This window comes from Neodiprion virginianus, chromosome 4 (assembly GCF_021901495.1).
Source record: "Neodiprion virginianus isolate iyNeoVirg1 chromosome 4, iyNeoVirg1.1, whole genome shotgun sequence".
Lineage (NCBI taxonomy): Eukaryota > Metazoa > Arthropoda > Insecta > Hymenoptera > Diprionidae > Neodiprion > Neodiprion virginianus.
The window spans coordinates 36415788-36545051 of record NC_060880.1 but is presented as its reverse complement, the minus strand read 5'-3'; the positions used below and the strand labels follow the sequence as shown (position 1 = coordinate 36545051).

Sequence of the window (129264 nt, the reverse complement as noted above, 5' to 3'; positions counted from 1 at the left end):
ATCCAACTATTGCACCTCCGGGATCACCTAAACGTGATCGCACCTCTTCTTACAAACCTCTTCAATTGCTCCCTTCGTCATACTTCATTTCCCGAGATCTGGAAACGGGCCTATGTCATCCCGTTGAACAAATGCGAATCACCTGCCTCCGAATCAGATACTCGACCTGTGGCCAATCTAGCACATCTTTCGAAAGTTTTTGAGAAGTTAGTAGCAACTCAACTTATGACCTACCTCGAGCAGAATGCCATACTAGATCCGTATCAATCGGGTTTTCATAAATTCTATAGTACCCAGTCGGCCCTGCTCAAGTTACTGGACGATGCGAGAGAAGCGATTGATAATAGATGCGTTACTATTTTAGTTCTTTTCGATTTCTCGAAGGCGTTCGATAGTATAAATCATCGTTTACTACTGGCTAAGCTCATTCGTTACGGGCTGACTGCCGATGCAGTTAGATGGTTCCACTCATACCTTTCAAACCGATCCCAAGCCGTCCAAACTCTCCTCGGCACACATTCTAGTTTCCTAACAAACCATTCAGGAGTTCCTCAGGGCTCGGTACTGGGTCCGATTCTCTTTCTTATTTTTATTAACGATATTGGCCACGTACTAACCCACACGAAGCATATTGTATTTGCCGACGATCTGCAGATATATCTGCATACCTCCTTGACCGACATTGCTTCGGCTCTCGACCGGGTCAGTATCGATGCAGGGGCGGTGTCGGATTGGGCGACTGAAAACGGCTTGAAGCTCAATATTGCGAAAACCAAGGCCATTATCCTTGGTAGCTCCTCCTATCTCACTCAAATATGTCACGACAATCTTCCACGAGTCACTATAAATGAACAATGTATCCCATACGTTAACTCGGTTCGAAATCTTGGCGTCTTTATTTCTGCCGACTTATCTTGGAATGCCCACGTAGCTCAGATCTCTCGCAGAGTCCATGGGACTCTTCATAAACTAAAACAACACAGAAACATTCTATCACCGGAAGTCAAAACGCTGCTCGTTCATGCGCTAGTTCTCCCGCATCTTGACTACTGTAGCCTCGTCTATTGCGACCTTACCGATTATTTAAATCTTAAACTGATGAGGCTCGTAAACTGTGGCATCCGATTTATCTACAACTGTCGTAGGGACGCTCATATTACACCTTACCGTCTTCAGTTGAAATGGTTGTCGGTAGCAAGTCGTCGCCTGTACTTTTTAGGCTCTTTTCTGTATCAGCTTCTATTGACGTCTATACCGACTTATTTACGAAGTTCTTTTGTCGAAACAGATCCCGACGTACGTCGCTCTTTGAGGCTTGCAACTACAGATTACCCAGCATCATTTCATATCCCCGCTCATCGCACGACTTGCTACCGAAATTCATTTCTCCTGTCGGCTATATATTTCTGGCACAGTCTACCTCTATCACTCCGGCAATCCTCGTCTCTGGCGGTCTTCAAGGCCAAACTCTTCGATCGGCTTTTCGCATTGGAGTTAGCAGCCGTCAACCTAGCACCGTCGCCGAGGCTTTGATTACTTAGTTTTCGTTCACCCCCTTTTAGGTTAAGTCTATTCCCTACCTCATTATTGTAATTATAAGTGTTATTTTGTTATCTTGTTACATTGCCCTTAAAAATTCTCAGAAATGTATTTCTCTATTTTCTTTTCCTATTTATAACTGTATAGTATTACATCTATTTAGTATTATAAGTTTGCTATTACTCTTCCTGTTTATGTTTATACTATTAAGATATTCTATTTGATTTGATTTTATTTTATATTTTATTTTATATTCTATTTTCTCTGTCTCTGTTGAACTTGCCCATTGGCTCCTACGGGCCACGGCATAAAATCAAAATAAATCTAAAATCTCTCTCTCTCTCTCTCTCTCACGGTCTTGTCCGCTCACCTCTTCAAGGCTGGACCAACTGGAGAAGCAAAGTAAAGACTTCGAGGTTTTTGTGACGGGTCTTCCGGAGATTTCTCGCACTACTGTGCTAGAGATGGTCTCACGTCTTGCTAGTGCCCTGGGTGTTTCCTGCTCAGCTGGGGATATAGCTCGCGCCTATCTAATTCCCTCTAAGGGCGACAAACCGCGTCCACTCATCATTCGTTTCACTTCCTGTGTGATGAGGGATATGTGGCTGGATAATTGGCGAGCTAAAAGTGGGCTACTCGCCAAGGATGTCGATGACTCTCTTCCTGCGGCTCGTGTCTTTGTTAACGAATCCCTGACATCCTCAGAGCGACTGCTCCTGAACTCCGCACGTAGCTATGCCCGTCAACACGGCTTCAAATATGTTTGGGCCAGGAGGGGTACAATATATATTAAGAAGACCATCGGAGAGGTACCATTACGCATACTCACTCCTGCTGACCTGCTTACTGCTCAGCCCTCTGCGTCTCTGTGACGTGTGCAACGGACGTCGACGTCGACGTCACCTGCTACCCTAGCTGCTCGACCCAACGCACATCTTCGAGACTCGGACTGTTTGACGATCTGTCATGCGAATGTGCAATCGCTTGTTCCGCATTTCGATGAATTTCTCAGTTATTTTTCAGACAATCTCTACCACGTCATAGCAGTCTCTGAATCGTTCCTTCATGATCTTATTCCCGATGAAGTTATTGGGGTTCAAGATTACATACTTTTTCGGAACGACAGATTAGGCAAGGGCGGAGGTGGGGTTGCGGTATATGTCCACAAAAGTTTAAACGCGCGGTTAATCTCATCCTCGCCTAATCTCTATTGTCACAAGCCTGAGTATCTGATTATGGAGATTATCGTATCGAACGCCTCTAAACTTCTGTTTGCGGTCGTCTATCGACCTCCGAAAATTGGTTTTTTATCAGAGTTTGAGGAACATGCTTTTATGCAACTTGCGCAATCGTATAAGAATCTCGTTATTGTAGGAGATTTTAACGCCAACCTTAACTCTGACTCGTTTGACTCCCGTCAACTCTTAGGTATTTTTCATCGTAATGGCCTGCATGTTGTCCCGTATCGGGCAACTCATCATGCTGCGCACTCACATACCTGGTTAGACCTTTGTATCGTTGACGATATCGCTAAGGTTTTAGCTAATGGGCAATCTGGTACCCCTTTTCTTTCAGGCCATGAGCTTATTTACATTAAATACTCGCTTAGGGTGCCTAAGTTGGCGACTAGATCAATCAGGTACCGAGATATCAAAAATATTGACCAGCAGTCCTTCAATCGTGACCTCCTTGGTCTTGACTGGTCTCCTATTTTCGATAGGTTTGTGAATATCGATGATAAAGTAGCCTTGTTTAATGAGCATGTGTTTAGTACTCTGGACACCCATGCCCCCTTTAAAACTTGTCGTCCTAAGCGTCAACCAGCTCCGTGGTTGTCTGAAGTTATCCGTGACCGTATCAAATAACGGAACGTGTGTTTTAGGGCATTCAAAAAATCTGGTTCTGTGACTCTCTATGGCGAGTACAAGGCTGCTCGGAATCGAGTTCAGTTGGAAATTCGTGAAGCTAAATCGGGCTGTTATGAAGATCTGTTTTCCGCCCTAACTACTCCTAAGTCTTTATGGCGAGAATTCAGGCATCTTGGCCTCTGCAAGCAGCGTCAAGGTGTAGTCCATGCTGAGTTCACGACCTCTCAACTTAATAGTCATTTTGCTAGGATTGCCAATTCTGCCTGCCATTGCACGGTCAGTCCAATCGTACTCGATCCCGAGTCCGCTTTCGACTCTGAGCGCTTTTACTTTAAACACATCACTCTTACTTATCTCGCAGAATGTTTACTCTCCTCGAAAACTGAAGCCTGTGGTTGTGATGGGATTACGGCAAGCCAGTTACGTCTGGTTATGAAATCATTGCTCCCTTTTGTGCTGGAAATTTATAATTACTCGCTGACTTATTCTATCTTCCCCTTGAGTGGAAGAAAGCGTTAATTCAGCCTATCAATAAGATAAAAAATCCAACCTCGCTTGACGACTTCCGTCCTATATCTATTCTTTGTGCTCTCTCCAAGGGTATTGAAAGGATTGTTTACTTCGAGTTAACTGCTTATTTGGAGTCAAAGTGTTTGTTGGATCCCTATCAGTAGGGTTTTCGTCACGGGTACAGCACTCAGTCTGCCTTAATTAAACTAACGGATGACGTTAAAAAAGCTATTGATAATCGGATGATCACTCTTATTGTGCTATTCGATTTCCGAAAAGCTTTCGACACTGTCTGTCATGCGAAGCTGTAAGATAAATTAAAAGCTCTTAACTGCTCAGCTTCGGCGGTTGAATGGTTTAGGTCGTATTTGAGTGATCGACGTCAAGCGGTCAAGGGGTCAGATGGGGATTTATCCTCCTGGGTTGATATTCACTCGGGGGTCCCGCAGGGCACGGTGCTGGGTCCGTTACTATTTTCCATTTTTGTCAACAACTTACCCACATCGATACCTTACTGTAAGCATGTCTTGTACGCTGATGATCTACAAATTTACCTTTCATTCCTACCATCAAATATTGCCGAGGGCGTAAGTAAAGTCTCGCGTGATGTACAAGCAATTCATGATTGAGCCGGTGACAATTGCTTGAAAATCAATTTCGGAAAGACGAAGGGAATGTTTTGTGGTAGTTCTAAATTCATTAATAGGCTAGATGCCTCTTATCTACCACTAATTAAGGTTGGGGATCATACAATCGAGTATGTCAACAGGGTCCGTAACCTTGGACTAATTATGAATTCGACTCTAACATGGAATGACCATGTTGATATAATTTGCAACAGGGTCAACAGGGTTCTACAACATTTGAAAATCAACAAGGAACTGTTTTCTGGTTCTCTTCGTAAATGGTTAGTTACGGCTCGTATATTTCCTCACCTCGATTATTGTTCAGCAGTCTATAATAATCTACCTGGTGTACTCGATATTAAGCTCCAGCGACTTATTAACGCCTCTGTTAGATTTATTACAGGCGTAGCGAGGGATGAGCATATTACGGGACACGGACTTGTCTTTATCTATAATCCTATTATATATGTATATATTTTATTTATTTTTATTTTTATTTCTATATTTTATTTTTTATTTTTCGACTCACTCCCCGAGTTGTTATGCTCGAGTACTGGCAGTCTCAACTAATCCTATTCTGTTTCTTTCTCTATCTTTACTTACTTCTACCTATTTATTTATTACACGCTTTCTCTCGATCGTGCCTCTCGTACGACTCTATTGTGTTTACATTCAACGCTGTACGTACACAGCATCATGCCAGCTGTCAATTGCGGGTTATGTTCAAGATTTATCGCAACGGATGATATTGTGCGACTATGTACGGTGGAAACGCATGGTTTCCACGGCGAATGCCTTAGAAATAAGCTCGGAGTCTCATTTGTATCCGAATTGCCTCTGACCTCGGGTGTTACTTGCTTCTTGTGTCGAAAATTATCATCTAGTCTGTCTAGCATCTCGGGCGGTCTCTCTAATATATATAATACATCTAATGTACGTGCTGTACCGGGTATTAGCGATCAAATAGCGGGTTTTTTAAATCTAATTACCTCTTTCGCGAAAAAGCTCGACGGTTTTGAATCCATCATAAAAGTCATTCCGAGTTTATCTGAGAAGCTCGACAAAATTGATACGACTATTGAATAGCAAGTGTCTGGTCTCGATGGACTTCGCTCCGATGTTCGGGATTGCCTCACAAGACTGCACTGTGTCTCGGATAGGCTTGACAGCATTGAAGGGACTACAGCGTCTCTCTCCGAATCGGTCGACACTTTGTCTCGGCGCGTCGATAATATTGAACAGCTTCCCCCACCAACCGCCGTGCTGGCTATGGATTCACGAGTCCTAGATCGCGTTAGACAGCTCGAATGCGCTCGGCACGCCACTGATCTCGTTATCACGGGTCTCCCGGAAACTCACGGAAACGATCGTGATCAGATTATCGCTCTGTGTGCTGTCTTAGACATCACAATCGATCGCGCTCAAATTACAACAGTCAGGCGTATGCGAACTACGAAAAACACGGATAAACCGCGATCTTTGTTCCTCTCGGTCTGCTCACCCTCGTTGCGTAATTCTATTCTTACTGCTGAGCGTTCGAAAGGCATGGTAAATGCGAAACAAGTTCATGCCATGTTTCCTGATTCGCACATTACATATATTAACGAATTTCTTCCGGCCGAGGTCCATAGTCTCCTTATGCAGGCAAAGAAAGTAGCAAAAGAAAAACAATACCGGTATGTCTGGACACGCGACGGCATAGTCAACGTGAAGAAATCACAGAATGCGCCAATTATTCGTATCACGCATGCCGATCAACTCGAATCCCTAGCCTGACTCGATCAGGCCTCTCTACCACACTCCACCATCCACCCGGTATCGACGGAACTTCGAATTTGTCATCTTAATGCTCAATCACTTGTTCCTCGATTTACTGAATTCTCGCATTATTTCTCAGAGCATTATTACGACATTATTCTCATTTCTGAGTCTTGGCTAAAACCGCACATCTCCGATCAAACTGTTTCCGTGCAAGATTATAATCTTACCAGATGTGATAGGACTGGCAAAGGGGGTGGTGGAGTGTGTATATACACGCATCAAACACTCCGGACGAGCATCGTCGCCACTTCGCTCGCCTCGACGTATTCACCGACACCCGAATTCCTGTTTCTTGCGGTTACTGGTGAGAGCACCTCAAAATTGCTCGTTGGTGTTGTTTATCAGTCGCCAAAAATACCGTTCTCCGATAGGATTGAAACGCTCTTAGCTTCCGTATGTCAAGATTATGTATCAAAAATAATAATGGGCGACTGGAACGCGAATTTTTGTACAACCAACCCTGATAGCACATATCTACGGCGTATTTTTCGCTGTTACAATTTTGATATCGTCACGTATCTGCCTACATATCACACGTCTACATCTTCTACGTGGCTCGACTTGTGTATAGTAGATTCCATCGATAAGGTCACAGCGCAGGATCAAGGTCCTCTCATGTTTGTCGGAGGTCATGATTTCATTGCCATAAATTACAGTTTTGCCCGGACTCGAATGCCAACGTCATCTAGAACGATGCGTCGTAATTGGGGGTGCTTACGAGATCCGTCCTTCCCTGATACTCTCGCGTTACAAGACTGGGCCCCTACTCTCGCTTGTACGGACTCGAGCTCGAAGGTCATGAAGTTCAATGAAACGCTCGATAGTTTTCTTGACGCTCATGCGCCTTATCGTGTGGTTGCACTACGCCGTCCGTCTGCCCCGTGGATGTCCCCTGAACTCCGTCAATTACTGTCATCGTGTAATCGTGCCCGCGCAAAATGGCGTCGTACTAAATGTGCAGCCGTGCATCTTGTGTACAAAGATCTAAGACAACGGGCGCGAGCATTATTAATGCGTACCAAAGCGGATTACTATCTGCAACGAATCGCGGGTATTACTGAACCTAAAAGTTTATGGTCAGAGCTTCGACGTCTAGGAGTAATCGCGAACAGGTCCCATCCTGTAATTACCTTTCCACCTGAAGAACTCAACACATACTTCTGTTCTGTATTCAATACAGGGTCGGTTATGCCTGTTTCGCTTCGTCAAACAAGGAGAACTTTTGACGACAGACAGTTTTTCCTCGGACACATCACGCCAGACACTCTCAAACGTCACATTTCTCTGGCCGACACGCATGTGTCTGGTCCAGATGGTTTTTCTGGGTTTCTCCTTCGGCATTGTACACTTCCTCTCTTTCCATTAATTCTCGACATATTCAATTGCTCCTTGATGACCTCCGTGTTTCCTTCTCCGTGGAAATCTTCCTTTATCACCCCTGTTGCTAAAGTTCGAAACCCGTCTACACCGTCAGATTTCAGACCTATCTCGTTACTATGTCAGCTCTCAAAAATTCTGAAGAGAATCGTGCTCGACGATCTAATAAAATATCTTCGAAACTCTGCTCTTATCGACCAACACCAGTATGGTTTTGTCACGGGTGGCTCCACCCAAGCCGCTCTTGTCAGGGTACTGGATGCTGTGCGTCATGCAACCGATCGTCGCGAGGTCACGATTCTCGTCCTGTTCGATTTCTCAAAGGCATTCGATACCGTTGGTCACGCTGAACTCATTGACAAACTCGCAGCTTTCAACCTTTCTTGCTCAGTGCTACAGTGGATTTGGTCCTATCTTACAGGTCGTCGTCAGGCAGTTCGCACAACCCAGGGCTTATCTAACTATCTCCCAGTTACATCTGGTGTACCACAAGAGTCGGTGCTGGGGCCAGTGCTTTTCTCTCTATATGCAACCGATGTCAACAATGTCGTTAAGCACTGCTCGATCGTTAAATATGCAGACGATCTGCAAATATTTGCTCATTGCTCTCCCGATTGAATTGACGAATGCGTCGCTCGTATTAATGAGGATATTGCTCGAATCTGTGGCTGGGCAGATCAAAACCTTTTGCGCTTGAATCCGGCCAAAACGCAAGCGATGCTTTTAGGTTCGGCTCGAATTATTAACACGCTGCGACCAGCCCAGCTTCCAGAAATAAATGTGCAGGGTTCTCACATCCCGTTGGTCAATGTAGTTAAAAACTTAGGCATTACAATCACGCCATCTCTCAACTGGCGAGATCAAGTCACGAGCATTCTAAACCGCGTATATAAAACGCTGTAACAACTGAAGGCTAATGGTCAGGCACTCACTTATAGTCTAAGACGGCTTCTCGTATCGGCGCTGATTTTTCCAATATTTGACTATTGCTCACTCCTCCTGTTGGACATTACGGTTGTTGAAGATATCCGCCTACAACGAGCTCTTAATGCCTGCGTTCGCTTCGTTTTTAACGTGCGCAAATGCGAACATATTACGCCCTACTATGAGCAACTTAAATGGCTTAAGGTCCCCTAACGCCGGCACTATTTCCTCGGTCTTTTTGTGTTCCGCGCCCTGAAGTTGGGTGTTCCTCCATGCTTCGCGGCCCAATTGAAGCTACGCTCCGTCGAATCCACGCGGGCTCACTCGTCCCGAGCACCCCCCTCCGACCTCTGCGTACCGTCATGTAGGACTTCGGCATACCAGAAATCTACGTTGGTCTCGGCCACGAGATTCTGGAATTATTGGGCTGTTAATTTATACTTTTGGGTTCGCTACCCTGGTATGATGAAATTTGTTCTATTCTATTCTATTCTTGCAGTTGTGCTGCGCGAGCCACGTGGGCTCGTGTCTTATTCTTTTCTATTTCTTATCTTATCCCTTTCGATTTCTCATTGCAAGTAACTTCGCGACTGGTTGACTCTTACTTACGCATTGTTAGTGCTAGATAGACTTATGATAAAACCGTATTAATTGTTACCTCGAATAATAGTATCGCGAGCCTACGCACATCTCTCCTTTACGCTGAAAACGTTCTATTATTTGTCAAATCTCTCGCTTCACTTTTCTCTAGCTGTAAACTAATCGTCTCACATATCTTAACTGTATCTGAATCTCTTCAGTTATTCGCTTGTTATTAATATTTATTGCTTCTTGGTCAATATGCCTGATACTGTTTCTGCTTCACCTGTCTCTCATTTTATCTGTTGGATTCAACCCCTCCCCTCTACCATTATCTTGCCTCTACTGAGCAAGCTGTGCAAAACCGTCGTAGAACCTGATCTTGTCTTCATCAATATCCTTTCTTCTAATTATCTATTTTCTGACGCATATGTGCGTCTGGCGCCCAACGATCATATCTTTCTCTCTCATCATCTCTCAATATCTAATTATTCAGGTTAGTAACTGCGCCGTAGGGTAACCTATCTTTAACCCTCGCACTTTATCTTAAAGTTAAAGTTTAAATAAAGAAGTATTGGTTACAGTGTGTATGTACGTGCGTGATCAATTTTTTGTCCGACGATATCTCGAGAACGAGTAGTTAGATTTTGACGAACTTGGTCTTAATCGACGCACCTCTTTCAGACTTAGACCTGACTAGACTTTGGCTGTGATTGGTTTAGTAGTTTTCGAACATTTTGAAAAACCAAATTCTTTTCTTGTGATTTTCGTATACAATATCGAATGGGCGTCAATTTTGGTACAAGGAATTATTATAACGTCGAATAATGTGCACTGAGAGAAATTTTTAGTTCCTGTTATCGCTCAGTCCATGACTATTTTTATTTTTTACCGCAATCGAAAAATATAGTTCTAGGTAGAGAAACAAAATTAGATTTCCAGCTGTTACCGGAAAGTCCAGTATACGTTACTATTCTTTCTCATTGCGATCACTGTTACTATATCTTCTTGCAACTGTCGCGAAAATTTAACGCTTGTGCAACGATGAATTGACGTTGAAGCCTAGTTTGGCTAAAAAAGCAAACTGAACCGGACAAACTTATTTTGAGTTGCAATAACCAAAAAAGGAGCGACGATAGCGCAAAATGGTTAGGCGTACCTCGTTTTTCGTGATTCCGGCAATACTCAAACAGTTTTTTTTTAACGATACCTGTTTCACAGAACTTTTCTAGTTACTGTAACAAATGAAATTTTTCTTGGTGCATAATGAAAAAAAGCGATGAGCTTTTTGCTGAGATTCGGTCTGTTGCTACTTTATACCTGACATTCGTCGTATTCTTACATGCGACAGTCTTTATCACAAACAAATCGAGTCACTGAAATGATTTAATTAGTACAATGACAACTAAAAAGGCCAATCGGTACAATAGAACAAAGTTGAATCTGAATATAATATAGTATACTGGTTTCGTCGACATTGTGTAATCACTTGTAAAATACTTGACGTTTCATTTTTAACTACAAATGCTCTAGCAGCAAATTTTCCACCATATTGAGATTATGAGAACTTTATGGCAAGGTTTGAGTGAAACTCGACAACGAAGCGGAACTCATAATTTACGTATCGATCACTTATTTCCCAGCACGGCGTTAATTTTGCAACCCTGATATTATTCTTCAAAGTAACAGGTGGCGAGGGTGCGTAAAGTGTGAAAATTATCATTCGCCGATCCGATTGACCGCTTTTTAAACTTGTCGACCCTGAAGAATGGCTGACAGACAGGCCATGATCAGGGCAATACAGGCGAGGCTCTTGATGCCAAGGACGCGATACGATCTAAGGAAACATCTGGCCCGTTAGAACATGACGATTATCAGCGCCGGCGACTTCTCATAATTTCTAGTGTGGAGCTGCGGCACGCCGGCGGGGGGGAAGAGAAGTCGAATACTATTTTTTGGGTCTTATTTCTTTATTGCAAAGGTAGAACTTCTGACGGGGTTTTTCAATATAAATTCATCAATCATTTTATGGATGCTCAGATTTCCTGCGATTTCTCCATGTATATGGAGAATCGCAACGCTGTTCAAACGGTACTGCAGCATGGTTGGCCTGAGATACGTTTTTAGTCGACCGAGAGGGGAAAAGGACCTCGATCACCGCACTGCAAGATGATGCAGGAATTGTTAGCGGAATTCTAATGAATTTCGAAAATGACGTAAGAATGTCGGCTGCAGATTCATGTTCTTTAAAAAATGTGACGACATCTTTCAAATTACGGACTTTCAAATTTCGAGTTTCAATTAAGTCGAGAAACATTTCGCAATGGCGTTGCGGCATGTCTCCATCAAAATCGTCTTTGTAAAATTCAACAACTTCTGCTACATTCTTTGTTCTGCCAGTGACAAAGTCTTCGCAAGTATTCAAAAATCGCATTGTTTCTGAACGATATCTCAATTGCAACGAAGTAATGACTTGGTCAAGAATCTCGTAGAAAATTTTTCGGTTGTATTATTCAGGTGTCTTAAACACGTGCACTTGAGCTTTCTCCAAACGTTTTGGGGCTCTACGGACGCGCGGTAATTTGGGTTCCTGCAAATCTAGATCTTTCGCATCGTCTATCGCTTTTTTATACATCGAATCAAGCAGGAAAAGCAAACAGAAAATTGTTATCATACTTGTGAAATTCAATGTTAGTCAGGAGAATTTTCGAGTGTGGAATTCCACACTCCAGGCATTTCGAGTGTGGAGATCTCCACACCTTCCACATAAGTGTAAGTCGCCTGCGGTGACGATTATATCTTCAAGTTTCTGGTAATTGGAAAGGCGTAAAAGAAGGAAGATTGACCGATTTTCCTATCCTTATATGTACGCCTAATAACACATCAAATTTGCGGCCCGATGAAAATTTCGACAGCATAACGTTTTTACCAGTGATCGGCCAATTGATGTTCGTACGTAATGTGTAACTAATTTCGGTATATTTCACGCTGTCGAGTTTCTTCAAAAATCTGCCGGGTTGCACCGAATGTGAGTCATGCTCCAATAGAAATATCGTCCTGGTTTTATGGTTATTATTATTTGAACCGGACATATAGCAGAAAATCACGAAGGACGCAAATTCCGACTTGGAATTCACGGATGGAAATATCTTTTGAAGCAATCTTCTTGCAAACTGGCTTGGATCGTTGCTAGATGGGTTGATACGTCTATAACATTAAAGAGAAACATGCTTAGAATTTAGAATTACGTTAGTTAACCCTTTATTACATACGAAACCATGTTTGTTTGTAATATTTTTTCAGTATATTGAAAGATTTTGTTCAAAACCAACTTTGAATACTAATTACATATTTTTTCGTGTATCGCAAGGTATTTTTCTTTTTTGTTTTCTAGATTGAGTGCAAACTGTCAAATTATTTGAGTAAATGTAACATTTTTATTTCATCTTCTTCGTAATTCGTGGCACAAGGGGTTGAGAGCTCTTTATGGAGAACATGTCATGAGATACCGTCATTCCGGGAACGTTTGATAAAAAAATTCTTTCTTGTTTGTTAATACGCAGAATGATTTATATATAAACATGTGATTGTATTTTTTTCAGAACCTTTGGTGAGAAAATCTATTGTTGTTGATCACCGATTCGTCTTTGGTAGCTTCTCATATATTATGATCTTATGTTCACGAAATGATATCGATGCTCGCGAATTGGCGAAACATGAAAGAACATCCATTTTTGGCGATACATTCAAAATGTACGGACGTTTTTTGCCACACCTGGCACCATTTATGATTGTTACAGTTATTTATTCTTCATAAGGTTGATGCGTACCAACTACTGTAATCACGTGAGACCAAGTTACATTCGATATTTCACGTTCCTGTTATGTTTTATTGAAAAGTATCGTTACAATACACCGGCTATTCTCCAAATTTTCACCAAGCAATTCGAAGACGAATGAAAAATTTGAACCGTCTGCTTTTCCTCTTATACCTCAGACTAGGTGGGTATGATCACCTCGTCATGTGAAATGAAATCGGAGAATCACAGTCGAATGAAATTTTCGATGCCCGACTGCTGGGTTTGAATTACTAGACCAGCGGATATACAGAAAATTGGGTACGTGTCGTGATGCAACAAAATCGTTGCGATCCTGCGGATTATCTGCTTCCGTATTCACTCGCCGAAAATAGCGAGAAGCGTTGCGATATACGAGAAACTGGTTGATAACCCCTGGAATAAAGAATGAAAATCAGAAGGTTGAGCTAGTTTGTGAAAAAGTTAAAATTATACCACAGGCTCGTCATGTACGTACAACTCCAAACGTTTCCAGGTTCAAGGCAGGAAGCAGGCCGTCGACTTTGATTATGACTGGATCATTGGCCCTTTGCATCATAATCAATACCGAGCGTTGCATCTTAGGCGATTTGCCTAGCCACTGGCCATGTAAAACGGATTCCGATACTCGTTGACTCTTCGGGGGAAATTGAAATTAATCATCGATTATAATGATGAATGAAGAAAAATTGAAACAAGATATTCCATAAGTATCCAAGGTGGTCATGCCCCGATAAAATGACCGAAGGTGAGCTATCCTGTTTATTATCACTATCATTATCACGATCATTTTCGTTGTCGTTATTGTTACCATTATTATCATCATTGCTACATATGTGCCAAACGTGCTGCCGCAGAGCACAATTGGCCAAGTGATGCAATTGGCTGATCGTTGGAATTTTTCAGTTCACACGTGTACAAGTATTTCATCCAATGTTGCGAATTGGTTTCCTTCGAAGAACTTTGCAATTGGATTCTTCGATCGCAATCCGGGGATCACCAGACTTCACAATTCAGCTGAGCATCAGCGCTAGTTTAGAGTTTAAATGAATATTACCAAGGTTGTTCCGCGTGATTCCTGTATCCTTGTGCTGATTACCCGATTCGTATTCGCGCTACTTAATGCTCAATAACCAAAAACTGGTAATCCGGTACGTTCTCCGATGTGTAAAGACTCACATGTATGTTCACGTTCATTGGTCACATCACCGTAAATGTATCAACGGTGGAGGCTATCGCGTCGGATATTGATACAAGCTTTCATCCTTCGGAATAAAATCGAAAAAATGCCTCACCGTTGACATAAGTTTCTGACATTTTCATGATATCCATGACCAATGTCAAATTCTCTGATATTTTCATGTTGACCCTGACTGTGGACACTATTGTTGAATGACTGACGATATATTTGTACACATCCAACATTATACTCAACTCTAATGACTTTGCAACGAGCAAACTTCCGGTACCGTGACAACTTCTTGCCTTCGCAAATATAGCTTTTGAACGAGAACATTTCGTGTCATATTGCAAAGGAATGATCAAAAATTGATCCGGGCTTTAATACAGTCATTCGACACCTTCACGCTCACTTAGAGCCTAATAACATTAACCCTGGAGAGAAGGTGAGGATATTTTATTAAATTTTCGTGAAAGTTTGTGCTCGCGAAACTTCTCGAAACGAAGGGTGAGACATTTTTCGTTTACTCCTACTTCGCCAAGCACCAAAGATGCCGAGCAAAATGTTTGCCATGTGCGTACCAAAACGTTAACCTGCATTTGTTAAGCTGCAGTATTAAACGGCGTACGATCATATGAATCCTCTGCGTTTTATTCGGCCACCTTCTGTGGATGTTGAAAGTTCAACACCATTTAATCATGTTAATCACCAACGTTTCGATGGAGATCGGACTTCAATTCTACATATTTCTCACCGGAGATACATTCATGTGACACGCCGTATGCGCTCACGCTACAAATCCTATTTTCCGTGCCACCTTCTCTCAAAAACAAGAACACTGGTACTTTTAATAAGCGTCACTACTTGATAGTTGACTTTCAAGCACTGGTGGTCATGAAAACTACAAAGTAGCCTAGTTGTCGACGTAGGTAACGCAGAATAGTCTTTCTTGAAAATTTGTGTTCAACAGGCGCAGACGCTCGTCTGAGACTCACATCGCAAACTTACCCTCGGCGTAAAAAGACCTTCTTTGCCTCCGCTATGGACAATCTACTGTTGAGCTTCAATCATTTCATTTATAACGATTGCTGACGTACGATTTCGGTCAGTTCGAAAATCACGAGCATTACAAAACTGAAGTCTTGCCAGACGTGATTAGAAAAACTCGACAAGCAAATCTGAAGTCATTTACCAACTGAGCCATGTAGTCCGCTGGCCAGGCGTACAAAAAAAGATGGACCACGGATACCATCTCGATGACCACCACCTTGACGAAATCAAGTGAGTAGAATTGCCTCTGTATTGACATGAAATGCAAAATAAAATTGAAAAATTTTGACTGATTGCACGGATAATAGGCACCCAACGTTTCGAACCATATTACTTTTATCCGTTACAAATCAATCTTACGAAAGTGATCACGACTCCTCCAAACATAACTGCAGCGAAGTTCGATGCGGCCACCGCTAAAGCTGTACGACCCACAGTCTCCGACAGTCTGCTCGCAAACCTGGAAATTGTAAAAACGTTAACTAAACCCATTTAATTTTCTAGGAAATATCAACATTTTCAAGCTGGTGGCGTAGTAACAAAAGAGTTGACAACATTTTTCTTTCAACGCGACATGGATCATTTGAATTGCCCATGATTCCTCATTTCACCTGCTATACGACTAAACCGAAAAGACAAGCTGAACGTTTGTTTCGCAAAAACTAAACTGTGTATTTCCCCGCAGAAAATAAAACTGCGAAGCAGGGAAATGTTGGAAAACAGGCTTTTCATGTTAGGGCGTACATTGATGCTCTACTGCAAAATTCAGGGAAAGCTAATCGGCCTTGGAATGTAAATGCTGGAGATCTGCGACTTTTTTATTTTTTACGAAAAAATTATCAAACTCACGAATGAATGTTTCTCGAGGTTTCATGCACCTGCCAAAAATATTTCAGAGGGCAAAAGAAAAGAGGATGCTTCCAAACGACCATATTTCGCAATGTTCCATTTGCCCGAGTCGTATTAGTCAAGTACCTTGGCACAAGAGGACAATTGATGCATTTGTTGTTACAAATGTTGTTTTTCCCGAAAATTCGAACATGGAAAATAGGCGATGGTGAAATTTTATTATACACGACACTCGATCTATTGGAATTTTGTTAGATCGTCAAATTGCGTCGATGAATAAAATCCTTCTAAAAAATTGTAGAAAATTCCAGTCGAGTCGAAAAAATATTTTTTGAAAACCGAACGCTTTTCAACGTGAGAACAATCACGTGAATAATCACGAGACCAATTCGAGAGCTCAAGGGTCAGGCCCAGGTCGGAATGGTATGGAATGCCCCATTTATTCTTGTGAAAGGTGCATGAAAAAATTGAAATTGACACGAACACGAATTAATCATACTTTAGCGATTCTTGGTGATGTCGAACACATCTGTTGACTTCATTCAGGTTGCTTGCCCTTTCGATTTCCGTGTTCAGGATATCAAATCTGGCAGCGGCGAACCAGGTTAAAACAACGAAGATCAGGCTCATACACAATGCGGATGCAACTTGGAGACCAGTTAAAATGTGTGTGCCGTACAGAAGAGCCCAAATCCAAAATGGCTCCATTGAAAACGGGTATGCGGTCTTGATCGGTAAGGGCTGAGGTAGTACAATGGGTGCCAAAAAGTACAGAATCATACCGAGACCGACGATTAGGATAACCATTGTATGGAGTAATGAACACTTTTTCATGTAGAACCGAATCACAGCTGATTCTTGATCCGTAGCATTTCTCACGAACGTCGTCATTTCGGTTATCAATGCCTGGTAAAAAGTTTTTGAAATGAAAACACTGTTTTGTTACCGTGACAAAGAATGTAAAATGCGACTTCTGACGGCAAGTTTGGGAAAGATGCGTACAGTTTTCAACCAGTAATTTTCTACAAGCCCCGTATTTTTGTGAATAATTTAACATGGCATTATAATAGGTAATTTGTGTGTACAATCACTTGGTGCGCGAGTCTGCAAATAATTAAATTATGCGTAGTTCTATGTATTCGTGATGCGAGACACTTCACTGATATTGCGACAAGTAAATTGGAAAATTCCATCGAATCATCTGAAACATTATGCATCCGTACCAAACTCGCACAGTTTTCATTCGACACAACGGCTATTTTCAGAACATGAATTATAGAACCGACAATCAGTTTGTGCAACTTTGACGTGTCTATACGACGTGGACACTTCTGCGTATCGTAAGTTGAGAAATTCGGAAACTGCTTTGGCACAAAAACGACAGGCAGGATGGAAATTCACCGAATATCTGGGGACTATCTTTGCAAAGACCCAAATGTTTCCAAGTACTTGGTGATGGGTGGTGTACAGAAATGCGAAAGTCCAAAGAGTCGACGGGACGAAACCCCGAAAGTTAAACTAACGACAGTTAAAAACCTATGAAGACCATAAATGCGAAAAGATGACTTGTAGAAAAACAAAAGTTACGAACGGCAAAATGTACCTACGGTTAAACTTATACCGACGGATTTTTTTTTTTTATCACGATTTGAGAATAGGCAATATCACGAAGGGAAATATATTGGGTTGCAAAAATACCGAACCGTCAAAAAGTCGACTTTGCAAATGTCAGAATCGGGCCTTTTTCGAAAGTTGGCGAATCCGAATTTATCAGTAACGACCGAACAAAGGTTCGAAAGCTCGAAATCCCGAGACCCACTAAGGCAGAATGGACAAAATACCGTAAAGTCACATCAGTCACATAAATTGCTGCAGTAAAAATATCCAGTCAGTTTGTACTACGTACAGCGAAAGATTTAAAAGTTGTTATAATTTCCATCGACCATAACTATGAGACGGAATTTCCCTCCGCGTGAAATTTATCATGCACGTTCACTGTCAGAAAATTAAACATCGGCCTGTAACTCATTTTCTTTGACCACAGATTAATAGGGCAATGAAGAGCCGTTTATACTCAACTCGAAGGCGTTCTTCGTCGATATGACAGATGAAGATAAATGCCATCGTAGCAAGGAATGCTGTCGTCTCTGTCATGCATGAGAACATGTTGAAGCGGTCCTCTCTGTTGCGGTAAATATTGAATATCAGTGCTAGAACTATAATTATTATATGAGCCGTCGATAAGACCCTCAAAATCTGACGTTTCAGGGTGATGATACGCTCAGTGCCAAGAGGCAACGGCCAACCGAACATTGGTCTTGACAATATTTTTATTAAGCGAATCGTCGTCTCTAGCGACAAGTACATCTTCGTAAGTTCTTCTTTCTGTCGAACTTTCTGTGGATTTCAAATTCTTCTTTGGTTGGTGAGGAGCCACCGATGGATTAGTCTGTTCCAATTGTCAAATAGACTTGACGTGAGCTAATGGATACCGGTGCATGTCGTAAGTAATGGGCGCCAAGCGTCGGTACAAGTGAGAACTCAGGGAATACTTAATCGGTGATATCGTATGAAAATGCGAGCTGTCTATCGTAAATCATCGTCGAAATGAAGTGGCATCGACGTAAGTTGAGAACTCTTGTTAAAATTACCTTCGTGAAAATATTGCGAGGATACGGGTCATCGTCAGCCGATTTCGGTACGTGTGGACCCACACAACACGAGAAGTGACAAAATTTTACGAAAACTTTACAACCGTTATGCCGACGTTTGAGTAACTTTGCGAGGTTTTTTGTGTTTCTGTTATCTCTGTTAACGTAGTATACGAAACGAAATGCGAGGATGAAGTTGAAGCTGTGACGTCGCCGGGTTAAAGAAACAGAATCGTATGATTATTACATTTGACGATCAAATGAATCAGCGAAGAACACGAAGAAAATTAATCAGAGATTCCATACAATCGGATAGAAATTATAGGGTGAAATTGAACAAATAATGTGAAATAAATTCCTAAATTATTGCTAGGTATGACAGAATCGCGCCTTGTTGAAATACATTGCGGTTTGTGCGTGAGGTTCAAAAATGCATATTTACGACGTCTAATTTTCTACTGATAATTAATCATCAAATGTCGACATATTGACGAATATAGTGAGCGAACTGGAAAGCATGCATTGTAAACTTTTTATTTGGATACTTTTATCAACGAATGTGCAGCGCGAGAAGTAGTGCTTCAACTTTCACGTTTTGATTGATTACAAAGAATACTCGAAAAGGAATATTATTTCCGAACGTAACGCTCATCCGTAATTCTGTTGATTTGATTGAAAGCAGAGAATAGATAATCCTCTAATGAAAACTTATACCTTTTTCAATTACAAATTTGTCAGTTAAATTGTTGTGTTTCGAAAACTATTAGATTCAAAATAGAATATTGAAGAAAAGAAACTTGAAGCTTTTGCACTTGATTCTTTACGCATTAAAAAAGAAAATAGTCAATCGCGTCTCTCACCTCATCAGTATGAGATTTTTGTTGTAAATAAATAATTGCATTTTCGCCGACCAGCCCACAATCATGGATACATTCATTTTTTAACGATGATTAGATATGACATGCCTTGATCACGTACAGTAATAATCATGCCTCGTTTTTAAATACGAAGTTCTTTATATTTGGACAATTTTACACGTTAAAACTTTTCCAATATGAACCCGTGCAACCTTTTACCCTCCAGAAATTTTCTCTGAAACCCCCTAGTTATTGATTCGCAGCTTTGTTTCTAAAACATGTCTTTCTCCGTCAAAAATTGAATCCTTGGGCGCACAAATTTCGTCCGAAACTTTCTCAGAAACGGAATTGCAGGTTGAGGTATCCTTTTCAAATTTAACATAGAAAAAACCGAGGAGAAAATTTCCCATCAAGATGTGGAGTTGTTTTCCGACGGCTATAAAACAGTCAACAACGAGCGTGTTTAAAAATACGTACCAAGGCCAAAAAAAATCGAATTCGTACACTAAATAATTGTGGCAGAGACAATTCGCTTGTAAGATTTCCGGAACTTCAACCTGTCGGAGATTTCACAATTCGGAACTTCGACAGCACACCGCAGAATAGTAGCCAAAACAAGCTTCACTAACAACGACAAGTGCACACGAATGAATGTTGACTCGAAGTGCTATGAGAAGAATCGGAAACTGGATTGTCATAATTGTGGTCAGGTTGAGCGTCTGTGATGTATTCCACGAGAATATCCCAAGTGCCGTGCGACTGAAGAATGGTAATGCATTGAATGTTTTAGCAGAGAGGAGGATTCAGATTCACGGATTTTAAAAAACTTTGTCAATTTGTAAATTATGCGGTGAGAAGGATTTCATAGAATGCCAAACTAACGATGCGTGAGTTAAAGAATCATATACGTCGAACAACTGGTTTTGTTTTTCAACGAACGGATGCAACTTCGTTGCAACATTCGAAAAATAAAATGATGGAGATTTCATGAGTAATATTCATGAACACATTATTGAACTTTACAATGATTCCATGTACCACGATTGACGCCCATTAGACATTTTTTATGAAGATCAACGTGAATATTTTTTGTTCAAATATTCACCAGCTACTTACTCGTTATTCAGGGTTTACGAAATTCAGTCAGAATACTCCAAGATCCATCGCTCGTACAGTAATTTCATTTCACAGTAAATGTTTGAGAAAAATGAAACTCAAGGTCTGCTACTCCGTTCTTTCCTTCTCCGACAATGAGAAGGCAATGAATCTTACTTGCCGTTTCGATCTACGCTGATCGTAAGAAATATCTGCTTCGTGTTTTGCGCAGTCCGTCGACAGAACGGCACGCAGCTAAAAGCCGTATGATTCCAACGAGGTAGAACTCGGCGATTCCTGGCTAACTATTGGCTGAAACAAGTATGCGGAGGGGGCCTTCTGGTTCGCAGACTTGAAGCCAAGGATACATTGTACGCAACGTAACCGTTAAGTCACGCCTTGTTTTTAACCACAACGGCGATAAATGATTAGCCAATATACACATGCGAGTGTGACTCGTCTGGATGACAGGTCGATTACAACACTTAATAATGCGGGAAAAATGATTGTCTGTGTTAATTCTGCCGCATTACGGACGAATTTTTGCACTTTGAAACATCAAACGTGACAAGAGGATATAATAGAAGTTGAAGTTAGTAACGTCGTCATACCGAAAGACGAAGAAAAAATCGACTATTTCGCGATTTTCGAATGACTTTGAAGGAGTCGAGTTTTCGCAATATCAGGAACTGACAATACGATATCCGTGGCGTCCCGTTTTGACAATTGATTATTGATCACCGAGATAATGAGAATTTGAAGAGTAAAAAGTTGCCGTTTAGACTTCCTTAAGGAGATAACCACAACACATTATGGTAAGCGTACCAGTTATCAACACGTTTGGACCCAACTACCGAACCCTTTATTCTCCAAAATTATAAATTGGCGGTAGAAATTGCGAACTTCTCGATGACTAAGACCAATTGCTAGAGAGTTACACAGTAGAAATTCATTTTTTGGTAACTTTAGATCCAAGGATTAAACAGATACAATTAATAAAGGTCAATAATTGGGACAGGGTCAGTAACTGGTGCACTTACCGTATTCCGTACGGAAAACACGGAAGTCCCAGTCGAAGCCCAAAGGTTAAAATGAGCTCGGCCTTCGTATGACAGGAGACTCGGTGTTGGCCTGAATACGGGAAAAAAATGGTGAAAAAGAGAGGGAAAAAGGCACATGAAATATCAGATCGACTTCACCTTCCGCGGTGCGTAATTTTGGCGTACCTATTTCGAATTTTGAACCGATGTTCCACATCAGAGTCTAACAACCGTATGAAAAATCGAAATATTTCATCAAGTTGAATGTATTTTAATTTTTCGTGAAAATTTTCTTCTCAAAATTCATTATTGACAAGACAAAAGGCAGGGAGATGAACTTATTTACACAAATCATCATTATTTGATAGCATCCTCGAATCATGTACCAGATTTACTTCTGGGAAAGTGAAATTTATACTATCATTTTCAACGTCCAGAGATTCAGTATTGATTTGATATCGAGAGACGCTGTCTCCATCAACAGCATTGCGTTACGTCCCAGCACTTACGTTATTAAAATTATTCCGTATTGATGCGGACCCTGTCAACTCATGTCTCGACACGTGTCTTTCCTCACGCTACGTTTCTCAATTTTCTTCGCAAGGTCCAACGTTTTCGCAGTCCCGTACGACATTCTTCGTACTCTATGTTTTTTTCATATGACAGTACGAACTTGTTAGGGTGGCCGTTGTCGCTCGATAAGTTATATCCTTTTTGGGTCAAGATCAGCGGTCGTCGATCGCACCAAGTACAATAAAAACATGAACGCGTACGAGCCGACGCACTATCTTTAACCGCGAGGAGATCCCTACAAGTTTAACAACGGCATGGATGTTTGAAAAAATAGAAAATTTTTTCTCTCGTCAACTTCGACCTACCACCCATCGAGTTCTTATACTTCTCGAGAATCAACGGAACCACACATCTGGAAAACCATCGGCTCATTCTGCTACGTTGAATATGGTTATGGTTGTACCCTTTCAGTCTCGTGTCACATACAGTCGTTGTCATCAACGGTTGATTGGGAAACTTGGAATTACTCGGCTCAATTGCAGAGCTGACTGGAATTCGCACTTGTGTGGGAACACGGGAGCTGCGAAGTTGAAGCTTATTGATAAATTGTTCGCTGATTAATGTACATTCAATTATATGTTACGAGATACTTACGGACTTGATAATTTATCAGATTGATTTGTTGCTTTTATTTTACACATGAATGCAGCGACTCAAAAAGATTCGTCGGACGTAACGTCATACGTGGACACATTATTCACGGGGATACAACTTTACAGAATAACATGAGAGCTTTGCTGTCAAATTGCACATTCAATCACAATGTGAAGAAAAAGAGTGACTAAGAATAATGTAACGATACGAAACGATGTCCGACCAAATCGAATCCGTTGAGATACTCGAAGAAGTCTCACGACAAATGGACGCCGCAGGAGCTCGAAGGGAATAGCAGCCATCGACTTCTCCGTAATTCTTCGACGCCGTTCAATATCGCGTATCGGAAGATCTTCCTAATCGACAAAGATTCGAAACTTTCGATTAAGACCTAGATCAAAATGTTATCGGTGCCCGAAGAGCAGCGACGTGATAACTTGTAGAAAGCTTCGCCTACAGTGTCTTGGCGGCGATTTGACTCCGCGAATATTGAACGCGACATCGAATAATATCGTTTACATTTTGTTGAGACGTTGCCACGGTTCCAACTAACAATAAGTCACGCTGGTTACAAGTAACCCAATGAAATGGTGTACTCGTGCTCAACTGCCTCAGTGTATTCGGAGTATGCTTGTAATCTGAGATCACGTTCTAATGGTTTTTTTCTTCAAAAACGAAGTTTACATAATAGAACAGGTTTTGATCAATTCACAATTACTGTATCTTCTGTTTTACTTAATTGCAATTCGCTTTCTGATGAATTCGATCGTTTGTCTTTCAAGTTTCTGGAGCGCTTTGGTGATTTTCATCGATTAGAATGTAGACGAGGTTGTAAACCTTCAAGATTTTCGAATGATTCTGAAAAATTGGAGTCGCCTTTCTCATCATTTTATAATACATTACGCAAACTGTAGAATTATATATCTTATATTCTCGACTCTTTCGAAACATTATATAATCTCCGATTGTTACACACCGACATTTCTTACACGTACTGGGTCATTTATTCGTCGCGGAACACGAGTATGACCGTCGCAACCGTTTCACCGGGGTCTCACGATCTGCAACGATTCGGCCGATCAGCCACTTTTATAAAAGTATTCGAAGGATTTGTGCACAAACGTGTGTGATGTGGGCGAAGTCTGGATGAAATTTGCTGCAAAATTTACCAAGATTTCTACTACACTTGACGCTCTTTATAGTGGTTCTGATTATTCGTTTATTCTATGGTTTCCAGTGTATTCTACGTTCCAGCTATTGCGATCACACGAACCAAAGTTGCATTTGATCTTTCATATACCTATTATGTTTCACTGAAAAAGATCTCCACAATACACCTGCCAGATTCCAAAGTCTCAATGAGCAATACCTCGTTAAAAACTTGATTTGTTTGCTTTTCGCATTATATCTCATATTAGGTATAACGATTTAATCACGTAAAGTGAAAAAGGGGAACAACGGACGAATCAAATTTTCGTCGCCTGGCTGCTGGGTGTAAATCACTAGACGGACTGGCGCATACGCGGAAGATGGTGTACATATCTTGATGCAACAAAAGCATTGCGATCCTGCGGATTATCTGCTTCCATATTCACTCGTCGAAAATGGCGAGCAGCGTTGCGATGTACGAGAAACTGGTAGATAACCCCTGAAACAAAAAAAACGAAAATCCGAAGGTTAAGCTAGGTTGTGAAAAAGTGAAAATTATACTACAGGCTCGTCATTTACGTACAACTCCAAACGTTTCCAGGTTCAAGGCAGGGAGCAGGCCGTCGACTTTGTTCATGGCTGGGTCATTGGCCCTTTGCATCATAAGCAATACCGTGCTTCGCACTCTAGGCGATTTGCCTATCCACTGGCCATGTAAAACGGATTCCGTTACGCCTTGGCTCTACGGGAGAAATTGAATGCTATTAACGATTCTAATGACTTTGTAATGATTCAAATATAACCGCTCATTGTACACGGCACGATCGGATGAGGTTAGACCCAGGGAGTGGGGCACCTGGTCGCAAATTTAAGGAGAAAATTAGGAGGCTTGGTCTACGTCTCTCCAGGAGGAAGGAGGTGCGGAGGTTTTCCTCTCTGAAAAGGACTCGTAATCGATCCAAAATCGACCATTTAAAAATAATAAAGTAAATCTAAACTACGAGGACATACCTATTAAATTAAAAATTGAACACTCCAAAACCCAAGCCCAAATTTGAAACGAGACGATATAGAACGAAAAATAATAAAAGTGCAATACACATACAAATATAGTGCCTTGACGAAAGACGGTTATTGACAATTATTTATAATCTCAAGCATATCCACCAGTTTTAACCATATACACTGTTTTAAACCATATACACCTGGAATGAATGAATTGTGGAATGGATGAATGAATTAATTTTAAACCTAATGACGGCTCATGTGTGGATATATTTATGAATAAATTAAAATTTTCACTCTACTACTCATAGTTTATAAAAGATTCTTAATATCGATTTCGAATAATTTTTAATCTTTAAATAAGCTTATAACTTGCGAAGGTGCAGGTGATAACAACACATCGACCATTTGAGTGAGCTAAGAAAATGGTACGCAAAATTTTTTGATGATTTTTGAAGTACGGCAGAAAAATTGAAACAAGATATTCCATAAGTATCCAAGGTGGTCATGCCCCAATAAAATGACCGAAGGTGAGCTATCCTGTTCATTAACACTATCATTATCACGATCATTTGTGTTGTCGTTATTGTTACCATTATTATCATCATTGCTTCATATGTGCTAAATGTGCTGCCGCAGAGCACAATTGGCCAAGTGGTGCAATTGGCTGATCGTTGGAATTTTTCAGTTCACACGTGTACAAGTATTTCTTCCAATATTGCGAATTGTTTTCATCCGGTGAACTTTGCGATTGGATTCTTCGATCGCAATCCGGGGATCACCAGACTTCACAATTCAGCTGAGCATCAGCGCTAGTTTAGAGTTTGAATGAATATCACCAAGGTTGTTCCGTGTGATTCCTGTATCCTCATAATGATTACCCGATTTGTATACGCGCTACCCAATGCTCAATAACCAAAAACTGGTAATCCAGTACGTTCTTCGATGTGTACCGTCTCGCACGTATGCGGCATTCGGTTGAAATGTGTCCGAAGAAACTATCAGCAACAGGGTACCGGAAAGTTAGAAGAGAAACTGAACAGAATAATGAAAAATTAGCCAAACAACGGGCTAATTGGTGGATTCGGACCTCCGGTTCGCCTAACAATAGCTCACAATCAGGTGAAATTTCCCGTCCAATAAATACGTTATGAATGTACCAAACGACCAGATATTTAATTATTCAATTTCTAATGCTAATTATGTCACATTCAGGACAAATTGTTGGTAAAGTAGAGGCCCTGGAACCCCTGGACATCCGAAATTCCGAGAGGGGGCACTGTAGCGAGTATATAGCGAATAAGATATTTCAGGCTTCTTGTCTTTTTATTATTTTTCGAGTTCCAACGGCATCAAGCAGTTAAGTCGGCAATAAATTCGAGGAAATTGCGGAGTGACGGAATAGCGACGATTTCGAAGGAAGATTTTCTTCAGTTGAGGTAAGTAGAGAAAAACGTTTATCTTAATTCAAGTTGTCAAGTTTAGATCTAAGTCCACTCGCGGTAGCGTCGAAGCTCCGAGTCGGGTGATATTGAGAACGCCGTCTGTTTGATACTCCGGTGGCGCACCGTTGAGAAATTAGTTATAGTTACGGTTTCGAGCAATTATTGCTGTGGCGCTAAAGTTTCTAGGTTTTGAATTGAGAGTCGCGCGCTTGTGACTCGTAAATGTTGAGTTAGATTTTAGTCAAGGAGCTGCAAGCTCAGTCGATCAAGAAATAGCGTAGGTTACGAATAATTTTCTGTTGTTTAACTTTGTATCGCAAAGAGCGAATTCGGAATCACTTCTTTTATATTTTAACTTCCCGTTTCTCTGATTTCAGAGAAAATAGGAAATTATTGTAATCACCCCGAAAATGAAAAGTTGAGTTCTCACTAGATCTCCACGTTTTGAGGTCCGGAGAATCACCTCCAATCATTTTCAAATGGACGTCTGTGTGTGTGTATGTATATATGGATGTATGTATGTATCGTGACGTGGTAGTTCATAGCCCGTCACATTTGTTAACCTATCGCACTTCCCTACGCACAGAATTTCGCTAGAAATATCGAAAGCACGTCTGAGGCCAATACTCCAAAAAGAACGACTTGTTATCTTCAAGTGAAATTCTCTTTATTAAGCTTATTCTATTATAGTTTCTCTTTTTTTAACGCTCTACAAGAACCGACCACGAGACTTCCGCTTCGAGATACCAGGACACTGTCTGACAGGGGTCACGTACCAGCTCAACACCGACTACCACCGACTACGGACTAACGAATACCGCTGAAGCCACTCCCGATGGATGCCTACCTAAGTTGTGCACAGGGTCGCGCGTGATGCACAAACTGTACCTCCAACTATTTAGACTTATCGGCCAGGAGCCGAACCACGAATCAACGCTTCCACCGCTCGGATGCATCGCCGACGGCGTACAGGGCTGTGCGACAAAAACACAATAAAGCCTCCTGTCGACGATACTCATCAGCCTGGAGCTGAACCGACCATGACATCTACGAACTCGTTGTCTACAGAAAAAAAGGACGGTTGTCTCCTATTGAACCGTCTTATCTGTGGCGCGGGTTACGCTCGACTATGCGGACCACGTGGATCTGGTGGATACAGTGTGGGGATCCGGGTTGAGAGCCATCACCACCAGATCGTTCCGGCATGAGGGCTCCGATGGGCGAGTGCCGGGATGCAGCGCCAACGAAATAGCCACAACGGGGAGTACCAGTAAAGCAAGGAGTGAAGTATAATCGGTCGCAAGTCCAAAATATCGATAACGCAATATTCTCGCACACTTCAATATCGCAACACACGAGTGGTACGACTTCCCCTTTCACCAACAATACCGCACAGATGAGGGAAAACATCTCCGACCACCGTCCGACGTCCCGATACCTCGATACCTGTCGGCGAAGAAGAAGAAAGCAAACAACGAGGGATTATCGCCGCCTACCTGTAGACCCGACCTACGCGACGTACTGGCCCAATTAGAATAACGCAGATTTGAGGAAGAAGCACGTGACAGCAGCACGAGGAAAATCAGGATCATCGCTCGTCTCGACACTCTACGTTCAGTTTTCAACTAAGCCAGACGTGTCATCGCTATCGCTAGTAAAATTTTCTCGCTATTGTATCGCATTTTCCAGTACCTGTTCCATCTTCTTTTCACGTAAGTGAGGTTCCTTTTCTATTTTGCGGAGCCACGAAATTACTTACAGTATATCGTATCTCTTTCTCTCTCTCTCTCTCTTGGTGCTTGGTGAACAACGTGTACCCGTTATCGCTCGTCACATTTTCTGGCTGTTCTTTGAGTTTATCTTTGTGAGTTCGGTCTGTTTAGTATTGGTCAGTTCGCGCCGTGCCGGCTCTTAAGTGGTAGAAAACTCTTTGCGCCTTGTAGTGCGGCTATTAAATAATTGAGACTTTCAGTGCATTATAACCCGTTAAAATTTCACGGACGGTTTGACTTTGTTGTTTATTTCTGGAGCTGTCAGTGTCAGTGTCAGACTAGTGAGGTTAAACGCAGCCTTTGTTGACTGTTGACTGTCTTGGGATTACCTTCGTGTTATCTATAAACGTCTATTTACACCAATCTGTGATACCGACTTGCTGATAGTATGTCTCCTCCAAACTGTGCTTTGTGCTACGGCTCTATAGATGTCCCTAGTAGTGTCATTACCACAGGCGACAAATGTAAACATTCATTTCATGCTATCTGTCTCAAAATACGGTTTCAAGTCGAAACTAGCAGGGCTGCGACAGATCGTGTTCGTAGCTGCTGCCCTATTTGTACGAGAGATGAAACAACCGCTATTGGAGCAGAAATCCAAAAAATGTCAACCTTACTCGTAACTATGAACACTCGCCTTGGTGCGTTTGAAGCCACAGCAGCCAAGGTCAGCACGCTCGTAACGGCTGTCGAGGATCTTCGTGGAAAATTTGACAGCATGCTAGCCGATAACGTTGCTCTCAAATCAAGTCTTGAAACTGTCAATGCCACCGTAACAGAGGTCAAGAAAGATGTTGATTCGCTGGCTGAGGTAGCGTCTCGCCATACGGCGGAGATTAGTGAAATAGGAAGCAAGCTTGCCATCAGGCAGACTGGTGTGCTGGCACCTGCTGATGAGGCTATGCTGTTGCGGGTAGCATGCAATGAAGTTGCGAACCACCTAATTATTACAGGGATTCGAGATGGTGGTGATCGCGAACCTCTAGATGAAATATTGACCAAACTGCTAGCGGCTCTTAATATACAGCTGCCTCCTGATGCCATAATCCGCTTTGAACGAATGGGCCGCTATAGAGCTCAGAGTGCCCCTGGTGCTTCAACCTCGCGTATGGATGCAACTGCTCCTGGCTCTCCTCCTGCCTGCACTGCGCGTCCTCTTCTGTTAATCCTTGGGTCTCCTGCCTGGTGCGATCAAATAATTGCGGCTAAGAAGCTCAAACCTCAACTCCGATCTTCAGAAATTGATGCCGCCCTCTCGGACCGAAAAGTCTATATTAACAAAAGGCATCCTGTGCAACTTCACCGATATCGGAGTCAGATCTTGAAGAAGTTCCCTTCGCTGAGCCCGAGGTCTGTGTGGATAGCTGATGCTGCGTTGTTTGTTCGGCCTGGACCGAGGATCAAGCCGTTACGCTTGCAGCCTTCTTCCGATTTGTCGACCCTAACCCGAGCCCTACAATGACTCACGCCTGCGACTGCTCTCAAACCTAAGCGCTCACTGACTCGCCCGGAGCTCCTCAATGTCTGCTGCCTTAATGCCCAGTCACTGCCTGCCCATATTGACGAATTTCGCGAATTCTTTCGGCTAAACTCATACCACGTGATTGCTGTCTCCGAAACCTGGCTCAACGACCGGATATTGGACGTACAGGTTATGCTGCCATCTTACAGGCTGCACAGGGTTGATCGTCGAGGGCGACATGGGGGTGGCGTTGCCTTCTTTGTGCACCAGAAGCTTTGCTCTGCAACGGTTGCTACGTCCGCTGCTCTTCCAGAGGATGGATATCCTAAATACCTCCTAATAGAAGTTAGCGCTGATGCTGGAATGAAGTTTCTATTCGCGGTCGTATATAGACCTCCTAAAGTTGGTCATCTCGATATGTTTGAGGATGAACTTGTTCGTCAACAATCTCGATATAAATTTTCGTGTGTTCTTGGTGACTTCAATGCGGATCTGACATCTGCAGCTTATGACTCTGTCCACCTCAGTGAATTTTTTGCGTCGCAGGGGTATGATATCGTGCCAATGCAGCCCACACATCATACTGCCACCTCTGATACCTGGCTCGATATATGCGCTACTAACAATATTAATCTTCTTGAGTCCTGGGGTCAATCGTCGAGTCCATTTCTCTCAGGGCATGATCTTATATATGCTACTGTCAGGTATGGTGTGCCCAAGCAAGAAGCGCGTGTTATTCGATACCGGCCGTGGGATCGTGTCGATTGTGATGCTGCTTCTACTGCCTTATCTACGTTTGACTTCTCACAGTTTGCGTTGCTGCCCTCAATGGACGAACGGCTGTCAATATTCAATAACCTTGTGAATAAGGTACTGGATTGTGCTGTTCCTGTCAGGGAACTTACTTTGCGGCGATCACCCGCGCCTTGGATATCACTAGAAATCAGAAGTTTGATGAAAAAGCGCAATGCCTGTTACCGGTCCTTTAAGAGATCTCGCAGTGTGGAAGTTTTCGCCGAATATGTTGCGTACCGTAGAGATGTGAAGCGTGCTTTAGCAGCCGCCAAGACTACTTACATACAAGAGCGGTTCAATACTTGTGGTGGTGCGCGATCGTTTTGGCGTGAGATGGAGAACCTTGGTCTTGCCAAGTGTAAAAAACCACCGGCTGCTCTACCTAGTGGTATTACTGTCGATGATCTTAATGAACACTTTCTGTCTAGTACTGTTACTGTGCGGAATGACTGCCCGGTGGTACAGAACCTTGCCGAGAGGCAGATAGAATCCTTCACCTTCTCACCGATCACGAACAGATGCGTCAGCAGTGCGCTGTCACGTATTACAACTCGTGCATGTGGCCCTGATAACCTTCCGATACAGGCGTTTAAGACATTAAAAGATCTATTGATGCCGCTGATTGTATATTTTCTGAACTCTCTACTAACAACGGCATCGGTTCCTTTGTTGTGGAAATCCTCAATTGTCGTGCCTATAGCGAAGGTCCCCGATCCCACTGGCCCGTCAGATTTTAGGCCAATATCTCTACTCTGCTCGCTGTCTAAAGTACTTGAACGGATAGTATACGATCAACTCACGGTGCATCTTGCTCGTGGTAATTATCTCGATCCACGTCAGACTGGATTTCGTGAGGGTATGGGAACGCAATCAGCCGTCTTGCGTTTGGTGGATGACTGTAGGATTGCGATTGATGATCGCATGGTTACTTTGGTGGTGTTTTTAGACTTCTCCAAAGCATTTGACATGGTAAACCATGCGCTGCTTCTGTCGAAGCTGCGAACTTTCGGACTATCTGACAATGTACTTGAGTGGTTCAACTCATACCTATCTGACCGTATGCAAGCGGTTCGCGATTCTAGTGGTACGACCTCGCGGGTACGTCCTCTCCTGACAGGTGTACCGCAAGGCAGTGTTCTCGGACCGTTACTATTTTCACTTTTCATAAACGATCTCCCCCATTGCCTCTCGCGATGTCGCCATCTACTTTACGCAGATGATCTTGTGATATATCTTAGTTGCTTGCCGTCTAAAGTGAACGAAACATTAGCCTTGGTTAACGCTGATATTGAGAGTATCTGGTTATGGAGTGTAGAAAACCGTCTTAGACTGAATGTAGATAAAACTAAAGCCATGGTTATTGGCATCTCTAAATATGTTAACGTGGTCTGTGCAACGCAGCTTCCTTCTCTCAGTCTGGGGGGTCATCCTATCGATTTTGTAACCAGCTTTAGGTATCTTGGGGTTATAATAGATAGAACGCTGTCATGGTCGGAACACATTACTGAAGTGTGTAAACGTAGCGCGTCTACTCTGTATCGGTTGAGGATGACAACTTACGACGTGAATGTTGCGCTTAAGAGGCGCCTGGTCGCGTCTCTTGTCCTACCGATAAGTGACTACTGTGCAGGAGTGTTCACTAACCTTTCCGAAGGCTTAGATAGAAAAATTTCTGTAGCGCTCAACAATTGTGTGCGCTATGTTTTTCGTCAAACGCGGTTTGTGCACATATCTGACTTTCGACGAAGGCTCGGCTGGCTCACCATGCGCGATCGACGATTGTACATCATTGGTTGCATTTTCTATAAGGCCATACATGAAGGGCTTCCTGGCCTATTCGACTGTTTTCAGCCAAGTCAGTATGCATCACGCCGTCGTGACCCGTCGCGAACTGACACTCTTGTCCTACCATCGGCTCGTACGGTGACGTATCAAAAGTCTTTTGCATATGTTGGCGTTAACCTTTGGAACTCTTTGCCTCCGTCAATCACATCAGCGTCCACTTTGCCGGTGTTTCGTATTGGCCTGCTAGAATATCTGCGAGCGGAAGAGGCTGAGCGTGTGCAGCGTGGGTGACGCTTGTGAAATTATTGAAATCGACAGATGTATTGTATGATGTATGCTGTATGATGTATGATGAATGCAGTACGATGTGTTATGCGCGCAGAATGTGGCTGCCCTCTCTGTATGTACGTTTTTTCATTCGGCTTGTGTCTATTTCTATTTCTATTTTTATTTTATTTTATTTTTTTTTTTCTCTTTTTTTTTTTTTTTTTTTTTTATTTTATTTTATTTTTGTATTATTTTATATTATATTATTTCGGTACTGTTCACCAACCGCCATATTATTTATATTATATATAATGTATATGTTATGCCTATGGTTGCTAGGGGGTATTACCCCGCGATCAAATAAACACTCTCTCTCTCTCTCTCTCTCTCTCTCTCTCTCTCTCTCTCTCTCTCTCTCTCTTGCAGTTGTGCTGCGCGAGCCACGTGGGCTCGTATCTTATTCTTTTCTATTTCTTATCTTATCCCTTTCGATTTCTCATTGCAAGTAACTTCGCGACTGGTTGACTCTTACTTACGCATTGTTAGTGCTAGATAGACTTATGATAAAACCGTATTAATTGTTACATCGAATAATAGTATCGCGAGCCTACACACATCTCTCCTTTATGCTGAAAACGTTCTATTATTTGTCAAATCTCTCGCTTAACTTTTCTCTGGCTGTAAACTAATCGTCTCACATATCTTAACTGTGTCTGAATCTCTTCAGTTATTCGCTTGTTATTAATATTTATCGCTTCTTGGTCAATATGCTTCACCTGTCTCTTATTTTATCTGTTGGAGTCAACCCGTCCCCTCTGCCATTATCTTGCCTCTACTGAGCAAGCTGTGCAAAACCGTCGTAGAACCTGATCTTGTCTTCATCAATATCCTTTCTTCTAATTATCTATTTTCTGACGCATATGTGCGTCTGGCGCCCAACGATCATATCTTTCTCTCTCATCATCTCTCAATATCTAATTATTCAGGTTAGTAACTGCGCCGTAGGGTAACCTATCTTCAACCCTCGCACTTTATCTTAAAGTTAAAGTTTAAATAAATAAGTATTGGTTACAGTGTGTATGTACGTGCGTGATCAATTTTTTGTCCAACGATATCTCGAGAACGAGTAGTTAGATTTTGATGAACTTGGTCTTAATCGACGCACCTCTTTCAGACTTAAACCTGACTAGACTTTGGCTGTGATTGGTTCAGTAGTTTTCGAACATTTTGAAAAACCAAATTCTTTTCTTGTGATTTTCGTACACAATATCGAATGGGCGTCAATTTTGGTAAAAGGAATTATTATAACGTCGAATAATGTGCACTGAGAAAAACTTTTAGTTCCGGTTATCGCTCAGTCCTTAATTATCTTTATTTTCTACCACAATCGAGAAATGTAGTTCTAGGTAGAGAAAGAAAATTAGATTTCTAGCTGTTACCGGAAAGTCCAGTATACGTTACTATTCTTTCTCATTGCGATCACTGTTACTATATTTTCTTGCAACTGTTGCGAAAATTTAACGCGCGCAAAATGGTTAGGCGTACCTCGTTTTTCGTAATTCCGGCAATATTCAAACAGTTTTTTTTTTAACGATACCTGTTTCACAGAATTTTTCTAGTCACTGTAACAAATGAAATTTTTCTCAGTGCATAACCAAAAAAAATGGGTGCGTGTACTTATGTACGCGCGTGAGAAATTATACTTCTTTGGCATCATTAAAAAACAATAAAACAAATAACGGATGTCTTACATTATATTTAATTAATCTATTAAATTTTTGTCACGAACTTTTCATTAAATGTACTAATAAATTTATTTCTTTGTTTTGTAAATATTAAAAAACCAATAATAAATATTCAAGATTGATAATTTAATAATATATAGTATTAATTATATTAAATAATGATATTTTAATTCATATCAATAAATAATACATACGGATAACTAACCTCAATTATATTGGAGCACTTAAAAGAGTATTTTAGCACAATTTTTTCACTAATATTCACAAATATTAAATAATATTAATCCAAATATTCAATTTAAATCACTACTGAATATATTTTATTGCCACATGTATAATTTGCACTTGTATGAATATAAAACACGTGTTGTGACTTGAGACTTAATGAATTCGGTTGAGTGGGCAACTTCATCCTGTTAATTTTGTGTTACAGTGATGCGCGCGCATCTTGTTCCGAGACTTAATGAATTCGGTGAGTGGGCAACTTCATCCTGTTAATTTTGAGTTACAATTTTGTGTTACAGTGATGCGCGCGCATCTTGAAATTTCACTCTCATCAGTTTTTCATAACGCGCCTAAAGAAGTATAGCTTAGAATTTAGAATCACGTTAGTTAACCCTTCATAACATACAAAACCATGTTTGTTTGTAATATTTTTTCAGTATATTGAAAGATTTTGTTCAAAACCAACTTTGAATAGTAATTATATATTTTTTCGTGTACCGCAAGGTATTTTAATTTTTTGTATTCTAGATTAAGCGCAAACTGTCAAATTATTTGAGTAAATGTAAGATTTTTATTTCATCTTCTTCGTAATTCGTGGCATAAGGGGTTAAGAGCTATTTATAGAGAACATGTCATGAGATACCGTCATTCCGGGAACGGTTGACGAAAAAATTCTTTCTTGTTTGTTAATACGCAGAATGATTTATATATAAACATGCAATTGTATTTGTTTCAGAACCTTTGGTGAGAAAATCTATTGTTTTCGATCACTGATTCGTCTTTGGTAGCTTCTCATATATTATGATCATATGTTCACGAAATGATATTAATTATATTTCACGTTTCTGTTATGTTTTATTGAAAAGTATCGTTACAATACACCGGCTATTCCCCAAATGTTCACCAAGCAATTCAAAGACGAATGAAAAATTTGAACCGTCTGCTTTTCCTGTTATACCTCAGACTAGGTAGGTATGATCATCTCGTCAAGTGAAATGAAATCGGAGAATCACAGTCGGATGAAATTTTCGATGCCTGACTGCTGGGTTTGAATTACTAGACCAGCGGATATACAGAAAATTGGGTACGTGTCGTGATGCAACAAAATCATTGCGATCCTGCGGATTATCTTCTTCCGTATTCACTCGCCGAAAATAGCGAGAAGCGTTGCGATATACGAGAAACTCGTTGATAACCCCTGGAATAAAGAATGAAAATCAGAAGGTTGAGCTAGTTTGTGAAAAAGTGGAAAATATACCACAGGCTCGTCATGTACGTACAACTCCAAACGTTTCCAGGTTCAAGGCAGGAAGCAGGCCGTCGACTTTGATTATGGCTGGATCATTGGCCCTTTGCATCATAATCAATACCGAGCGTTGCATCTTAGGCGATTTGCCCAGCCACTGGCCATGTAAAACGGATTCCGATACTCGTTGACTCTTCGGGGGAAATTGAAATTTATCATCGATATCAATGACTAACGAACGTGCAGGCAATAACAACACATCGATAATTCGAGTGAGCTAAGAAAATGGTACGAAAAATTTTTTGATGATTTTTGAAGTACGGCAGAAAAATTGAAAAAAGATATTTCACAAGTATCCAAGGTGGTCATGCCTCAATAAAATGACCGAAGGTGAGCTATCCTCTTTATTATCACTATCATTATCACAAGCATTTTCGTTGTTGTTATTGTTACCATTATTATCATCATTGCTACATATGTGCCGAACGTGCTGACGCAGAGTACAATTGGCCAAGTGGTGCAATTCGCTGATCGTCGGAATTTTTCAGATCACACGTGTACAAGTATTTCATCCAATATTGCGAATTGGTTTCTTTGCGATTGGATTCTTCGATCGCAATCCGGGGATGACCAGACTTCACAATTCAGCTGAGCATCAGCGCTAGTTTAGAGTTTGAATGAATATTACCAAGGTTGTTCCGCGTGATTCCTGTATCCTTGTGCTGATTACCCGATTCGTATTCGCGCTACCTAATGCTCAATAACCAAAAACTGGTAATCCGGTACGTTCTCCGATGTGTAACGACTCACATGTATGTTTACGTCCATTGGTCACAGCATCGTAAATGTATCAACAGTGGAGGTTATCGCGTCGGATATTGATACAAGCTTTCATCTTTCGCAATAAAATCGAAAAAATGCCTCACCGTTGACACAACTTTCTGACATTTTCTTGATTTCCGTGACCAATGTCAATTTCTCTGATATTTCCATGTTTACCCTGACTGTGGACACTGTTGTTGGATGACTGACGATATATTTGTACACATCCAACATTACACTCAACTCTAATGACTTTGCAACGAGCGAACTTCCGATACCGTGGCAGCTTCTTGCCTTCACAAATATAGCTTTTGAACGAGAATATTTCGTGTTACATTGCAAACGAATGATCAAAAATTGATCCGGGCTTTAATACCGTCATTCGACACCTTCACGCTCACTTAGAGCCTAATAACATTAACCCTGGAGAGAAGGTGAGGATTTTTTATGAAATTTTCGTAAAAGATTGTGCTCGCGATACTTCTCGGAAAGGAGGGTGAGATATTTTTCGTTTACTCCTACTTCGTCAAGCACCAAAGATGCCGAGCAAAATGTTTGCCATGTGCGTACCAAAACGTTAACCTGCATTTGTTGAGCTGCACTATTAAACGGCGTATCATCATACGAATTCTCTGCGTTTTATTCGGCCACTTTCTGTGGATGTTGAAACATCAACACCATTAAATTCTGTTAATCACCAACCTTTAGATCGAGACCGGACTTCAATTATACATATTTCTTACCAGAGATACATTCATGTGACACGCCGTATGCGCTCATGCTACAAATCCTATGTTCCGTGCCACCTTCTCTCAAAAACAAGAACACTGGTACTTTCAATAAGCGTCACTACTTGATAGTTGACTTTTAAGAACTGGTGGTCATAAAAACTATAAAGTAGCCTAGTTGTCGACGTAGGTAACGCAGAATAGTCTTTCTAGCAAATTTGTGTCCAACAGGCGCAGACGCTCGTCTGAGACTCATATCGCAAACTTACCCTCGGCTTAAAGAGACCTTCTTCACCTCCGCGATGCACAATCTACTGTTGAGCTTCAAGCATTTAATTTATAACGATTGCTGACGTACGATTTCGGTCAGTTCGAAAATCACGAGCATTACAAAACTGAAGTCTTGCCAGACGTGATTAGAAAAACTCGACAAGAAAAACTGAAGTCATTTACCAACAGAGCCAAGTAGTCCGCTGGCCAGGCGTACAAAAAAAGATGGACCATGGATACCATCTCGAAGGCCACCACCTTGACGAAATCAAGTGAGTAGAATTGCTTCTGTATTGACATGGAATGCAAAATAAAATTAAAAAATTTTGACTGACTGCACGGATAATAGGCACCCAACGTTTCGGACCATAATAATTTTATCCGTTACAAATCAATCTTACAAAAGTGATCACGACTCCTCCAAACATAACTGCAGTGAAGTTCGATGCGGCCACCACTAAAGCTATACGACCCACAGTCTTCGACAGTCTGCTCGCATACCTGGAAATTGTAAAAACGTTAACTAAACCCATTTAATTTTCTAGGAAATATCAACATTTTCAAGCTGGTGGCGCAGTAACAAAAGAGTTGACATCATTTTTTTCTCAACGCGACATCGATCATTTGAATTGCCCATGATTCCTCATTTCACCTGCTATACGACTAAACCGGAAAGACAAGCTGAACGCTTGTGTCGCAAAAACTAAAGTGTGTATTTCTCCGCAGAAAATAAAACTGCGAAGCAGGGAAATGTTGGAAAACAGGCTTTTCATGTGAGGGCGTACATTGATGCTCTACTGCAAAAATGCAGGAAAAGCTAATCGGCCTTGGAATGTAATTGCTGGAGATCTGTGATTTTTTCATTTTTTACGAAAAAATTATCGAACTCACGAATGAATGTTTCTCGAGGTTTCATGCACCTGCCAAAAATATTTCAGAGGGCAAAAGAAAAGAGGATGCTTCCAAACGACCATATTTCGCAATGTTCCATTTGCCCGAGTCGTATCAGTCAAGTACCTTGGCACAAGAGGACAATTGTTGCATTTGTTGTTACAAATGTTGTTTTTCCCGAAAATTCGAACATGGAAAATAGGCGATGGTGAAATTTCATTATACTTTACACTTGATCTATTGGAATTTTGTCAGATTGTCGAATTGCGTCGATGAATAAAATCGTTCTAAAAAGTTGTAGAAAATTCAAGTCCACTCGAAAAAATATTTTTCGAAAACTGAACGCCTTTTAACGTGAGAACAATCACACGAATAATCACGAGCCCAATTCGAGAGCTCAAGGGTCAGGCCCAGGTCGGAATGTTATGGAATGCCCCGTTTATTTTTGGGAAAGGTGCATCAAAAAATTGAAATTGACACGGACACAAATTAATCATACTTTAGCGATTCTTGGTGATGTCGAACACATCTGTTGACTTCATTCAGGTTGCTCGCCCTTTCGATTTCCGTGGTCAGGATATCAAATCTGGCAGCGGTGAACCAGGTTAAAACAACGAAGATCAGGCTCATAAACAATGTGGATGTAACTTGGAGGATAATGAAAACATTTATGCCGTACAGAAGAGCCCAAATCCAAAATGGCTCTATTGAAAACGGGTATGCGGTCTTAATCGGTAAGGGCTGAGGTAGAAGAATGGGTGCCAAAAGGTACACAATCCCACCGGGAAAGATCACTGCCATAACCATTGTATGGAGTAATGAACACTTTCTCATGTTGAACCGAATCACAGCTAATTCTTGATCCGTAGCATTTCTCACGAACGTCGTCATTTCGGTTATCAATGCCTGGTAAAAAGTTTTTAAAATGAAAACACTTTTTTGTTACCATGACAAAGAATGTAAATTGCGACTTCTGACGGCAAGTTTGGGAAATATGCGTACAGTTTTTAACCAGTAATTTTCTACAAGCCCCGTATTTTTGTGAATAATTTAACATAGCATTGTAATAGGTAATTTGTGCGTACAATTACTTGGTGCGCGAGTCTGCAAATGATTGAATTACGATTAGTTTCATGTATTCGTGATGCGAGACACTTCACTGATATTGCGACAAGTAAATTGGAAAATTCCATCGAATCATCTGAAACATCATGCATCCGTACCAAACTCGCACAGTTTTCATTCGACGCAACGGCTATTTTCAGAACATGAATTACAGAACCGACAATCAGTTTGTGCAACTTTGACGTGTCTATACGACACTTTTGCGTATCGTAAGTTGAGAAATTCGGAAACTGCTTGGGCACAAAAAAGACAGGCAGGCTGGAAATTCACCGAATACCTGGCGACTTTCTTTGCAAAGACTCAAATGTTTCCAAATACTTGGTGATGGGTGGTGTACAGAAATGCGAAAGTCTAAAGAGTCGACGGGACGAAACCCCGGAAGTTAAACTAACGACAGTCAAAATTCTATGAAGACCATAAATACGAGAAGGTGACTTGTAGAAAAATAAAAGTTGAGAACGGAAAAATGTACCTACGATCAAACTTATAACGACGGATTTGTTTTTTTTTTATCACGATTTGAGAATGGGCAATATCACGAAGGGAAAAATATTGAGTTGCAAAAATATCGAACCATCAAAAAGTCGACTTTGCAAATGTCAGAATCGGGCACAGTAGTATAGCTATGAGAGTTCAACACGCAGATTCCTGCTACCGACACTTACCGACATTCTCCCCAGACTCAAACCCTTTTCCGCGATGACAGCACAGTCTGCCGTACCGACTTGAGGCCACAACCGTGCAACATTACCGACAGTTGTATCGGTCGACGGTGAAAAATCGCACTGCTTTACCAACAATTCTCATCGGTCGAAGGTCAAAATCATGCTGTTGTACCGATTATCTTACCGACCGAAGCTCAAAGTCTGTAGTGCTCGACTGCCAACGGTAGAGGGCGCAGCGGGGGCGAGAACTTTTTTACCGTCCCGCATTCTTTTTCCACGATCGGACTGCTGATGTGTAACATCAACCACTCCAAACCCCTTTTCCAGGGTAGGACTGCTGATGTGTAACATCAACCACCCCCCACATATTTTTCCCACGTTATCAACCACGTGACATTCCAAAATTAATAGTTCCGAGAATTGTTTTTTATCCACTCAGATATCGCTGATGTGTAACATCAGCCACCTCACATTCCTTTCTGACGTTATCAACCACGCGACATTCCAAAATTAATGGTTCTGAGAATGGTTTTTCACTTACCCGGATGTCGGTTTGATATCAACCACGTGACATTTGTTTGGCTTGTAACTGTCATGTGAACTCAACGATGAATTCTGAACGGGTTCAGTCAAGACCAGAGTGCATAGTCGACCGATAGCCGCGGTACATTCAGAGCCATGGATCTGCGGTGTTGGGTTACTATCGCTCTAAGAATGCTAAAAGGTGCGCGCGCATACACAAACATACGTACAGCTGTCCTATAAAAAGGACGCTCATCACTGCAAACGATCACTAAGTCAAACTTGCGTGAGGTTGCACGGTTTTGGCCGCAAGTCGGTACGGCAGACTGTGACGTCATCTCGGAAAAGGGTTTGAGTCTGGGGAGAATGTCGGTAAGTGTCGGTAACAGGAATCTGCGTGTAGAACTCTGATGGCTATACTACTAACGACCGAACAAAGATTCCAAAGCTCGAAATCCCGAGACCCACTAAGGCAGAATGGACAAAATACCGTAAAGTCACATCAGTCACATGAATTGCTGCAGTGAAAACATCCAGTCAGTTTGTACTACGTACAGCGAAAGTTTTGAAAGTTGTTATAATTTTCATCGACCATAACTGAGACACGGAATTTCCCTCCGCGTGAAATTTATCATGCACGTTCACTGTCAGAAAATTAAACATCGGCCTCTAATTTATTTTCTTTGACCACAGATTAATAGGGCAATGAAGAGCCGTTTATACTCAACTCGAAGGCGGTCTTCGTCGATATGACAGATGAAGACAATTGACATCGTACCAAATATTGCCGACAACTCTGTCATGCACAAGAACATGTTGAGGCGGTCTTCTCTGTTGCGGTAAACATAGTATATCTGTGATAAAAATATGATTATCATATGAGTTGACGATAAGAGCTTCAAAATCTGACGTTTCAGGATGATGATACGCTTAGCCCCAAGAGGCAACGGCCAACCGAACATCAGTCTCGACGATATTTGTACGAAGCGAATCGTCATCTCTAGCGACAAGTACATCTTCGTAAGTTCTTCTTTCTGTCGAACTTTCTGTGGATTTCAAATTCTTCTTTGGTTGGTGAGGAGCCACCGATGGATTAGTCTGTTCCAATTGTCAAATAGACTTGACGTGAGCTAATGGATACCGGTGCATGTCGTAAGTAATGGGCGCCAAGCGTCGGTACAAGTGAGAACAGTAGTACAGCAAGGCAGGTTCTGAGTACAAACACCTTCTTTACCGACCGAGCCGCTCCGCGCAGCTCAGACTCAAACCCTTTTCCGCGAAGACGTCACAGTCTGCCGTACCGAAGGCCCAAACCGTGCAACCTTACCGACAGTTGTATCGATTGAGGGTCAAAATCGTGCTGTTTTACCGACAATCTTACCGACCCCGTGCAACCTTACCGACAGTTGTATCGATCGAGGGTCAAAATCGTGCTGTTTTACCGACAATCTTACCGACCGAAGGTCTGTAGTGCTCGCCTGCCAACGGTAGAGGGCGCAGCGGGGGGCGAGAACTTTTTTACCGTCCCGCATTCTTCTCCCACGATAGGACTGCTGATGTGTAACATGAACCACTCCGAATTCCTTTCCCACGGTAGGACTGCTGACGTGTAACATCAACCACCTCACATTCCTTTCCCACCTTATCAACCACGTGACATTCCAAAATTAATGGTTCCGAGAATTGTTTGTCTCAAATTCAACGTCGCACCGAAATCCTTTGACCGCATGCCGCTCGCTGTCAAGTCGAAACTTGTCGAACGCATTGTTTTGTCTAACCACCTTATCAACCACGTGACATTTCAAAATTAATGGTTCCGAGAATCGTGTTTCACTTACTCGGATGTCGGATTGATATCCAAGGTCGACCGATAGTCGCGGTACAAAGCCATGGATCTGCGGTGTCGGGTTACTATCGCTCTTGGAATGCCAAAAGGTGCGCGCGCATACACAAACTTTGATATCAGCCCCGTGACATTCCTTACCCTCCATCAAATTATGTGGTGGGGGAACGTTATATAAGCGAAAAGTGAAAACTTCATCGCCAGTCTGAAGCTGTTCTTCTTGCAAATGAGAAGTGCTCTGGAACAACGTGAGTTGAAGAAACGACTAGAACTGCTCCTCAAGAATATTGGAGAAGTAAAACATCTCCTGAAAATCAGATCCGACCTCAATCAACTGACAAGAGATTTCGAGCACCTACAACTGGACCGTAACGACAATGGACTTTTCAAAATTGAACGAAGTCGCTCGTCTGGAGACATTTCTGCCGTTGAAAAAGCTCTCGGACCTCGAAGCCTACTTCGAATACCGGGTCAGTGGCGTACGTCGGGTAAAAACGAAATTTGGAGACAAAATCGTTCTGGACTTGGATGACGCTTTCACGATTTTTCTGCCCAACCGACTGAACAAAGCCCTCCACGAAAATGAAGATTTGTTCCAGAAGGTGACGACAACCAGTAAGGAGATACGGCTGCATCTACGCTATCTTGGCGAACCGTACGGTCAACTTGAATTTGTATACGTATAATATTCGAATATCCAATGTTCTGTGTAAGTCTTACGTTCAATAAACAAAAAAAAAAAGATTTAAATTATGAATATTTTTTCATTTATCCATCTTGTATACCTTTAATCCTACGTACCTTGTAATTGTATCTAGAATTAAGTCTCAAAACCTAAGAAAATGCTACTCCGAACACCACTAAGCAACGACGGAGGGTTTCGAGCTGCGTCATGTAATGTGAACTCTACGATGAGTATTTGGACGGGTTCAGACCGGAGTGCAAGGTCGGCCGATAGCCGCGGTACAGAGCCAAGGATCTGCGGTGTTGGGTTACTATCGCTCTAGGAATGCAAAACATAACTCGGTTTGAGTACAGCTCGGTCAAGGATGGAGAGCAAGGTCGAATCTTACATAAGCTTCTGAAAAAAATTCTCTCTCTTAAGAGCTAAGGTGAAGGTATAAAATTATTTCGTGAATATTCTTTAAAAAAACAGTTTTATTGAGTACAATTTTTAGAGTACGGTTGACAATTACTTCACAAAAAATAGTACAATAATTCTATTCAACAGTGTCATGACCAGGGTGATATATTCGCCAGGAATGCGGGACCGTTCTTGTAGACGCTTCTGCGCAGTAACACAAATCGTACAGCCTCGCCATCCGGACAGTACGATGATTTTGTAGCCAATTCTGGAGTATGCAAACGTTTCGTGCCGCACAGATTGCGTTGGGTATTGTGTGAAGACCGCATCTCAGAGACACAGCTGAAGTTTTTTGCAGGGTTTCAAGCGACGGGCAGTCAAAGTCCAACATATCGATGATTTGAACTTTCGGAACGATTTTGAGCAACCAATCTCGTTTTTCTTCTCCTTTTACGTACACGGTTTGAGCTTTGCACAGCCTGTCTTGAACGGTCCGCTCAACTTCCTCAAAAGGTATGGTTCCACAGCTCCAACGTAAGCCGTGAAAATCGCGTTCTAACCAAGAATTTTGGCTTTTGTATTTGACGTCCAGTAAATTCCATTTGTAAGGTGGCTTGAAGAAAAACACTGATGGAGATGCTTCCGAGTAGATTGAAATTATAGCCAATTCTTTTAATGTGAAGGTGTTGTTGAAAGGTCTACGAAAGCCTTGTATGTCAACGATAAGCTCCATCTTTGAACTGTGCGAGATGGTGGGAACGGGTCAGCTTTTATACCAACTTTTTCACCCCACCACTGAGCGGGTTGTATTCGACAATACGATCGTGAACGATCAAGCAGTACGCCGATGTTTCAGCGGGAAAGTTGGCTTTAGCTTCAAATTCAAGACGGATGTCGACAGGTCCGTACTTCAAAGATTCGTTTTGTTTTGAACAGTCGATAACGAATAAGGGGACGTCTCGAAGGAATTCACTCTTTGTCAGCAACGGCTCGGGGTTCTTGTCGTAGTAGGTAGCTTGGAAGTTTGCGTACATCTCGTACAGGAGCGCGTACAGATTACGACTCATGTTGAGGTTCAGGTTACCGTACGGATAAGATTGAGAGTTTAAGAATAGCTTGACGTCCGTGATATTGCAATGATCGAAATGATTTGCGTTCTTGCCGGTCTTGTTCTTTCTACTTGTTTGGAAACTCAAAATGACGTACCGAGGTTTTTCAAGCTGAGTGGAAGTTTTCACAGTCCAAACGTGTTTCGATGTTGTGGGAAGTAAGGGATATTCGTACAATTCCCAACTGCGGAAGCTCATCGAAACAGGCGGGTCTCTCTGAATGAAATTTAGTAGGTCAACTTTTTTCTGATCCGCGAGTTTCAAATACGGTATTAGCCATTCCACTGCATTGATCGTGATTTTGAATTCCTCCTCCTGAGTCTGCATGATTGCGTTGACGTCAGTTTTTGATCTCGTCAAAATTAACTCATGTTTAGCGTTGACAACGATCTTGCGGTAGTCTTCGGCGAAACCCAATATCATGCTGAGCGGTATTAGTACGTCAAAGTTACCATCGGCATCGGTTAATTTTTTCTTCTCTTCTACATCGAGCCATCCAGCGTTCTCCATCAGCCAAGTCTGACCAGGGTGCAGGGAAGCGTAACCCTTCATGAGACTTGTCAAGCCAACGTTCTTGCTTCTATCAACCTCAACTGCGTTAATTTCGTAGCGAATTTCTTCAAACAGATGACAGACGGCGTTGTTTACGAGCTGTGTGTTCACAGTAGCTGTACCATCAGGTTTGAGGAGTCGTCCGTGGATATGTACCGAACTTTTGCTGGGTAATATGCATAAATCCTGATGCTGAACGGTGATTCGAATTTCATCGCTGTTGTTGAAAGTTGACGAGGCGTAAGGTTTGTGAGCGTGAATCTCGTAATGCGCAACGGATTCGTCAAAGACGACTGGTGTTTGAATGCTCAAGATTTCCTCCTCCATGGCACGTAGCAGATGATAAAAAAGCAAAATCGGATTTTTATTTGTCGGAAATTCCTCTTCCAAAAGGTGTCAGTTTCAGACCCAGAGCTATCAGGAACTCCACGTTTCGAGGTGTTAGCGGTTCGGGAATCGATCGACGACTGACTTGATCGGGGCATGTTGACTTACTGATATACCTACTCTTTGACAGTCTGTTATATACAATTCCCATCGTTTATTGCGATTTGATGTGTAGTCTCACAGTAATAACTTCTCCACGAAAATTAACCAGGTCTCCGTCTTGATCCACTAACCGGAGCTGAACGTGATCTATGGTCTTGACGGTGATCGGAAGGTAAATGACGTGCGACGGTACTTCCACGATCTTATATCCTGGTGGGACGGTCGGGAAAAACTCGTGAATAGTGTGTACTTTGTGTCCATTGACGTAGGCGCCCGTTGTAATGCTACACTCGACTCGCAACGCGTTGACCTTGAGTATAGTTACAGGCACGTCCGATTCGTGAGTTTTGTCAACCTCCAATACACGTGGTGTAAATCCCAAAAGTTGAGCAATAGAATCATTCGGCTCAAAGTTAATCGTGTGATTGCATGTGATTTCGCTGCGTAATGTATTATTGTTGGGTTTGATGGCGAGCCTGATATCTGTATTTCTTAGCACGTTTTGAAGATACTTCTCTATGTCCTCGATCTCGTAGCTGCCGGTAGGTATGGTGATCACTTTGTCAGCTACGTAAATTTTATTGTGACCGACATCAACGTTGGGAATCGAATTAAAGGTTAACAATTCTACCAAGCCAAGAGCATAACTTTTATCACGAGCAAGTTCGATCGGTGGGAAATATTGTGCCTCGAGTATCGAAGAGGTTCCCGAAATCGTTAACGTTAACGAATCATCCATGACTGCGAGTGGTAGACTGACTTTGACGAATCACGCACCATGTTTATATAGCTCTCCACTTAGAAATTTCAGACACAAGTGTCCGCATTCAAATGTATCATAATCCTGGTACCTCTCATGATTGTATTTGACGCTACCAACGCCGAGGTATTTTATGAGGTCCGAGGGTGGTTGAAGGTTGCCGAAACTGTCGAAGTAATCGATATTATTGTCACATTTCTTGTACGCAACCCAGTGTGTTCCCGGACCGTCTTTGTCGTCAAGGTTGATTATAAGCTGACTCGTTTTTTCGTGGACCGTTTTCGGGCATTTCGTTTCGCATGAAAACACCGCGGAAATGCGGAACCCTCAAGATTTTTGCATATTTCAACAAGTCCCAATCAGTCAACGCTCGACGTGGTAGCGTCGCATCTAGTTTTTTGAAAGATGGAGACCAAGACCTGTTTTGTACGGTTTCATATGAAGCCCTTTGCCCAACGCGATAGCTTCCATAGTTTTGTTGTGTCGTTTGCTTTCCTCCAATTCTCGTTTAGCCGCGCTCGCATCGTTCACAGCTTTTGCTATACCGGCCGCACCACCGGCTAACGCACCCGTAGCGCTGAGACCGGCAAAAATAGGAATCAGAAACGGTAGAAAACCACCGACTTTCGAAGGTACCGGTAGGACGCGAGGTGTTCGCACTTTACATTTACCACCCGCTTTTTTAACGGCGTTCTCAGCTCCCTTCAGCGCAGATTCGATAGCTACTTTTGCATCGTTGCTTGGAACCATAGAACGTTTTGCAGCATTTACAATTTTTCTCAAGGTCACATTTTTTGACTTTCGCATTCCCATTCCGAGTTTTGATTTTACTTTCATTGTATTAGCTACTGCCCAAGCGGCTGCCTTCTCACCCAAATTTGCGTCCTTTGCGAGAACCCGTTTCCAAGCTTTCTCAGCCAACACCCTATCAGCCTCGTTTCTAACCTCAAGGTTCTCACGATTTTTCGAAAACGCTATGTCGTGTTCCTTACACGCTGCATCGAGAGGATTGATACCGGAATCGCCTCTCGCGAGTCTTTTCGTCAACTTCGTACCGGGACCGCAGTATTGGTAACCGGGAACATGCAACTCGATCGGAAGTTTGTTGATGATTCTATTCACCAGACCCTTGCCACGATGTTGCCGCCTGCTGCTGCTTCGTTTACCTCTGTACGCGATCATGTTCGGGCGTTGACTGAAGAAAAGTGCTTTGAAAACGGGGTATTTATAGCAAATCCGATCAGTCATGTCCGAGATGCGGTTTGAGAAACAACCTACCAAGCTTCCCGTGATGAATTTTGACAAACTTTCGTAACAAAATGTCAAAAAGCACAAACGGCACGGTGAATTACTCCCGAACAGTGTACGTGCGATATTCTGTGGACCGTCGAATTGTGGTAAAACTAATGCGTTGCTCACACTTATAACCCATCCCAATGGACTCAGATTTGAAAATATCTACATCTACTCGAAATCTCTCAACCAACCTAAATACCGATTGTTGAAGCAATTGCTGGACCATGTTGAGAATACGGAGTATTTTGCGTTTACCGAGCGTGAGCAAGTGATTCCACCGGAAGAAGCACGGCCCAATTCAATAATCATATTTGACGATGTAGCGTGCGAGAAGCAGGACAATATTAGAGCCTACTTTTGCATGGGTAGACATCACGACGTTGACTGTTTCTATCTCTGTCAGACGTACGCGCGTATTCCCAAACATCTCGTGCGCGACAACGTAAACTTACTCGTGTTATTCAAACAAGACGATATGAACCTGAGACACGTATACAACGACCATGTGAACACCGATATGTCTTACACAGAGTTTAAAAGTGTGTGCTCTGCATGCTGGAACGGTGAGAAGTATGGGTTTCTGGTGATCGACAAAGACAGTGAGCTCAACGAAGGACGATACAGGAGGGGATTCGATTCTTTTGTTAGCCTGGAAAAGGAATAAAATCTAGCGTTTTCGAGCGAGAGATGCAGTAGCGTTGCAGACTCAGTCGCGTCAACATGCAGAGCTCTGAAATTTCCAAGCAAAAAGATGTCCTGTGTTACGCCCCGACGTACCGCCTTGGCGTACCTTTTTCTAAATTCCATTTCATTTCATTGCTTTAATTTTTTCAATGCACAGATATCACTTCATCAAAATCTCATATTCTAATAACGGCGAGTTCCACCCCTCCTGGCAAAAGTCACGTAGAGACCAACGATGATCCCTAGTATAAGGTTCAACTTTATTCTATTTATCTGGTACCAAGAACTGAGATGAGAGACTGCTGAGCTAGTATCAGTAGCGCTCAGCCTGGAAATATCCCTCTTTTTAAATTAAAATTATAATCAATAACTAGGATAAACCACTACCTTCAGAACCATCAAATTAAAATAGATTACTCATTGGAATGTATGAATGAATGTGTGAACATTGCATGCGAATATCTTTTGTTCATATTTTTAATGTGTCACCGACGAGATTGAGAATCGTCGGAACACCGTCGAAGAGCGAGAAGTAACGCTGACCATGTGGATTTGGGCACCAGGAGGTCGCCCTCGCACCTCATTGGCTAATTACCGTTGTAACTAATTACAACTGCAGCTCCTTGGACCCTCGGGCCCAAGAAGCCGCGTCTTTCGTCTGTCAAGTCGCGAAGTGCGTGGACGTAAACCCGGATTAGCCCTCTCGAGCAAGAGTAGCGTTTGGAAAATCTTAATTGTGACCGGCCTAAAGTCTCGCGCTAATTCGTTAAATTCGAGCTTCAGTTAATCTGTTAATTGCAAAAGACTCACTATCTTCTACATTTCCATTTTTCCTGTTCTTTACTAAATCTCGTCATTTCGCGAATAGACATTTTTATGCAGTTCCATTTTCCTTAATTAAATCAAGTTCGGCCCTGATTCAAACCGAATCAGGTAATCTTAAATAATAATAATAATAATTACACTATCATTTTTAATAAATAATCGTTCGAATCAATTTTAACTCATCATCAAAATTACAAACAGACACTTTCAATTATAACTCTCGGTAACAAGATATCATTCTAAATTCACAAAGACTAAGTGACCAACGTTCTACATCACTCGATTCATCAACTATTCCAAATTTGAGGTGAGGCCCCTGGTCCAACATTCTACCGACGCAGACCGACACGATCCGACGGCTCTCAATCTCGCCGACTGATTCACCCAAAAGCTAAGTCAATCCGAGTGTAAATCTTCTAAATTAGACGAATTCTTGTTCACCTTGATAATCAAAACTACTTCAGTAAATTCACAAAAACCAAGCATAGAATTGGTGGCTAGCTTAACTACCCCCAATTAAATTCCACTTATTGTTTCCGAGAATTAACAAATAAGACTAAACGATTGAATATATATATATATATAAATATATATATATATATAATATTAAACGATTTAAGATAATCTAAAAAGAGAGATACAATACAATACAATACAATATTCACGACCAGCTAGTTATAATCATCGTTCAGAATAGATGTTCCTGGTACCAAATAATATTATCTTCTAGAATAGTATAACACGCGATTCTTATTAAATTTGAAAACTTATAAATTGTTATTTTTGGCTCATATATATGTTTATCACCATCAATTGTTACCAGATATTTCAATAACTAAATTGAACCAGAATATACTTCATCTTTTACCAGTTAAATCTTTACAAACGTTTATTTTGAGCGACCTTGTTCCCAATTTCTTTATTATAAAATAGCCTCAACTATTTAAACAAACCTCACAGACCTGTACAGGTCTATAGCAACACGATCCTACAAATTACCGGCTTATCGGAAGGTAAGTCTTTCTTTTAGTTTTAATTATTATTCATTGTCGTTACGTGGGAGCTAGATTATTCAATTAATCACTAACTACCACCGCTCAGTACACCCTCACCCCCACGTAACACAAGAATTGGTGGCAGCGGTGGGATATTGTTGCTAACAGTGAGATTTGTTTAAATAAAAAAAAAAAAAATAAAAAAAAAAAAAAAATTTTAGTTTTTGTGTTAAAATTGAAAAACTGGTCAAACGCATGAAAAAACAAAGTATCTTTCTTTCTAGATAATAATTATATAATTAATGACAAATTGTGCATGAAACTCTGCGAATTATTATTTGTGTATTTGTATGTATATATTATAATATCCTGATATCGTATATTGCCGAATTTTCCACTGGTCATTTGTGTATTAGCTGTGTTCCCAATATTTGCCTAAAATTGGCCTGAATTATTTTGTGTGCATAAACGATCTTTTTCGATATTGAAATGCCTAACGAAACGGGAAACCAGAGCGCGGACCGAACCGGTGTATCCGCTCTAGACGCGAGTAATGCGATGATGACGTCAATGGCGGAATGCTTCGCGCTGCAGCATAGTACATTAAATATTCCATATTTTGACGGGAAAAATATTCGTTTGAAAGATTTCTTACAAGACGTGCAAAACGGTTCAGTGTATGTTCCGCCGAATTCGGAAGGCGCATATGTGAAGTGCGTTCTAGGAAAATTGCAAGGAGCAGCTCGCGATAGTACATATGGCGAGACTTTCAATACGGTCAACGAATTGATAAAACATCTGAAAAGTAGATTTGCAGCTGAAAAGACTTATCCGTATTATCAACAAGAGATCGCGAATATACGGATGAAACGTGATGAAAGCGTGAGCGATTTCTACGATCGATTAAAAATCTTGGTCAGTGCAGCTCGCGTAGCTTTAGAAGACGAATACGGAAAAACCGAAGTCGACGCGGTAATGAAAGTACTACAAGTGAACGCGTTAGATGCTTATATTCGAGGACTACCTGAAGCTATCGAAAAATATGTTGAAGGACGTGTAAAGACATTGGAAGAGGCGTTTAAGTTAGCGCGGAAAACAGAAAATCGTATGCGTCAGGGAATAATATCTTCCGGAGAAACGCAGAGAGTACAAATTCCGCGACCGAACTCTCCATTGATCTATAACCAAAATAACGCGCCGCGATTGTATTCGAATTACGGCATCTTAGACGGAGCGGAGACGCGCGCGAGAAGCCCGTCGCCGAACGCGGCCATGTACAGACACCCGACGGCAAACGTCACCGATCGACGATCACCCGAGCCGAGGGGTTATTACCCATACGGCATGCCCGCTCACTCACAGCTCCAGCACCAGCAACCGCGTGGTTATCAATATCCGCCTTATTTTCCACAACACCCGTATTATTATCCGCCGATGACATATCCGTATTTACCACCTTATGGATATCCGCCCACAATAAATCCTGCATCGATTCCACAGAGATCGGGATCGCCGGGAGCAAATTTAAATACGAGCAGACCGAATTCGCCAAATTCAAACACCCGTTCATACGAGCCGAATCAGCAGTCCGGTTTTAATCAAGCGAGGTTCGATAATTCGAACGTCAGAACACGGTCACCATCTCCGCGTAGAACGTCCGAAACAGCTGAATCTTTAAACTTGAACGCGACTCGTCGTCCGGACGCAACGGCGAGGTACGCGACGCCCGAGCGTCAACCGACGGTCCGTTTCGCCGATCCGCCGGCCGGTGCATCGATACGCGCGGACCAGATCGAGAATCGCCACTGATCAGGCTGACAGCTCCTGAATTAAAAAAACACTCAGCTATTTTTCTAATAGACACCGGCGCAGATATCAGTCTCATTAAAGCAAATGTTTTACATCCTGACGTTTTAATCAGTGTGGACGAAATTTCTACGATGACGGGAATAACAACCAACAAAGTTAAAACTTTGGGAATAACAAATTTAACTTTACAAAACGAACCAAGTAAATTTCACGTCGTACGGTCAAACTTTTTGCTAAATTGCGACGGTATATTAGGTAAAGACTATTTGCGTGAGCGTAAGGCTGAGATCTCTTTTACACATAACACCTTGGTAACGAAAACTGACCCGATTAGACCGATACGATTTATCGGATACGAAGAACATTCCGATACCGAAACAAAACCGCAAAAACGTTTGTTTAAAATTCGTGCGCGCACAAAGCAAGCCATTGGCATCGACGTAATCAGTTGTGGCACAAAAGAAGCATATTTGCCACGCGTAAAAACCATAGACGGCGTATACATTGGTGAGGCTGCAGTCTCGGTGCAAGATGGCTTATGCCATGTTCTTGCAATTAATACCTTGGATAAAGATATTGAGATAGAGATTCCACCACAGGAAGTGATACCTTTTGAATATCACAACTTTCCGGAAGAGCATGAATATCACGATTCAAGTTCAGAGGACTTAAATTTAGAACCTGTAGTGACTGATCGGTTTACAGAAATTCAATCAAAATTGCATTTAGATCATTTGAATTTAGTGGAACGCGACCACGTATTAGATATCATTGAGGAATATCCAGAATTATTTCATTTACCTGGAGATAAATTAAAATCTACACCCGGAATTCAGCATCGTATACCAACCGAGGATGATATACCGATTAATACGCGACAATACCGGTTCCCTCCAATCCACAAAACCGAGATTGAAAACCAAATCAAAATTAAGATTGACAACGGAATAATAGTTCCTTCAAATTCACCGTATAATTCGCCCGTGTGGATTGTACCCAAAAAACCAGATTCTGCGGGTAGAAAACGATGGCGCATGGTAATTGACTTTCGGAAATTGAATGAAAAGACAATTGGGGACGCGTATCCATTACCTAACATTACAGACATTCTTGATCATCTCGGGGAAGCGCGATATTTTTCAACTTTCGATCTTGCCAGCGGTTTCCAACAAATTGAAATGGACCCCCGAGATAGAGCAAAAACCGCATTCACAACACCAAACGGTCATTATGAATATCTCAGAATGCCTGAAGGGCTTAAAAACGCGCCCGCTACATTTCAAAGATTAATGGATCAAACATTACGCGGACTACAAGGTGTCGAAGTTTTCGTTTATTTAGACGACATCGTAGTTTATGCAAAGAATTTAGAAGAACACGGCAAGAAAATTCGCCGGTTATTTAACAAATTAAAAGACGCTAGATTAACGTTACAACCAGATAAATGTGAATTTCTAAAAACAGAAGTGGCTTATTTAGGCCATATTATTGGCAGATCAGGAGTTAGACCGGACCCGAAGAAAATAACCGCGGTTCGACATTTTCCACATCCTAAAAATCCTAAGAACATTAGACAATTTCTGGGACTAGCCGGTTACTACAGGCGTTTTATTAAAGATTTTGCTGGAAAGGCTAGGCCTCTTACAGACCTATTAAAGAAAGAATCACCATTTATTTGGGGAAAAGATCAAAAGAAAAGTTTCAAAATTTTAAGGAAATATCTATGCCAATATCCTATCTTGCAGTACCCAAATTTCAAAAAGCAATTCACGTTAACTACCGACGCATCCGACTATGCAATCGGAGCCGTTTTGAGCCAGGAAGTGGACGGTTATGACATGCCCGTCGCCTACCTGTCTCGTGCTCTGAGCAAAGCGGAACAAAATTATTTTACAACTGAAAAGGAGTGTTTAGCAGCCCTATATGCCGTACTACATTTTCGACCTTACCTTTATGGCCGAAAATTCACACTGGTTAGTGATCATGAGCCATTACGCTGGATCGACTCGATTAAAGATCCCGGGCAGCGACTAATACGATGGAGGCTCAAGTTACGAGATTACGAGTATGAATTCAAACACAAGGCTGGACGACTTAACAGTAACGCAGATGCATTGTCGCGCGATCCAGTCCCTGTTACCGACGGCATTAACCAATCGTCGGAGTCATCTGACAGCGGAAACGATAGTGACAACCTAATAATTAAATCTGTAGATTCATTTCCAAAGTATTCAGACTATTTGAAAATAATTAAAACAGCTGATATTGAAAATCCAAACATTATTGAAGTACATGAAAGCGTTTTCGATAAACTTGACAATTATGCGCATACCGTTTCTGTAGATCTTGAAATGAGTTCCGGTATAGCAAGCGATTTTAGGAAAAAATATGGGGTACCGGAACACCTTCGCAGTCAAGCTGATATGCATTCAGTAGCTAAATTAGAACTACCAGATCAGAAAATTTATTACATTATGACAAAATTAAACTTTTGGGACAAACCAGAATATGAAGACATGTACCTCAGTCTGATCAATTTTCGGAAAATTTTAGAGGATGACTCTGTTAAAACAGTTAGAATACCTAGAATGGGATGCGGTCTAGATAAACTAGCATGGAACAAGGTAAGAACCATGTTACGATTCATTTTTGGAGGAACGGGAATCAAAATTTTTGCTTGTACAAATTTAAAATTAATAGAAAATCAAAAACTCCAAACGATATTTGCTATTATGAACCCTAGGTCAAACTTGAAGGTCAGAAGTAAACCGAACCAATGGAAGATATTACCCATCGATTCGAAAATTTCAAAATTACCTGCTCCAAAAATAAAGCGACCATTAGCTAAATCAGACTCGGTCCCAAGGAAAAAATCAGCCGACGAAACATTCTGTCCAAAAACAAAGACTACCATAGAGCCTGATGAGAACGCGATCTCAACAAGAACTCGATCAAGAGCTAGGACAACAGCAGGAAGTAGGCAAGCTGTTTCTGAGGACTCATCCGACGATGAATCTTCCGAACCGCCGGCCTACCGGAGGCAAAGAAGTGTATTACCGAATTTAGGTCTTGAACAACCTACTACATCCCAGGGAGCACAACAACCTGAACAAACAGACATTGAGACTGACGACGACAACGTTGAATCTGATTCTGAGCCTGAAAATATAACGGTAAAATTAAAATCACCGCGGGATAGAGATAGCGATTCGGATGATGATGTATTTTTGCAAACAGAAGCGAGTCGTAAAGCTAAATTATCTATAGATCCTAAAGAACTAAGGAAATCATTTGACCTTTTTAATAAATCTTTGCGCGAAAGAAGTAATCTGAATCCGAAGGAGTTGCAAGATTCATTTGAACTCTTTGACAAGACCTTGCACGAGAGGAGTCTTCTAGACAACTCCCGTAACTCGGATGCAGATGAAATAGAATTACCAGGCCATATATCAGAGGGTGAACAATTAGACAAAACCATACGTGAGGTACTCGACGAAAAAGACGAGACGGATGACGACGAACTGAATAACAAAATTGAGAGATTTTTAGAAAAAGTTAAGAGAAATCAAGGAAATAATAGCGAGGCTGGACAGACTAATACCAATCAAAATAATTTGAATGAGACAGTAGTTAGTCGACCTTTACAGAAATCGGCATTACCAACACCTATAGTCGCACCCAGACCAATAGCACTCTCAACCCCGTATCCTTTGAATATGATACCTGAGGTGAATGAGAGAGGGGACAATTCAGTGAAAAGCAAGGTCAGCAAAACGCCAAGGCGTTTACAGCCGCAACTAGAATTCCGAGATTTACCAACACAAATTGAAATTACGGAAAGCATACCCCCAGATTTAGAAACAGTGTCGCCATTAAGATTTCCAAAAACAGGTTACCATTCAGGGAATAGAATTTCATTCAGTCGTGAAAATTTGACGTACCGAAAAGACAATTATGTACATTTCATATCAACTGATTCAGAATTTTCTACACCAGTCAGCAGACTGTTAAACGATTTGGAATTAATAAATGCAGACGATCATCGTGATGCAAAACCAAAATTAGGCCAAGTCATTATCACAAATACGGGAAAATATAGCATATTTGGCCTTGTAGTTAAAAGAAAACATTTTGACAAAATTGAATTACATAACGTCAAGGTAGCTTTGGGAAATTTGAAAACAACTTTACTAGATCTGAAAATAAAAACATTTAGAATTTCAAAATTAGGGGATATGACTGACGAACTATCAATAGACATCGCGAATTTATTAATATATATTTTTGAGGACGAAGACATAGACATTACCATCTGTTCAGGTATAACCGAGATACCACCATCGGAAATAAGACCAGGCATAATTTCGGAAATGCATAGTGGACTAATGGGAGGACACAAAGGCGTGACCAAAACTTATCGAAGAATCCGCGAAAGATTTTATTGGCCACGAATGAGAGAGGATATTAGTAATTTCATTCGAAGATGCGAAAGCTGTCAAGAACAAAAGCTAGTTCGCGTAAAGACTAGGGAGCCAATGCTAATAACGGACACTCCATCTGAGCCGTTTCAGAAAATTTCACTAGATACAGTAGGTCCACTTCCGCAGACCCCTAGTGGCAACAAGCATATCTTAACTATGCAGGATAATTTGACAAAATTTTGTATCGCCGTGCCTATTCCCGATATAAGAGCTGAGACAGTGGCTCATGCAATGGTAAAACATCTGATTTTGCAATTTGGATCGCCCAAAACTATCCTAACAGATCGAGGAACAAGCTTCGTAAATAAACTATTACAAGAATTAGCTAAACTTTTCAAAATTAAACATATTACTACCTCCAGCTATCGACCACAATCAAACGGCGCATTAGAACGTAGCCATATTGTTTTAACAGAGTACATCAAACATTATATTAATGAGTTTGACGATTGGGATGAACTAGTTCAATTTGCCATGTTTTCATACAATACGGCAGTTCATGAAGCCACAAACTTCACACCGTATGAGCTAGTTTTCGGAAGAATAGCGCGCTGTCCAACTTCGTTTGATACTGATGAAAACCGTTTAACGTACAATTCGTATCTTGAAGACCTAATGATCAGATTAAACGAAATGCAGGCCTTGGCTGCGACCAACTTAGTGCAGGCAAAGGAATGGTCGAAAAAGTATTACGATCGGACATTACATCCGTTCAAAGGCAAAGCGGGAGACATGGTACGCGTACAGATAGAAGCTAGGAAAGGAAAATTTAGCAAACGATACCAGGGTCCATACAAAATTGTTAAAGTCTTGGAAAACAATAACGTAGTATTAGAAGGTAACAACGGTGAAAGATTCATTAAACATGTAGACAAACTCGAATTGGCTTACGGATGGAACGCATTGTAGACTGATTAATGTGACTTCAAATATTAGATTGGGAATAATGAACATTCATTTTCGAACTTGAGACATGAAGAATACCATGGAGACGTGGTGGAAAATCGTCGTGTTAATTATCGGATTCTGGACATTGAGAGAAACGTACTTGGAGGACTACATGATCATATCATTTACCAACAATCGTGGGATATACTATGAAAAGTTACATAACAACAGACTTAGGGAAGCAGATTAGTTGCTCAGGAGTAAGTGCAGTACGAGGGGCACTGCGGAAACGATTCTTTATTTCTAAGTAATTTTAAGCTTAACACCAACGGATGTGACCAACCGCAACGAGGGATATTCAACTGTAACTAGCTCTAAGTTTGAAGTCTAACACCTAAGAGGGAAGTTCAGCGATGAACTTGATCTGCCCTTAGAGTTCGTTCAGAAGCTTCTGAATGGATCAACTCAGTGTGATGTTAACCTTGAAACCTTTCCCTTCTTTCAAATTCCTTTCATTCCAAATTAACGTTAAAAATGCTACAGTATATTAGGAAAATAAAAAAAATGACCATTGGAACTTCGGCAATTATTTAAGGCAAATGGCAATTTGGTGAAAACTTTTACAAAACCTAACAGGAGAAAAGGCGAGTTCGAGTGGCTGAATGCAGTCGACGGGCTGTTTGGGTCCAGAATGCACTACTCCAAAGGAACCCAGATGCCAAAACAAGGCAGCACTTAAAAGTACTGCCAGGATTCCTGTTCGTCAACCTATTAATGAGTATCCGCTACGAGGGTACACATACGACTACGACTCTCAGTGGGTTACATGATACTGGGCCCACCACAAAGATCTAAATGCACGGAATCCGGCCTCTACCAAGGCATAAGGCTCTCCAGCTAGCCGAGCATCCAGATCTCGTTCACCAATCAGAGGACACGGTACACCTGATGTTCAGCAGCGCCAAAGCCAAATGTCAACCAACGCAGAACACACTAGCCGTTCCACCAACGTTTCGCATAAGTCATTTTCGCTATAAAGGCCGGTTGACCAGTTTACTGATCACAGAGAGTTATTCTCCCGCCGACCTTACATCCTAGATTGCGAAGGCAACAATTGTCACCATGTTATGAAATATACCACCTTTAATCATGTTATTACTCCCTTACGTTAACCTAAGATATAGTTGTCGGTAATGTGAAGGCCGGCTGACCAGTTTACTGATCACAGAGAGCTACTCTCCCGCCGACCTGAAATTTGTTTTTATATCTATATAATACGTTGGTTCATCACCATTGTGACACTGTCACATGTACACATACATTATCTTTTAATTACTCTCAATTTTCATATACCTACTAGCTTTTAATTATTCATCAACGGGGACGTTGATGGTTTCTAAGTGGGGAGGGATGTTACGCCCCGACGTACCGCCTTGGCGTACCTTTTTCTAAATTCCATTTCATTTCATTGCTTTAATTTTTTCAATGCACAGATATCACTTCATCAAAATCTCATATTCTAATAACGGCGAGTTCCACCCCTCCTGGCAAAAGTCACGTAGAGACCAACGATGATCCCTAGTATAAGGTTCAACTTTATTCTATTTATCTGGTACCAAGAACTGAGATGAGAGACTGCTGAGCTAGTATCAGTAGCGCTCAGCCTGGAAATATCCCTCTTTTTAAATTAAAATTATAATCAATAACTAGGATAAACCACTACCTTCAGAACCATCAAATTAAAATAGATTACTCATTGGAATGTATGAATGAATGTGTGAACATTGCATGCGAATATCTTTTGTTCATATTTTTAATGTGTCACCGACGAGATTGAGAATCGTCGGAACACCGTCGAAGAGCGAGAAGTAACGCTGACCATGTGGATTTGGGCACCAGGAGGTCGCCCTCGCACCTCATTGGCTAATTACCGTTGTAACTAATTACAACTGCAGCTCCTTGGACCCTCGGGCCCAAGAAGCCGCGTCTTTCGTCTGTCAAGTCGCGAAGTGCGTGGACGTAAACCCGGATTAGCCCTCTCGAGCAAGAGTAGCGTTTGGAAAATCTTAATTGTGACCGGCCTAAAGTCTCGCGCTAATTCGTTAAATTCGAGCTTCAGTTAATCTGTTAATTGCAAAAGACTCACTATCTTCTACATTTCCATTTTTCCTGTTCTTTACTAAATCTCGTCATTTCGCGAATAGACATTTTTATGCAGTTCCATTTTCCTTAATTAAATCAAGTTCGGCCCTGATTCAAACCGAATCAGGTAATCTTAAATAATAATAATAATAATTACACTATCATTTTTAATAAATAATCGTTCGAATCAATTTTAACTCATCATCAAAATTACAAACAGACACTTTCAATTATAACTCTCGGTAACAAGATATCATTCTAAATTCACAAAGACTAAGTGACCAACGTTCTACATCACTCGATTCATCAACTATTCCAAATTTGAGGTGAGGCCCCTGGTCCAACATTCTACCGACGCAGACCGACACGATCCGACGGCTCTCAATCTCGCCGACTGATTCACCCAAAAGCTAAGTCAATCCGAGTGTAAATCTTCTAAATTAGACGAATTCTTGTTCACCTTGATAATCAAAACTACTTCAGTAAATTCACAAAAACCAAGCATAGAATTGGTGGCTAGCTTAACTACCCCCAATTAAATTCCACTTATTGTTTCCGAGAATTAACAAATAAGACTAAACGATTGAATATATATATATATAAATATATATATATATATATAATATTAAACGATTTAAGATAATCTAAAAAGAGAGATACAATACAATACAATACAATATTCACGACCAGCTAGTTATAATCATCGTTCAGAATAGATGTTCCTGGTACCAAATAATATTATCTTCTAGAATAGTATAACACGCGATTCTTATTAAATTTGAAAACTTATAAATTGTTATTTTTGGCTCATATATATGTTTATCACCATCAATTGTTACCAGATATTTCAATAACTAAATTGAACCAGAATATACTTCATCTTTTACCAGTTAAATCTTTACAAACGTTTATTTTGAGCGACCTTGTTCCCAATTTCTTTATTATAAAATAGCCTCAACTATTTAAACAAACCTCACAGACCTGTACAGGTCTATAGCAACACGATCCTACAAATTACCGGCTTATCGGAAGGTAAGTCTTTCTTTTAGTTTTAATTATTATTCATTGTCGTTACGTGGGAGCTAGATTATTCAATTAATCACTAACTACCACCGCTCAGTACACCCTCACCCCCACGTAACACCTGCATCAGATCGCTCAAGCAAGTGCTGCGATCCGTCGAAAACGCTAGATTTTATTCTTTTTCCAGGCTAACAAAAGAATCGAATCCCCTCCTGTATCGTCCTTCGTTGAGCTCACTGTCTTTGTCGATCACCAGAAACCCATACTTCTCACCGTTCCAGCATGCAGAGCACACACTTTTAAACTCTGTGTAAGACATATCGGTGTTCACATGGTCGTTGTATACGTGTCTCAGGTTCATATCGTCTTGTTTGAATAACACGAGTAAGTTTACGTTGTCGCGCACGAGATGTTTGGGAATACGCGCGTACGTCTGACAGAGATAGAAACAGTCAACGTCGTGATGTCTACCCATGCAAAAGTAGGCTCTAATATTGTCCTGCTTCTCGCACGCTACATCGTCAAATATGATTATTGAATTGGGCCGTGCTTCTTCCGGTGGAATCACTTGCTCACGCTCGGTAAACGCAAAATACTCCGTATTCTCAACATGGTCCAGCAATTGCTTCAACAATCGGTATTTAGGTTGGTTGAGAGATTTCGAGTAGATGTAGATATTTTCAAATCTGAGTCCATTGGGATGGGTTATAAGTGTGAGCAACGCATTAGTTTTACCACAATTCGACGGTCCACAGAATATCGCACGTACACTGTTCGGGAGTAATTCACCGTGCCGTTTGTGCTTTTTGACATTTTGTTACGAAAGTTTGTCAAAATTCATCACGGGAAGCTTGGTAGGTTGTTTCTCAAACCGCATCTCGGACATGACTGATCGGATTTGCTATAAATACCCCGTTTTCAAAGCACTTTTCTTCAGTCAACGCCCGAACATGATCGCGTACAGAGGTAAACGAAGCAGCAGCAGGCGGCAACATCGTGGCAAGGGTCTGGTGAATAGAATCATCAACAAACTTCCGATCGAGTTGCATGTTCCCGGTTACCAATACTGCGGTCCCGGTACGAAGTTGACGAAAAGACTCGCGAGAGGCGATTCCGGTATCAATCCTCTCGATGCAGCGTGTAAGGAACACGACATAGCGTTTTCGAAAAATCGTGAGAACCTTGAGGTTAGAAACGAGGCTGATAGGGTGTTGGCTGAGAAAGCTTGGAAACGGGTTCTCGCAAAGGACGCAAATTTGGGTGAGAAGGCAGCCGCTTGGGCAGTAGCTAATACAATGAAAGTAAAATCAAAACTCGGAATGGGAATGCGAAAGTCAAAAAATGTGACCTTGAGAAAAATTGTAAATGCTGCAAAACGTTCTATGGTTCCAAGCAACGATGCAAAAGTAGCTATCGAATCTGCGCTGAAGGGAGCTGAGAACGCCGTTAAAAAAGCGGGTGGTAAATGTAAAGTGCGAACACCTCGCGTCCTACCGGTACCTTCGAAAGTCGGTGGTTTTCTACCGTTTCTGATTCCTATTTTTGCCGGTCTCAGCGCTACGGGTGCGTTAGCCGGTGGTGCGGCCGGTATAGCAAAAGCTGTGAACGATGCGAGCGCGGCTAAACGAGAATTGGAGGAAAGCAAACGACACAACAAAACTATGGAAGCTATCGCGTTGGGCAAAGGGCTTCATATGAAACCGTACAAAACAGGTCTTGGTCTCCATCTTTCAAAAAACTAGATGCGACGCTACCACGTCGAGCGTTGACTGATTGGGACTTGTTGAAATATGCAAAAATCTTGAGGGTTCCGCATTTCCGCGGTGTTTTCATGCGAAACGAAATGCCCGAAAACGGTCCACGAAAAAACGAGTCAGCTTATAATCAACCTTGACGACAAAGACGGTCCGGGAACACACTGGGTTGCGTACAAGAAATGTGACAATAATATCGATTACTTCGACAGTTTCGGCAACCTTCAACCACCCTCGGACCTCATAAAATACCTCGGCGTTGGTAGCGTCAAATACAATCATGAGAGGTACCAGGATTATGATACATTTGAATGCGGACACTTGTGTCTGAAATTTCTAAGTGGAGAGCTATATAAACATGGTGCGTGATTCGTCAAAGTCAGTCTACCACTCGCAGTCATGGATGATTCGTTAACGTTAACGATTTCGGGAACCTCTTCGATACTCGAGGCACAATATTTCCCACCGATCGAACTTGCTCGTGATAAAAGTTATGCTCTTGGCTTGGTAGAATTGTTAACCTTTAATTCGATTCCCAACGTTGATGTCGGTCACAATAAAATTTACGTAGCTGACAAAGTGATCACCATACCTACCGGCAGCTACGAGATCGAGGACATAGAGAAGTATCTTCAAAACGTGCTAAGAAATACAGATATCAGGCTCGCCATCAAACCCAACAATAATACATTACGCAGCGAAATCACATGCAATCACACGATTAACTTTGAGCCGAATGATTCTATTGCTCAACTTTTGGGATTTACACCACGTGTATTGGAGGTTGACAAAACTCACGAATCGGACGTGCCTGTAACTATACTCAAGGTCAACGCGTTGCGAGTCGAGTGTAGCATTACAACGGGCGCCTACGTCAATGGACACAAAGTACACACTATTCACGAGTTTTTCCCGACCGTCCCACCAGGATATAAGATCGTGGAAGTACCGTCGCACGTCATTTACCTTCCGATCACCGTCAAGACCATAGATCACGTTCAGCTCCGGTTAGTGGATCAAGACGGAGACCTGGTTAATTTTCGTGGAGAAGTTATTACTGTGAGACTACACATCAAATCGCAATAAACGATGGGAATTGTATATAACAGACTGTCAAAGAGTAGGTATATCAGTAAGTCAACATGCCCCGATCAAGTCAGTCGTCGATCGATTCCCGAACCGCTAACACCTCGAAACGTGGAGTTCCTGATAGCTCTGGGTCTGAAACTGACACCTTTTGGAAGAGGAATTTCCGACAAATAAAAATCCGATTTTGCTTTTTTATCATCTGCTACGTGCCATGGAGGAGGAAATCTTGAGCATTCAAACACCAGTCGTCTTTGACGAATCCGTTGCGCATTACGAGATTCACGCTCACAAACCTTACGCCTCGTCAACTTTCAACAACAGCGATGAAATTCGAATCACCGTTCAGCATCAGGATTTATGCATATTACCCAGCAAAAGTTCGGTACATATCCACGGACGACTCCTCAAACCTGATGGTACAGCTACTGTGAACACACAGCTCGTAAACAACGCCGTCTGTCATCTGTTTGAAGAAATTCGCTACGAAATTAACGCAGTTGAGGTTGATAGAAGCAAGAACGTTGGCTTGACAAGTCTCATGAAGGGTTACGCTTCCCTGCACCCTGGTCAGACTTGGCTGATGGAGAACGCTGGATGGCTCGATGTAGAAGAGAAGAAAAAATTAACCGATGCCGATGGTAACTTTGACGTACTAATACCGCTCAGCATGATATTGGGTTTCGCCGAAGACTACCGCAAGATCGTTGTCAACGCTAAACATGAGTTAATTTTGACGAGATCAAAAACTGACGTCAACGCAATCATGCAGACTCAGGAGGAGGAATTCAAAATCACGATCAATGCAGTGGAATGGCTAATACCGTATTTGAAACTCGCGGATCAGAAAAAAGTTGACCTACTAAATTTCATTCAGAGAGACCCGCCTGTTTCGATGAGCTTCCGCAGTTGGGAATTGTACGAATATCCCTTACTTCCCACAACATCGAAACACGTTTGGACTGTGAAAACTTCCACTCAGCTTGAAAAACCTCGGTACGTCATTTTGAGTTTCCAAACAAGTAGAAAGAACAAGACCGGCAAGAACGCAAATCATTTCGATCATTGCAATATCACGGACGTCAAGCTATTCTTAAACTCTCAATCTTATCCGTACGGTAACCTGAACCTCAACATGAGTCGTAATCTGTACGCGCTCCTGTACGAGATGTACGCAAACTTCCAAGCTACCTACTACGACAAGAACCCCGAGCCGTTGCTGACAAAGAGTGAATTCCTTCGAGACGTCCCCTTATTCGTTATCGACTGTTCAAAACAAAACGAATCTTTGAAGTACGGACCTGTCGACATCCGTCTTGAATTTGAAGCTAAAGCCAACTTTCCCGCTGAAACATCGGCGTACTGCTTGATCGTTCACGATCGTATTGTCGAATACAACCCGCTCAGTGGTGGGGTGAAAAAGTTGGTATAAAAGCTGACCCGTTCCCACCATCTCGCACAGTTCAAAGATGGAGCTTATCGTTGACATACAAGGCTTTCGTAGACCTTTCAACAACACCTTCACATTAAAAGAATTGGCTATAATTTCAATCTACTCGGAAGCATCTCCATCAGTGTTTTTCTTCAAGCCACCTTACAAATGGAATTTACTGGACGTCAAATACAAAAGCCAAAATTCTTGGTTAGAACGCGATTTTCACGGCTTACGTTGGAGCTGTGGAACCATACCTTTTGAGGAAGTTGAGCGGACCGTTCAAGACAGGCTGTGCAAAGCTCAAACCGTGTACGTAAAAGGAGAAGAAAAACGAGATTGGTTGCTCAAAATCGTTCCGAAAGTTCAAATCATCGATATGTTGGACTTTGACTGCCCGTCGCTTGAAACCCTGCAAAAAACTTCAGCTGTGTCTCTGAGATGCGGTCTTCACACAATACCCAACGCAATCTGTGCGGCACGAAACGTTTGCATACTCCAGAATTGGCTACAAAATCATCGTACTGTCCGGATGGCGAGGCTGTACGATTTGTGTTACTGCGCAGAAGCGTCTACAAGAACGGTCCCGCATTCCTGGCGAATATATCACCCTGGTCATGACACTGTTGAATAGAATTATTGTACTATTTTTTGTGAAGTAATTGTCAACCGTACTCTAAAAATTGTACTCAATAAAACTGTTTTTTTAAAGAATATTCACGAAATAATTTTATACCTTCACCTTAGCTCTTAAGAGAGAGAATTTTTTTCAGAAGCTTATGTAAGATTCGACCTTGCTCTCCATCCTTGACCGAGCTGTACTCAAACCGAGTTATGTTTTGCATTCCTAGAGCGATAGTAACCCAACACCGCAGATCCTTGGCTCTGTACCGCGGCTATCGGCCGACCTTGCACTCCGGTCTGAACCCGTCCAAATACTCATCGTAGAGTTCACATTACATGACGCAGCTCGAAACCCTCCGTCGTTGCTTAGTGGTGTTCGGAGTAGCATTTTCTTAGGTTTTGAGACTTAATTCTAGATACAATTACAAGGTACGTAGGATTAAAGGTATACAAGATGGATAAATGAAAAAATATTCATAATTTAAATCTTTTTTTTTTTGTTTATTGAACGTAAGACTTACACAGAACATTGGATATTCGAATATTATACGTATACAAATTCAAGTTGACCGTACGGTTCGCCAAGATAGCGTAGATGCAGCCGTATCTCCTTACTGGTTGTCGTCACCTTCTGGAACAAATCTTCATTTTCGTGGAGGGCTTTGTTCAGTCGGTTGGGCAGAAAAATCGTGAAAGCGTCATCCAAGTCCAGAACGATTTTGTCTCCAAATTTCGTTTTTACCCGACGTACGCCACTGACCCGGTATTCGAAGTAGGCTTCGAGGTCCGAGAGCTTTTTCAACGGCAGAAATGTCTCCAGACGAGCGACTTCGTTCAATTTTGAAAAGTCCATTGTCGTTACGGTCCAGTTGTAGGTGCTCGAAATCTCTTGTCAGTTGATTGAGGTCGGATCTGATTTTCAGGAGATGTTTTACTTCTCCAATATTCTTGAGGAGCAGTTCTAGTCGTTTCTTCAACTCACGTTGTTCCAGAGCACTTCTCATTTGCAAGAAGAACAGCTTCAGACTGGCGATGAAGTTTTCACTTTTCGCTTATATAACGTTCCCCCACCACATAATTTGATGGAGGGTAAGGAATGTCACGGGGCTGATATCAAAGTTTGTGTATGCGCGCGCACCTTTTGGCATTCCAAGAGCGATAGTAACCCGACACCGCAGATCCATGGCTTTGTACCGCGACTATCGGTCGACCTTGGATATCAATCCGACATCCGAGTAAGTGAAACACGATTCTCGGAACCATTAATTTTGAAATGTCACGTGGTTGATAAGGTGGTTAGACAAAACAATGCGTTCGACAAGTTTCGACTTGACGGCGAGCGGCATGCGGTCAAAGGATTTCGGTGCGACGTTGAATTTGAGACAAACAATTCTCGGAACCATTAATTTTGGAATGTCACGTGGTTGATAAGGTGGGAAAGGAATGTGAGGTGGTTGATGTTACACGTCAGCAATCCTACCGTGGGAAAGGAATTCGGAGTGGTTCATGTTACACATCAGCAGTCCTATCGTGGGAGAAGAATGCGGGACGATAAAAAAGTTCTCGCCCCCCGCTGCGCCCTCTACCGTTGGCAGGCGAGCACTACAGACCTTCGGTCGGTAAGATTGTCGGTTAAACAGCACGATTTTGACCCTCGATCGATACAACTGTCGGTAAGGTTGCACGGGGTCGGTAAGATTGTCGGTAAAACAGCACGATTTTGACCCTCAATCGATACAACTGTCGGTAAGGTTGCACGGTTTGGACCTTCGGTACGGCAGACTGTGACGTCTTCGCGGAAAAGGGTTTGAGTCTGAGCTGCGCGGAGCGGCTCGGTCGGTAAAGAAGGTGTTTGTACTCAGAACCCGCCTTGCTGTACTACTGAGAACTCAGGGAATACTTAATCGGTGATCTCGTATGAAAATGCGAGCTGTCTATCGTAAATCATCGTCGAGATGAAGTGGCATCGTACGTTGAGAACTACGTACGTTGAGAACTCTTGTTAAAATTACCTTTGTAAAAATATTGCGAGGATACGGGTCATCGTCAGCCGATTTCGGTACGTGTGGACTCATACAGCACGAGAAGTGACATAATTTTACGAAAACCTTACAACCGTTACGCCGAAATTTAAGTAACATTGCGAGGTTTTTGTGATTCTGTTATCTCTGTTAACGTAGTATACGAAACGAAATGCGAGAATGGAGTTGATGCTGTGACGTTGCTGGGTTAAAGAAACAGAATCGGATGATTATTACGTTTGACGATCAAATGAATCAGCGAAGAACACGAAGAAAACTAATCAGAGATTCCATACAATCGGATAGAAATTATAGGGTGAAATTGAACAAATAATGTGAAATCAATTGCTAGAGTATTGCTAGGTATGACAGAATCGCGCCTTCTTGAAATACATTGCGGTTTGTGCGTGAGGTTCAAAAATGCATATTTACGACGTCTAATTTTCTACTGATGATTAATCATCACATGTCGGCATATTGACGAATATAGTGAGCGAACTGGAAAGCATGCATTGTAAACTTTTTATTTGGATACTTTTATCAACGAATGTGCAGCGCGCGAGGTAGTGCTTCAACTTTCACGTTTTGATTGATTACAAAGAATACTCGAAGAGAAATATTATTTCCGAATGTAACGCTCATCCATAGTCCTGTTGATTTGATTGAAAGCAGAAATAGATAATCCATTAATGAAAACTTATACTTCTTTTAATTAAAAATTTGTCAGTTAAATTGTTCTGTTTCGAAAACTATTAGATTCAAAATAAAATATTAAAGACAAGAAACTTCAAGCTTTTGAACTTGATTCTTCACGCATGACAAAAGAAAACAGTCGATCGCGTCTCTCACCTCATCTGTATGAGATTTTTGTTGTCAATAAATAATTGCATTTAAGCCGACCAGCCCACATTCATCGATACATTCATTTTTTAACCATGATGAGATATGACATACCTTGATTACGTACAGTAATAATCATGCCTCGTTTTTAAATACGAAGTTCTTTATATTTAGCCAATTTTACACGTTGAAACTTTTCCAATATGAATCCGTGCAACCGTTTACCCTCGAGAAATTTTCTCTGAAACTCCCTAGTTATTGATTCACAGCTTTGTTTCTGAAACATGTCTTTCTCCGTCAAAAATTGAATCCTTGGGCGCACAAATTTCGTCCGAAACTTTCTCAAAAACGGAATTGCAGGTTAAGGTATCCTTTTCAAATTTAACATAGAAAAAACCGAGGAGAAAATTTTTCATCAAGATGTGGAGTTATTTTCCGACGGCTATAAAACAGTCAACCACGAGCGTATTCAAAAATACGTACCGAGGCCAAAAAAAATTGAATTCGTACACTAAATAATTGTGGCAGTGACAATTCGCTTGTAAGATTTCCGGAACTTCAACCTGTCGGAGATTTCACAATTCGGAACTTCGACGGCACACCCGCAGAATAGTAGCTAAAACTAGCTTCACTAACAACGACAAGTGCACACGAATGAGTGTTGACTCGAAGTGCTATGAGGAGAATTGGAAACTGGACTGTCATAATTGTGGTCAAGTTGAGCGTCTGTGATGTATTCCACGAGAATATCCCAAATGCCGTGCGACTGAAGAATGGTAATGCTTTTAATGTTTTAGCAGAGAGGAGGATCCAGATTCACGGATTTTGAAAAACTTTGTCAATTTGTAAATTATGCGGTGAGAAGGATTTCATAGAATGCGAAACTAACGATGCGTGAGTTAAAGAATCATATACGTCGAACAACTGGTTTTGTTTTTCAACGAACGGATGCAACTTCGTTGCGACATTCGGAAAATAAAATGATGGAGATTTCATGAGTAATATTCATGAACACATTATTGAACTTTACAATGATTCGATGTACCACGATTGGCGCCCATTAGACATTTTTTATGAGAATCAACGTGAATATTTTTTGTTCAAATATTCACCAGCTACTTACTCGTTATTCAGGGTTTACGAAATTCAGTCAGAATACTCCAAGATCCATCGCTCGTACAGTAATTTCATTTCACAGTAAATGTTTGAGAAAAATGAAACTCAAGGTCTGCTACTCCGTTCTTTCCTTCTCCGACAATGAGAAGGCAATGAATCTTACTTGCCGTTTCGATCTACGCTGATTGTAAGAAATATCTGCTTCATGTTTTGCGCAGTCCGTCGACAGAACGGCACGCAGCTAAAAGCCGTTTGATTCCAACGAGGTAGAACTCGGCGATTCCTGGCTAACTATTGGCTGAAACAAGTATGCGGAGGGGGCCTTCTGGTTCGCAGACTTGAAGCCAAGGATACATTGTACGCAACGTAACCGTTAAGTCACGCCTTGATTTTAACCACAACGGCGATAAATGATTAGCCAATATACACATGCGAGTGTGACTCGTCTGGATGACAGGTCGAGGACAACACTTAATAATGCGGGAAAAATAATTGTCTGTGTTAATTCTGCCGCATTACGGACGAATGTTTGCACTTGAAATATCAAATGTGACAAGAGGATATAATAGAAGTTGAAGTTAGTAACGTCGTCATACCGAAAGACGAAGAAAAAATCGACTATTTCGCGATTTTCGAATGACTTTGAAGGAGTCGAGTTTTCGCAATATCAGGAACTGACAGTACGATATCCGTGGCGTCTGTTTTCGACAATTGATTATTGATCACCGAGATAATGAGAATTTGAAGAGTAAAAAATTGCCGTTTAGACTTCCTTAAGGAGATAACCACAACACACTATGGTAAGTGTACCAGTTATCGACACGTTTAGACCCAACTACCGAACCCTTTATTCTCCAAAATTATGAATCGAGGGTAGAAATTGCGAACTTCTCGATGACTAAAACCAATTGCTAGAGAGTTACACAGTAGAAATTCATTTTTTGGTAACTTTAGATCCAAGGATTAAACAGATACAACCAAAAAAGGTCAATAATTGGGACAGGGTCAGTAACTGGTGCACTTACCGTATTCCGTACGGAAAACACGGAAGTCCCAGTCGAAGCTGAAGGGTTAAAATGAGCTCGGCCTTCGTATGACAGGAGACTCGGTGTTGGCCTGAATACGGAAAAAAAAATGGTGAAAAAGAGAGGAAAAAAGGCACATGAAATATCAGATCGACTTTACCTCCCCGCGGTGCGTAATTTTGGCGTACCTATTTCGAATTTTGAACCGATGTTCCACATCAGAGTCTAACAACCGTATGAAAAATCGAAATATTTTATCTAGTTGAATGTATTTCAATTTTTCATGAAAATTTTCTTCTCAAAATTCATTATTGACAAGACAAAAGGCAGGGAGATGAACTTATTTACACAAATTTTCATTATTTGATAGCATCCTCGAATAATGTACCAGATTTACTTTTGGGAAAGTGAAATTTATATCATCATTTTCAACGTTCGGAGATTCAGTATTGATTTGATATCGAGAGACGCTGTCTCCATCGACAGCATTGCGTTACGTCCCAGCACTTACGTTATTAAAATTATTCCGTATTTATGCGGACCCTGTCAACTCATGTCTCGACACGTGTCTTTCCTCACGATACGTTCCTCAACGTAGCGTCCGTACGACATTCTCTGTCCTCCATGTTATTTTCATATGACAGTACGAACGTGTTAAGGTAGCCGTTATCGCTCGATAAGTTATATCCTTTTTGGGTCAAGATCGGCGGTCGTCAATCGCACCAAGTACAATGATAACCTGAACGCGCGCGACCCAACGCACTATGTTCAACCGCGAGGAGATCCCTACAAGTTTTACAACGGCATGGATGTTTGAAAAAAAAGAAAATTTTTTCTCTCGTCAACTTCGACCGACCACCCATCGAGTTCTTATACTTCTCGAGAATCAACGGAACCACACATCTGGAAAACCATCGGCTCATTCTGCTGCGTTAAATATGGTTATGGTTGTACCCTTTCTGTCTCTGTTACATGCAGTCGTTGTCATCAACGGTTGATTGGGAAACTTGGAATTACTCGGCTCAATTGCAGAGCTGACTGGAATTCGCACTTGTGTGGGAACACGGGAGCTGCGAAGTTGAAGTTTATTGATAAATTGTTCGCTGATTAATGTACATTCAATTATATGTTACGAGGTACTTACGGACTTGATAATTTATCAGATTGATTTGTTGCTTTTATTTTACACATGAATGCAGCGACTCGGAAAGATTCGTCGGACGTAACGTCGTACGTGGACACATAATTCACGGGGATACAACTTTACAGAATAACATGAGAGCTTTGCTGTCAAATTGCACATTCAATCACAATGTGAAGAAAAAGAGTGACTAAGAATAATGTAACGATACGAAACGATGTCCCACCAAATCGAATCCGTCGAGATACTCGAAGAAGTCTCACGACAAATGGACGCCGCAGGAGCTCGAAGGGAATAGCAGCCATCGACTTCTCCGTAATTCTTCGACGCCGTTCAATATCGCGTATCGGAAGATCTTCCTAATCGACAAAGATTCGAAACTTTCGATTAAGACCTAGATCAAAATGTTATCGGTGCCCGAAGAGCAGCGACGTGATAACTAATAGAAAGCTTCGCCTACAGTGTCTTGGCGGCGATTTGACTCCGCGAATATTGAACGCGACATCGAATAATATCGTTTACATTTTGTTGAGACGTTGCCACGGCTCCAACTAACAATAAGTCACGCTGGTTACAAGTAACCCAATGAAATGGTGTACTCGTGCTCAACTGCCTCAGTGTATTCGGAGTATGCTTGTAATCTGAGATCACGTTCTAATGGTTTTTTTCTTCAAAAACGAAGTTTACATAATAGAACAGGTTTTGATCAATTCACAATTACTGTATCTTCTGTTTTACTTAATTGCAATTCGCTTTCTGATGAATTCGATTGTTTGTCTTCCAAGTTTCTGGAGCGCTTTGGTGATTTCCATCGATTAGAATGTAGACGAGGTTGTGAACCTTTCAGATTTTCGAATGATTCTGAAAAATCGGAGTCGCCTTTTTCATCATTTTATATTACATTACGCAAACTGTAGAATTATGTATCTTGTATTCTCGACTCGTTCGAAACATCATATAACCTCCGATTGTTACACACCGACATTTCTTACACGTACTGGGTCATTTATTCGTCGCGGAACACGAGTATGACCGACGCAACCGTTTCACCCGGGTCTCACGATCTGCAACGATTCGGCCGATCAGCCACTTTTATAAAAGTATTCGAAGGATTTGTGCACAAACGTGCGTGATGTGGGCGAAGTCTGGATGAAATTTGCTGCAAAATTCACCAAGATTTCTACTACACTTGACGCTCTTTATAGTGGTTTCGATTATTCGTTTATTCTATGGTTTCCAGAGTATTCTACGTTCCAGCTATTGCGATCACATGAACCAAAGTTGCATTCGATCTTTCACATACCTATTATGTTTTACTGAAAAAGATCATCACAATACACCTGCCAGCTTCCAAAGTCTCACTGAGCAATACCGCGTTAAAAACTTGAGTTGTTTGCTTTTCGCATTATATCTCATATTAGGGATAACGATTTTATCACGTAAAGTGAAAAAGGGGAACAACGGACGAATCAAATTTTCGTCACCTGGCTGCTGAGTGTAAATCACTAGACGGACTGGCACATACGCGGAAGATGGTGTACATACCTTGATGCAACAAAAGCATTGTGACCTTACGGATTATCTGCTTCCGTAGTCACTCGTCGAAAATGGCGAGCAGTGTTGCGATCTACGAGAAACTGGTAGATAACGAAGGTTAAGCTAGGTTGTGAAAAAGTTAAAATTATACTACAGGCTCGTCATGTACGTACAACTCCAAACGTTTCCAGGTTCAAGGCAGGGAGCAGGCCGTCGACTTTGTTCATGGCTGGGTCATTGGCCTTTTGCATCATAAGCAATACCGTGCTTCGCACTCTAGGCGATTTGCCTATCCACTGGCCATGTAAAACGGATTCCGTTACGCCTTGGCTCTACGGGAGAAATTGAATGCTATCAACGATTCTAATGACTTGCGAAGGTGCAGGTGATAACAACACATCGACCATTTGAGTGAGCTAAGAAAATGGTACGCAAAATTTTTTGATGATTTTTGAAGTACGGCAGAAAAATTGAAACAAGATATTCCATAAGTATCCAAGGTGGTCATGCCCCAATAAAATGACCGAAGGTGAGCTATCCTGTTCATTAACACTATCATTATCACGATCATTTGTGTTGTCGTTATTGTTACCATTATTATCATCATTGCTTCATATGTGCTAAATGTGCTGCCGCAGAGCACAATTGGCCAAGTGGTGCAATTGGCTGATCGTTGGAATTTTTCAGTTCACACGTGTACAAGTATTTCATCCAATATTGCGAATTGGTTTCCTTCGAAGAACTTTGCGATTGGATTCTTCGATCGCAATCCGGGGATCACCAGACTTCACAATTCAGCTGAGCATCAGCGCTAGTTTAGAGTTCGAATGAATATCACCAAGGTTGTTCCGTGTGATTCCTGTATCCTTATAATGATTACCCGATTTGTATACGCGCTACCCAATGCTCAATAACCAAAAACTGGTAATCCAGTACGTTCTTCGATGTGTACCGTCTCGCACGTATGCGGCATTCGGTTAAAATGTGTCCGAAGAAACTATCAGCAACAGGGTACCGGAAAGTTAGAAGAGAAACTGAACAGAATAATGAAAAATTAGCCAAACAACGGGCTAATTGGTGGATTCGGACCTCCGGTTCGCCTAACAATAGCTCGCAATCAGGTGAAATTTCGCGTCCAATAAAGACGTTATGAATGAACCAAACGACCAGATATTTAATTATTTTATTTCTAATGCTAGTTATGTCACATTCAGGACAAATTGTTGGTAAAGTAGAGGCCCCGGAACCCCTGGACATCCGAAATTCCGAAAGGGGGCACTGTAGCGAGTATATAGCGAATAAGATATTTCAGGCTTCTTGTCTTTTTATTATTTTTCGAGTTCCAACGGCATCAAGCGGTTAAGTCGGCAATGAATCCGAGGAAATTGCGGAGTGACGGAATAGCGACGATTTCGAAGGAAGATTTTGTTCGGTTGAGGTAAGTAGAGAATAACGTTTATCTTAATTCAAGTTGTCAAGTTTAGATTTAAGTCCACTCGCGGTAGCGTCGAAGCTCCGAGTCGGGTGATATTGAGAACGCCGTCTGTTCGATACTCCGGCGGCGCACCGTCGAGAAATTAGTTATAGTTTCGGTTTCGAGCAATTATTGCTGTGGCGCTAAAGTTTCTAGGTTTTGAATTGAGAGTTGCGCGCTTGTGACTCGTAAATATTGAGTTAGATTTTAGTCAAGGAGCTGCAAGCTCAGTAGATCAAGAAATAGCGTAGGTTACGAATAATTTTCTGTTGTTTAATTTTGTATCGCAAAGAGCGAATTCCGAATCACTTCTTTTATATTTTAACTTCCCGTTTCTCTGATTTCAGAGAAAATAGGAAGTTATTGTAATCACCCCGAAAATGAAAAGTTGAGTTCTCACTAGATCTCCACGTTTTGAGGTTCGGAAAATCACCTCCAATCATTTTCAAATGGACGTCTGTGTGTGTGTATGTATGTATCGTGACGTGGTAGTTCGTAGCCCGTCACATTTGTTAACCTATCGCACTTCCCTACGCACAGAATTTCGCTAAAAATACCGAAAGCACGTCTGAGGCCAATACTCCAAAAAGAACGACTTGTTATCTTCAAGTGAAATTCTCTTTATTAAGCTTATTCTATTATAGTTTCTAATTTTGTAACGCTCTACAAGAACCGACCACGAGACTTCCGCTTCGAGATACCAGGACACTGTCTGACAGGGGTCACGTACCAGCTCAACACCGACCACCACCGACTACGGACTAACGAATACCGCTGAAGCCACTTCCGATGGATGCCTACACAAGTTGTGAACAGGGTCGCGCGTGATGCACAAACAGTACCTCCAACTATTTAGACTTATCGGCCAGGAGCCGAACCACGAATCAACGCTTCCACCGCTCGGATGCATCGCCGACGGCGTACAGGGCTGTTTGACAAAAACACAATAAAGCCTCCTGTCGACGATACTCATCAGCCTGGAGCTGAACCGACCATGACATCTACGAACTCGTTGTCTATAGAAAAAAAGGACGGTTGTCTCCTATTGAACCGTCTTATCTGTGGCGCGGGTTACGCTCGACTATGCGGACCACGTGGATCTGGTGGATACAGTGTGGGGATCCGGGTTGAGAGCCATCACCACCAGATCGTTCCGGCATGAGGGCTCCGATGGGCGAGTGCCGGGATGCAGCGCCAACGAAATAGCCACAACGGGGAGTACCAGTAAAGCAAGGAGTGAAGTATAATCGGTCGCAAGTCCAAAATATCGATAACGCAATATTCTCGCACACTTCAATATCGCAACACACGAGTGGTACGACTTCCCCTTTCACCAACAATACCGCACAGATGAGGGAAAACATCTCCGACCACCGTCCGACGTCCCGATACCTCGATACCTGTCGGCGAAGAAGAAGAAAGCAAACAACGAGGGATTATCGCCGCCTACCTGTAGACCCGACCTACGCGACGTACTGGCCCAATTAGAATAACGCAGATTTGAGGAAGAAGCACGTGACAGCAGCACGAGGAAAATCAGGATCATCGCTCGTCTCGACACTCTACGTTCAGTTTTCAACTAAGCCAGACGTGTCATCGCTATCGCTAGTAAAATTTTCTCGCTATTGTATCGCATTTTCCAGTACCTGTTCCATCTTCTTTTCACGTAAGTGAGGTTCCTTTTCTATTTTGCGGAGCCACGAAATTACTTACAGTATATCGTATCTCTTTCTCTCTCTCTTGTTGCTTGTTCCGTAGCTCCTTTAACAGATTCTTCCGCAAACATGGGCGATAGAAATATGCCACCTTGGTTTGAGGCGTGGTCAACTCAAAAATTTGATCCTTTTACAAATGGAGTGAATCAAAAGTTAGCAGATTTGTCCACTAGAATAACGCGTCTTGAAAATGAAAATCGAGTTGACTCTCGGGAGTTGAATGATATTAAGTCGACCCTTAAAAGTATTAAAGACTGGGAGTTACTTTCTGATTCGTGTGAAGTACGTATTACGGGCGTTCCTAAATCCCCGACAAATGAATATGATTATGCGGTTGAAAAAGTATTTGAAGCGACTAAAAATGACCATAATTTACAGTATGTATCTGTTATTCGGCAATTGCCCTTTGCACAGTCAGCTGATGTCTCAGCTAATGCTGCAAATGAAACTACAGCTGATAATTCAGCTCTTTCTCCCGAATTCTTAACTCTCATGGTCAAACTTGTGTCCCCTTCAGTACGCAATAATGTTATATCCCAGTCGCATTTGCTTAAGGAAAAGACTGCGCAAATCATTTTTGGCTCTGGTGGTGAAAAACCAGTCTTTATGAATGCTGTTTGGCCTAAACAAACCTATGATCTACTTCGTGCTGCTATTCCGAAAGCCAAAGCACTGAATTATATTTGACCTGTTGTACGAAACTTAATAGTTTGCATGCGTACTAACAGTACAGCTCCTCTCATTCCCGTCTATTCAGTTGAAGATCTCAACAAACTTCAACCGCTTGATCGTCGTGTTAGCAACACGCGACAACAACAACAAAAATAGCAACTTACCGCGCAGCCGCAAAATGAACCTTTTACTTCAAGAAGATATTTTAGATTTTGTCATGGTAATATAAATCACATATCAGCCAATTTCAATAGTTTAGAAACCTATCTTTCAATAAATCCTACTTATGATGCTATTGCTCTTACTGAAACTTTTCTTGTTCCTGGAGATTCTGAAAAAACTTACCATCTTCCAGGCTATCATCGTTATCGTCAGGATCGTATTGGAAAGGAAGGTGGAGGAATAGTCTTATATATTCGTGAATGTTATAAAACTAAAGTATTAGCTAGCTCTAATCACCAATTTGATAATAAGGCAGAGTATTTAATTATAGAGGTTAGACATAGTTCAACTAGTATTTTACTAGCGGCTGTTTATCGTCGACCCCATGGAATCTAACCATATGACGTGTTTGATATAATTACACGATTATCTGCGAATTATACTGATCTTATTATCGCGGGTGACTTTAATTTACCCATGCACAGGAGTCATCCGGACTCAAACTTTCTTCGTAATTATCTTCTTGAACATAATTTAGTGCCTGTCCCGTCTGAACCTACTCATCATCAATTCCATAGTAATGGTACTGAAACTCATACCTGGTTAGATTTATTTATTGTTCCGAACCTAGATTTGGTTCGTTCCTACTCGAAAACTGATGCTCCTTTTGCAGGTGGTCATGACCTCATCTCAATTGAGTATGATTTTCCAGCACTGGAAATAGAACCGAAAGTAGTCACTCATCGTAACTTAAAAAATTTGAATCTCAACTCTCTTTATGATGAACTTCATTCGCGGCTGGTACTGGATTTATCGGCTGAGCCTAGTCATAATCAAAATTTAAGTCATGATTATCATAATAATAATATTAATGGATTGCTGCACTCTCCGACACAATCCTCTAGTTTGTCCTGTATAACTACAATTCTCATCAATAACATACTCTCTACTTTTGATGTTCACGCGCCGAAGAGAACTGTTACAATTCGTGCGCAAAACAAGCCATGGATTTCGGCTGACATTCGCACACTGATGCGGAAAAGGAGTGCTGCCTATCGTAGAGCGCACCTATACGGTCGTCCCGCTGATCGAGAATTGTTTACTGAATTGCGAGCTAGAGTTAGAAACAATATAGATGTTGCTAAAAATGGCTATTACACGACTTTACTCAACTCATCTCCGGACTCGAAATCTACTTGGAACATACTTAGAAGCATGAATTTGACAGCACCAAAAACTCCTTCTCCACTTAAGTACTTCTCCCCACATGTTTTAAATCAACACTTTGCTGCTGTCTCTCGTGCATCACAACCTCTTCTGCCGAATGAAATTCTTGATATCAACTCTTGTCCACTTAGGAGTAGTCTTCCGAGTCTTTTTGAATTTAAACCTATAACAGGTGAAGATATTGATCGAGCATTAGCAAAGGCTCAGAAGAATTGTACTGGCTCCGATTTAGTATCAACAGAAATGCTTAAAATCGTATACCCAGTCCTTCGTCCGTATTTGATTGAGATTTTTAATAGATCTGTTGAACAAGGAACTTTTCCTAGCTGTTGGAAATTGGCCTCAATCACACCTCTGTCAAAAGTAAATCCGCCCGCTACACCTTCAGATACGCGTCCTATAGCTATTCTTTCTGAATTTTCCAAATTATTTGAATGTGTGATACATGAGCAACTACTTGAATATCTTAATACTCATAATCTCTTAGATCCTCATCAATCTGGTTTTAGACCGGGATATTCAACTCAAACTGCTCTACTAGAATTCATAGAAGCAGTCAGAATGGGTATTGAACAGGGTGAGCTCACACCATTGATACTATTTGATTTCTCAAAAGCCTTTGATACTGTTTCACACAAACTACTCTTACGAAAATTACGTGCATTAAACTGCGCTGATCGCGTCATCAGATGGCTTGCTGATTATTTATCGGGCAGAACTCAAGTAGTTAAAAATGAGAATGGTACCTATTCTGACCCTGTTGAAACTTTTGCAGGCGTTCCTCAGGGAAGTGTACTTGGGCCTTTGTTATTTGCGATCTTTATCAACGGTCTTCCACAAGTTCTGACTTATTCCAGACATGGAATATACGCAGATGATACTCGTATCTATCTACACTGCCCGCCCAGTAAATTACATGAACATATACTCAGGCTTTCTGAGGATGCGTTTCGTGTTTTTGAGTGGGCACAACGGAACTTGATTAGACTGAATCCTGATAAAACTAAGCTAATTATTTTAGGTAGTCAAGCTTACATCTCCGGTATTGATTTTTCCGCACTTCCAAGAGTTGTAATTAATGGTGTCGCTTTAGACTACTCTAGTCATGTAACTGATCTCGGAGTTCAACTCTCCTCAACCTTAAACTGGGACAAGCATATTAGTCAGATTTCTAGTCGTGTTCATGGGGCGCTTTATTCCCTGCGATTTCATAGGCATGCACTTACACGATCTCTTAGAAAACGCCTTGTAGAATCTCTTATTTTTCCTCACTTTGACTATGCAGCAGCGGTATACAATGATTTAACACAAGCACAAAACTTAAAGCTTCATCGTCTTATGAATACCTGTATTCGATTTGTTCAAGGTTATATCCCTTGGCAAACTCCAATAACGCCATATCGTTTGTCCCTTGGTTGGCTTACTGTTGAGAATAGACGATTATGCATTATTACTACTCTAGCCTACACTGTGATTTCTTCAAGAAAACCTACGTATCTATTTGATCTTTTCAAACTAAGGGCTGACGCTGAGCAGAGACGTGTTACACCACGTTATCCTCCCGCGCCATTCTTGATAAGTGTGGCACGATCTAAGAAGCTTGATAACTCGTTTCACTATGTTGCATCGCGTTTTATAAACTCCTTGGTAGATCGCAACATCATGTTTGACCTTCAACGTCTTAGTGGCTTTAAATCAGAAGTGCTTACAAAACTCGTTAAGACTGAAGTTGATCGGTGGCGTTTTAGGGTGGAGCAAGACCCAAACTTAATACTGAACCCGCTACCACACGACAGTGTCTTAACTCATCTTTTAGATATGTAGCAGTACCTTTTTGGCATAAGTTGTGTCACTTAGTTTTAGTTATTAAATGAAATTGTAACCAAATATAAAATACTTTGTGATATGTATACTCTAGAGACTGTTTCTATTACTATGTTACTATGCTTACCGAAATTAAGAAATCTGCTGATATCTAAAAATAAACAAAGATGTTATAGTTAGGATTATACTTAAAATTATAAAATTATAAAATTGTTAAACTTAGCATGTAAGATCTCTTGTTAAATTTGAAGATATTTTTTTCACTACATGTATAAATCTTATATTATGTAAATTACAAATAATATTGCTAATGTACTATCTTACTGGGCTGTATGGGGTTGTACCCCATAGCCTTAATAAATTTATTCAATTCAATTCAATTCTCTCTCTCTCTCTCTCTCTCTCTCTCTAGGCTACTAGACTAGACAGGCTAGCTACATTCAAGGTCAAACTTTATGATTATTACTTAAATCTCGAGCAACAAAGATTTGATTCTTTGCAGTAGTTATTCTCCTCGTCTAAAATATGAGGCTATTATATTTTATTTTATTTTATTTTGTTTTATTATTTTATTTCAGTGAATCTATTGTTATGTTTATTGTGTCTATTGTTCTCTGCCCTGCTAGCCTTCTGTTTCTGTTTCTTACTGTCACGAGACAATTTTCGCCCCGGCTATGTCTTTATCTATAATCCTATTATATATGTATATATTTTATTTATTTTTATTTTTATTTCTATATTTCATTTTTTATTTTTCGGCTCACTCCCCGAGTTGTTATGCTCGAGTACTGGCAGTCTTAACTAATTCTATTCTGTTTCTTTCTCTATCTTTACTTACTTCTACCTATTTATTTATTTACTTTTATATATTTACATATCTATTTATCTATTTATTTATTTATTTTATTTATTTTCTATCAATGTTATTGTGTTTTATTTTTATTTTATTTTGTATTAATTAATTAATTTACTTATTTTCGTATTTATCAATTTTTCTGTTTTCGTTCTTGATTATACATATGCCGCCTGAGGGGACTTGTCACAGGGCGAATAAATAAACGCTTCTCTCTCTGGTGAGTACCTGCTAACACGCTCTATATCACGCTCCTCCTTTGGCCCATTTACTGCTGTTTTCTGCCCGCCTGCGGGCGTTGCTTCCAGGTTCTTCACCTCCACCGTCGCTCTGGCAATTTTCTGAGCTAAAAATCGTGGTTTCTCTTTTTGAGCTACGGTTGGAAGTGTAATCAATCGAAGACTGGTCTTATATAACCTACAAATTGCTGGCTGATTAATTTCGATACTCTACGTCATTGCTGCTTTGTGGGACCTCCTCACTCTTGGTGGATACTATTTCCTTCGTGCTTGCCGTTATCACGCCGTCTCACCCTTTTCAAATTGGTCAACTGTCAGTTACTTCGGCCGTTACACTTACTCCTGGACAGGCTATCGTTGCTCTTGCTGGACTACCTGTCCCTCAACCTTATCGCTGGCTCGAGCTCTACCCCCTCTCTCTGACTCTCGATAAGCACAATCCTACTCCAACGCCTTGGCTGTTAGGCACAACTACATCGCAGCTGTTCGTAAGTCGCCCTCTGCGCTTGTGTGTGCGTACACTAGACTGGGCCAAAAAAATTGACTATTTTTTTTTTTGAAAAATATATTGAGAATATCATTCAGTATGGCAAAAAAAAAATTTCATGAAATTTCAAGCCCTTAATATTAACTTTAAGAGGTCTATCATCGCTATTTTTGATTTTTAGTAATAATTTGATGTTTTACGTCAGAAATGTCGAAATATTGAAGTGAAAAAATTTATGTTCACTTATCCCTTTATAAAATTAAATTCCCTACAAAAAAGGTCTGATTATAGATTTTTGTCAGACAAGCCGTTGCCGAGTAATTAAGCTTAATAAATTGATATAATTTCTCGATTTGACTTTTTTAATTTGGAATTTCGTGACTAACGAATCAATGAATGTATAAAAAAAATCATGACAGATTCTTAAAGGAAATTTAATGTTGTACAAAAAAGATCTCTTAATATTTTTGCCTCAATTTAATTTTTCAAAAGTTATTCTCAATTAAAATTGAAGAAAAAATTGAAATTGGGTTCCTCCATGCTTCGCGGCCCAATTGAAGCTACGCTCCGTCGAATCCACGCGGGCTCATTCGTCCCGAGCACCCCCCTCCGACATCTCCGTACCGTCTTGTAGGACTTCGGCATACCAGAAATCTACGTTGGTCTCGGCCACTAGATTCTGGAATTCTCTCCCTCCCGCTATACGTGACGCAACGTCAATCAGAACCTTTAAGGCTCTGGTTTTTGAGCATATCATTCAAGGTCATTAGCTTTCTTTTCTTCTGTCTTCTCTGTTCTTTTCTGTTCTTTTCTTTTATTTCCTTTCTCAGTTTTCTTTTTTTTACTTACTTACTTAACTTACTCGCTTATACATTAGATTTAAGTTAATTTTTAAGTACATTAGATTTAAGTTTATTTTTTAATTTTAATATTTGTATTTCTTTGTTATTGGGCTATTAATTTATACTTTTGGGTTCGCTACCCTAGTGTAATAAAATTCGTTCTATTCTATTCTATTCTCTCTTGCAGTTGTGCTGCGTGAGCCACGTGGGCTCGTATCTTATTCTTTTCTATTTCTTATCTTATCCCTTTCTATTTCTCACTGCAAGTAACTTCGCGACTGGTTGACTCTTACTTACGCATTGTTAGTGCTAGATAGACTTATGGTGAAACCGTATTAATTAATAGTATCGCGAGCCTACGCACATCTGTCGTTTATGCTGAAAACGTTCTATTATTTGTTAAATCTCTCGCTTGACTTTTCTCTGGCTGTAAACTAATTGTCTCACATATCTTAAGTGTATCTGAATCTCTTCAGTTATTCGCTTGTTATTAATACTTATCGCTTCTTGGTCAATATACCTGATACTCTTTCTGCTTCACCTGTCTCTTATTTTATCTGTTGGAGTCAACCCGTCCCCTCTGCCATTATCTTGCCTCTACTGAGCAAGCTGTGCAAAACCGTCGTAGAACCTGATCTTGTCTTCATCAATATCCTTTCTTCTAATTATCTATTTTCTGACGCATATGTGCGTCTGGCGCCCAACGATCATATCTTTCTCTCTCATCATCTCTCAATATCTAATTATTCAGGTTAGTAACTGCGCCGTAGGGTAACCTATCTTTAACCCTCGCACTTTATCTTAAAGGTAAAGTTTAAATAAATAAGTATTGGTTACAGTGTGTATGTACGTGCGTGATCAATTTTTTGTCCAACGATATCTCGAGAACGAATAGTTAGATTTTGATGAACTTGGTCTTAATCGACGCACCTCTTTCAGACTTAGACCTGACTAGACTTTGGCTGTGATTGGTTTAGAAGTTTTCGAACATTTTGAAAAACCAAATTCTTTTTTTGTGATTTTCATATACATGTCACATAGTCGATTATGGTACAAGAAATTCTTATAACGTCGAGTAATGTGGACTGAGAGAAATTTTTAGTTCCGGTTATCGCTCACTCCTTAACTATTTTTATTTTTTACCACAATCGAAAAATATAGTTCTAGGTAGAGAAAGAAAATTAGATTTCTAGCTGTTACCGGAGAGTCCAGTGAACGTTACTATTCTTTCTCATTGCGATCACTGTTACTATATCTTCTTGCAACTGTCGCGAGAATTTGACGCTTGAGCAACGATAAATTGACGTTGAAGCCTAGTTTGGCTAAAAAAGTAGAGTAAACCGGACAAACTGATTTTGAGTTGCAATAACCAAAAAAGGAGCGACGATAGCGCAAAATGGTTAGGCGTACCTCGTTTTTCGTAATTCCGGCAATATTCAAACAGTTTTTTTTTTCAACGATATCTGTTTCACAGAATTTTTCTAGTTACTGTGACAAATGAAATTTTTCTCAGTGCATAATCAAAAAAAGCGATGAGCTTTTTGTTGAGATTCGGTCTGTTGCTACTATACATATACCTTCCATTCGTCGTATTCTTGCATGCGACAGTCTTTATTACAAACAAATCGAGTCACTGAAATGATTTAATTAGTACAATGACAACTATAAAGGCCAATCGGTACAATAGAACAAAGTTGAATCTGAATATAATACAGTATACTGGTTTCGTCGACATTGTATAATAACTTGTAAGATACTTGACGTTTCATTTTTAACTACAAATGCACCAGCAGCAAATTTCTTCCCATATTGAGATTATGAGAACTTTACGGCAAGGTTTGAGTGAAACTCGACAACGAAGCGGAACTCATAATTTACGTATCGATCACTTATTTCCCAGCACGGCGTTAATTTTGCAACCCTGATATTATTCTTCAAAGTAACAGGTGGCGAGGGTGCGTAAAGTGAGAAAATTATCATTCGCCGATCTGATTGACCGCTTTTTAAACTTGTCGACTCTGAAGAACGCCTGACAGACAGGCTATGATCAGGGCAATACAGGCGAGGCTCTTGATGCCAAGGACGCGATACGATCTAAGGAAACATCTGGCCCGTTAGAACATGACGATTATCAACGCCGGCGACTTCTCATAATTTCTAGTGTGGAGCTGCGGCACGCCGGCGGGGGGAAGAGGAGTCGAATATTATTTTTTGGGTCTTATTTCTTTATTGCGAAGGTAGAACTTCTGACGGGGTTTTTCAATATAAATTCATCAATCATTTTATGGATGCTCAGATTTCCTGCGATTTCTCCATGTATATGGAGAATCGCAACGCTGTTCAAACGGTACTGCAGCATGGTTGGCCTGAGATACGTTTTTAGTCGACCGAGAGGGGAAAAGGACCTCGATCACCGCACTGCAAGATGATGCAGGAATTGTTAGCGGAATTCTAATGAATTTCGAAAATGACGTAAGAATGTCGGCTGCAGATTCATGTTCTTTAAAAAATGTGACGACATCTTTCAAATTACGGACTTTCAAATTTCGAGTTTCAATTAAGTCGAGAAACATTTCGCAATGGCGTTGCGGCATGTCTCCATCAAAATCGTCTTTGTAAAATTCAACAACTTCTGCTACATTCTTTGTTCTGCCAGTGACAAAGTCTTCGCAAGTATTCAAAAATCGCATTGTTTCTGAACGATATCTCAATTGCAACGAAGTAATGACTTGGTCAAGAATCTCGTAGAAAATTTTTCGGTTGTATTATTCAGGTGTCTTAAACACGTGCACTTGAGCTTTCTCCAAACGTTTTGGGGCTCTACGGACGCGCGGTAATTTGGGTTCCTGCAAATCTAGATCTTTCGCATCGTCTATCGCTTTTTTATACATCGAATCAAGCAGGAAAAGCAAACAGAAAATTGTTATCATACTTGTGAAATTCAATGTTAGTCAGGAGAATTTTCGAGTGTGGAATTCCACACTCCAGGCATTTCGAGTGTGGAGATCTCCACACCTTCAACATAAGTGTAAGTCGTCTGCGGTGACGATTATATCTTCAAGTTTCTGGTAATTGGAAAGGCGTAAAAGAAGGAAGATTGACCGATTTTCCTATCCTTATATGTACGCCTAATAACACATCAAATTTGCGGCCCAATGAAAATTTCGACACCATAACGTTTTTACCAGTGATCGGCCAATTGATGTTCGTACGTAATGTGTAACTAATTTCGGTATATTTCACGCTGTCGAGTTTCTTCAATAATCTGTCGGGTTGCACCGAATGTGAGTCATGCTCGAATACAAATATCGTCCTGGTTTTATAGTTATTATTATTTGAACCGGACATATTGCAGAAAATCACGAAGGATGCAATTTCCGACTTGGAATTCACGGATGGAAATATCTTTTGAAGTCATCTTCTTGAAAACTGGCTTGGATCGTTGCTAGATGGGTTTATACGTCTATAACATTGAAAAGAAACATGCTTAGAATTTAAAATTACGTTAGTTAACCCTGCATTACATACAAAACCATGTTTGTAATATTTTTTCAGTATATTGAGGGATTTTGTTCAAAACCAACTTTAAATACTAATTATATATTTTTTCGTGTATCGCAAGGTATTTTTATTTTTTGTTTTCTAGATTAAGTGCAAACTGTCAAATTATTTGAGTAAATGTAAGATTTTTATTTCATCTTCTTCGTAATTCGTGGCATAAGGGGTTAAGAGCTATTTATAGAGAACATGTTATGAGATACCGTCATTCCGGGAATGTTTGACGAAAAAATTCTTTCTTGTTTGTTAATACGCAGAATGATTTATATATAAACATGCAATTGTATTTGTTTCAGAACCTTTGGTGAGAAAATCTATTGTTTTCGATCACTGATTCGTCTTTGGTAGCTTCTCACATATTATGATCATATCCCACACAGCAAAAATACGTCCAAAGTACGTCTTTCGGACATCTCGACAATTGTTTCGTGATAGTATTGGGATCGTCCCATGGGACTCCCATACGCTCTTAAATGTCCGCTACGCTTACCGGAATGGGACAGTCTCACTGACGTCATTACGACATCCAAAGGTTTGCTTATAAGCCATATCCCCAGGACGTCTCTTGGACTGCTAACACAGTACGGTGGAGATATCGATAAGACATTATCGAGACTGCATCAAGACGTCCCTAAGATATTGTTAAGACTATATAAAGTTGGTATTGACACGATGTTCAGACTGGATAGAGACGTCCATGGAACATCATCGATACTGTAAAAAGACGCTTACAGGATAAATATTTAGACTGGATAGAGACGGCCATGGGACTTGATTCAGACTGTATAAAGACGTCTATGGAACATCATTCAGACTACAAAAAGACGCTTAGGGGACAGATATCTAGACTGGATAGAGACGTCCATAGGACTTAATCTAGACTGTATTAAGACGTCCATGGAATATTACCCGAGCCGCATAAAGATGCTCGCGGGATACTATTCAAACTGTATCAAGACACCGATGGGAAGTTAATCAAATTGTGTTAAGACGTCAATAGGACCCATGGAATAGAACGAAAAAGGGGGGTTCTCATATGTACGTATTTCAGCGGTATACTGTCACAAGTATTCACCTAATCTATATAAAAAAATTTTATATAGACTCCTCGGAATTGCGTATATGTGTACTCAATCTGAAGTCCAGTTATTCAAAATTGAATAACGCCCAATAATAGCCGACGAGAAATACGGATAATGCTCGGGTGGACTCAACTTGTATACCGATGAGATACACGATCAAAGCAATATAAAGGTGAGAAGTATACGCACGAGACCCTCCTAAACAAACGATATTGGATTTTATAATTGATGAAGTACACAAAAGTATATTATTGAAAAACATATAATTCGTATATTGCACATACATAGGAACAATTACACTCTCGGTCTTTGCCCGACAGGATTCGTACTTCATGTCAACTTATAATATTAGATATGTATATTATATACTTATAGATAGTATGATGAGTATACATAACCGCTTCGCTAAACCATCCCATTTAGAATGAATTTATACATTGTATACGTTTCTTGAATAAAAAAAAAACTCATGAAAAAAATAAAATAATTTTGTTTGTGCTGTCGCAATAAACTGAAAACGAAATTGCCGTCTTTGGAACAAAATATCGGAGCGAAATTTTACCATTGCAATCTTCTAAACTTAATAATACTCACACTTACATAGGAAGAAAACCCAACAAATGAAATTCAAAAAAAGCTTCAACAGGCGAATGATACTACCGTTGAGAAACAAAAAATAAATCTTCATGCTGATAGCTTATTTGTTAGAGAGGTAAAAAATAATGAAAAAAAAAGAAAATAATTTTGTTTGTGCGGTCACAATAAAACCTAAAAATTAATGAACATGTGCTACGAATTATGACTCTACATCTTAGATTTCTCAGTGGAATTGATGTCTTTGGAAGGAAATATTGCAGCAGTATTTTACTATTGCAATCTTATAAACGTATTAATACACTCACATAGGAAGAAAACCCAACAAATCAAATTAAGAAAAAAAGGTTTAACAGTCGAACATTACTGTTGAGAAACAAAAAATAAATCTTATGCTGATAGCACACTTGTTAAAAAAAAAATCACAATATTTTAACGTAATACGGTCTTTTATAGAGCTGCAGCTCTATAAATTACGTTATAATTACTTTATTCGACAATTATATAATCTATCATGATACGCTATATCTATCATGATAGACTATATAATTGTCGAATCAGTCTATCTTTTCTACTCACACTCATTCTACTATATAGGTGTGGTTGAGGAGAAATTCTTAGGATTCGCCTATATATTGGCATCGACTATTTCGTCCTCGTTATTATTTGCTACGTTCTTATCAGTCCAGTCTTCGACAGCCACGGAATTTTCAACCACTTCATTGCCAACAACATTTTGATTAACTTGTTGTTTTCCTTTGTTGTTGATCCTGTTGTTGTTAGGACCTTCATCATGATCGGTCACGGTTTCCAGATTATTTACAGCGTTCGTTGTTTTAGTTTTTCTGAAAAATATTTGTGTGCAAAAACCATTGAGAGGATTCCGTAGTATGGTAATAATGAGTTCAATGTGGCTTTTCTATACACACACACACACATATATGTATATGAGGCATTCCAAATGAAATACTTCATATAGATATGAGAAATTCTTCGTTAACTGAGCCACGTTTTTGAACCCTCTCGCAGATAGTTTTTATAATTGGGCAAATTTTAGTACTACTTGAAAGTACTCTGTGAATTTTTTCAGATTTTTTGAGCCTCAAATTTAGGAGATCTGTATTTTTTTGTTTTTTCTATGGCTGGAAAAGAATCAGTTCAAAAATAAAAACATAAGAACAAAATTTTTTCATGAATTATTTGATGCAATACATCTTATATGTGTATCGCATTGAATTGCACTGCAAAGGTTCTTTTTAGCTAAAAAAATGGAAACTAATTTTTTGTCATCCAATTATCGGACACCTTCAATTCAGCTGCTAATTGTAGAGGGTATGCAGCAACGTGTTGAGGACTTACGAAAAAATCCATAACGCGGTACTGCGGACTTGACCAAAAAAATATATATATTTGAAAAACGTTTTTAACGTATTACATTATAAGAACGAAGCATATTATAAGCGATGCTTTTTTTCATTATTTATATACTGGAAAAAGGAAAAATCAATGAAAAAAAGCATCGCTTACAATATATTCCGTTCTTACAATACGCTACGTTGAAAACTTTTTTTAAATCCATGTTTTTCCTTAGCCAGTTTAGCAGTGCCACGTGTGGTTTTGTTTATAGGTTCTCAACACGTTGCTGAACTGTCCGACTCATTTTTTTCTAGCCATAGAGAAAACAAAAAAATACAGATCTCCTAAATTTAAGGCTCAAAAATCTGAAAAAATTCACAGAGCACTTTTAAGCAGTATTAGAATTTGCCCAATTATATAAATTATCTGAGAGTGTAAAAAAAAATCGTAGCTCGGTTGACGAAGAGTGTCTTATATATATTTTTAAATACCATAATTGAATTGCAATAAAATAATTCGAATGCAGCAATTATGTAATGTGTATAGACTACACTGAAAAAACTTTCTATACTTCGCGTAAAAATCCATGATATCATGATTTATTTAGAAAAATATGCGGAATGAAACTCACTTTTCTTCTCGTGCCAAGCGCGCAGGGGCATGACGCAGCCATGATTTAATGGGGTCACTAATTTCCTTGTTTACAACAAGAGGTTTCGTGAAATGGCAGCGGATGACACCTATATAGATTAAATTCATTTAATCTATAATCTACATTGCCATTGAAAGTACATCGTAATAGTTTACGAATAGAATCGCAATAATATTTTGATATGAATTGAATTTACTTCATACAACATTGCAGACTTTCAATTTTTCAAAAGCTTTTTTCTTATGGGCTCCGTGGAAGCTGTAATTTGCAGCCAGTGCGTGGCTCATAATTTCGTGCATCAATTTCGCTACGGTGGTTTTGACATAGCTCTGCACGAAAATAGCCAAATCCTTAATCTGAAAGAATATATATATATATATATATATGTGATATATATTTTTTCTTCAAATACTTATAATTTGGGCAATAATGGCTCAAATTTGATTTTTTTTGTATTGACATGTGGGGTTTCTTTTCAAATTTTCAGAAAAAAAAAAATATTAAAAAAATGTAAGAACTATCGTTGACCTCAATTTTTACATTTTTGTACTTTACGATTGTTGTTTGAAGTGTTAGTTATTTTTTATTCTTTTTGAAAAATTTATATGTTAGAGAACACCTAATTATATGTATTGCGTGTAAGTTTTGTTATGGTGATCTGTCTCGTTCTAGTTTTTTTTAAAATTACGAATGTTTCAAAAATATATATATACATATATTATTTAACATCCCATGGCATTTGGTAATTCATCGAAAAAATTTTTTTTCAATGATTTTATTCTAAAAAAATGTTTTTTGGATATATTATTAAATGCTATGGGCTTTAGAAAAAAAAAATTTTTTTTTTTTGAAACATTCGAAATAAAAAAAAAACTATAACGAGATGGAATATCGTAAAGAAACTTACACACAATACGTAGAATTAGGTGTTCTTTTACATATAACTTAAAAAAAAGACTATAACACTTTAAAAAACAATCGCAAAGCACAAAAATGTAAGAATTGAGGTCAACAACACTTCTTATAATGTTTTAGTATTTTTTTTTTTTTTTTATTTGAAAAAAAAACCAACATTTCAACAAAAACAAAATCAAATTTGAGCCATTAATGCCCAAATTATGAGCATATAAAGAAAATCATCAACACTTCTTTTAGTTAGTACAAAAACATATGTGAAGCTAAATCAAAAGGGGTCGCGTTAAAACCTCGGTGATTTGGCATGAGGTATGAGGTATTCCACGCCAAATCTGCCACTTCCGAACCTTATTATTCTATTTTTGGCTCAATATTTGTTCAGTTGTTATACCCATGGAAAGAACCGCTGTATTTTTTCAGAATTTTTTGTCCATCCACTCATGAGATGTGATTTTTTTTCATTTGTTTATAACATGCCAAAAAATAGACCAAATTAAACTTCCTTTTCCTTTGAATGGTTAGTTTTTTACCGTACTTTTCAAATGCGATAATAAAAAAATGATTTATTATTTTCAAATATAATTTTTTTTCTATTTGAATTACGAAAAAAATAGAAGGAACAGCATAACCGGGGTGAAACTAGTTTGAAAAATCGTTAATATGGCCAAAAAAATCACAACTCATGAGTGGATGGACGAAAAATTCTGAAAAAAATACAGAGGTTCTTTCAATAGATATAACAACTGGAAAAATATTGAGCCAAAAATAGAAAAATAAGGTTCGGATGTGGTTGATTTGGCGTGGAATACTTTAAATAGAAATTTACTAAGTGAACTGCCGATTGAAATATTTATTTTCAGAATATTTTGGCAGCAAAAAATATCTGCAAATCTGCAGAAAGAACACATTCAAATTACATGTACAAAATTAACGGCAATATAACAAATATTGTTACTCTCACCATAGTATTCTTGTAATTTACGTCAGTCGATAGACGTTGTTCGACTTCCGCCAAATCGGCTTCTTTCTTCAAAGGAAAAGCTTTCAGAATTTGACTCTCCGTTTTATCAATTTCTTCATCGGTAGTCTTCGCTGCCGATATTAGTCCAATATTCCGAACCTCGGCTGCTAGAGCATCTATTTTCATATCGAACTTAGCCAGTGCTGTCAGGATTGTTTTAATCCAATCTATGAAAATGATGAGAATATAGTGTAAAATGGGTAATACACTATTATTATAAATCTTTACAATTTTTTTAATTGACTTGCTACGTACCATTAAGCTTTTCAAGCGTTAAATTCGATTGTACGGTTCCCTCAATGACAGACGGTTTGTTTATAGAAGAAATTGGATCCTTTGTATTTGACTGTACGCTAGTTTTCGGTGCATTTTTTTTTTTTTTTATCGTTTCGATATCCGAATCTTCATTACCACTGAAGAAGCATGCTGCACCCTCGATGTCAATCGGTGGAAATGGTCTAATGATAGCAGACGACTGAGTCGATTTTTTTGATCCAATATTATCACGCTCCGAATCAGTGTTAATATCAGACATTACCAAAGCCTCTGTACATTTAGTTTGTCCACGCTTAAATGTTTCTGAAAAAGATAACGAGTATATTTTGGAATTAATTGTTTTGAAAAAATAATAATAATAATAATAATGACTAGTGACTTGTACAATCATAATGACTTCTACATATTGGTTTGTACAATTGTTTTTTAGATATGCATTGGCATACAAGCATGAAATTTAATTTAAAATTGGTTGAACGTACTTGTCGAAGCCAATATTTTTATAATATCGTGCTGAGGCCAGTTTTGGCTAACGTCCTCTTGATTCTCAACAGCCTTCAATAATCTCGATTCGTTTCTATATGGAGGCCAGTAACAATGTGTTTTCCGAGGTGTCATCCATTTTTCCGCAGCAAGACTAACGCCATCTTTGAATTCAATAACCGCATATCGATTAGATGCCATCTTTGAGAGACCTGAAAATTTAAGATTTCAGTATTACCGATGTCAAGATGGACGATGTGTACTCATTGCTTAACTGTATGATTCCAATTCACCTACATCTGAACATTATCCCACGACTAACTAATGCAATGGACTTCTGGTTCTCAAGTGTTTTTAATGCAAAATATTTAGTATTAGATAGAGTTAAAAAAATCTTCATCTGTTCGCCGTTTAGCATTTAATTTGGGGAAACACCTGCGATTTTTTTTTGTTTTTCCTTTCGTCACACATTTAGTGCAGCTATTGAATCCGTTAAAATTTTTCACGCACAAAATAAATGATTTTGCAGGAGCATCACAAAGGATAAAACGAATTGAGAAGTTGTAATTTTTTCCGCCAATCATAATGCCATTGGTGGGCAACTCAATGGCCTCTTCGACGGATTCGTTTAAATAAATATTCGCATCTTGAGGCTTCTTGTGGCCGTAGTACACTCCAATCATAAAAACTTCTTTGTACGGTATAATATTTCCCAAAATGGGCCAAAGCGCCGCGGTAGAAGACTTGAATAACAGGACCCCATCAATATTTATAGCAATAGCTATTTCATCAACTTTTAGATTTCCAATTCTATTGCAAATGTCCTGAATACTTGAGGCAAGTCCGAAATGGTAGTACTCTCCCGGAAAAACTTCCCGAATATCGGTTCGTTTCGTAGTCTGCAGTAAAGTACGAGGATCGCTTGGTAAAACTGTTGATAGGCTTGGGACAAATTTTAACAAGTTAAGTAATTTTCTTAAGCTGTTATGCGATATTTTTTCGTTAACAGCCCATACCCCTAACTTCGTCTTAACATAATCGGCAATCTGCGAAGAGTCTACCAATGTTTCTATTCTGGGAACTTCAACAACAGAAGTTATATTTCTATCGTTATGCGGATTTTCGTCACTGCTCGGACAATTATCCATTTGAAAAGAATTATTTACAGCTTGTATTGAGATAGAATTATCTTCAGAAGATGTTAGAGAATCAGGCGAATCATTTGAGTATGCTAGTTCAATCTTTTTTGGACAGGGTAATGTATCGATAATCGTGTTTGCCGGAGACAACTCGGTTAATCCACTAGCGGGTTCAGATTGAATTTCCCACTGCTGAATAATTGTTGCAATTCGACGTCGTCGTTGCCGGCTAAAAATTTGAGAATCACTTTTTCTTTTGCGTGACTCCATCTGTAGAAGAGAAACTGCTTCTTAGGGCTTCGTAGATTTTCATGTGTACGAGCAGAACGCAGTGCAACTTCGATTAAGTTAACTTCCATAACATTTACATCTTGCCTTACTAAAAAAAAGGAAACAATTTTTTTCACGCTAATTCTCTTTCTTGACATTCCGATCGCAACTATAAATAGATTTATAGGGCGGGGAAAAATTAAATCAACGAGTTAGATAGAAACTGACTTTTCCTATAAATTGCTTTTAAAATAGAAATTGTTGTTAACATATCCATAAATGTTCGTATTAATAGTGAAGTTATCTTGAAAACGTAAAAAATAGAATGAATATATGTATTATTTTATAATGTAAAACTTTGTTCTATCTAACCGCTACCCGAAAGCCTTGAAAGATTTTTTTTCAGAAACATGAATCATAAAACTTTACATATGAAAACTACTCATTCAACATCATGCGAATGAAAATTAATAGGAAAATTTTTCGTGATTACGATTGTGGTTTCGTATGAACATAAAATCAAGCTAGACTGATCGAGTAATATAATAAGCTATCGACTTACGAATACCAACAGGCGAAACAAAATTTGCCGCCGACACCGATTAATGTCAGGTATGCGCGTGGCACAAGAGTATCGTATAAGGATGATACAATACGAAAAAAGCAAACGGAAGAATAGAATGAGGAAGCTAGCGAAAGAAGACTGTAATAAGGGGAATAACCGAGTACAATCTGGAAAAAATATTTTTAAAAAACAATGAAATTCAAAAATTCAATTCCACGATCAAATAATACAAAGTCTACAACAAATGAGGAAGCATTTTTTTTATATTCGAACTTGTGCGGGTTTTCGTATTTTTTAGTCCCTTTCCCTTATTCCTTTCTTTCATTCGCGCTTCATATATTATCTTTATAAAAACAAAAATAATGGAATTAAAAAAAAAAGCATAAAAAATATTTTAAACAATTAATCTCGTGATGAAATAATACAAAGTCTACACCACAAAAAGAGGGCAGATTATATATATATATATATATATGCGTATTGTCACGGTAACTTGATATCTACGATTATAACAAAAAAAAAATATTAATAAAAAAAACTAATCTCTTCCGTGATCAAATAATACAAAGCCCACACAGCAAATGACGACATATTTTTTTATATTCCAGCTTCTACGGGGTCCTTTCATTCATTTGGGTTTCTTTTATATTATTTCTAGACAAAAAAAAAAAAAATTATTTAAAAAATAAGTTTAAAATAATCAATTGATCCCGTCGTGATCAAATAATACAAAGCCTACACGTAAAGAGGACATATATTTTTATATATACTCGTACTATCACGAGAACTTGATATCTAAATAATATAATTGAACTTCGTACGCGTACGCATAACGTCGAACAAGAAAGAATTTTTCGCGGACACCAATTGAGGTTATGTATGCACGTGGCTCTAGAGTTTTGTATAAGGATGATATAATAGGAAAGGTAAATGCAAGAAAAGCATTATACGAATATAAAAAGAAAAAGAAATTAATTTAAAAAAAATTAATATATTCCGTGATCAAATAATACGAAGCCTACACAACAAATGACGACACATTTTTTTATATTTCAGCTTCTACGGGTTTGTTTTCTTTCATTCGGGTATCCCATTATATTATTTTTATACGGATAAAAAAAAAAAATTAAAAAAAATTAAAAAGTTTTGAAAAGTCAATTCATCTCGTCGTGGTCAAATAATACAAAGCCTATACGTAAAGGGGATATTTTTTTAAATATATATTTGTATTGTCACGATAACTTTACATTGAAGTAATATAATTAAACGTCGTACGCGTACAAATAACATCGAATAAGAAAGAATTTTTCACGTACACCGATTGAGGTTATGTATGCACGTGGCACAAGAGTTTCGTATAAGGATTAGATAATGAGATAGGAAAATAGAAAAAAGCATTATACGAATATAAAAAGAAAGGATAATTAATGATTAAACAAAATCAATCTATTCCGCGATCAAATAACACAAAGCCCACACAGTAAATGACGACACATTTTTGATTGAGGTTATTTTATACATACCGTGAAAATCGACCGTAAAAATGCATTATTTACACAATTACTTACCTCAATATAATACAGCTCTGCTACATAACAAATTACACGATAATTTACACAATCCCAAATTTTTGCCAAGTTTCGAATGTTCGTCGTAGAAAACGGGCACGACCCGCACCTCGCACTGATTCGAGCTTCGTAGTGGAGGGGTGCGAAGATCAACAAGAGCAAGCGCCTACAACAGCCGGATCCCGGAAAAATAAACCAAATCACCTTATTCCAAAAGTGATAAACCACTGATTTTTGTAAATGTTTCGAAGGTTGCTTCAAACAAGATAATTTTTTTCCGCAATGAAAACAAACAAGAAAACAAAACCTCGTTTCTTGTAAAAAATAATTCAAGCGTAACTTTATTTAACTTTTTTGGGACGTCCCATGGAGAGCACACTGTGATCGTCTACTCATGGTTACAACAGAATATCTTTAAGGGATGATTTGCTTTTTTTTCGTAAAATTTACCGCTTTTTTCGAATTTTCTAGTGAAGAAACTATGCAATGAATCAATTTAAACTTTGGCATGTAGTTTTATTGTTATTTCATGTATGCAGAAAAAAAAAGTTCAATTGTATCCTCTCGAGAATGCGCCTCCTGCCCCCCCTCGTTCACGACGCCGCGCGAAACGCCGCAGTCACTGGTGTGCGTGATTTCTCTCTTCTCAACGATCCGAAACAAAAAAATCAAATACCATTTCACTCCATACACATGTAGCTATCGTTTGATGAATCGAAAAAAAAAAATGAGGATACGGCGATGTTTTGAACTCGACATATCGATTTTGCTAAAAAAAATTATCGATTTTTTGCTATAAAAAAAAAACTTTTCAACCTATTGCTTTTTCGGTTCCACAAACGATAGAAGGATGTTCACTTGACATGCTGTCCAAATTTGAAGGCGATAGGTTAAATGGTTTTGTAGATATCATGCACACCAGTTGTGAAAAAGCTGTTTCTAGAAAAACGCGTTCAAAGTTACGAGTACGGTTTACGGGGATATATTGATTGATGACAAAATCGCTTATAACTTGGCCAGTTTTACAAGTTTCGACTTAAAATTTGGCACACATATTCTTAACATCTTGAAGAATAAAAAACATTGGTCGCTGAAAAATTGATTTTTTTGTCAAAAAAAAAGCAAATCCTCAAGCCATCCTAGTGTGACGTCGGAACGGTACCTGGTGGAAATTTCCAGATGTTAGACACCGGAATCATTCACACAGCTACAGCTAGACTCACATCAGTAGTTTGGGTCACCAATTACCGATTAAGTATTGAAATACACCGGACAACGGGGGTTCTGTCGCTCTAATCGAACGAACCGAAGAAGGAGTAATTGTTGGATAAAAGATTTAATTAATTGGTTTACCTCTTGAGAATACTCTGGATGTGATGACTTGCAGCGTAGATTGGTGAGAGGATTTAACGGAATAACTGATTCTAGTATATTTGAATACTTTGATTAACTTCGATTTATTTTATAAGTTCAATATTTCAAGTCACAAAAACGGAGTTACACAGTGTAAGATCTTAAATTAATATGACAAAATGGAGCTGAAAGCTCGCTGGACTTTTGGGCAGAGTAACGTTGTATGAAAAGTTTAAATGCAAAAGGCAAAAGGATTTTACCGCGAGACTGTACCGGAACAAGATGACGAATCTGGTGGTAGAAACCAAGAGGACGATCGAGTGATCGGTCGCCGTTTTTATAGGGGTCAATCGTTGCGCAGAATGATCCCCCTCTTTAGATTTTTTGTCACCCTTTGCGCACCTCCCCCTTTTTCTAGGAATTCTAATTAGGATACGACATCTTCGCCGCATGCACGCCTGTGATCTTAGTTCATTAGCTATTACTATATTGCAAGTTTTTACATATGGTATAACGCTGCACTGGTGCGGTGGTGTAGGTGCGGGGTTGTTGTTCCGTAACTTTCCATTCTGCGTGAGCTTTGTTGTTGAGGCGCAAGCCCCCCCTTGGCCCCTCGGCTACTGTGCTTCTTCCCCCGTCTTGTGCTTTCGGCAGCTATTTCCTAATATGGCAATCGCAGTGCGTATGCGCTAGTGGTGACTCATGTTTTATGTTAGTGCCGTGTGCATTTTCAGGGTCACGATGCGCTTAATTCTAGTTCCTGTTTACTTGTTAATATTTTTACTATCTTGCTCGTTACAAAGTCTATATTGCCATATTGGTTACTCGTCGTTTGTTAGTTTTATAGCGTGTATCTATATAAAATTACATATGTATTATAATTGATTACTGTCGTTATTCACCTGGAGTATAATAGCGATTGTTTATGAGACATAGTTGCTGTTTGCTTAACATTATTAGAATCGCGCTGCTGCGAATATTCTTAGGTGTTTGTGTTATAATTATCTTAACAGATTTAGGGTATTTAACAATTTGATAATCCATAGTTTTAGAGCAGGTTTACATGTGTGCTTTCGTATATAATTCTCTTCTGTAATTATTAATTCTTATATTGATATAAATCGGCTTGGAAGCTTCTAGAACGTTTTCTTTATGTTTGTTGGTTGCCTGTCATTGGGCGTTGCCACGTATGCATCTTTGAGTTTATTGCGAGTTGATTTACCTTCAATCGTTTCGTCGGTAAGTTTGCTAATGTGTTCTCTAGATGAAGCTCTGTATGGCTCCACATTGGAGATCTGCATTGCCTACAAAACGTTGCGCGTGTTGCCTACAATACGGCGTTACGGAGGAAGGTATAGTTCATGCTGGATAATTGGTATTCACGGTTTTGAAGGTTTTGCAGTCTCTGGTTTTATGGGTTGTTGCAGCAGTGCTATCTTTACATTATATTGGTTATACATTTATCTATGGTTTTACAGTCTTCTATACTCCAGGCTATATGGTAAAGCGTAAGTTGCTTATAGTATAGCTCTCAGCTCCGAATGCACAAATGGCACTGTCGAGTGCTATATAATAATTGGATATAATCGTGTTAGTTAATTATGGTGTTAATATGATAGTGATATATAATAACGTATAATAATATTATTAATCTTTGCAGTGCGAAGATCTCGTAACATGGTTTTTAAGCTTTGGTTAGTGAATGTCATAGTTGTTTCCATCAAGGGATATTCCAAATAGTTAGACAGTTGTTTTAATTCCTTATGGTGACAAGATTCTCGTACTTCGAGTTTGGTTAGTTGATAAAAGTAACATGCAGTAATAATAATCGATAAAACATACGGACGTTCCGGTCGGATGTTACACTAGATTAATCTCGGGTAGAACAGTGTCTTACCAGTACTTCCTACAGACATCTATAAGAGAGCGCGCTGCGATCGTCTACTTACAGTTACGACTGGACATCCTCAAGATGTCCTATATTAATCTCGAGTAGAACAGTGTCTTACTAGTACTTTCCACAGACATCTATAAGAGAGTGCGCTGTGATCGTCTAATCACGGTTACGGCAGGACATCCTCAAGCCATCCTATATTAATCTCGGGTAGAACAATGTCTTACTAGTACCACCCGTAGACATCTATAAGAGAGTGCGCTGCAATCGTCTACTCACGGTTACGACAGGATATCCTTAAGCCGTATTGTATCAATTTCGGGTCGAACGATATTCCACTAGTACCTCCCACAGACATCTATAAGAGAGTGCACTGTGATCGTCTACTCGCGGTTACAGTAGGACGTCCTCAAGCCATCTTATATTAATTTCGACTAGAACAGTGTTTTACTAGTACCTCTCACAAACATCTACAAGCAAGCGCGCTGCGATCGTCTACTCACGGTTACGACAGGATATCCTGAAGCCATTCTATATTCATCTCGGGTAGAACTGTATTTCACTAGTACTTTCCACAGACATCTGTAAGAGAGCGCGCTGCGATCGTCTACTAACAGTTACGACTGGACATCCTCAAGACGCCCTATATTAATATCGAGTAGAACAGTGTCTTACTAGTACCTCCTACAGACATCTGTAAGAGAGTGCGCTGTAATCGTCTAATCACGGTTACGGCAGGACATCCTCAAGCCATCCTATATTAATCTCGGGTAGAACAAGGTCTTGCTAGTATATCCCATATATATCTATAAGACGTCTTATCTTGGCAAGACACGAATAGGACTGTATCAGGATGCTCCCGGGATCAATTTTGCTGTGTGGGATGTTCACGAAATGATATCAATGCTCGCGAATTGGCGAAACATGAAAAAAAATCCATTATTGACGGTACATTCAAAATGTACGGACGTTTTTTACCACACCTAGCACTATTTATGATTGTTACGGTTATTCATTCTTCCTAAGGTTGATGCGTACCAACTACTGTAATCACGTGAGACCAAGTTACATTCGATATTTCACGTATCTATTATGTTTTATTGAAAAGGATCGTTACAATACACCGGCTATTCTCCAAATTTTCACTAAGCAATTCAGAGATGAATGAAAAATTTGAACCGTCTGCTTTTCCTGTTATACCTCAGAATAGGTAGGTATGATCATCTCGTCATGTGAAATGAAATAGGAGAATCACAGTCGAATGAAATTTTCGATGCCCGACTGCTGTGTTTGAATTACTAGACCAGCAGATATACAGAAAATTGAGTACATGTCGTGATGCAACAAAATCTTTGCGATCCTGCGGATTATCTGCTTCCGTATTCACTCGCCGAAAATAGCGAGAAGCGTTGCGATATACGAGAAAGCGGTTGATAACCCCTGGAATAAAGAATAAAAATCAGAAGGTTGAGCTAGTTTGTGAAAAAGTGAAAATTATACCACAGGCTCGTCATGTACGTACAACTCCAAACGTTTCCAGGTTCAAGGGAGGAAGCACGCCGTCGACTTTGATTATGACTGGATCATTGGCCCTTTGCATCATCATCACTACCGAGCGATGCATCTTAGGCGATTTGCCTACCCACAGGCCATGTAAAACGGAATCCGATACTCGTTGACTCTTCGGGGGAAATTGAAATTAATCATCGATTTTAATGACTAACGAACGTGCAGGTAATAATAACACATCGATAATTCGATTGAGCTAAGAAAATGGTACGCAAAATTTTTTGATGATTTTTGAAGTACGGCAGAAAAATTGAAACAAGATATTTCATAAGTATCCAAGGTGGTCATGCCTCAATAAAATGACCGAAGGTGAGCTATCCTGTTTATTATCACTATCATTATCACGATCATTTTCGTTGTCGTTATTGTTACCATTATTATCATCATTGCTACATATGTGCCAAACGTGCTGCCGCAGAGCACAATTGGCCAAGTGATGCAATTGGCTGATCGTTGGAATTTTTCAGTTCACACGTGTACAAGTATTTCATCCAATGTTGCGAATTGGTTTCCTTCGAAGAACTTTGCAATTGGATTCTTCGATCGCAATCCGGGGATCACCAGACTTCACAATTCAGCTGAGCATCAGCGCTAGTTTAGAGTTTAAATGAATATTACCAAGGTTGTTCCGCGTGATTCCTGTATCCTTGTGCTGATTACCCGATTCGTATTCGCGCTACTTAATGCTCAATAACCAAAAACTGGTAATCCGGTACGTTCTCCGATGTGTAACGACTCACATGTATGTTCACGTCCATTGGTCACAGCACCGTAAATGTATCAACAGTGGAGGTTATCGCGTCGGATATTGATACAAGCTTTCATCTTTCGCAATAAAATCGAAAAAGTGCCTCACCGTTGACATAACTTTGTGACATTTTCTTGATTTCCGTGACCAATGTCAATTTCTCTGATATTTCCATGTTTACCCTGACTGTGGACACTGTTGTTGAATGACTGACGATATATTTGTACACATCCAACATTATACTCAACTCTAATGACTTTGCAACGAGCGAACTTCCGGTACCGTGGCAACTTCTTGCCTTCACAAATATAGCTTTTGAACGAGAACATTTCGTGTCATATTGCAAACGAATGATCAAAAATTGATCCGGGCTTTAATACAGTCATTCGACACCTTCACGCTCCCTTAGAGCCTAATAACATTAACCCTGGAGAGAAGGTGAGGATTTTTTATGAAATTTTCGTGAAAGTTTGTGCTTGCGAAACTTTTCGAAAAGAAGGGTGAGATATTTTTCGTTTACTCCTACTTCGCCAAGCACCAAAGATGCCGAGCAAAATGTTTGCGATGAGCATACCAAAACGTTAACCTTCATTTTTTGAGCTGCAGTATTAAACGGCGTACCATCATATGAATCCTCTGCGTTTTATTCGGCCACCTTCTGTGGATGTTGAAACGCCAACACCATTTAATTATGTTAATCACCAACGTTTCGATGGAGATCGGACTTCAATTATACATATTTCTCACCAGAGATACATTCATGTGACAGGCCATATGCGCTCATGTTACAAATCCTATTTTCCGTGCCACCTTCTCTCAAAAACAAGAACACTGGTACTTTTAATAAGCGTCACTACTTGATAGTTGACTTTCAAGCACTGGTGGTCATAGAAACTACAAAGTAGCCTAGTTGTCGACGTAGGTAACGCAGAATAGTCTTTCTTGCAAATTTGTGTTCAACAGGCGCAGACGCTCGTCTGATAGTCTGGTTGAGAAGTGAGTTCACTGAGAAAAATCGTTAGAATGGTCTTAAAAATATGGCGATTGGTGCATTGGATTCAGAATTTAAAATGATGAAACCGGTATTTTTTAATTAATCCGCTATTAAAAATTTCAATAGTTATAAACAAAAAACGAAAAGAAAAAAAGGGAGTCTCCGTTTTATAGCTATAATTTCAAAAATATAAAAGATAAATGAATTTTGAAAAAAGATCCTAAAAGAGGAGGAAATTTCCGATGAAAAAGTCCATACTCCCGGAATTCTAGCTTTATTATTTATAATTTTAATTTAACGTTGAAAATAGGGCTCCGCGCGGCCGTTTCGGTGCCTAGGCGTCACCGCCTAGCGAAGCATGCAACACGAAACAATTTTTTTATAACATTCAATATTAATTTAAAAATCTATATAAATTATAGTGTTATCTAGACACTTAAAGGAATGTAATCCTACCAAAAAAAAATTTTTAACCCGATTTTCGTTTAAGTTATTTCATTGTTAATTAACTCATTTTTCGTAGACTTGACTTTTCATAAAATCACTTGTAAAAGTTTAAAAAATGGGTCTGTAAATTTTTTTTTTTTTGTGAGCTCTTCTTATATAAATAATAAACAAGATTCAGTGGTAAAAGTTTATAAAAGTTTTTTCATTTGTTTATAATGATTTTTCAAAGTTATCAAAAATGGAAAAATCCGGCTAATGTTATGGAAAAATTTTTTTTTCATAAATCTTGAATTTTGGTTGTTTTTAAATTAATATGTTGCGTTTATTAGCTTGGCTGAAAATTTTTTAACGTGTATTGTTTAAAAATTTATTATAAACAAATAGACAAGTTGAATATTTTTGAAAAATTTTTTTTGGTCATTTTATTGTCTTAGTGAAATAATGATTTTTGAAAAAAAAATTTTTTCTTAAAAAAGTTATTTAATTGTTTATAACTGTTTTTTTCATTTATCCACCATTTAAATTGTTTATTAAGAAATAATTTTTTTTCTAAAAATCATCATTTACAATTGTTAATATAATTATGAAAAAAATTTTTTTTCTACTGAATTTTCATTGTTTATTTTATAAACAATTTGTTATAAACAAATTTATGTTTTCATTTTATTTTTTTTTCGTTGCTTTAAAAATTACAAATACAGCCATGTGCATCAGAGTTGTAAAAAAAATTTTTCTCTATTTATTATTGAATTTTAAAATACTTTACCCCAAAAAAATTTTCCGACTTTCTCACGGGAAATTTCCTCCTCTTTTAGGATCTTTTTTCAAAATTCATTTATCTTTTATATTTTTGAAATTATAGCTATAAAACGGAGACTCCCATTTTTTCTTTTCGTTTTTTGTTTATAACTATTGAAATTTTTAATAGCGGATTAATTAAAAAATACCGGTTTCATCATTTTAAATTCTGAATCCAATGCACCAATCGCCATATTTTTAAGACCATTCTAACGATTTTTCTCAGTGAACTCACTTCTCGACCAGACTATGAGACTCATATCGCAAACTTACCCTCGGCGTAAAAAGACCTTCTTTGCCTCCGCGATGCACAATCTACTGTTGAGCTTCAATCATTTAATTTATAACGATTGCTGAAGTACGATTTCGGTCAGTTTGAAAATCACGAGCATTACAAAACTGAAGTCTTGCCAGACGTGATTAGAAAAACTCGACAAGAAAAACTGAAGTCATTTACCAACAGAGCCAAGTAGTCCGCTGGCCAGGCGTACAAAAAAAGATGAACCATGGACATCAACTCCAAGGCCATCACCTTGACGAAATCAAATGAGTCGAATTGCTTCTGTATTGACATGGAATGCAAAATAAAATTAATAAATTTTGACTGACTGCATAGATAATAGGCATCCAACGTTTCGAACCATATTAATTTTATCCGTTACAAATCAATCTTACAAAAGTGATCACGACTCCTCCAAACATAACTGCAGCGAAGTTCGATGCGGCCACCGCTAAAGCCATACGACCCACAGTCGTCGACAGTCTGCTCCCAAAGCTGGAAATTGTAAAAACGTTAACTAAACCCATTCAATTTTCTAGGAAATATCAACATTTTCAAGCTGGTGGCGTAGTAACAAAAGAGTTGACATCATTTTTTTTTCAACGTGACATCGATCATTTGAATTGCCCATGATTCCTCATTTCACCTGCTATACGAATAAACCGAAAAGACAAGCTGAACGCTTGTTTCGCAAAAACTAAAGTGTGTATTTCTCCGCAGAAAATAAAACTGCGAAGCAGGGAAATGTTGGAGAACAGGCTTTTAATGTTGAGGCTTACATTAATGCTCTACTGCAAAATGCAGGGAAAGCTAATCGGCCTTGGAATGTAATTGCTGGAGATCTGTGACTTTTTCATTTTTTACGAAAAAATTATCGAACTCACGAATGAATGTTTCTCGAGGTTTCATGCACCTGCCAAAAATATTTCAGAGGGCAAAAGAAAAGAGGATGCTTCCAAACGACGATATTTCGCAATGTTCCATTTGCCCGAGGTACAAATCCGTCAAGTACCATGGCACAACAGGACAACAGATGCATTTGTTGTTACAAATGATGTTTTTTCCGAAAATTCGAACATGGAAAATAGGCGATGGTGAAATTTTATTATACACGACACTCGATCTATTGGAATTTTGTCAGATTTTCAAGTTGCGTTGATCAATAAAATCGTTCTAAAAAATTGTAGAAAATTCAAGTCGAGTCGAAAGAATATTTTTTGAAAACTGAACGCTTTTCAACGTGAGAACAATCACATGAATAATCACGAGCCCAATTCGATAGCTCAAGGGTCAGGCCCAGGTCGGAATGGTATGGAATGCCCCGTTTATTCTTGTGAAAGGTGTATAAAAAAATTGAAATTGACACGGACACGAATTAATCATACTTCAGCGATTCTTGGTGACGTAGAACACATTTGTTGACTTCATTCAGGTTGCTCGCCCTTTCGATTTCCGTGTTCACGATATCAAATCTGGCAGCGGCGAACCAGGTTAAATCGACGAAGATCAGGCTCATGCACACTGCGGATGCAACTTGGAGACAAGTGAAAACATTTGTGCCGTACAGAAAAGCCCAAATCCACACTGGCTCTATTGAAAACGGGTATGCGCCCTTAAGCGGTAAGGGCTGAGGTAGAACAATGGGTGCGAAAAAGTACACAATCCCACCGAGAACGATGAGTATGATAACCATTGTATGGAGTAATGAACACTTTCTCATGTAGAACCGAATCACAGCTGATTCTTGATCCGTAGCATTTCTCAGGAACGTCGTCATTTCGGTTATCAATGCCTGGTAAAAAGTTTTTGAAATGAAAACACTGTTTTGTTACCGTGACAAAGAATGTAAAATGCGACTTCTGACGGCAAGTTTGGGAAAGATGCGTATAGTTTTTAACCAGTAATTTTCTACAAGCCCCGTATTTTTGTGAATAATTTAACATGGCATTATAATAGGTAATTTGTGCGTACAATCACTTAGTGCGCGAGTCTGCATATAATTGAATTATGAGTAGTTCTATGTATTCGTGATGCGAGACACTTCACTGATATTGCGACAAGTAGATTGGAAAATTCCATCGAATCATCTGAAACATCATGCATCCGTACCAAACTTGCACAGTTTTCATTCGACGCAACGGCTATTTTCAGAACATGAATTACAGAACCGACAATCAGTTTGTGCAACTTTGTCGTGTCTATACGACACTTCTGCGTATCGTAAGTTGAGAAATTCGGAAACTGCTTGGGCACAAAAAAGACAGGCAGGCTGGAAATTCACCGAATATCTGGCGACTATCTTTGCAAAGACTCAAATGTTTCCAAGTACTTGGTGATGGGTGGTGTACAGAAATGCGAAAGTACAAAGAGTCGACGGGACGAAACACCGAAATTTAAACTAACGACAGTTAAAAACCTATGAAGACCATAAATGCGAAAAGATGACTTGTAGGAAAACAAAAGTTGCGAACGGAAAAATGTGATTTTTTTTTTTTTATCACGATTTGAGAATAGGCAATATCACGAAGGGAAAAATATTGAGTTGCAAAAATATCGAACCATCAAAAAGTCGAGCTTTCAAATGTCAGAATCGGGCCTTTTTCGAAAGTTGGCGAATCCGAATTTATCAGTAACGACCGAACAAAGGTTCGAAAGCTCGAAATCCCGAGACCCACTAAGGCAGAATGGACAAAATACCGTAAAGTCACATCAGTCACATAAATTGCTGCGGTAAAAATATCCAGTCAGTTTGTACTACGTACAGCGAAAGATTTAAAAGTTGTTATAATTTTCATCGACCATAACTGTAACACGGAATTTCCCTCCGCGTGAAATTTACCGTGCACGTTCACTGTCAGAAAACGAAACATCGGCCTGTAACTCATTTTCTTTTAACTTAGATTGATAGGGCAATGAAGAGCCGGTTATACTCAACTCGAACGCGGTCTTCGTCGTTATGACAGATGACGATAAATGCTATCAGACCAACGAATGCCGACATCTCTGTCAGGCATAAGAACAAGTTGAGGCGGTCTTCTCTCTTGAGGTAAATATGGTATATCAGTGCTGAAACTATAATCATTATATGAGCCGTCGATAAGACCCTCAAAATCTGACGTTTCAGGGTGATGATACGCTTAGTGCCAAGAGGCAACGGCCAACCGAACATCAGTATCGACGCTATTTTTACGAAGCGAATCGTCGCCTCTAGCGACAAGTACATCTTCACAAGTTCTTCTTTCTATCGAACGTCCTCTGGATTTCAAATTCTTCTTCGGTTGGTGAGGAGCCACCAATGGATTAGTCTGTTCCAATTGTCAAATAGACTTGACGTGAGCTAATGGATACCGGTGCATGTCGTAAGTGATGGGCGCCAAGCGTCGGTACAAGTGAGAACTCAGAGAATACTTAATCGGTGATATCGTATGAAAATGCGAGCTGTCTATCGTGAATCATCGTCAAGATGAAGTGGCATCGACGTACGTTGAGAACTCTTGTTAAAATTACTTTCGTGAAAATATTGCGAGGATACGGGTCATCGTCAACCGATTTCGGTACGTGTGGACCCACACAACACGAGAAGTGACAAAATTTTACAAAAACCTTACAACCGTTATGCCGACGTTTGAGTAACTTTGCGAGGTTTTCTGTGATTCTGTTATCTCTGTTAACGTAGTATACGAAACGAAATGCGGGAATGGAGTCGAAGCTGTGACGTTGCCGGGTTAAAGAAACAGAATCGTATGATTATTACGTTTGACGATCAAATGAATCAGCGAAGAACACGAAGAAAATTAATCAAAGATTCCATACAATCGGATGTAAATTATAGGGTGAAATTGAACAAATAATGTGAAATCAATTGCTAATGTATTGCTAGGTATAACAGAATCGCGCCTTGTTGAAATACATTGCGGTTTGTGCGTGAGGTTCAAAAATGCATATTTACGACGTCTAATTTTCTACTGATAATTAATCGTCACATGTCGGCATATTGACAAATATAGTGAGCGAACTGAAAAGCTTGCATTGTAAACTTTCCATTTGGATACTTTTATCAACGAATGTGCAGCGCGAGAAGTAGTGCTTTAACTTCTACGTTATGATTGATTACAAAGAATACTCGAAAAGGAACATTATTTCCGAACGTAACGCTCATCCGTAATTCTGTAGATTTAATTGAAAGCAGAAAATAGATAATCCGTTAATGAAAAATTATACCTTTGTTGATTACAAATTCATCAAATCAATTGTTATGTTTCGAAAACTATCAGATTCCAGATAAAATATTGAAGAGAAAAAATTTCAAGCTTTTGAACTTGATTCTTCACGCATGAAAAAAGAAAACAGTCAATCGCGTCTCTCACCTCATCTGTATGATATTTTTGTTGTAAATAAATAATTGCATTTACGCCGACCAGCCCATATTCATCGATACATTAATTTTTTAACGATGATTAGATATGACATGCCATGATTACGTACAGTAATAATCATGCCTCGTTTTTAAATACGAAGTTCTTTATATTTGGTCAATTTTACACGTTAACACTTTTCCAATATAAACCCGTGCAACCTTTTACCCTCGAGAAATTTTCTCTGAAATCCCCTAGCTATTGAATCACAGCTTCGTTTCTAAAACATGTCTTTCTCAGTTAAAAATTAAATCCTTGGGCGAACAAAAATCGTCCGAAACTTTCTCAGAAACGGAATTGTAGGTTAAGGTATTAGTACAGGCGAATAAGGCATGTAATCGACTGACTCCTGTTCTTTTCGAGAACAGGTTCGCCGATTTTTTCGTAGGTAGATTTGACCTCAACCAAGGAGCCCTTTATTTTGCCGCCATATCAAATTAACAGCTGATTGTTTATAAAAATGTTGAAAAAAAATAAATCGAATTTGTATCTTCAATTTTTTTTCCATCGGCGTGAGGAAAAAATGTTTGATATAAAAGTAGTAGGTTCTCATCCTCGTGTATAAGAAAAAATTTCTTCGATTTAAAAAATAATTTCCAGTTTAGCCGCAAAATGTAAAAAACTAGTCATTTTTTTTTCTTTCATTTCAATCCAGTTTCCTTAATTATAAATTGACACCTTCGAAACTCACATGTCACGTGTGAAATTAGTAGTTCAAAAACCAGTCCAAAAATTATTCGATTATCTCGTACATTATGGCAACAAATAGCGATTTTCGAAAAAACTTTGCGTACCAAAAGAATCCAACATAATGGAGTTACAGCGTCAAAAAAAATTTCTCGTAGTACTTACAGATCTGGAGATTACTAATGCGATTGAAAAAAAATTTTTTTCCATCGACAAAGGTCGAAAAAAAAGGAAAGAAAATTTTTCTTACTTAACAAATAGGATTATTGCTGAAATTATTGACTCAAGAAAAACATTTTTTAATATTATTATTTCTGTTTTTGAGACGAAAAATTAAAAAAAAAAAACCTCTTCATCATTATTAGAACCGGAGTTACACTTGTTTTACTTATTTGCGATTTATTATCAATGTCAATAATATTAAGATTTGAAAAAAATACTATATCTCGTCCATACCTCAAGGGTCAACCGTGAATTTTTTCATTCTGATTCAAGCTCCATTTTTTTCAAAATTAATTACTGAATCGAGGCAAACGCGAGGCGTTGCATCCCAGCAGCGCGGCAACGCGAAACGCCGTCGAGGCGACGTGGTGGGGGGCATACGAGAGCGGGTGTTCGAACGGTAGTTGTGAAATGAATATCTCCGGTAAAAATTATCGTAGAAGAATTTTTTTTTTTTTTTGCAAACTAATTATTTTTTTCTCAGCTATCGGAATATTCAATTAGTTTTTCATTTTGATCAATATTTTTTTTCATTTATTTTTTTTTTCTTTTATATCGCAATATCTCCGGTAAAAATTGTAGTAGAACGTTTTTTTTTTAACATGAAAAAAAAAACATTTATCAAAATAAAAAACTAATGACATATTCCGATTGCTAAGAAAAAATTAATTAGATTTAAAAAGAAAGAAATCCTTCTACGACAATTTTTGCCGGAGATATTGCGATATAAAAGAAAAAAAATAAATAAAAAAAAATATTGATCGAAATGAAAAACTAATTGAATATTCCGATAGCTGAGAAAAAGATAATTAGTTTAGAAAAAAAAATAATTCTTCTACGATAATTTTTACCAGAGATATTCGTTTAACAACTACCATTCGATCGCCCGCTCTAGTATGCCTCCCTCCGCATCGCCACGCTACCGTTTCACGTTGCCGCGCTGCTGGGATGCAACGCCTCGCGTTTGCCTCGATTCACTAATTAATTTTGATAAAAATGGAGCTCGAATCAGAATGAAAAAATTCACGGTTGACCCTTGAGGTATGGACGAGATACAGTATTTTTTTGGATACAGTATGTTAGATTCCATTGGTATCCAAAGTTTTTTCGAAAATCGCTATTTGTTGCCATAATTTACGAGATAAACGAATAATTTTTGGACTGGTTTTTGAACTACAACTAATTTCACACGTGACATGTGAGTTTCGAAGGTTTAAATTTATAATTAAGGAAACTGGATTGAAATTAAAAAAAAAAAATGGCTGGTTTTTTACATTTTGCGGCTAAAATAAAAATTATTTTGTAAATCAAAAAAATTTTTTCTTATAAACGAGGATGAGACCTACTACTTTTATATCAAACATTTTTTCCTCACGGCGATAGAAACAAAATTAAAAATAAAAATTCGATTTTTTTTGTCTTTCAACATTTTTATAAACAATCAGCTGTTAAATTGATGTGGCGGCAAAATCAAGGGCTCATTGGTTGAGGTCGAATCTACCTACGAAAAAATTGGCGAACCTGTTCTCGAAAAGAACAGGAGTCAATGCTTACTCGGCTGGACTATATCCTTTTCAAATTTACCATAAAAAAACCGAGGAGGAAATTTTTCATTAAGATGTGGAGTTAATTTCCGACGGCTACAAAACAGTCTACAACGAGCGTGTTCAAAAATACGTACCGAGGCCAAAAAAAATTGAACAGAATTTTCCAAAATAGCAAAATGAAGGTCTTCGTGAACACACCGTTTGATACGTTCGATTATCTTCATTTGTAAGTCCGCCATCTGACTTTTAGTGCGGGAAGAAATTTCTACCGGTTTACCCAAACTTTCGGCCGGCACTGTACGTTTTTTTATTGCAATAATTCGTACACTAAATAATTGTGGCAGTGACAATTCGCTTGTAAGATTTCCGGAACTTCAACCTGTCGGAGCTTTGACAATTCGGAACTTCGACAGCACACCCGCAGAATAGTAGCTAAAACTAGCTTCACTAACAACGACAAGCGCACACGAATGAGTGTTGGCTCGAAGTGCTATGAGAAGAATTGGAAACTGGATTGTCATAATTGTGGTCAAGTTGAGCGCCTGTGATGTATTCCACGAGAATATCCTAAATGCCGTGCGACTGAAGAATGGTAATGCATTGAATGTTTTAGCAAAGAGGAGAATCCAGATTCACGGATTTTAGAAAACTTTGTCAATTTGTAAATTATGCGGTGAGAAGGATTCCATAGAATGCGAAACTAACGATGCGTGAGTTAAAGAATCATATACGTCGAACAACTGGGTTTGTTTTTCAACGAACGGATTCAACTTCGTTATAACATTCGGTAAATAAAATGATGGAGTAATGAGTAATATTCATGAACACATTATCGAACTTTACAATGATTCCATGTACCACGATTGGCGCCCATTAGACATTTTTTATGAAGATCAACGTGAATATTTTTTGTTCAAATATTCACCAGCTACTTACTCGTTATTCAGGGATTACGAAATTCAGTCAGAATACTCCAAGATCCATCGCTCGTACAGTAATTTCATTTCACAGTAAATGTTTGAGAAAAATGAAACTCAAGGTCTGCTACTCCGTTCTTTCCTTCTCCGACAATGAGAAGGCAATGAATCTTACTTGCCGTTTCGATCTACGCTGATTGTAAGAAATATCTGCTTCATGTTTTGCGCAGTCCGTCGACAGAACGGCACGCAGCTAAAAGCCGTTTGATTCCAACGAGGTAGAACTCGGCGATTCCTGGCTAACTATTGGCTGAAACAAGTATGCGGAGGGGGCCTTCTGGTTCGCAGACTTGAAGCCAAGGATACATTGTACGCAACGTAACCGTTAAGTCACGCCTTGATTTTAACCACAACGGCGATAAATGATTAGCCAATATACACATGCGAGTGTGACTCGTCTGGATGACAGGTCGAGGACAACACTTAATAATGCGGGAAAAATAATTGTCTGTGTTAATTCTGCCGCATTACGGACGAATGTTTGCACTTGAAATATCAAATGTGACAAGAGGATATAATAGAAGTTGAAGTTAGTAACGTCGTCATACCGAAAGACGAAGAAAAAATCGACTATTTCGCGATTTTCGAATGACTTTGAAGGAGTCGAGTTTTCGCAATATCAGGAACTGACAGTACGATATCCGTGGCGTCTGTTTTCGACAATTGATTATTGATCACCGAGATAATGAGAATTTGAAGAGTGAAAAATTGCCGTTTAGACTTCCTTAAGGAGATAACCACAACACACTATGGTAAGTGTACCAGTTATCGACAGGTTTAGACCCAACTACGGAACCCTTTATTCTCCAAAATTATGAATTGAGGGTAGAAATTGCGAACTTCTCGATGACTAAAACCAATTGCTAGAGAGTTACACAGTAGAAATTCATTTTTTGGTAACTTTAGATCCAAGAATTAAACAGATACAACCAAAAAAGGTCAATAATTGGGACAGGGTCAGTAACTGGTGCGCTTACCGTATTCCGTACGGAAAACACGGAAGTCCCAGTCGAAGCCCAAAGGTTAAAATGAGCTCGGCCTTCGTATGACAGGAGACTCGGTGTTGGCCTGAATACGGAAAAAAAATGGTGAAAAAGAGAGGAAAAAAGGCACATGAAATATTAGATCGACTTTACCTCCCCGCGGTGCGTAATTTTGGCGTACCTATTTCGAATTTTCAACCGATGTTCCACATCAGCGTCTAACAACCGTATGACAAATCGAAATATTTTATCTAGTTGAATGTATTTTAATTTTTGATGAAAATTTTCTTCTCAAAATTCATTATTGACAAGACAAATGGCAGGGAGATGAACTTATTCACACAAATTTTCATTATTTGATAGCATCCTCGAATAATGTACCAGATTTACTTTTGGGAAAGTGAAATTTATATCAACATTTTCAACGTTCGAAGATTCAGTATTGATTTGGTATCGAGAGACGCTGTCTCCATCAACAGCATTGCGTTACGTCCCAGCACTTACGTTATTAAAATTATTCCGTATTTATGCGGACCCTGTCAACTCATGTCTCGACACGTGTCTTTCCTCACGCTCCGTTTTTCAATTTTCTTCGCAAGGTCCAACGTTTCCACCGTACCGTACGACATTCTCTGTACTCTATGTTTTTTTCATATGACAGTACGCACATGTTAAGGTAGCCGTTGTCGCTCGATAAGTCATATCCTTTTTGGGTCAAGACTAGCGGTCGTCCATCGCACCAAGTACAATAACAACATGAACGCGTACGACCCGACGCACTATCTTTGACCGCGAGGAGATCCCTACAAGTTTTACAACGGCATGGATGTTTAAAAAAATAGAAAATTTTTTCTCTCGTCAACTTCGACCTACCACCCATCGAGTTCTTATACTTCTCGAGAATCAGCGGAACCACACATCTGGAAAACCATCGGCTCATTCTGCTACGTTGAATATGGTTATGGTCGTACCCTTTCAGTCTCTGTCACATACATTCGTTGTCATCAACGGTTGATTGGGAAACTTGGAATTACTCGGCTAAATTGCAGAGCTGACTGGAATTCGCACTTGTGTGGGAACACGGGAGCTGCGAAGTTGAAGTTTATTGATAAATTGTTCGCTGATTAATGTACATTCAATTATATGTTACGAGGTACTTACGGACTTGATAATTTATCAGATCGATTTGTTGCTTTTATTTTACACATGAATGCAGCGACTCAAAAAGATTCGTCGGACGCAACGTCGTACGTGGACACATAATTCACGGGGATACAACTTTACAGAATAACATGAGAGCTTCGCTGTCAAATTGCACATTCAATCACAATGTGAAGAAAAAGAGTGACTAAGAATAATGTAACGATACGAAACGATGTCCCACCAAATCGAATCCGTCGAGATACTCGAAGAAGTCTCACGACAAATGGACGCCGCAGGAGCTCGAAAGGAATAACAGCCATCGACTTCTCCATAATTCTTCGACGCCGTTCAATATCGCGTATCGGAAGATCTTCCCAATCGACAAAGATTCGAAACTTTTCATTAAGACCTAGATCAAAATGTTATCGGTGCCCGAAGAGCAGCGTCGTGACGACTTGTAGAAAGCTTCGCCTACAGTGTCTTGGCGGCGATTTGACTCCGCGAATATCAAACGCGTTATCGAATAATATCGTTTTCATTTTGTTGAGACGTTGCCACGGCCCCAACTAACAATAAGTCACGCTGGTTACAAGTAGCCCAATGAAATGCTGTACTCGTGCTCAACTGCCTTAGTGTATTCGGAGTATGCTTGTAATCTGAGATCACGTTCTAATGGTTTTTTTCTTCAAAAACGAAGTTTACATAATGGAACAGTTTTTGATCAATTCACAATAACTGCATCTTCTGTTTTACTTAATTGCAATTCGCTTTCTGACGAATTCGATTGTTTGTCTTCCAAGTTTCTGGAGCGCTTTGGTGATTTTCATCGATTAGAATGTAGACGAGGTTGTAAACTTTCAAGATTTTCGAATGATTCTGAAAAATCGGAGTCGCCTTTCACGTCATATTATATATATTACATTACGCAAACTGAAGAATTATACATCTTATATTCTCGACTCTTTCGAAACATTATATAACCTCCGATTGTTACACACCGACATTTCTTACACGTACTGGGTCATTTATTCGTCGCGGAACACGAGTATGACCGACGCAACCGTTTCACCCGGGTCTCACGATCTGCAACGATTCGGCCGATCAGCCACTTTTATAAAAGTATTCGAAGGATTTGTGCACAAACATGCGTGATGTGGGCGAAGTCTGGATGAAATTTGCTGCAAAATTCACCAAGATTTCTACTACACATGACGCTCTTTATAGTGGTTTCGATTATTCGTTTATTCTATGGTTTTCAGTGTATTCTACGTTCCAGCTATTGCGATCACATGAACCGAAGTTGCATTCGATCTTTCACATACCTATTATGTTTTACTGAAAAAGATCGTCACAATACACCTGCCAGCTTCCAAAGTCTCACTGAGCAATACCTCGTTAAAAACTTGATTTGTTTGCTTTTCGCATTATATCTCATATTAGGTATAACGATTTAATCACGTAAAGTGAAAAAGGGGAACAACGGACGAATCAAATTTTCGTCGCCTGGCTACTGAGTGTAAATCACTAGACGGACTGGCGCATACGCGGAAGATGGTGTACATACTTTGATGCAACAAAAGCATTGTGACCTTACGGATTATCTGCTTCCGTAGTCACTCGTCGAAAATGGCGAGCAGCGTTACAATGTACGAGAAACTGGTAGATAACCCCTGAAACAAAAAAAACCAAAATCCGAAGGTTAAGCTAGGTTGTGAAAAAGTAAAAATTATACTACAGGCTCGTCATGTACGTACAACTCCAAATGTTTCCAGGTTCAAGGCAGGGAGCAGGCCGTCGACTTTGTTCATGGCTGGGTCATTGGCCCTTTGCATCATAAGCAATACCGAGCTATGCACTCTAGGCGATTCGCCTATCCACTGGCTATGTAAAACGGATTCCGTTACGCCTTGGCTCTACGGGAGAAATTGAATGCTATCAACGATTCTAATGACTTGCGAAAGTGCAGGTGATAACAACACATCGATCATTTGAGTGAGCTCAGAAAATGGTACGCAACATTTTTTCAGGATTTCCGAAGTACGGCAGAAAAATTCAAACTAGATATTCCATAAGTATCCAAGGTGGTCATGCCCCAATAAAATGACCGAAGGTGAGCTATCCTGTTTATTATCACTATCATTATCACGATCATTTTCGTTGTCGTTATTGTTACCATTATCATCATTATTGCTACATATGTGCCAAACGTGCTGCCGCAGAGCACAATTGGCCAAGTGGTGCAATTGGCTGATCGTTGGAATTTTTCAGTTCACACGTGTACAAGTATTTCTGCCAATATTGTGAATTGGTTTCTTTCGGTGAACGTTGCAATTGGATTCTTCGATCGCAATCCGGGGATCACCAGATTTCACAATTCAGCTGAGCATCAGCGCTAGTTTAGAGTTTAAATGAATATCACCAACGTTGTTCCGTGTGATTCCTGTATCCTTATAATGGTTACCCGATTCGTGTACGCGCTACCCAATGCTCAATAATCAAAAACTGGTAATCCAGTATGTTCTTCGATGTGTACCGACTCACACGTATGCGGCATTCGGTTGAAATGTGTCCGAAGAAACTATCAGCAACACGGTACCGAAAAGTTAGAAGAGAAACTGAACAGAATAATGAAAAATTAGCCAAACAACGGGCTAATTGGTGGATTCGGACCTCCGGTTCGCCTAACAATTGCTCACAATTAGGTGAAATTTGGCGTCCAATAAATACGTTATGAATGAACCAAACGACCAGCTATTTAATTATTTCATTTCTAATGCTAATTATGTCACATTCAGGACAAATTGTTGGTAAGGTAGAGGCCCTGGAACCCCTGGACATCCGAAATTCCGAGAGGGGGCACTGTAGCGAGTATATAGCGAATAAGATATTTCAGGCTTCTTGTCTTTTTATTATTTTTCGAGTTCCAACGGCATCAAGCGGTTAAGTCGGCAATGAATCCGAGGAAATTGCGGAGTGACGGAATAACGACGATTTCGAAGGAAGATTTTGTTCGGTTGAGGTAAGTAGAGAATAACGTTTATCTTAATTCAAGTTGTCAAGTTTAGATTTAAGTCCACTCACGGTAGCGTCGAAGCTCCGAGTCGGGTGATATTGAGAACGCCGTCTGTTTGATACACGTGTTCGATACTCGTCTGAAGGCCGCATTAAGTCGAGGCTCTACCTCGGCTTCGTGCTGCTAGTCAGACTCGCAGTGCGCGAAACGCTCGTTTGGCCTCTTGTATCGAAATATACTAGTTTCGAGCACAAATAACGGGAAGTTCAAAGGCTGGCTCACAGTCAGCCCAAATCCGCTTTTTATTATTGGTTTACATGAAAATAGTTGATTGTAATGATTTATTCTGTACTATTATCGTATAAAAATGGTTAAAAACTGAAAGCAATCAATAATTGTGTAGCTAAATTAACAAGTAACAACGAAGAATGGTCTGAATAATAAAATCAGATAATGAAGAAAAAATATCTTGCACGTCGAGTCAAAGTGGAAACCGGGTTCTTTAAATGATGCCGTATGAAAGATCGGGAAAAGTACACATATATTTTTTATTTACTCAATCAAATACGAAACGGTGATTGTCGGTTTTTTTTTGGATCCGGAGATAACCAACGTAGCTTCTTAAAATTTCGTGTGTATTTTAATTCACATTTAGACAGTACTAGAAAATTTTTTTATCATCAATTGTCGCAAACGGCGAAGTTATTAGCTGACCATTGAAGCGCGCCGTTGGAATCTCGAATTGGCAGAAAAGATGGAGTGCGTAATTGTTGTCTGAAATGTAAAAACTAAAATTACTTCTAATCGACATATATTTTTATCATCGATGAACTAAAAAACCCCGAAAAAACTGTTAAATCACATTCATTTTCGTTCAGAATTTTCTTTGTAAAAATCGTTACTTTGTACGTTCGAGCTCGACAATTAATATGATATCACGGTTTGTTGGGTTGTTTTGGTACATCGATAATAAAATGATGTGAGAATTAAAAATAAGTTTAGTTTTTACATTTCAGACAAGAATTATGCACTCTTTTTTTCTCCTACCGATCCAGGCTCAAGTAGCGAGGCTCTTCGATGGTCAGCCGTTGACTAAAGATGTATTCTTCAGTTAACGGGTCAGCTAATGATGCTGCCATTTTGCGACAGTTGGATGATAAAAACTTTTGCTCATACCTTTCAAATGTGTGTTAAATTACACCAGAAGTTTTTAGAACCTTCGTTCTTTCTCTCCCTATCAAAAAAAAATCGCCGACAATCACCTTTCTAGGCCTCTAAATCAGGACACTGCGTTCAATACTGTCTCATATACGGAGCATCCCATTACATCTCCATCAAAATTAGCGCATCCGTGATGTATTACAGTTACTCTGAATTTTTTTCCATACGAACACTTTTCGAAAGACAACATTGCTTCTTTAGCCAACGTAGGTACATTAGACTGGGCCAAAAAAATTGACTATTTTTTTTTTTTGAAAAATATATTGAGAATATCATTCAGTATGGCAAAAAAAAAATTTCATGAAATTTTAAGCCCTTAATATTAACTTTAAGAGGTCTATCATCGTTATTTTTGATTTTTAGTAATAATTTGATGTTTTACGTCAGAACTGTCGAAATATTGAAGTGAAAAAATTTATGTTCACTTATCCCTTTATAAAATTAAATTCCCTACAAAAAAGGTATGATTATAGATTTTTGTCAGACGAGCCGTTTCCGAGTAATTAAGCTTAATAAATTGATATAATTTCTCGATTAATTCTCGCTTAATAAATTGATATAATTTCTCGATTAATTCTCGAGAAATTATATCAATTTATTAAACTTAATTACTCGGAAACGGCTTGTCTGACAAAAATCTATAATCAGACCTTTTTTGTAGGGAATTTAATTTTATAAAGGGATAAGTGAACATAAATTTTTTCACTTCAATATTTCGACAGTTCTGACGTAAAACATCAAATTATTACTAAAAATCAAAAATAACGATGATAGACCTCTTAAAGTTAATATTAAGGGCTTAAAATTTCATGAAATTTTATTTTTGCCATACTGAATGATATTCTCAATATATTTTTCAAAAAAAAAAATAGTCAATTTTTTTGGCCCAGTCTAAGGTACATCACTTGCGACTAGCTAAAACAGCGTTTCGATTCTAAGCCTACGAAAATTCAAGATCGAGAGAGCAAAAGAAAAGTTGTTGGAATAATTACGAATATTAATATTGTGGAATACATCGAGCGCGTGTCGAAAAGAATCCCATTTCGAAATGAATAATTGTTCTAATTTCCTATTATAAACGTATTATTGTAGATAATCTAGTTTGTTTCCTGGAAAATTCTAAAATTTACAGTATGCATCACGTATTAATCGTAAATGGATCATATATATTAATATCGTACATGGACCGCATATACATATATACTTTTTGGTCTCTGCATCATTATGACATCTGATCTATCATTATTTATCATCCATGTATACATACTTTTCCCAGGTACCTATACTTTAATTAAATCACGTTTTTGCTACGAATTTTGGAAGAAATTGATTCCATTATTAATTTCTTGAATCGCTGACGATTCGGTAACGTTATAAGTCGGTAAGTACGCACAAGCTAAATATTGACTTGGACTTACCATTACGACGACTGTGTTACTCGGAAGGTTATTGCAGCCAACATCATATCGTGATCGGTAACCCTCTGATGCTCTGCAATAAGTTCCCAACTCTGCCGCTAGATCACCGCAGAGGGCGCAAGCGCGCGACGAATTTCAGTTGTCACTGGTCACACCAAAGCCCATAAGGTTAACTGGCTTTATAGTCTTCAGTCAACGACGAATCTAACCGAATTTGCAGATTGCCATTTTTTTACAGCCGAGCGTAAGTTTGAAATTTACAATCTGGTAAATACAATTCGATTGCCAATCCCAGATTCATCATTTCAAGCTTAACAATACCGATATAAAGGTATAGTATACTTATCTACGAATCGAAAATTTGTAACCTTATTCCGTAATGCATTTGTCATGTAACTTCTATACATACATAACCTCTAATTCAACCTGTTATTTTGAGATGTGCAAAGTTCTCACTTTCGTTCAAAGTACTTTTGTCATTGGTAACAATACCGAAATGTTCATAAACTTGAGTTTGGTGTTTAATCAGGTCTGACGAATTCCGTACTTTGCATTCGCTTATCACACTCACAGAAATCAGGCAATTTTTTTTACCATCAATCAGTTGACCTCTGCTTCCTGCAATCTGCAAATAAATTTGGGAACATGGTGAATGAGGAAATTGTGGAATTGAGCAAAAAACCGCAACCGGTTTTCAAGGATCCAACATTCCAACAAAAATTTCGCCCCATAAGCAGTTCGGGAAAAAAAAGAATCTGGCGATCCTTGAAGCAGGTGCTTGCTCAAGAGCGCTCATTACCTTGGTCTCCGGAAGTTGTTCTCTGTAAGTAAATACAGCAAGTTATATATCTCTGTTATAATATTCAAATCAATTATTAAACTGAAACTCAAACTTGTGTGTAACCGTATATGTTATTACTTTCAGATAGCTCAATCAACGCACCGCCCAGTTTCAAACCTGCCAAAAAATATTCAGACATATCTGGCCTTCCTGTAAGTATTCGTTACCTAGTAGGTTGAATGATTATTTTTATTAATTAGATTCGTGCACTCTATATTCTATATAAACCTTTGTTATATTTATTTTCAGTCAAGGTACACAGATCCACAGACAAAGTTGCATTTCGCTACCGCTGAAGAATATGCAACTGTACGAAGTCTACCAATGGACATCACAGCTGGATATTTAGCATTGCGAGGCGCATCTAGCATTGTAGGCTAAACATGGTTTAGTTAATAAAAAAAAAAAAAAACTATTACAATATTTCAAGTATAATTATTCACGCAAACATACTGCGTCAGGCTGTGAAACTCATCATTGTAATTATAATTAAAGTCAAGGTATAATCAGTGTGAGTTTTAGGTTTACAAAATACATTTATAGCTCTGAAATCAGTTATGACACCTGCCATGAAAGTCATCTCTGTAAATGAATTTATTACAGTTCTATATTGAATATTTTGTTACAAATTTTATACATTGAATTTTAGGCAGTGGTCGTTGGTACAGCAATTTATCTTCTACTGTACGCAATGTTGTTGGAAGTTTTTAATATCGACGAAATGGTTATGTATGTACTTCATAACCTGCTTTGGTATAAACTATTTTTTACATATAAAAGAAAACAACTTCCTTGTTATTCACTTACGTGAATAATCAAATAAATCGTTCATGTACCGGTTTTCTTTTTCTTAACGTAGTGTGAGCAGGCATTTCACACGTGTGGAGATCTAGCCTCGACAGTTTTTATCAAATAAACAGACTGTTTTTTTTTTCCATTTATTGGTTTTCTTTATATCCTTCTTAATATTTTACACATTTAATTCATTCATTGTTAAAAAAAAAGCTTTTGCATTATAACTTAGTTTACGAGCTAAAAACTAAGGGATGGGTAGTGGTGGGGGAGGTCGAAAACTGTACGGCTGCTCGTCGTTTACCAGCAACATTATTTTTTTTTTATGAGATGTTATTATATATTTTTTCTTCTCTTCAAGTTTTCGGTCTTTCGCGCACCGCGCTTAGCTAAAAGTTAGGTATTACGTTGTTGGCCATTGATTCTAAAATTGCAAAAAGCATTCGCAATGGAATTTTTTTTTTTTCCTAAACAAGACGGCCATGCGAAAGTTTCCGCCTGTAAAGAACACCTGTTTTAGCTCACAATTCTTTCCGAGAGGGTAAGTTGATTTTTTTCAAACAATTTCATTCCAAATCTGGCATATCATCGTCATCACTGTCTGGACCATCGGCGTCATCTCCCATGTCATCTAAATCGTCGAAACTTGGCTTGCGGTCTCCAGAACCACCCAAACCTCCCATTTGGCGCATCATCTGTAAAATGAAGAAGCAAAAAAAAATATGAACTTTCTGTATTAGAGCGCTCAATGCGAAACTTTGCAAAATTTCAACTCTGGCAAAAATAATTTTTATCTTTTAGAGGGCTGGCATTTTGTCCTTGAAAATCAATATTATTTAGAGGTATGATTTATGTATATAAATAGTCAACACATCAGGTGGAGGTTCAGAGTTATCTGCTGACTCCTAAAAGAGCCGGGTAGGCCTTTTAAAAGTAAAAAATATGAAATAAGTTTTAAGGTGTAACTTTACAGTGGGTACTTTGCCAACAAGACTTAATAACGAAATACTATAACTGTATCCAAACGCGAATGAAAAGATGTTTTTGTAACACCTGCATGGGAAGTTCGACTTTGTGCACTGTGGCGGATGTGCGAAGTACCCCATTCCTCACAGTTCAGAAACTGTTGGGAAATATCACACAAGTGTTAGGAACTGGTATTTTCTTAACAGTTTTCTGAGCTAAACTAGTACAACTAGTGCCATTTGACGCGATCGACTCGTGACTACAGTTTCATCGGCTGTGTTGCAGTAACACATCTACATTATTATTAGACCACGTTTACAGTTGTCTCAAGTCGAACTTCCCATTACAGGTGTTACAAAAATTATCATGAGTCATAAATACGGGTTTCATTGCTGCACTCGCCTTCGGCTCGAGCAACAAACTTCACGCTCGTCAGGTATCGCCAACTTCACGCACTCGTATCGCAATATACTATTACATTATTTTTTATGGTAAGTTCGACGGATTATATTATGCTTTTTGTCATTCGGCAATGCAGTATGCTCAACATTAAGCGTATGTAAATGAAACAAAAGACATATTGAACTCTTATTGAGTTAAAAATCCTGAAGCTTGAAACATTTCTTTGTTACATACAATAGCGTTAAGTTCACGTGAAACCTCAAAATACATTTAATTAAATTGTTTGAACGAGATACCGATTATTTTAAGAATATGAAGCTATAAATCAAAGTTTCTTCTATTTAAATAGCTACCGACAATTGTAGATAAAGAATATCACATATATACTCGTTTTTTTCAACACAGGCATGAAAAAGTCACTTTTTGACGCTCGTATTCGATCTGTAAAGTGTCACTTTGTACCGCTAACCTCAGAATAGAATACAAAGACTTTATACGGCAGTTTCGATCCCCAGTTCTAAGTGTGCATCTCAGAATTGGCATATAGACTTTATACAGCAGTTCCGACTTCTGTTGCACGATCCGAGGTGTAGATTTCAACAGATGTCAAAGGGATTTATCATATTTTGCCAGAAAAAAACATTGTGCGGGGTGCACCCGTAGAGTATTTTTGGCTCGTATAATGATTTCATTACTCGCTTTTGGCTAGCTTTTACCTTGTAATGAAATTTACTCGTTCATTATCCTTGCCGTAAAAACACCAACTTTACAGGGTATGCCACATAAAGTACTATTTACTTCTGAGAGAATCTTAGTTTAAAGCTGCTTTCTTGGATGAAATTTGTTGTTTGACGCCTAACTGGTCATCACAATGCCAAAGATTATACTCCGCCATCAATATCATTCACAAAGAGAATCGACAAACTTATACTCTATGCTCAGTCAATGCACACTTATAAATTTGAAAAACATTCTATTTTACTTTGTTGTATCATTGGGTAATTTAGAAACAGATTTATGGAATTGTGAAATTTTTAAAATCCAGTTGAAACGACATATTTGAAGGATGGAAAAATACACAATTGTTTTTCACAAACCACCCTCGTGTACAGTTTATCAATTTTCATGTGAAAAGACTAAACATTACGACTCTTTTCATGAAAATGAATTAATTAAGTAGATCAATCAATGTTACCTCTTCCAAGTCACGGTTACCGCCACCACCACCGCCGAAGGATGCTTCATCTTCGCTATCGTCTTCATCTTGCCATTTGTTGAAGTCACTTTTCAGCCAGTGATACTTTTGTTTGTCTTTCGTCAGGTGCGGCCAGTATGGTCCAAGAGTCTTTTTTGTAAGGACCAATTCGAAATTTCTGCCCTTTGGAGTTTGGATTGTCTTTTCTGGGTCGATTTCTTTGTACAAATTGATTGTTACCTCGTGCGCCTTACGTTCAGTGCCGCCAATACCATAGAAATATATTTTATCGGGCTCAACTTTGATTGTGGGATCTTTACAATCCTCCAGACATATAGTAACGTACACTGCGTTACTTCTTTGCGCCCACATCACTGGCGGAGGTGTCACCCTGAGAATAAACAAGGACAACAAGAATTCGTAAATATCAAGTAAAACGTAAAAAAAAAATTCTTGGTTATGAACATGACGTTTCGAGCCGCGATATGAATGAGCTAGATATTCGAATTACGAAAAAATGTGACTGGTTTATTGAACTCGTGGTATTCAAAACGTGGTCATGGGGAAGGAAAATAATAGCAAGTCATAATACGCCGGAAGTGCGAATGGCGATTGATGTATCGACCAAGGGCAGTATTTTTTTTTATGGCGCCGTAAATTATCCAGGGTAGACACTGAGAGCGAGCAATCGAATAACGAGGGGCTGCTGATAAGAAGCCAGATTTATCAGTAGAGAAAACATTTCCGTACTCTCGTGTTACACGATTACGAGCATGAGCCGCATCAAGCCGCTTGGGAATTCGAAGCGACTCGAGAGGTCGAGAGGGTGTTTTATTCGGTTGGCATGACGTCGATTACAGGAATAGATAATAGTTTATTCGATAATTTAATAAGGGAGCCCTCCCGAGGTAAATATTGTCGGTTAGAACTAGTTTTCTAGAAATTTCGAGAATCAATAAAACCATTTCACAACATGGCGGCGTTTCGAAAGCCTGCAGGGCGGCAGGCGTATTTTTACAATCAATTTAGCACGAATAATATACCGGACGGTGAGCCGGGTTTCGACACAAAATCCAACTCTACATTTTGAACTAGGCTTAAGTCAATTATTAGCTACTTACTGTCCCTCTTGAGTCATTTTGTAGCTGCTTTTTCCAGCGAAAAGAAACAAACGTGCAAGACTTACGTACCGCGCCGCACAACTAACTCGAGAAATGTTTTCGATATTCAATCTTCGAGGTGTATTCATATCGACAGGACAATAGAGCGTCGGCCATTATTATTGGGCAAATCTCGAAACTTAAAACATATAATAATGCCTGTAACACCGCAGAACAAAGAATCCCGTTGATGGAATAACTCTAAAAGTATCCCTCGCTTCGCAATTGTTAGCGGCGAGCAAAAAGTGTACAGGTTAAAAATATATTTTTATCGCCGTGCGATCATCAATGTATTCGTGGTTCGATATCTCGATACGAGAGAAGATCGATTTTCATCCGAATCGAAATCGATTTCGAGATAATCGAAGGATACGCTCAGCCCGGGGAATTCAAAGTGGCAAAATGATGCAACGCATATTGAACGTGGTCGTAATAGTATCTTGATGCGAAAACCGGCATTTCGACAAAGATGGATGTTGACTGCTATTACGGTTTATAGGTAAGCACAGGTTACCACATTGGATATTATTCAATCGATTATTCTAAATAGTTCTCATCGTCATATACTCACAGAATCGTTATGTAAAGAAAATCGGATGAATCGTTTCATCGTGACTGAGTCAGAAAGACATCAATTATAATATAACTGAGTCATTTTCGAATCACCCAGCGTTTGTAATGATACATATTGTCAGTTTCAATAATAGATGACTACCTGCATCAATATACGAGTATGATCTCTCGGCGATCTCGGTTTACCTAAGAGTAAACGAAAGCAATTGCGTGCCATACGTATTTGCATCGATGCGGTAAAATTTCAAATTCACAGCACAATAATGTTTGCATCTTTTCAACTGACTTTTAGTCAAAAGTGTAACATCACACAATCCCAACAATTCTAAAAACAATTAATCTACCAATTCTTTAGTAACGTTTGCCATACGCCATGCTCTATTCTTCCGTCAAAGTTTTTACAATAATAATTTTTAAGCAGCAAAGTTGAACGTACGACTAAAATAGAATGAAAAAAAGGAGAGAGAGAGAGAAAAAAAAAAAGTGATGAACTTTCTCGATCTATTGCGCAGGTAGTGAGTAGAAGATTTACGCACGTGGAGTATAGCTGCAACATAAATAAATTAATATCAAAAATCGAGGACAGAAATATACGAAATTCTGAAATTTGCGTTTCCGCGATAAGTATAAATATTCGCGAAACGTATATATTTCGAAAAATCTATCCCTCTTACAGCGTTTCCGTTTGAGTGATAATTATCATTTGGATGATAGTTTTTTATCAACGTTTTGTGTCGAAACGATCGTAGAAGCCGAATCCACCCGTTTGTATCGAGGAATCCGTATTGACCAAACTCTCCAATCTTCCTTAAGATCGGTAAGAGATGAGAAGGTGGTAGGGAGGAACAGCACTTAGATTGTAGGTCACTTGCAATGGATATGGAGGGGCTGTACCCTTCTGGTAGCGACGATCTAACTGGACATACACAGTAGGTTTTCCAGTCTCTTTCTCCTTCGAGTTGAATCCAGGTGACGAATAGACCGCCGAGTGTCCACTACTATATACTTGAGATACATAATAAATTAGTTAAATAATTATAGTTGCGACACGGCGAGCGTCTGCTTTGATGCCTTGCCACATACGTACATCCATGGCATGGACAGACACTGTGCGCTCATCATTATCTCCGATCAGCGAAGTACTTTTTCGTTTTGCTTTTTCTTTATAAATATAAAACTCGGTTCGGTTCAATGTGTACAATCCGTCAGTGGCCAGTGGACTGCAGTGTGTTAAACTATGTAGTCAGTATCGTATTGCATGTATGTTAAATAAAGCAATCATGACGACCGTATCAAATCTGAGTATTGACTTGCTGTTTGTTTGAGGTAGCCCAGATCAGTGCTTGTTTGTTTAATTAAAATTAACACCATGTCTACAAGTTCGCTCTTCTACAAGGACAAATATGCGGTGAGTATATTTATTTAACGCTATTGCAGATCCAGAAGGTTTAATACGTAATCACCTATGCGTATTGCAACGTATGCACATCGCGTTACATATATGCGTACCTATATTCAGCTATTCTTTTATATCCGTATGCAGGCATGACTTCATGTGAATCACCTGTCCGGCGCAGGCATTAATTGCTAATTACGCAGCAATCAACTGCCCACACTGGACAATTTAATAAAAATACAAAAAATGATACTACTGAATTGAATGAAATGAAATGAAATACGAAATACACTTCGTGATGCATTTATTGCTTTATGTTTAATTCTTTCGATACAGAAACAGAAAGTAGATGTATGTATATAATTAGATACACGAACAGATTGATACCGCATGTAGAAATAAAAATAAATTTTCTTAATCGGCACTAAATGTTGATCAATCCGTTACACACGCACCGTATTCGATGCATCGCGAGCTCGCAGGTTTCGTATCTGTTGTTGTTTATTTTTTCCCTTTTTTTTTCTACACATCATGATGTCACGTGGTGCCGTTAAACTGAGAAGGAGAAATGATGCTATCGTGAAATTATCAGCTATAATCTGTTGCCTAAATATGACTACGTGCAGTACAAGTCGAATGAAAAACTGGACATTCCTGTTCGACTGTTGCAATGTTGGTTAAAATTTATAAATAATTATAAATCGAACTTTCGTACGGTGATAATAATAAATGTATAAAAATTGCACACACTTTAGTCGAGTGAAGAAAAAAAGAAAAGAGCTTCAGGGATAAATATATCTGTTATATATGTTTCTTAAAAAAAAATTTGCCAAACGAAGGAAAAAAAGTGCAGCTAACCTACAGAAACAGGTTCGTTTTATTATACGTCATACATATTGTATATATACACATATATATATATATATATATATATATATGTGTGTATATTATACTTCGGAGCGATGTTCACACAAAGCGTATAATATTTATTAACTTCGAATTTCGTACGTACGGTGTGAATCGGCGCACTCGCACGCCATGACGATTTCCTCTTTCTTATTGGATCTATAAGTGTAATGAAGTGCAGTGTTTGCATTTCCTTCGACGATCGAGGTGCGTCTACGCCTGCAAGTCCATTCCCACGAGTCTATTTTAACAGTACTAAGACCGCAGCTCTTAGCCTTATAGCCTGCTTCACAAACGCAAAGTTCAACCGGCTTCCACTTCCTTGTCTTTTATTTTCGTTACATAATTATACAGGGATCGGATAATAGATTAGAAGAATTACGAACGTAACGCGTGATCGTGGTCTAATACAAGCCTGATAATCGAAGGGCCCTCAGGGGTGAAAGTCTTATGTCAGAGGTTTGCATCTTGTTTTATTATACTGGACCACTGCCTCCCACGCAAACGGCTGCATATAATATGAGGAGAGGAGTAAAACAAGAGGGATACGCATATTAATGTGTTTACATATATTATACGTACACAAATTGGCACGTCTTCCTCCGCACGACGAGCACACACGTGTGTGACATTATAACAGTCTGTAAAATTTATTCAGTTATTATACATATGTATATGTGTAATGTGTACATACGGATGTATCTCTTTCTTGTACATATAATATATATATATATATATATATATATATATATATATATATATATATATATATATATATATATATATATATATATATATGCATACTTACAGATAGGCATACAATAATTACGTAAACCTAAATATCATTTCTCTTTCGAACTCCGACTTATACATATGTTGTAAGCGAATACGCGTACAGTAATCAACG

General features: G+C 39.5%; 3 protein-coding genes and 1 long non-coding RNA gene across 7 annotated transcripts; 1 reads left to right on the top strand and 3 right to left on the bottom strand.

The window, feature by feature from the left end:
- Positions 1–13109: 13109 nt before the first annotated feature.
- LOC124302900 (odorant receptor 46a-like) lies at positions 13110–112610 on the bottom strand. Its single transcript, XM_046759468.1, has 7 exons — positions 112308–112610; positions 41617–41986; positions 39076–39482; positions 38087–38186; positions 37869–37973; positions 13559–13717; positions 13110–13476 (listed from the first exon to the last, which is right to left on the bottom strand). The coding sequence occupies exons 2-7, from the start codon at positions 41902–41904 to the stop codon at positions 13420–13422; spliced, it is 1116 nt and encodes a 371-aa protein (XP_046615424.1). The 5' UTR covers positions 41905–41986; positions 112308–112610; the 3' UTR covers positions 13110–13419.
- A 7654-nt stretch (positions 112611–120264) lies between these two features.
- LOC124302289 (INO80 complex subunit C) lies at positions 120265–122183 on the top strand. Of its 3 annotated transcripts, none has more exons than XM_046758280.1 (4): positions 120265–120393; positions 120758–120949; positions 121052–121119; positions 121217–122183. In XM_046758280.1, the coding sequence occupies exons 2-4, from the start codon at positions 120772–120774 to the stop codon at positions 121346–121348; spliced, it is 378 nt and encodes a 125-aa protein (XP_046614236.1). In that variant the 5' UTR covers positions 120265–120393; positions 120758–120771; the 3' UTR covers positions 121349–122183. The 3 variants fall into 3 exon arrangements, with proteins under 3 accessions (XP_046614236.1, XP_046614235.1, XP_046614234.1); XM_046758279.1 differs by having other exon boundaries at positions 120269–120457; positions 120731–120949; XM_046758278.1 differs by having other exon boundaries at positions 120270–120457.
- Positions 122115–125667, bottom strand: LOC124302288 (co-chaperone protein daf-41). 2 transcript variants are annotated; one of them, XM_046758277.1, is made up of 3 exons: positions 125513–125667; positions 124323–124713; positions 122115–122454 (listed from the first exon to the last, which is right to left on the bottom strand). In XM_046758277.1, the coding sequence occupies exons 1-3, from the start codon at positions 125569–125571 to the stop codon at positions 122326–122328; spliced, it is 579 nt and encodes a 192-aa protein (XP_046614233.1). In that variant the 5' UTR covers positions 125572–125667; the 3' UTR covers positions 122115–122325. The 2 variants fall into 2 exon arrangements, with proteins under 2 accessions (XP_046614233.1, XP_046614232.1); XM_046758276.1 differs by having other exon boundaries at positions 125444–125652.
- Positions 125668–127730: 2063 nt separating this feature from the next.
- Positions 127731–128998, bottom strand: LOC124302125 (uncharacterized). The gene is made up of 3 exons (XR_006907636.1): positions 128940–128998; positions 128464–128865; positions 127731–128006 (listed from the first exon to the last, which is right to left on the bottom strand). It is a non-coding gene; the product is annotated as an uncharacterized LOC124302125 (long non-coding RNA).
- Between the last annotated feature and the right edge of the window lie 266 nt (positions 128999–129264).

Excerpts from the sequence above, each read along its gene's own strand:
- LOC124302900 (XM_046759468.1), bottom strand. The coding sequence starts at position 41,904 with ATGTACTTGTCGCTAGAGATGACGATTCGCTTCGTACAAATATCGTCG. Across the intron at positions 39,483-41,616 it reads TCGACGAAGACCGCCTTCGA|GCATTGATAACCGAAATGAC; the intron begins GTTGAGTATAAA and ends ACTTTTTACCAG. Across the intron at positions 13,718-37,868 it reads CGGACTACTTGGCTCTGTTG|AGTCAACGAGTATCGGAATC; the intron begins GTAAATGACTTC and ends TTTCCCCCGAAG.
- LOC124302288 (XM_046758276.1), bottom strand. The coding sequence starts at position 125,571 with ATGAATACACCTCGAAGATTGAATATCGAAAACATTTCTCGAGTTAGT. Across the intron at positions 124,714-125,443 it reads AAAATGACTCAAGAGGGACA|GGTGACACCTCCGCCAGTGA; the intron begins GTAAGTAGCTAA and ends GTTTATTCTCAG. Across the intron at positions 122,455-124,322 it reads GTAACCGTGACTTGGAAGAG|ATGATGCGCCAAATGGGAGG; the intron begins GTAACATTGATT and ends TTCATTTTACAG.
- LOC124302289 (XM_046758280.1), top strand. The coding sequence starts at position 120,772 with ATGGTGAATGAGGAAATTGTGGAATTGAGCAAAAAACCGCAACCGGTT. Across the intron at positions 120,950-121,051 it reads GTCTCCGGAAGTTGTTCTCT|ATAGCTCAATCAACGCACCG; the intron begins GTAAGTAAATAC and ends TATTACTTTCAG. Across the intron at positions 121,120-121,216 it reads CAGACATATCTGGCCTTCCT|TCAAGGTACACAGATCCACA; the intron begins GTAAGTATTCGT and ends ATTTATTTTCAG.